The sequence below is a fragment of the Homarus americanus genome, unplaced genomic scaffold (genome assembly GCF_018991925.1).
Source record: "Homarus americanus isolate GMGI-L3 unplaced genomic scaffold, GMGI_Hamer_2.0 scaffold36734, whole genome shotgun sequence".
In the NCBI taxonomy this organism is placed as follows: Eukaryota; Metazoa; Arthropoda; class Malacostraca; order Decapoda; family Nephropidae; genus Homarus; species Homarus americanus.
Window position 1 is genome coordinate 10,525,492 of NW_024733126.1, and position 144,179 is coordinate 10,669,670.

Below are 144,179 nucleotides of genomic sequence, written 5' to 3' on the forward strand. Positions count from 1 at the left end.
GTATGCCGTACAAGCTTAAGTTGGGGAACAAGTGTTTTGTGTGGAATAATACTGATATTCTATATTATTGCAGTCTAGATTGAGAAAAATAGCTTAATTTTATATACTGTATTTGATTCAACCAAAGTTAAACTAAGATGTTCTGGTATGATTGTTCATACAATTTGTACCTTCTAAATAGTTGTTGTACAGTATCAGCCTAGACATGTAAATTTGGGAGAATTGAATGTTGTGCTATATGGATATTTGTAATTTTAATGAAAAAAGAAAACATATAATATTGCCTTTATGGAGAATCTTTCTGTATTAGTTGTGTGTGGCTGCTATGACTTTTTTTTAGTTCACATCCAATATCCAGTTACCAGCATTGTTTCTTTCACACTTAAGTTAGTGTGACCTTTTTGTTATGTTTTTGTACAGCATGTATTAATATATCTCAAGCAAATTCAACCTAACAGTAGGTTAGTGATGTCTTATGGTAATGATTATTGCTTTGTGCATTGTTCAGTTTGCAAAACATTTGGTAATATTCATATAATGATAGTCACTTGTAATGCAAATTCTGTACTGAAGATTTATCTTGGCTGGTGAAGTACTGTATTACACATAGGATAACACTTGCGCCAGTCTTTCTTGTGTTTCTTGGATAAACACTCTTTGTCTTTTGGCTAATTTTCAGCAAAATTGGAACTCATGAAGATAAATTATCCCAGGTACTGTCAAGATGCTTGAATTTTGGGTGGGTTAAGCTAGGGTGCCAAATCTTCAGATAGGTATTTAGGTCCACTGTCGAACAAAGATTAGGCACCCCTAGGGGCAACAGTTTTTAGTGACATTTCAGGGGACTAATGAGGTCTTCCATGACTTCTTGACCTGGGGGAAACACTTCAAATGACCTCTTGTTGAACTGAAATTATTATATAAAGAGACATGTTTCTTATTAGTCAGTCAGATAACAGTAGACCATGTCATGCAACCTTCCAAACTGTTGTGTTACCTTTGCTGTATGAGGATCCCTTTGCTACTTATTAATTGTTTTAAAAGAAAATGGACTTCTAAAACCTGAAATGAATTGTCGAAGTTGCCATAATCAGATGAACTGGATGAAACACTCAAAAGGAAAGGATGACTGCATGGAAATGCCAGACCAAAGATTGTTAGAAGTACAAATTCACAGCTTCCATAAGGAGTGGATTTTTTTCCTATTGCCTATGTGTCACTTCAGAAATGGGTCCATGCAATATATGTATGAAGTGAACATATTGGCTAAAGAACAGCATGCTATCATGTAAATATTTCCAAGAAAATGTTTAGTGATTGCTATTTATTTATATGTTTTTTAAGTGTGCAAGAGGCATTTTCAAGCAAATCTAATCCAACTCAGCAATCCCAAGATTATTAGGCACCCTGGGTAGTGTTGGGGTGCTTAAACATCAGTTGGGTTAGGCTGGGGTGCTTAAGCTTTAGTTGGGTTAAGCTGAGGTGCTTAAGCTTTAGTTGGGTTAGGCTGGGGTGCTTAAAATTTAGTTGGGTTGGGCTGGGTTGTCAGATGTTTATAAGATATGCAAAATCTTATAATGCGTTATTGTTTTCCATAAGTAAGATGAAATATGATGGTAGTTGAGGTGTTGCTATGGATTAGACTTCTGTGTTAGGAAAATTGAATCCTTGTTAATCCTCAAATTCATCATTCAAGAAATTTAATTTTGAATTAAGACTGGTGGAATTTGAGTAGTACATTAATAATGACATAAAACTCTTATTTATGAAACAAGAGCAATATCTTTGTTATGATGTTCATAAGTTGTTAGCAAGGAGAGAGGAATTTATATAATTTTGATATTTATAGATAGTGATATTTCCGTTAGCCGGAACAATTGGTGCAGAGCACTTCTGGGAATGAGAGATTTCCGTGTAATGAAACGACTCTCAAAGCCGGAAAAAATCCCTCATCCCCGGAATTTTCCGGATAACGAAAACATTTTCTCAGAAGTTCCAGAAATTGCCCATTACATCATGTCTCGAACCTGGAATAATATCCCCCATCCCCATAATTTTCCAGGTAACGGAAAATTTTTCTCTGAGTTTCCGGAAAATGCGCCTGATTTTCATCTCTCAAACTCGGAAAAAGCTCCCGCCATCCCTGAAATTTTCCGAGTATCGGGTAAATTTGCTTGGAATTTTCTGGAAAATGTGCCCCTCGGAAAATCATTCCCAAAGCTATAATTTTCGAGAAAATTCCGACTTTGGGAACGATTTTCGAGAAAATTTTAATTCCTGCTATCAGAGAGTTCTGGGTTTGAGGGATTCTGGCTAGCGGAGATATTACTGTATGTAACTTTTGTCGATACAGTATATTGTACTGTACTTCCAAACAGATAAAATGTTCTTACACATTCAAGTTACACAAACTGTAATGCACCTGAATGTATACTATAGTAACTGCAGATATATATAAATGTATTAATAATATCTCCTGTAGCCGGAATCCCTCAAACCCGGAACTCTCTGATAGCCGGAATTTAAATTTTCTCGGAAAATCGTTCCCAAAGCCGTAATTTTCCGGAAAATTCCTGAGAAAATTTTCCCGATACCCGGAAAATTCCGGGGATGGGGGAGTTTTTTCTGGGTTTGAGAGGGTCGTCTTGTTACCCGGGAATCTCTCATTCCCAGAAGTGCTCTGCACCGATTGTTCCGGCTAATGGAGATATCACTGTACAGTAGACCCTTCCCATTCGCGGGTTTGCGATTCACATTTTTGATGATTCACGGTAAGCAGATGGTGGCTATGGTGGCTAGTTTGCAAGCTTTTTCCCGCAGCACAACGAGTCACCCCACACAGCATCTCGTGTTGTACTCTCAAAACTTTAAGTGTTTCTGTGTGAAATTGCCCCTTAAAGACTGCCTAGTGTCAGTGCTAGTGATGCTAGAGGAGTGAAATGTAAAATGCAGACGTCAGTGATGACCCTGACAAAGAAATTTGAATTATTAGACAAGTTAAAGGAGGGGATGAGTGCTGCTGCAGCTGGTTAGTTGTTTGGTATAGGTATACAGTCGTGCACTAAGGTAGTATAAGTTGCTATTCGCGGTTTTGCCCGGTATTCGCGCCATTCCTTGGAACCTATCCCTCTCGAATAGCATGGGTTTACTGTATATTGAGTTCATGATACCCTACATCACATTGTCAGTTTCCATTTCCAACTGAAGTAGATGAAAGATGTGCAACCAGATATCACAAAAAACTACAGTTTAGTAATATAAATCCATTTACTGTAAGCTTATGCTGAGTAACATGAAGCATGATTAAACTACACACAGCTTAGGGTCTTTCCTTCTTTACATTGCTTAAAAAAAATTAGTACAGTAGTAAAATTGTATTCCCTGTTTCACTTTCAAATATTGTCAACTATTGGCTGATTCGTCATTCCTTGGATATTTTTGTTGAAACACGGTTATGTTCTAATCAAAATAATATTTTGCAAAAATTTTCTTTGAAATACAGTCATTGTAAAAAGAGGAGTACACAGTATTTGTTCAGGAACTGCCTTTGATGGTGTTTATAGAGAAGGAATATTTATGGTGTTGAGAGTGTATCTTAGGAGAGTGTTATAGACAATGAAAGGCTTTTAGTGAAGAAAATGTGTAAACAAAAGAGGGGGAGGTAGAAGTGAAACAAGTATACATTATGGTGATATAGTTGTGTAAGGAGAGCACTGTACCTTAACAGAAAACATTTATTACAGTTTTAAGAATAAATGAATGGCAGCAGAGGAAGGGAATACTGTGTATGTGTGAATGTGCTCTTGAATCCATCCACCGTGTAGTATTCTGAGAAATGGCTTGCAGGAGTAATGACATTTTTTATTTTAATCTTATTAAAATGGGATAGTTAGAATTTCTATTGCTAAATTTGGTGGGCTTAGGGATAAATTAGGTTGTTATGCTGTACTGTATATTCTTTTTTCTTTTTTTTATTACCAGTACGTCCTAAGTTTGTATTCTGTGGCATTCTATGTATATGGACATTAAGAGTTTACTGTATATGAGATAATAGTGCATTTTTACATTAGCATTACTAAAAATAAAAAATTTTCATCATAGAGTTATCATTATGTATGTGCATCATAAGTGGATGAATTAATGTTAGGGTATCTCCACAATGCCTCCTTCATGAATAATTAAGTCATCTACATCAAGAAAAATACACATTGTGCCTTGTGTATACTGTACGGTCATACTTACATGTACATCTTAGTCAAATTAAAAAAGTAGGAAAATTATGATCATTGGAAAGCTTATGATGTTAATAATCCTAACTTAAGTTTTCAAGCAAACTCTAAATTGAATGAAGTAGTTTCTAGGCCTTGAGATAATCTGGTGATATACAGTGATACTGTATTGTGATGCTAACATCGGGTAGAAATTATATTAGAAAATTATTGATAATCCTGTAGAATATTTCCTGTAAAATCACTTTTTGATGACTTATTTAAATTCTTAGGATAATGAAATTAATGAAAAGGTTGGCCTTTTATATTTATTGTAAAACTTTTATCTTTATCATAGAAGTTATGGTTCACCTTTACCATAGTCAGTGTCAATTTAAATTCTATTAGTTCAGCATGTAGAACAGCTTGAGATTTGGAGATGCCTGGATGTTAAAAAGATCAAATTACAGAATGATCTCCAGGCAATTGATAACTATATGCATAAATAATACTCAGCCAGAAGGATGCAGCAGTACCTCTTATGGTCTTCATTACATATACAAAGAGAAAATGGTATGAATGACTAATGAGGTTTGATCATGTATTGTACCTCACAGTCGGGACATATTAAGTTGAGTGAATATTATTTGGATGTTAACCAAGTTCAAAGCACAAAGGACTGCTAGGCCTTCTCTGTGACCAGTGTTTTGTCTCAGACAAATGTGACAATATTCTCTGCAAACTTGTGATGAAGGGATTTCTATAGGATATCAAGTTTTTAGCCTGATTCTAATAATAAAATTACCCTCAACAAACCATGGAACATCCAGCCAGTTTTTCAAAGTCTAATACATATAAACATAAGTTGAAGGATTCATTACTAGGTGTTTGATGGATTATGCATAATGACACCAAAGGAAAAGATAACCATCATCCTTAGTTCTCTGTACAAATAAATAATATATGATTTCAAGCTCCATTCATTAAAGATAAATATACTGTAATACATTAAAGTACCTTGATTAACAACAGCTTCTTAAAGTTGATAAATTATTATTGTTACCAGTAAGTTAAAAAAAATTCTGTAAGATTCAAATAAGAGCCATTTTGGCAACACTGAGAGGATGAGTTAGGGTCTAGGTCTGTGGTCAATCACCTTTCCATACTAAAGTAATGAGGATAAAAGGTATACTGTAATGTGAATACTATAATTTATATTTAACTTTTTATTTTGAAGTAACAATATATTTAATTCTCATGTAGATTTGTCACAAAAAGTTCTCAAAACTAATTTTGATCAGTAGCTATACAGAAGCAACTTTGCCCAGCTAGTTAAGTGTACTGTTGGTGACAATGTGAATTACTGCACATTACAGTACTGACCTCAAGCCAAGCAGAAAGAGCTTCAGAAGTATTGTACTGTAGTTATTTTTTAAACTTTTTACTAAATATGCTTTAATAAAATATGTTTTCCTCCATTTTATGGAAGGTAATACTGTAATAATGTCACTAAAATGGGAATGGAGTTATCTTTTAAGTTGTAGCTCTTCACAATGAACTAAATATAAAACTGTTTTGATGTTTGTTATATGTCTGTAGAACTGATTTTTAGTGTTTAACTTTGGTATGTCTAAACCTGCATAATAAATATTTAAGGCTTAGGTTGAATTATAAGATTTTATTTACAAAAAATTATTGGTGTAAGTTTGATCAAAAGTAACATTCCACAAAATTTTTTTATTTTATAATGTTCTGACTGACATGACTTGTATGCCTGAAGCAGTATTTAAGGTCCTCGGTTCTAAGATTTCTGTTGTTTTCCTAGCCAGAAATAAATGCTGTTTAACATTTAAAAAGTTTTGTATTAGTATCTTTGCCAAACTTCACCTAATATGTAAAAGATATTTAATTTTATACCTGTATGTAAACTGTATGAATAAAACATAAAATATCTTTTTTTCACTTCTTGAACTTCCACCCATTTTATTTTGTTGTAGTTTACATCTTGGGACAAAAGAGTACATGTACTATATTCTATTTTTATGATATGTTGGTGTTAGGTTAATAGATAAGTGACATCACAGGATTTGTAGGTGTATGTCCTTCATGATAAAGCTTACCTTTATGTACGTGTGTAGGGACGATATAGGTCTTATCCAAGAGAGGGAGAATCCGGGTCTCTGAAAGCCATACCTTCTCTTCAAGAGATTATTCTCCGCTTATTCTCGTCGAGTGGCATCCAACCCCTACCACGGAAGGTAAATGCCATCAAGGAGTTCCCCAAACCTGAAACAGTGAAGAAGCTCCGAGAATTCCTGGGTTTAGTCAACTACTACCACCGCTTCATTGCCCAGGCTGCTAACATCCTCGCTCCTCTCCACAATCTTCTCAAGGGACTCCCCAAGACGTCTCACAAGCCTCTCCCATGGACTCAAGAGGCTTTTACAGCTTTCACCACTATCAAGCAGCACATCACACACCTTACCCTGCCCCCAATGCCCGGACCAATCTCACAACAGACGCTTCTTCTACTGCCGTTGGCGCCGTCTTACAACAGGAGATCAACAGAACCCTCATGCCCATTGCCTTCTTCTCACAGCGGCTTCAACCACTTCAACTCAAGTACAGCGCCTTCGATCGAGTGCTCCAGGCCATATATCTTGCTGTCAAGCATTTCCAGCACCTCCTCGAGGCCCGTCAGTTCACCATCTTCACTGATCACAAGCCCCTCGTCCACGCCTTCGCTTCAGCCTCCCAAACACATACACTTCGTGTTCTTTGGCCACTTGGCTTACATCTCGGAGTTCACCAGCAACATCCAACATATCAAGGGCAGCCACAACGAGATCGCCGACACCCTCTCTCGTTGTATATCCAGCATTCTTCCCTCATCTCCACCCATGGATTACAGACAGCTCGCCGTAGCTCAAGAGAACGACGAAGACCTTGCAGCATACAAGACATTTCCCTCAGGTCTCACTCTCCAAGAACTCCCCGTTCCCGGCACAAACATCAAGTTGTGGTGTGACATGTCCTGTGGGCAGCCTAGACCGTTCGTGCCTCACATCCACCGCCGAGCCATCTTCGACCGCATCCATGGTCTCAGCCACCCAGGTGTACGGGCCTCCCGGCGCCTTCTCACGCAATGTGTCGTCTGGCTCGGCATCAAGGCTGATACTCGGAAATGGGCTGTCCAGTGCCTGGCCTGCCAGTCCTCTAAGATACATCGACACACACCTACATCTTCACCTGCATTGACCGTTTCACCAGGTGGACAGAAGCCATTCCCATGCCCAATGCTACAGCAGTCAGCCGTCCGTGCCTTCCTATCTGGTTGCGTCTCCTGTTTCGGTCCTCCCACGACTTCCATCACTGACCGAGGAGCCCAGTTTGAGTCACAACTCTGGCATAGTCTCCTACAGTTCCTCAGCACTTCCAGGCACCGCACTACTGTTTCCACCCTCAATCCAATGGCATGGTAGAGCGGTTTCATCGGCAGCTGAAGGACGCCATCAAGTCACAGCACGACCCCTACAGCTGGACGGATGCTCTACCCTTGGTGCTCCTTGGCATCCGCGCATCACACAAAGAGGACATGGACTGCAGTCCAACAGATCTCACCCTAGGCGAGCCTCTTCGCCTACCTGGGGACTTCTCGCTTACTCTTGACCTTGATCAATTCACTCCTGCTGCCCGTCACGACCTACTGCAAACACTACGACAAGCAGTTTCTGCATTCAAAGCTACTGCTCCACTCCAGCCTTCCCGTCGCCCTGAACACATCCCTCCTGCACTTCTCAACGCCGAGTATGTCTTTGTCAGGCGCAATGCTCACCGCAACCCACTTCAACGCCCCTACGACAGACCCTTCCCATTTTTGCACGGTCAGTCAAGTTCCTGACAATCATTTGCAATGGCAGACACGACACTGTCAGCATAGATCGAGTGAAGCCGGCCACCTTTCCAGATGGGCCCCCACCCCAGCATTACCCCCAACAAACCACACCTGCACCAGTCTGCCTGCAGTTGCCACTTGCAGCAACACCACCTCCACAACATTCTGGGTACCCTCTTTTCATCCCCAGGTACCTACTGCTCCTGATACGCACCCTGCTCCTGACATGGACCCTACTGATGAGGATCCAGACACCCTACCCAGTGCCCCTGAGGACTTTGCACCTGCTGCAAGAGAAGCGCCACATTCCTCGCCTGTTCAACCTTCTCTTATCTACAACCCTTCTTCTCCCTTTGCTTCTCCCACAGATTTCGTGTCACTAGACGGAGTCGTCACCCATAGCGGCCGAGTGGTTAACACCTCCACCCGTTATGTCTTGCATGTGAGATACAACCCTGCCGACAACAAGTTTCCTGCAGCGGTTGGAGGGGAAGGGGAGTATTGTAGTGGATACTCTCTACTACAACTACTGGTTGATCACTAGCCGTCCGCTTACCAGCCAATCAGCAATGATTCTCTTAGACTGGGCCTCACTCTCGGACTGCGTGGTGATTGGCCCGTTACCGCCTTCACCTCAGCCAATCAGCAGCGCCGCTCACTTCACACTTCTCAAACCTGATCCTGCAGAATTGCATAAATACTCCCCAGCCTCACCGTGAAGGTCATTCTACTCAACCCTCTCAAACCAGCAAGACCTCTCAACAAGCTCTTCACCACACAGCAACTCCCTAGCACTGCACTATATACGGTTCATTGCACCATTTACGCGGCGAGAGGTCCAGACCAGGGCTGTGGAGTCGAAGACAAAACCTTCGACTCCGACTCCTCAAATTTTTATGCTTCCGACTCCGACTCCGACTCCGACTCCACAGCCCTGGTAAGGATCTGTTAACCAAAATTTGATATCTTGATTATAACTTGTTCAAATGGCTTTTAGAAAATGTTCAAATGATTTTTAGAATATTTTAATTACTTTTGCAATGCTAATTACTCGCCACTTATGGGTTTTCGAGGTCATTTCTTGGTGCTTGTGTATTATTCTGGATGTACTTAAATAGTTTGGCACATTAAATTTTAGTTCAGAGAGAAAACGTATTTTTGGCCAAAAATCCTTTAAGGCTTTAGACTTACAATTTTTGTCATTTTCTGCCAAAAAATGGATTTTGTTCAAAATTTCAGTATAGGTACTCCTGAATGTGCTGCTTAAGGATCTGTTAACCAAAATTTGATATCTTGATTATAACTTGTTCAAAATTTAATGTGCCTAACTATTTAAGTACATCCAGAATAATACACAAGCACCAAGAAATGACCTCGAAAACCCATAAGTGGCGAGTAATTAGCATTGCAAAAGTAATTAAAATATTCTAAAAATCATTTGAACATTTTCTAAAAGCCATTTGAACAAGTTATAATCAAGATATCAAATTTTGGTTAACAGATCCTTAAGCAGCACATTCAGGAGTACCTATACTGAAATTTTGAACAAAATCCATTTTTTGGCCGAAAATGACAAAAATTGTAAGTCTAAAGCCTTAAAGGATTTTTGGCCAAAAATACGTTTTCTCTCTGAACTAAAATTTAATGTGCCTAACTATTTAAGTACATCCAGAATAATACACAAGCACCAAGAAATGACCTCGAAAACCCATAAGTGGCGAGTAATTAGCATTGCAAAAGTAATTAAAATATTCTAAAAATCATTTGAACATTTTCTAAAAGCCATTTGAACAAGTTATAATCAAGATATCAAATTTTGGTTAACAGATCCTTAAGCAGCACATTCAGGAGTACCTATACTGAAATTTTGAACAAAATCCATTTTTTGGCCGAAAATAATAGCACATGGGGTTAGGTACAATATGTTGTAGTGGACGTCTCCCCTACAAACTGCGTAGCTGCAGGCCACCTGCGACGCCTTCCCTAGCAACCAAATTAGGTGCCTTCCACCAGATGCCGCAGTATCCTAGCAACGGAGTCAAAGTCCGGTTACTTCTCGGGTTTTCCCAACATGACTCATAGATGACTCACGGCTGCTGGGTATATAAGCTCTGTCTCTCCATTGAGATTCATTCTGGCCTCACTTCTACAACACGCAACACCTCCTCCTCCGCCGCTGCCTGGCGGCCCTCGCTTCTCCTCGCCTGCCTGGCGGTCCTTGCTCCCCCCGGCGAGCATGGCGACCCACCAGCTGTCCTTCCCTGAGCGTCCTCACCAACCAGCCCTCTTATTCTGCTCTCGGTTCCTGAACACGCAACACCTCCTCCAGCAAGCTCCTTGCTGTCCAGCTTTCATTCAACCAGGAGGCCAGCAACAGGCAACATCTTCTCTAACGAAGCTCCTGCACATCTACCTCCTTCAACACGCTACTCACCGAACGTCTCTACTGAGCAGCTCCTCACCACACGGCACCTCCAGCACCAGACTGTCTATCATATAACTTATATTATATAAGAAAACCACCTTAGAGTTTCCATCCATCCTGAGTGCTAGACAACATTATATCACGAAACCCTACAATGTCATAATAATACTGAATGGGGTTAGATACATCATTATATAATAATACTGAGTGGCGGTAAATACATCATATCATATCATAATAATAATAAATGGTGTTACATACATCATATCATATAATAATAAATGGGGTTAGGTACATTATCATAGAATAATAATGAACTGAGTTAGATACCTCATATCATATAATAATAATAATAATAAATGGGGTTACATGTTACAAAATACACCCTCACATCGGTAGATAAAGTGCACACTCAAAATTTCCTTACAGAACTCAAATTTCAATGTTCATAGATCATGAAAGTTTCTTTTATGCGATTGGTCAAATGCTTACAGGACATACTGAGATTTAACATAGATTTCTCAAGCTAGGACATAGACGAACGGACCCCATCAAGTCGAAGGAATGATTTGTTTGCCCTTAATCTAAAGAGTCATGTCGCACTCGCGAGAGGCAGCACCATTCAAGGGATTCCGAACGAGCGGGTATTCCCAAGAATTCAATGCTAACGAAACGGTCCTCATGAGAACACCACCAAACCAAAAACTGTCTGTACTTATGGCATTTGCCATGTAGAAGTAATAGCACCATATTTTTATGCCCGAATACTCCCTGAAAGTCACGAACTCTACACCTATATACCAACAACACCCAGCCTACGTAGGACTTACCAACCGGAACTTGAGAATTCACCACTGGTATCTTTACTCAAACTAGTAACAGATACCCTTCAGATGATTGCATAACTGCCAATACATCTTCCAATCTCTGTCTTTACTGCAAATTGACCCTTCCTCTGCAAAAATTTTTTCAATAAAAAAATAATCATCAATTCTTTACCTCTCCCTTTTTTTTTTCTTCACTTCTTCAATTACCAAAAGTTACCTACAACAGATTGTGCACTTCACTACCCATCAACAACCAAGGAGGTTCACTTATAAAGCCCACTGTTTCTTAAAGATCCAGTCTAACCACTGGTTTTCTCCTCCTTTACCCATGGCTTTAGCGAGTTTAGCCAGAAGAGCTTGGACTTCTGTTGCTAAATCAACAGTGGCTTTGGCCGTCATGGTTCCCTGATTCGTGTTAGCATCTGCCATCGTGTTACAACAAATCAACACTATAACCCACTTTAAATACATTAACATGCACAGTGCTCACTCAAGACCCAAGGACTGGTACTGATTTTCTGCAATACGACTAAACACTCCATGCATCAACTATTCAAAATACTGTTCAGATTATTAATCTCCCAAAAGATAATATTATTGCATGAAAAATACACTGAGACACTTTGCTATTCACAAACTCAGTATAGTGCAACACTGTGTGAACACTTCACGAATTTCTGTACTCACAATTCTGGGTCCATACACTTGTATAACATTTTCCATATACCGTATCACCATAAGGTCCTCAAATATATAATACTGTACTCTGAAAGTATACTGGCATTAGAGTTCACATAACATACGTTTCACGAAATAATGAACCGTTAGCACCTGGTTAAAATAAACTTTAAAATTATAGCATATACATAGAAATATTAATATGAGTAACTGTAACATTCCCCGCTATATTAAGTAAATGGAATATATATCCTACCTAACACAGAAACTAAAGAATATTACAAGTACAGAATTTAGCATCCACTTAACCTTTGCATATAGTGCAATGCTTCTGTTAGCAACTCAGAATTAAAACACTGGGCACTCCCACGATGGAAACATTTCACACTAGTGCCACGGCCCACACATGTATTCACTGTCTGTAAGTAATACTGAGTTAACAACGGAAAAAAAATTTGGGCAGATTGTTACACATCAAAATTCTTCAAATATCAATGAACCTTATTCACACTCTACCCTCAAGTTATTGTTGCAGGTTTCCTTTTACTTTAAACAAGACTTTTTTCTAACCTTACTCCAAGGTATTTCTTTGAACTTATTTCACTTTCTCTGCAAACCACCACAAAAATCTGTACCTCGGAAAAATGTGGAACAAAATCATTAGCAATCTGAAATACTCATTAGTTACAGTGGAATGGTTATTAAATACCCGTACAGAGAAATGGTTATAACTCAGTTAAAAACTACAGTATCACAGTCATTCCTCCCAACTCGATACTATGTTCATTACATCCCACCGCTGCCACCATTTATGAGGGCCTGAGCTGCCACCATTTATGAGGGCCACTACTGCCACCATTTATGAGGGCCTCTGTGTGCCAGTAACAATTCCTTTTACTCTCATACTTATTACCATTGGTAGCGTGACAAGAGGAGGCTCGTGGGTAGATGTAATGATAGTATCAAGCAATAGGGAAGAAATAATGGTAAATACTGTAGGTAAATAATAGACACAATTATACAAATACAAAATTTATTTAAACATGAATATGAAATTAGGAGAAAGAATTTATTTGTACCAACAGACGAAATCTAGTACTAGGTGGACATACAGTACTCAATAACACTTCCAACCCTATTGGGTGGACATACTCAATAACACACAACTCTTATAGTCACTTAGCACCATAAAGACCAGGGCCACTGCCACTACCACATTCAGTCGTCAGGGGTGATACTCAAGCAACAGCCATGGGGTCCAGCCACCATGGAGTACTTTCCGACGAACTCTGAAGATCCCAGTGGATTAATTCCACCACACAAATAGCCCTACTGAGTTAGACACTCATCCACCAATGATGGGGGCTGGTAGTGGTGTGTGGCTTGGTGATCCGGGGTCACCTCGCAGGCCGAGCGTTAGGACCAGACGAGCCAGCTATGGGGGCTATAGGTAGTCTGAAGTGTCTGACGGCCGGGTCTCACGAAGGTAACTGATCCTACTGGACCTCGGACATCTCCCCAGACATAGTGGATACAACATCCACGCTACAAACACGGCCTAGGCTGCGTTAGGGACCTGTATGGATGAACGGACGGGCACTCACTAACAGTGACAACAACATCACGTTTCAGGGGACGTTAAAGACGTAAATATGACTTCACTCAGAGCATATCAACTACGTTACTGTAACACTTTCACAATCAACTATTAATTGGGTCAAATCACTTAAAGAAGGGTGAATTACAACACAGAGTGGAATGGCATACCTGTATGGATGAAGGGACGGGCACTCACTAACGGTAGAAATGCCCGCGGGGCCCTCACTCAAAACAGACCAGGGAGCCCACCTACTTCTATTCCGATGAATTAATTTACTGCACTCTGACGTTGAAACTGAGACTATGAACTCAGTTTCATTCCCTACTATTATCTTCACTAACAATGCTCTGACTCAGCTATCAAAAGCAAAATTAAATTGATTACAAAGGGTTGGATGGCAACAGGTCCCAACATACAGCGTCTGCTACTAAATCCGTGGATTATATTCAAAGTTCCCTCTAAACAAAGGCGGGGAAACAGAAAATGGGGGACGTTTCCACTGGGGGACTCAGGTTTTGTGGACGTTTGAGCGTAATATGAATCCTTAAGGTTTTCAGGTTAGCCGTTATCACGATCATGACATGCGTGCATATCATCATAAAATTAAGATACTATTTTTCTACAACGTACGTATTGTGTCGGAAAAAGTGGAGTTTGGGGGTCGGCCCAGTCTTTATTTCAATTAATCCCATATGTTCTGTTATTTCGTTTACACATTTCTCGTTTTACAGGGACCTCCACGAGTTCAATTGACCGCGTAAATCAAGACTATAATGTACTGTACATTCGTTGGAAGATATGCTACAATCTGGGTACCGGGTAGTATTTATTTGTTTTGTTTTATCCTCTTCATTACTGATCGGCTCATTGGCCGCCAAATATTATCCAAGGACTATGTAGTGGCTACTCTCCCCTGCAACTTCCAACTGAGCTCCGGCCGCACTCCGACCAGCCAATCAGCATACAGCCGATCGATCGAAAATGCTAGTGACAGGGGGGAAGGAGGTTCAGGAGAAGAATAAAGGGAGGATTGAAGTGAATTTTAGGAGGAGAGAACAGATGCAGTGGCTAAACACCGCTTGCGTGAGGGATTATAAGATGGGGGCAGCAGCAACAACTCGCCTGGACGCGGCAGGGAGGCGACAAGACAAAGCCAGGCTAGCGTCAGGTCAAGCGTCAGGTGCGTGTTGGGTTGGGCAATGGATGTTCAGTGCTTGGTCGGCTTGATTGTGTTTTGGTTTCTTGTGTGGAGGGGATGTCTTGGTCTTCTTAGCTTGATGTCGATTTTCTTCTCACTCTCCTCCTCTTCTTGCTCTCTTGGAGTGTCCATTCGTTTGTGTTTGGGTCTTCTTGTTCGTCTTCCTCGTGTATTAAGTCCTCAAAGGTGTGGAAGAAGTCAGAGAGGGTGAGGTTGACCACGTGGGCTTCAGCACCACGGGCCACGTGGTGTTCTTGGTTCTGTGTGGTGGGCGGCTTCTGTTGAGTTTTCTTTTCTTGGTTTTTCTTTACTGCTGGTTTTTTCTTTTCTTGGGAGCGTACAGCAAGGAGGGCCTCTTTGTAGCTCAGTTTTTTCGCAAGACGAGCCTTGGCTACCCTGCATTCTTCCTTCCATCTGGGACAGGTCCGGTCGGCGGAGTAGTGTGGGCCACCACAGGCAGCGCATTTTTTCTCTGTGTTGGGGCAGACCGTGTAGCGGTGTCCAGGGCTGCCACACATGGAGCAGGTGTCTTCCTGCACCTCACACTTGTTTACAGTGTGTCCATAGTGCTGGCATTTGTAACACCGTTTCGGTCTGCAGTAGGGCTTGACTGGCACAGTTACCCACGCCAGTTGAGCTTCCTTGGGTAGGGTGGAGTGGTGTCCGATGAGGGCAGTGGTGTCGGACAGCTTCTTCACAACTTGGAGCTGCTGCTCCTTGAGGAGCTCACTCAGCTCTGCTTTGTCCATGTGGGCAATTTCGGCGTGGGAGATTACACCCAGCTTCAAGTTGTCCCACATGTAGGCAAACATTTTAAAAGGAATGCCGTTGATGTCTGGGATCTCCGCGAGCTGTGCGGGCATGCCCTTCTCGACGAAGGTGATCTTGATGTCACCATGGAGCTTTAGACGTTCCACCTTGGTGACCCCCACGATCCCATTAGCTTCGAAAAACTTCTGGAGAACTAGGAGGTTTAGTTTCTTGGGGCAGGTCGGCGTGTCCGGACGTATCCGCGCCACGTTATCAAACTCGTAACCGTTCATGGTGAGGGAGAGAGAGTGTGTGATGCATACAGCCAGCTACGCCGAGAGACTAGGTCTATGCAGAGGACGTAGGGGTACGATCGCCGACCTAGTCTCAACCATCAACCTCCAGTTCAGGATCAGAGCGTTTCACACCTTACGCTTGAGCCGCTGTGATTGGTCATCTCGCTACGCGCACCCCAGATCCTGATCCTGGTAAATTGTATAAATACGGCCACGCCTGCCCAGGGAGGACATCCTACACTCAGCTACTGGACCAGCAACATCTCTCTCAGCTCCTCACCTAGTCACTCCTAAGCACTGCGCTGTACAACAATATATATACAGGAAGCGCATCGTGAGTTTCTATCCAACCTCATTCCTGAGTGAAGGTATCTACATGTACGTACGTTTGTGTGCCCATACAAAGAGATAATAGACAACTAAAGAGAATTGACAACTGGCCACATACCGTACGCTACATTGGTGACCCCCGGAGCCGTGAATACCACACTCCTTTCTGCTGCCTTACTACTTGAGCTGAGAAGATCGTCCTGCCTGCTGCCAGCCTAGGCCAACCGCCTCCCTGCACCACCCACTACTCCACAACGACACCATCTCACGACCGTAAGGTTTATAACGCATTAGTCTGTTCTCCCCTACTGGCGGTGTGAGTGACCCACATCACAGCTGGAGAGCAACTATTGTGCGATATTCCAAACGTGGTTTGAGCTCTTTTGCCTATTCTCCTATTTTTCTTTTGTTTTTTTAGTTCTGGCCGAAGGACCTGCACCCTAAAAAAGTGTATTCGTCCCGAAGTCCCCCCCGCAAGTGTTCACCTCCCTCCCAGGAGATTGTGAAGACGGAAGGGGGTCGGAACAAGCACCCATCCCTCATCCTTCCCTAACAGGTGCGATATACTCCCGCAAGAATGGACGGACGGATCTCTCTACCAACCTTCAACCACAACGTAGAGGACTGGTTAGTTCATGTCGAAGCATCTCTCATCGGCTCTACAGCTACAGACGAGCAGAAGTACGGCACCCTGCTCTGCTCCTTGCCCACTGAAGTCGCCACACAAGTCTCACAGATCATCTCCAACCCTCCAGAGAACAACAAATTCGCCACTCTGCGGGATGCCTTAAGAACGCATTACCAACGGACCCGCTCCAATATCCTGCAGAACCTATCTTCCATCTCCCTTGGAAACTCAACTCCGGGACATCTCTGGGAAGAGATGTGCAGGGTGAACTCCCGGTACACAGACAGATTTCCTGACTCTATCCTGCGCCAGCTTCACGCACAAAAGCTACCCACAGAAGTAAGCAACATCCTGTCCGCAGTAGATTACTCTACGACACCAGAGCTATATGCAACCGCGGCAGACAGAATTTTCAACCAGTGCACTGCTGCACCCCTTGCTGCCACGGTCACACCAGTACCTCCCACCGAACTTGCAAGCCGGGTCAACATACCTCAGCCGAGCAATACCTCACAAGATATCAAGGACCTGTTACAAACCTTGAACCGCAGGATGGACACCATTGAGCAGTTCTGCTCCTCCTTACCCGCTGCTGTGCCAGTTCCTGACTCACGCACCACACCCTACAACTTCCGACACACAGCAGCCAGCCCCCAGCACAACAAATATACCCTCTGCTGGTATCACCAGACTTTCGGCCGCAATGCTCGAAACTGTGAGCCCTATTGCACCTATTCGGGAAACGGCAACACCGGAGGCTGGTAGACGCCTCAGCCCCCGTCCCTTCAGGCGTCTCATTACTGTACGTCACCGACCGCACCTCTGGCAAGAAGTTCCTCATCGACACAGGTTCATCGGTAAGCCTCATCCCTCCCTCACTACAAGACAAGTCAAAGCAACCCTCTTATGACCTGTTCGCTGCCAACGGTACCCCCATCGCCTCCTACGGCGTACTCACCCTCGCTTTAGACCTCGGTCTGCCCAAGACTCTGCGTTGGTTATTCGTGATAGCAGACGTGTCTCAACCCATCCTTGGTTTCGACTTCCTCACCTTCCACAAGCTCGGCGTCAAACCAAGTCATCTATGCCTCATCCATGAGCCTACAGCACGCAAGATCCAGGGTTCTCGTGCCAGACACACCGACACTATCACCTGTCTTGCGCCTTCCAACGAGTTCTCCTCCCTACTCAACGAATTCAAGGAGCTTTTCTCACCCCGAGTCTCCCTACCCCCACCACCTACGTCGGGAATTTTCCACCACATCGAAACCAAAGGACCACCAGTCTTTTCACGCCCTCGCCGCCTGCGCCCTGAGCTCCTGTACACAGCCAAAGTAGAATTCAACAAACTACTGCAAGATGGCATCATTCGCCCTTCAAGGAGTCCCTGGGCATCGCCTCTTCACATGGTTCCTAAGCAAACACCCGGCGAGTGGAGGGTGTGTGGCGACTACAGAGCCCTGAATTTCGTCACCAAACCTGACAGGTACCCTATTCCGCATGTCCAGGACTTTCACCACAAACTTCATGGCAAGACTATCTTCTCGAAGATCGACTTGGAGCGTGCCTTCCACCAGATCCCAGTAGCACCGGCAGATACCCAGAAGACAGCCATCACCACTCCGTTTGGACTCTTCGAGTACACTTTCATGAGTTTTGGCTTACGCAATGCAGCACAGACTTTCCAGAGGTACATGGACCATATGCTTCGCGACCTCGACTTTGTCACTGTCTACATTGACGACATCCTCGTCGCATCTTCGACGCCTGCCGAGCACCGCCACCACCTACAACTCCTTCTCCAACGCCTGCAGAACAACAACATGAAAGTTCATCCTGCTAAGTGCGTCTTTGGAACCTCGGCCATCGATTTCCTCGGTCACAGAGTCTCGCCCAGTGGCATACAACCCCTACCACAGAAGATAACCGCGATTAGGGAGTTTCCCAAACCTGAAACGGTGAAGAAACTCCGAGAATTCCTGGGTTTAGTCAACTACTACCACCGCTTCATTGACAAAGCTGCCACCGTCCTAGCCCCCCTACACGACCTTCTCAAGGGACGCCCAAAGAAGTCTCACAAGCCTCTCGTGTGGACTCAAGAGGCTGCCACGGCATTCACAACTGTCAAACAGCACATTACACGCCTCACCCTCCTGGCCCACCCCGCACCTAACGCCCGGACCACTCTCACAACAGACGCTTCTTCTACTGCAGTGGGCGCCGTCTTACAGCAGGAGATCAACGGAATTCTCATGCCCGTTGCTTTCTTCTCACAACGGCTTCAACCACCACACCTCAAGTACAGCGCCTTTGATCGAGAACTCCTGGCCATATACCTGGCTGTCAAACATTTCCAGCACTTCCTCGAGGCCCGTCAGTTCACCATCTTCACTGATCACAAGCCCCTCGTCCACGCCTTCGCTTCAGCTTCCCAGTCACATACACCTCGTGTCCTGCGCCACTTGGCTTACATCTCAGAGTTCTCCAGCGACGTCCAACACATTAAAGGCAGCCACAACGAGATCGCCGACGCCCTCTCTCGTTGTGTATCCAACATTCTTCCCTCATCTCCACCCATTGACTATGGGCAGCTAGCCGCGGCTCAAGAGAAGGACGAAGACCTGGCAACATACAAGACATCCCCCTCAGGCCTCACACTCCAAGAACTCCCTGTTCCTGGCACAAAGACAAAATTGTGGTGCGACATATCCTGTGGGCATCCTAGACCGTTCGTGCCTCATGTCCACCGCCGCGCTGTGTTCGACCGCATCCATGGTCTCAGCCACCCGGGTGTGCGGGCCTCCCAGCGCCTCCTCACGCAACGTGTCGTCTGGCCCGGCATCAAGTCCGATACTAAGAAATGGGCTGCCCAGTGCCTGGCCTGCCAATCCTCCAAAGTACATCGTCACATACGGGCCCCCTTACATACTTTCCCTATTCCCAAAGGACGTTTTCAAGTAGTACACCTCGACATCGTGGGACCTCTTCCATCATCCTACGGCAGCACCTACATCATCACCTGCATCGACCGTTTCACCAGGTGGACAGAAGCAATTCCCATGCCCAATGCTACAGCAGAGACTACTGCCCGCGCCTTCATGTCCGGTTGGGTTTCCCGTTTCGGCCCCCCCGCAACCGTAATCACTGACCGAGGAGTCCAGTTTGAGTCACAACTCTGGCAGCACCTCCTACAGCTCCTCGGCACGTCTAGACAACGCACTACAGCATACCACCCTCAAGCCAACGGCATGGTAGAGCGTTTTCACCGGCAGCTAAAGGACGCACTCAAGGCACAGCACGACCCTTACAGCTGGACTGACGCGCTTCCCTTAGTGCTCCTCGGCATCCGTGCGTCACACAAGGAGAATATGGACTGTAGCCCAGCTGATCTTACACTAGGCGAGCCCCTTCGGCTACCTGGGGATTTCTCACTCCCTCCTAACCCTCACCAAACCACTCCAGCCGTTCGTCACGACTTACTCCAAAAGCTACGACAAGCAGTTTCTGCATTCAGAGCTACTACTCCACGCCAGCCTCCTCGGCGCCCTGAATACATCCCTCCTGCACTACTCACAGCCGAGTATGTTTTCGTCAGGCGTGATGCTCATCGCAACCCATTACAACGTCCCTACGATGGACCCTTCCAGGTGGTTACCCGTTCAGCAAAGTTCCTGACGATTATCCGGAATGGCAGACATGACACCGTCAGCATAGACCGAGTCAAACCGGCCACCTTACCCTTTGGGCCCCCAGTCCAGCAGCACCATCAACAAACTACGCCTGCACCAGTCTACCCGCAGTTACCACCGGCAGCAACACCACGCCCACGACATTTCTGGGCACCCTCTTTTCACCCTCAAGTAAACCCTGTTCCTGCTGTAGAACCTGCTCCTGACATAGAACCTGCACCTATCATAGAACCTGTACCTATCATAGACCCTCCTCCTGTCATAGAACCTGAACCTGCATTAGACCTCCCTCCTAACATAGAACCTGCTCCTGCCATGGACCCTCCTCCTGACATACAACCTGCACCTATCGTAGAACCTGCTCCTGCCATGGACCCTCCTCCTGACGCAGCCCCTGCAGCAGCAGGAGCACAACAACCACTGCTTGTACAACCTCCTCTAATCCCAAACCCTCTTTCTCCTCCTAATTCTCCCACAGGTTTTGTGTCACTGGAGGGAGTTGTTACACGTAGCGGCCGAGTCGTACATACACCTGCCCGGTATGTGTTATGTGTGAGACACAACCCAGACAACATCCAGCCTCCCGCTGCGCCGGGAGGGGAGGGGGAGTATTGTAGTGGCTACTCTCCCCTACAACTTCCAACTGAGCTCCGGCCGCACTCCGACCAGCCAATCAGCGTACAGCCAGCTACGCCGAGAGACTAGGTCTATGCAGAGGACGTAGGGGTACGATCGCCGACCTAGTCTCGACCATCAACCTCCAGTTCAGGATCAGAGCGTTTCACACCTTACGCTTGAGCCGCTGTGATTGGTCATCTCGCTACGCGCACCCCAGATCCTGATCCTGGTAAATTGTATAAATACGGCCACGCCTGCCCAGGGAGGACATCCTACACTCAGCTACTGGACCAGCAACATCTCTCTCAGCTCCTCACCTAGTCACTCCTAAGCACTGCGCTGTACAACAATATATATACAGGAAGCGCATCGTGAGTTTCTATCCAACCTCATTCCTGAGTGAAGGTATCTACATGTACGTACGTTTGTGTGCCCATACAAAGAGATAATAGACAACTAAAGAGAATTGACAACTGGCCACATACGGTACGCTACAACTACCTCGTAATTATTTACCAAATGAAGCATTTGCCCAAGAAATTAATATTATATCGAACTTGGTGATGAAAACTAAGAAACAACCATGAAAACAAATTACGAGGCGATAGGCCATATATTGGTTTCCATTCTTTGTTTTGAGATGAGCTCAGAGGTCAATAAGTGTACATAGCAGTCATATAATAGTTCAGCTTAGGTCCAAAGGAAAATAAAACAAATGATACTCTCACATTCAATTCTTTATTTATATTATCTTCAATGGAGTAAGCAAGTGTGTTCAAGATGGTCCTGTTTCTTGGCATACCAGAATATTCATACTAAATATCTTAGTTAACAACTGCAACAATAACAACAACTCAGCAGCTACAAGGAAGTCTTGGACATAAACCAAACATGATTTATCTGAGTACAATCATACAATATGCTTTAAAGAAAAAGGTGTTGGAATGTGTATCATCGAACTTGAAATGAAGAAGAGCACTTTGATAACTTCTATCTAACCTTGGTATATCATTCAACCAATCAGATCTATAACTAACTTAATTTATTTTTTACATATTTATAAGTCATTGCGTTAGGGACTTTTTTATTTTTTTTTTATTTGGGTATTTTTAAGGAACTACAAATTAGGGAATAAAAATCTTGGAAATCAATTTAATTTTGATAGCAAGTTAGTTAAGCTCAAGAAAATAGATGTCTGCTCAGCTATCAGAGTGAGGTGAGGTCATTAGACTTCATCTCCAAGATTCTTATTGTCCGTCATCGAAGACTCGGCCTCTAGAGTCTCTAATTTCGTTAAGTTCTCCCCATAACCGGAGATATACAACCCACATCTAGCAGTAGTTATTCTGGGACACAAATTGCACATTGAGATTCTATCATAACCATATGCATTGTCTTAACCCCATTTATGGGGAAACAATTAACCCTGTTGGATATATACAGTACGTATATATATTTTACAGGCAGAAGGTGGAACATTATCAATTGAATTAAAGTTGTCATTTGCATTAAAAAAAATGGCACTTGTGATGTACAAAGTTCATTTAAGCACTTTCATCTACATTCACAAATTTTCACTAAATCATATACACTTTCACACACACACACACCACAAACAAATTCATCAAGTCAAAACAAACATACCTGTATAAAATTTTTATAAACCTACATATACAACTATAGATGTACACAAACACGCTTGCCTATACATAATTACTTCTTGTAATACAACACCAGCAATGTTTACCAGTGGATCAAAACAGAAAGGACTAAAGTCATTAACCAAAAGTGTGGAAATAGGTCAAAGATCAATCAGTGTATGTCTATCTTTATAACTTAATTCAATAATCATAAAATTTTCTCACAAATGCTCATGGATCATCTGGAGATTAGCCATCACTACTTATTTCACCAAATGATTAAATACCTTAATTCTACCTAGGGTGGGTTAAGTTAGGTTAGCTAATGGTTAATCTTAAGGTGAATTAAAATGGGCTTAATCTACAGGTGAACCGTGCTATCTTAAAGCTCATGACCTACAAAACGCCTAATATTTTACAATGAGTCTTGTCTATGTTATTACATGAAGAGAACAAGAGAGGGATTACCCCACATTTATCTGGTCTGGATTAAAGGAGTACGGTAATTAAATTTCTTATTCAGTGTAACTTTGTTTTGTGTTATTAAATTTTCACGAATTTAAAATAACCTTTTTTTCACTTCATACACAATGAACAAAAAAGAAAATTAAATATCTAGGCATTTTGATAAACAAATAATCCTTTACATAAAAATGAATCTCTTCAATTTAACTGTTCACTCTCTTCATAACTTCTTCTCTACTGCACTTTTAACAGTGTACAGTACAGTGTATGAAATTTACTGGCCAGTTTACATAGATAGCAAGCAGCTGTAAAGGAATTACTCACTATTACTGTACAATATTACAGTATCATAAGAACAATGTATGGTACACTTTAGCAACAATATAATCATGTACCAAAAACTCATGTTAAGTCAAATTAGAAATCCCTATACAACAAAAAATCAACATTGCATATCACTTTAAACAATATTCCACATAACCAGGTGTGTGGAATACTCTTGCTTGTTTCCCAGTACAGTACAGGATCAGAATATTAAATAAAATTTCTTACAAAATGTACATAAAGATTCGGACAAAAAATCAAGTACAGTGAACCCTCACTTTACGCGGTCAATTGAACCCACGGCAGCCCGCGTAAAGTGAACAACATAACATATGGGATTAATTGAAATAGAGACCGGGCCGACCCCCAAACTCCACTTTTTCAGACACAATACCTACGTTGTCGTAAAAATAACTTCTTAATTTTATGATGGTATGCACACACAATTAATAATTAAGAGAAATATCAATAATATTAGGTTTTTTAACACTACATTAGTTGAAAAGATGGCTGGGCACACGGGAATGGGGGGTTGGTTCCTAGGCAGAGGGCAGATTATTGGCCCTCAACTGTATCACTTGTATCAATTGTATCACTATCCACCACAGAGGCTTGCAGGGCCTCTTTGTCAAACCCCTCAAAGTCCATATAAGTCAATATTCTCACTATCATTATCACTATCACTGACTTGGGCCGGCTGTGGTGGGTGAAGAACTCGGTAATGTTTTGATGACTGGGTGACCTTGTGCGCACCCTGCTCGCGCCGCTCTCCGCGTAAAAGGGTACACACACCGCGGAAAGTGAGCATTCCGTGTTCGGCAGGGTACCGCGTAAACGTGGAAACGCGTAAAGTGGGACCGCGTAAAGCGAGGGTTGACTGTAGATCAGTTGTGATGAATGTTCAGGATCTTCATTACTGTTTGAAAGTCTTTCAAAAGTACGAAATGACCTCAAGCATTTTAATGACACAAGAACTTAGAAACAAATACTCAGTAACAAGGGGCAGCTCTATTGGTGTGCAGAGGGGAGGGGGGGTTAGATAGAGGGATAGGAGGAGGGGGATAGGGAGAGGGACTAGAGGGAGATAGGGGGGAGGGACTAGAGGGGGGAAGGGGCATTTAGAGAGGAACGTGAGGCAAATTTCTCCTCCTGAAAAAGAAAATATGTAGGAAAGTTTTCTGAGGAAAAAGTCATGGAATTGTGGATGCAGTAAAGTACACACTTAAAAAAAAAATATTGTATAACCTCTACAAGTGAAAAACAGTTTCCCTGAAAATACTCAAAATCTGTAAAGGAAACAAAGGTCTTAAAATATTGTTTACCCATATTAACCCAATAGGTGAGGGTATAGCAACCACAAGTAACTGTACATATACAAGCTGCGACTCAGCCAAACCCTCCTTATGAAATAAGATATGGGTCTTGAGGGTCCTTCCCCAGCAGGGGTATAGCAGACACAAATGAATGGAAAAGTTTTATGGGAACAATAAATTCCCATTCTTCAAGAAAGACAAAATACTGTAAACCTTAAAACATTTTTTTTAATAGCTAGACAAATAGAACGTTCAATTTCAAAATTTCCCAGTGCTTTGTAGCTGTGGGTTGCTTATAAACAAAAAAGCTGGGCATATTGTATACAGTACAGGTTGACAACCCTTTATCCGAAATTCCGAAAACCGAAAAGCTCTAAAAACCGAAAGTTTTTTGTGGGGCTTTTTTTTTTTTTTTGCAGGGATTATTAGCCCAGCCAGGCACAGATCACTGACCCACATCGGGGCCTGGGGGGCAAAAATGTAATAGTAATAGTAATAATAATAATTATAATAATAATAATAATTATTCATAGTAAACAAATTTTTAATAATTATACACCAAAATAAAATTATAATGATTACAATAATTATAATAATAATAATAATAAAATATAATAATAAAATTAATAATAATAATAATAATAATAACAATAATACTGTAATAATAAAATAATAATACAGTAAAGAATACAAGAATGAAAAAAAGATCAAAAGTGAGAAACACGACCTAGACCTATGAATTATTATTATAATAATTTTTATTATATTTTAGACCCCCAGGCCCCAATGTGGGTCAGTGATCTATGCCCGGGTGGGCTAATACACATTAAAAAAAAAAAAAAAAAAAAAAAAAAAAAACCCTAACCATTCTGAAAACCGAAATGCCTCTGGCCCCAAGGATTTCGGATAAAGGATTGTCAACCTGTATTAAAAAATTCACTTCCTGTGAACTATATAAAATTTTTATGAGCATCAAACATTTTCTGCGAAGAAAGTGAGTGAAAAGAGCCAAAATGTTTTTCTGACTCAAGTAAGTATTGCCGAGACAAAATCTGGAACAAGAATACCCGGTAGATTTAAGGGAACACTTCATGCCTTAAAACTGCAATTACAGTACAGTATACTGACATCTTAATAGACTAAACCACTAAGAATGTAGCTACAGTATCTTTCACTGCCTGCATAGTTAAGAAGATAGATGGTACAGCTGATCACTAATGAGACAATATACAACAGTGGTGCACAGAAGACAGAACTGTGCACTGGAAAGGTATGTAAATATACGCAAAAGTGGAGGCCAGTACCATATCTACACCAACACATACATACACAACAGAGGTACACAGACACACACTCTCATATGAATCCATACATACAGACATATGCACACATATACCTATACATACACACACTATATATATATATATATATATATATATATATATATATATATATATATATATATATATATATATATATATATATATATATATATATATATATATATATATTATAATAGTATACAGAACCAAACAAACAAACACAAACCTACAGTCTATACTCATGTACGGTAGTAATACACAAAGACTCATAGATAACCTCTCTCTTTCTCTCTCACACACAGCCCCAAGGGAGGGCAAGATGTTACATAAAAGATAGAGATAGATTAATGGTACAATATTAGGACCAGTTTCTAGCCATTGGCAGATAGAGCTAGCAGGCCAAGGTAGTTAAAGTACTGTATATGTATGTGGAGTCTGGGGTCAGAACACTGTCTCAGAAGTCTCTGAAAAGAGAAGCAATGAGTACAATAGTAATATCCATTAAACAATAATGACTAGATTAGATAAATAAATTTACATGTACAGGTAATTACATTCATTATGATAATCGTGAGCTATGTACAGATGACAATAATGATTAAAGTTTGCATTTATTTTAGTTAATGGTTTTAAAGGTCATGTATCTTCTTGTTTTTGCTACATAAGAACTTATTGTTATTAATTTCTCACTGTACAAAAGAAATGTAATTTGCCATTGCACTGCTCTATGACATGTCCATTTTGCTTGGCCTCACTTGAGTGCATACAAGCAGCAGTGTAATAATATAAAGGGGGTTTTAGAAGTAGTTTCTGCAACTCAGTTGTCATATGCTACTGGAAGACATAATATAAATTTGATATATGAATATGCTCCAAAATTATATGCTCTTGAAATTATATATGTATATATATATATATATATATATATATATGCAAATAAATCACTGTGGGTGCACGTGATCCAGGTATATGCTGATAATCACAAGGAAAAAGAAAACACGAAGTTCCCAAGCGCTTTCGTGTAATTCACATCTTCAGGGGTGAGTACAGACTAAGGAGAAGTACAAAACAAGGTGTATATATACAGAGGAGGGTGAGATCAGGTCCACAATGGTCATGTAATAGGTAATGACCCTACTAATCTTTAAATAGCACCGCAACGGTCAGGAGTCAGGTCAGAGGGTAAGGTGATCCAACCTTCTCACCTGGTTACAAATCTTCTTAATTACAAAATTGTCCAGTTTGTACATGCCATTACTCAAATTCATGTTGAATGCTTCGGTATGTTTAATGAGACTAGATTCTATGATGTTCCTACTATCAATTGAATTACAAGGTAATGAGGACCTAAAAGCTTTCCTGCCACAACTTTACAACTTAGCCCCCTCGATCAAATTCACTGTGGAATTAGAGCAAGACTGTAAATTGCCATTCCTAGACTGCCTGATACACAGAATAGGTAACACTTTTAAGTTCAGTATTTATAGAAAACCTACTAATGTGTGTTCATACATTCATTATTATTCTGCCCACCATAATAGAGTCAAACAGTCAGTATTTTCAACAATGTTTTTACGTGCTTTGAGAATTTGCAGCCCGGAATTCATTGATGAGGAATATAAATATATCTATAATATTGGCTCAAACCTTAAATACCCTAGATCTTTCATAGACAAATGCCTGAACACTACTAAGAAATCTTTTTATAGAACTGATCCCAAGCCCACCCATGACCATAAGAATATCTTAGTACAGTATTACCATTTCACAAAAATTTCTCTCAAATTCCTTTACAACTAAAAACCTGGAACGTCAATGTGGCATTTAAAAATTCATGCACTGTTAAACAAATGTTAATCAAGAACTCCCACAACAACACAATTGGTTGCATTTATAAAGTTCCTTGCAAGGAATGTAATATGTTTTACTTAGGCCAGACAGGTAAAGATCTTGTAACTAGACTTAAACAACAAAAATATAGTGTTAGGACAGGCCAGGAATCCAATGCTCTGTTTGTTCATTTGAGGGATAACAAGCATTGCATTGACTGGGATAATGCCTCCTCAATATTACCTTGTAATTCAATTGACAGTAGGAACATTATAGAATCTAGTCTCATTAAACATACCGAAGCATTTAACATGAATTTGAGTACTTGCATGTACAAACTGGACAATTTTGTAATTAAGAAGATTTGTAACCAGGTGAGAAGGTTGGGTCACCTTACCCTCTGACCTGACTACGGACCGTTGCGGTGCTATTTAAAGATTAATAGGGTCATTCCCTAATACCTGACCATTGTGGACCTGATCTCACCCTCCTCTGTATATATACACCTTGTTTTGTACTTCTCCTTAGTCTGTACCCATCCCTGAAGATGTGAATTACACGGAAGTGCTTGGAACTTCGTGTTTTCTTCTTTCCTTGTGGTTAGCAGCATATATATATATATATATATATATATATATATATATATATATATATATATATATATATATATATATATATATATATATATATATATATATATATATATATATATACACAGTATATATATATATAAACTCTTCACAACCCTGAAAGACTACTGGATATCTTCATTTAACACACATCATCAATAAACTTCTGCACAGAATGTAAACTTCCTGCAAGCATCTTCAACCAAATTTGACCCTTACCAGTTTGACTGTTTCCTGTTTGACATAGAAGTCTTTCATGTTTGTGTTTCATTTCAATCTACACATCATAGGCAGTGAAGGATACTGTACAGTACGGGTACACCACCGATTTTCCGTAACTGTTTGTCCGGCACCTCCTTTAGTCCAGACAAAATTACGAGAGAGCACTTAACTTACTTCTCTCCCTCCCTCCCAGCCCAGGTGAAGGTCACTGACTAGACTTAAACTTAACAGAATATAACTGGCATTGCTGGAATCCTTGTAATATACCAGTGATTAATTTAAGTATAAACATCACATAGTTTGCTAAAGAGATAAAAATTTTAGTTCTTTAGTGTAGTACATTTGAGTACAAAGTGAGTACTATACAGTAATATGTTGTTCAAAATAATGGCATTTTTACATTTAACTTATATTTAACATTTGTTTAATTTAAGTTTCTTGCAGTCTATGGTGCTTTAGAGACACAGGAGGTGTATAATTAGTGGGTCAAAGGTGTATTGTTGAATTATTATTATGCGACCTTGGTTGGTCCGGCAAAACGGATAAACCATCAAGGCTTTGGAACCAAGGGTGCCGGAAAATCGGTGGTGTACCTGTACTGTACTTGGAAGGTGACAGAGTACAGTACACAGTCTTGATCACTCAGAGAAACATGACCAGGACAGTAATGTTCCTTCATTCATTGTTGGTTATTTTTAGCCTATCATTTCAATTTAGCACACTTGGTGGTCAGCAGCATACTGTATTGTCACACTATCCAATACTCTTCTGTGGATAATATTCTACCCTTTTTATCTCTCTTTAGTCCTGTCTTTCTCTGTTATAACTATATTATCTCCTGTTATGTAAATCATCCTGTGTAATTTTCCTGTGTCCTATTTTCTCTATAACCCTCATTTCTTCATGTGGTCTTATTGTTTAGAGCAGATAAAAAGAAAATGCTTTACTTGTCAGCTAAACTAATATATATACTCTTGTGCAGTGGTTTTAAAGAAATTTCTAAATTTAGAAAGTGGCAGAATAATATGGAGTTCAGGGATGATATATTGTACAAATTAACATCCATATGCTGTAACGTTCTCATGATGTGTACAGTATAAGGTTGTGTTTTCATTTGTCAATTCAGAAGCTTTTCATTGAATTCACTAACACTTGTAAAAAATTAGTGAACAAAGCAAAGTTGGAAAATTATTGTAAAACCAAAACAAACCAAGACAAGACCATAAAACTAATAAATTCAGCGAGTTCTCATAGGTCAAATTTGGCGAGTTGCTTCCTAGATGTCCCTCACCCTCAGAGTACAGTGGAGTACAGTACAGTCCATCCATGTTGTGTTTACATAAAACAATCTAACTTACCATAGTTCTTTCATACACATTACTATTAATATTTATGCTCAAGTTAACTCTTTGAACTGGTGAATAACAAATGATATACTGTATATGTACTGTAATGAAAACTAGACAGAGAGAGAATAACTTCCCACAAGAAGACTATTCAGGAAGTGTGGGTTGGTTAGTGTCTGTCCTGAATTATATATTTTTTCTATGATATATCTAAACATAGAAAAATACCTATAATTTTCATAAGCTACAAGAAAATATGAAAATCTTTTATACTGTACTTTTTTATCTATTATTTTCATAAGCTTAAAAAATAAAGTAAAATCATATTACTTCGGTCTACAGTGGTCCCTTGGTTAACGAGATTTCGGTTAACGAGTTACCTTCCATAAGTTTCTTAACTTCGGTTAACGAGCAATCCCTCGATTAACGAGTTTCTTACGAGCCGACCTCCACATGTTTTAGCTTGCATTTGGAGGTCCACCAGCTGTAGTATTAGTCCGCCAATACAGTAATCGGTTCTAGGGCTTAAATTCCTTACCCTTTTAGTAAATATTAAGAAGTTTATACTATTTAATAATTTTAAAAGTTTAATATTAAATTTTTTAGTCATTTTAACAATTATTGAACATAATTGAAGGCAAGGTCACTAGTTTGTGGCACGCCATCCAGCCTGGCAACACAGCATACAGGCGTCAGTCTTTGTGTCTTTTCAGTGGAGGTAACATCTTGCTTGAGACTCTCTTCAACTAAAAGCTTTTTTTCTGTGTTTACAAGCAAATTATTGGTCATTTTGAAATTTATTTTACATATTGACAATATATAATGCAGTGCAGTGTTGATTTAAAGAAAATAATCTTGAATTACACCAAGAGAACTAAAATTTTATGGGTGAAATGGCGCCATGGGGTGACTTCTCTTCCACCCTAATGCCTTCTCTTCTCCCTTCTCCTTCACCCCCATTCTAATTCCCATCATCATCATCATCATCATCCAGGAGCCTTCTACTTACACACCTCAAAGTAAGTGTACTTTACTACCTTTTTTGTTGAATTTAGGCAATTTTCGGTGAGCTGGAACCAATTACCCAAAAACCCATTGAAACAATGGTTTCGGTTAACGAGTTTTCGGTTAACGAGCAACCTTCTAGAACGGATTGTGCTCGTTAATCGAGGGACCACTGTACTACCCTTTTCAGATACAGTGAAAATATCTATGAAAAATTCACCACTATTAAATTTTTTCCCGACTGTTCTTGTAATTTAAAAAAAATGTATGATTTTTTTTTATCTTTGCACCAACAACATCTGCAAATTAAAAGAAAAATATGTAAAATGCATATGACCATGTAATCAAAATAAAGTATACTGTACTTTTATATTACTGTATTGTATTACAGGTATTATTATTACTGTATTATTATTATCAGTATCTTTATATAGTCAGTGTGGAATGTAAAAGATATCTAGACAATAATTTGGGAAAAATTGTACATGGAGGTAAGGGCTGAGTCTAGTACTCTGGCATGGTAATATATGACTAACTAATTAGTATACACAGATAATACACCACCACCTTAAGCAAGTCATTTTCCTTTGTATTGAATTTGAATGCCTCCTAACGGGTAATCAATCTCCTTCTGTGACTACAAATATGGAAAACTGGCTGTAAAGACGGAAACTGTACCTAGAAAATCGAGATTACGGGTATAGAGGAACTTTCCCCATGTTGCCATGTTAGGTTCAGCCAAGTGACACTCTTTATAAACCTTATACAGTGCCTGTCTGTTTATATACTGCCTTGTAATTTGTTAAACTTGTTTGGATGTTGACCAAAAATAGGAAATATTCTATCTTAAGTTATCCCAACCAATCACAGTACTGTATAATATAACATTTAGGGGTTTCCATTATACTGTATAGTATAGATTACCATTCTCCAAACTCTCACTCCCAAAGGTCTGCTATTCCATACCCATAGGCAAATGGTATTAGTAAAACATTCAGTACAATATATATACAAAATAAATAACTGGTGAGAAACTACATATCTACAGAGCAATGGTATACAAAGCTGTGAATGGGTAGTAAATGTACACAATAGCAGCACCCATTAGGAGAAATTAGTTTTCATATAAAATCAATTTCTGGTAAAATATGATGACTCGTTTCACTAGTTTTTGTGGTGTAGTTTACATGGCTCACTAATATGTGAAGTAATATAATATTTCTGTATAAATGCTACATTAGCATTTTGAGGTAAATATAAAAATGACAAATGGGTTATACTTTCTGTTTGTGGCAAAATCATGAATTCTACACCTTGGAATTCATATCAATAAGGCTTGTTTTCTATTAAGTTTCATTTGGGGAAAAAATCACTACAGAAGGACTTTCCGAAGCTCAGAATTGCTGAAGATGCCACATATGGACGTATTGCAAGTATCATTAGCATGATATCAATTAATTCTAACAGATCTAAGTGTTTCATGGTAGGTTGGGTACCGAGGGTCCACTTTATGTGGATATTAATGATACAGTAATCAAAACACAAGGTTTGGGTTATTGATTGGAAGAAATACCAAATAACCATATACATACGGTACATATTTTTTCTATTTCCTGTGAAGTTTAAAATATTCAATCATTACACAAGGGTTTGAATTACTACTGAAAAACAGGTGTCATTTTACCATAAAATTTAAATTCGTTCTATGGTTAAAATTTGTATGGTCTTGGCATTACAGCTGTAGTATCATCACACCATATACTACCAGGTCGGGATACAGCAACACACTACACAGATCCATATTGAAAGGTATTCAGTGTCAAACAAGTCGTTAAGTTAATACACAACATCCTTTTATATTCTTAGCAATACAGTTGTAGTGTCAACATCCATCACTACCAGTTAAGGGGTACAGCTCATACAGCAACACACTACGCACACTAATCAGTGTCTAACAAGCCTGTCTTGTTACTACAGGGCAGTGTTTTGCTCATAGCTGAAGCCTGGGGTGTAGCTGAATGAGTGGAGCAAAGGAGGTTTTAGCAACTCGGTGGACTCTTCATCGTCGCCTATTACAGTAGAGGAGGTGCTGGGCGACATACGGTACTCCTCATTCACATACCCGACACTGCTGGACTCAAGGTTAGAGTTGCTTTTCTTCAGGATGCTCTTGGGTTTACACTCACTACTGGGAGTGGTGGGGGAGCGTCCCAGGCTCCCGTAGGTGGTGAGGTTGTCTGTTGTATTATGGCGATTGGCCAAGGTCAAGCGAGGGCGTTCCCTTACTGAAGGTGACCTTTCCCGCATGATGAGGCTGTCTAGGGTTACCTTGGTTGACTCAACCTGTTGAAAAGAAAAGGTCTATCAGTCTTTCATGTATTAATACAGTAGTTATGCCTCTTTTTTAAATCTATGAAAAATATTGCACAGATAATGCAAAATAGAAATGTTGATAAGTGCTACAATAAGGAGTCCATGTGCATGTTCCAATGGCCTCAGGTGGAAGGTTCTTATACATCTCAACAGTGTAGTTTTATCTCCCACTTGAGGTTAACAATTCAGTTAGACACAGTCATCAAAGAAGGTATTCAAGGTATTGTATGTACACAGCTGTATCTGGGAGAGTGATCTTTCTCATTGTTCCTCTCCTCACAATCCTTGTGTTCTATGTTTTCAATCAGTTCCATGTCTATCTCTCCCTTTCCAGTACCTTTTCTACACCTTTATCATCTCTTCTATGGCAACATATCAAATTACTTCCAAGTTCCAGAATTCTTTTACTGTACCTACTCTCTTGCTACACATGTCCCTCACCTGTTCCATGGCCATCCGACACTTCTTTTTGAGTGCCACAATCCTGTCCAGTTGACCTCTGATGATCCTCACATTCCAGGCATAGTTCTCCATGGCCCTGTTAGCCTTCTTGCCCTTGATGCCATTGGAGGAGAGAAGTGACTCCAGGTTGTCATACATAGCCAGGGCAGGCTTGAGTCGTGACTCCAGGGAGACTCTCAGTTCCTCTCCATGAGTCAAGAAGTGGTGTATCTCCACTAATACCTGCAAGATGTACACTGTGGTAGATAATACATAGAATACCAACTGCATAGGAATTTTAGGAAATTAATGCTTATGAAACACCTAAATTCCCCATTCATTATGCTTTACTCAACCACTCCCTGTGAGTGAGTTAAAGTAATGAGGGATTTCCAGGATTACCTGCAAGTTACAAAGGATGCATTTCAGTACAGTAATAAGGGATAGAGAAAGAGAGAGAGAGGACAACTTAGGATTTACCGGTACCTTGATGGAAGACATCAGGCCACATGGTAAGAAACACTCAAGCCATTTTGGTATAGTATACAATATTTTTTCTATATCTAACCACCCATTTAAATAATCTGATATGTATGAGAACAAAACATAAATTAAATCATCTCTTGGATAAACTTGATGCCTACTATACTGTAGTTCCTTTTTAATTTTCCTATTTAGTTGATATCATTTTGCCAAATTTACTCCTGACATATATCCTGGATGCCAGTTGTCTCATTAGCATTATTTATTAATCCTAGTTACAGTATTAGAAGTGTTAAACATCCTAGTTACTAGTACTAGTCTAATGTGCTAGGGCCTATAAAGATGTGCTACAAAGTGTTTCCTCCTTTATACCCAACTTTAGTTAATAAACAGAATTATACACAATCACATACATCCTAAGATCAAGTTCTTTTTGTCTCTAATAAAGAAAAACATGTAATTGTGCCCATACACCTGTCACCGCTATAAATAAAACCCCACTATTTTCCACTAATCAAGATGAAGTTACAACATTAAACTAACAAATTGAATGTTGCGATACAGTTTCTACCTAAGAAGTGTTAAAGAAATAAAAAATGATTGTTTCATACCTGATTTTTGTTCTAGGCAAGAATTTTTTATTAAGAGTTTTAAATATAACAGTTATATCTCTTTACATACAGTATTGTAATTTTAAACATTGCCATTTGTTTATTAATTAAGTACAGGATGATATTTCAGGGGAATGTTTCTCATATGTATAATTTACTCACTTTCCCATTTTGAAGTGTGACACTATACAGCACTGTACCGGTACATACACTAAAAGTTTACAGTACTCACTTTTTCTAGTGCCATGTCCAGTTTGTGTAAATGTGATGGTAATGGCCCAGGACAGGAACTTTTCAAAAATGGGATCTGGAAATAAATCACAAGATGAAGGCTTTGTACTGTACAGTACTTATAAAGATATGTGACAGACATAAACTTTATTGTTGTTAACTTCAGCAACAGACTTCCAAAAGTTGAAATGGAGTGTTATTTTGAGCCCAGAAATACAGCAGCTGGCTGCAACTTACTGAATATAGTCACAAATAATGTTTTGGGTCATTAAATATGACTACTGTTGCTGATCTATTCTCATAAAAATGCAAACACTGCAAACATAAATTTATACTTGATGTGGATTTCATGTTATTCCTGGATTTAACTGTTGTAAATGGGTGATGGTGCTACAGCGGTAACGTGTATAATTCTCACCAATAAGTCAAAGGATAAACCGCCCAAACAGCTAGTAAGCTGATAAGTGGCAAACATGAGAAAGAAAAAAAATCTCCTTCGTATTTAGGTTAAAAGACTTACCAGGTACTTTACTATATTAACATGATTTGGAGAGTCCGGCACTTGTACTTATACTTAGGTTTCTCCTTGAACTGGTATTTTGGATTAGATTTCCTAAACCTTCGAAACACATATAGGAACTGAGAGCACTAAATGATGTGACGTTCAATTGGAATGTTTAGATTTAGATTTAAGGAGGTGTATCATATGTCCAACAGGACGAAGAAACTGCATTAGTTGAGACTTAATGTGAAAAGGACCTAGGTGTGTATGTTGACAATGAGCTGAAGTTCTCGAGCCATTGCGAGAAGAAGGTAAATCTGGCAACTAAATTATTAGGTTTTATAAGAAGGTCGTTCAGATATCTAGACCAGTGGCTCCCAAACTGGGGGCCATGGCCCCCTGGGGGGCCATACAGCAAAATTTAGGGGGCCATAAGCTGAGGCTATGTACACATAAAAATCCCAAGCCCCACCACACTAGAACAGCCAGTCGGCAGCTGAGCCAGCCAGAGATATGGATTGGGAGAGGGGGACCATGGATAAGGATCATACAGTGAGTTCTGCTATAACGCGTGTTTTGATAACGCGAATTTGCTCTAACGCGATTTATGAATTCGGAACAATATTTGTATAACGCGAACGCTTGTTTGCTATAACGCGATTTTTGCTTACTATTTCTCCAATTTTGTGGTATTAACTGTGATTATGGTAAAGAAGAATATCTCCAAAAAGCGTTCTGATGATAGAATTCCCGGTGATTATCGTAAAAGAAAGGATATAACACTTGAAGAGAAGCTCGATGTTATCAACCTCAAAATCACCCTTCTCCCCCATCAAGTTACATTCATATTTTTTCAAGGTAAAGTGTTACATTTACTGTATGATTTCATTATTAGATGTGAATGTATCATTTATTTAGACTGTGCTATCCTTTGTGTTAGGCTAACTACTAAATTTTTTCGATTTCGAGTAATCTGCACCTAACCCTATTTTCTCCATAAGCCCTGTTATTTCTATTACGCGATTTTCTATAACACGATATTTTACAAGAACACAATTATCGCGTTATAGCAGAACTACCTGTATATGAAAAGTGGGTAATGATCAGAAAAAGTTTGGGAACCACTGATCTAGACGGTCAGTCCCTCGTAACGATCTTCAAGAGTAAAGTGCTTCCCCGTCTGGAGTACTGTCACCCCGTCTGGTCGACTGAGATATGGTAGCGACTATCAGTTGATTGAAAATGTCCAAAGGAGGGCCACCAGACTGGTGCCTGCACTATGGTACCTCAGCTTCCCTGAGAGATTAGAGCGCCTGAAATTGCCTAGCCTATACTACAGACGGGTAAGGGAGACCTAATTGAGGTGTATAAGCATCTCAAGGGGCACTACTCAATCGAGTGCCCTTACCTGGTGCTGGTGGATGCTCACCCCACAAGGGGTCACAGGTCAAGGTTGAAAAAGCCTCAAGCCCAGAAAACTGTGAGGGGTAACTTTTTTGGAGTGAGAGTTGTGAACTCTTGGAACATTCTGCCAGAGTGTTGTGACTGCACTGAGTGTAAGCTCTTTCAAGACCAGATTTGACAAGCACTGGAGCAGGTTCAGATACATTCAGGAGCCAGTGCATGCCCAGTACTTGCCAACAGTGCGTAACTAGAGACGTGACCGATCGCCCAAGCGGCTAACGAGCCGATCAGTGGTGAAGAGGATAAAAGTAAAAAGTAAAAAAGTTTAGACTAGGAAAACTTAAGATCTACTCCACAGCACATGATGTGAGAATATAGTAAATACTCACTCCTTTCTCTTCTTGGATCGACAAGCGATTGGTTTCTGGGGTGGCCAAGTAGCGGGAGATGGCCACCTTGAGGCATTGCTTCATGTTGACTGTGTGCTCTAGTCCACACTCATCTTGCAAGTCCGACCAGGCGGCCTCCACCTTCCCCTGCTCAAACTCTGCTTCATTTAGTGCCGTTGATGCTTCCTGAAACTCATAGTGTCTAGAGAAAGGACTTCCTCAAGAACATTCTTAAGAAAATTTATCTGGAACTCAGGAGATTAGAAATAGCAACAAAAAATACCTTCTCCCAGGCTTGTAAAGTCCTCAAAGGCATGTTCTAAGACATTGTAGAGAACAGTCCCAGGTACATTTCCCTCTCCTCTAAGATATCATAAATTAATTACAGGAGAATATCATTCTATATCAACCTTCCAAAGTTTATGATCCCCCATACATTATCATCGTTTATGAGCTTTTCACATTATTAAAGGGTATTACACTGGACTCAATTTCCACCGTCCCACCTGCAGTTGGTAAATTCCGCCAACCATCAACTCAATAACCACATACAGTACTGTACTTGCCTTGAGTTAACACGGCATCACACACGCACCTAAATTGGAATTTTTTTTAAACTGGAAAGCAAATCCTACAATAGATCTGGAGGTTCCAGCTAGTGTTCCCAGTTTCTCTCAACTCTAATGGGTCAGTCATAACTTATCTAAAATCGGCTACATTCCTGAGTTTAAGGTAGAGCTACAGTACATGTATTAATATACTAAATCAAAGGTACAGTGCCACAATACCTGTATATAAAAAATGATATAGTTTATGATTGCATATTACTTGTGTACTAGTAAGGTCTAGTATTGATCTGACAGCAATGTTTACATTTTGCTAGTACAGTACAGTACACACTTGTATTCCTCCTTGTAGTGAGCCTTGGACGAGTCCACAAACATTTTCTTTATTGCCTAAGCTTGACACAGCCCAAAAAAACAACTATAGTTGCCACATTAATAAGGTCTCCGAGATCTATCTTAAATGTTTACACCTATGTGAAGCTTGAATTCGACTAGCTTCTTGTGACCAAATTGAGCACAGCTAGCGGGAACTGTAGTGCCAAGTTTGTTATTCAGTGAGAGTGAGTTTACCTTGAACACATCATCAGCAGCCTTCAGTCCCACAGGCTTGATGTCTGCTTGGATCTTGTCTGATCTCTTGCCCTTTACACGTTGAGGTTTCTGGAGGAAATATAACAAAAAGTGAGTACCGGTACTGTAATTGATGAATGATTAATGACAAAGAAGATGTAAAGGAATAAAATTGAATACGTATATTAAAAATATAAATGAGAGTAAATTGGAAGAATAAACAACAACAAAAACATAGTTCATGAAGATTTGACCTCCAGCTTATTTCCCATGATGATCAATCACTGTAATGCTACCTGGGTTACATAAGGTTAAGTTATGTTAGGCTAGGTTATCATTAGGGTGGTTAATGTTCAGGTGAAGTAAGGTGGAGAGGGGGCTAATTTTGAGACACAGTAACTGACACCAATACTGTAACCTGGTTGAATAGTGAGATACAAGTGGTGGGGGTGGAGGATGGTTGTGAAGGACAATATAACTGGTACAAAGCACTTCTGGGAATGAGATTTTCGGGTAACAAGATGACTCTCTCAAACCCGGAAAAATCCCCAATCCCCAGAATTTTCTCAAACCTGGAATTTTCCGGAAAAATCCAAGCAAATTTAAATTCTGGCTATCGGAGAGTTCCGGCTAAGAGGGATTCCAGCTAATGGAGATATTACTAATAATTTGGTGAAAAGCAGTAATACTTGTACATACTACAGTATATGAGCATCATAAATTTAAGGTTTCCCAATGTTTGTAAGACACACGTCCACACTTACCTACTACAGGGTGTATTTAAATCTGTATGCACTTTTAAACTTAAATAACTTGAATGTTCAGATAATAGAAGCAATTTTTACTTGGCCTATGCATACATTTAAAATATTACCAGTTTGGATCACAGACTGAAATGGTGATAGTAGAGTAAAAGGTTCTCTGTGTGTTGTGGCTGCCCAAATTTAGCTACCCATTCAGAGAGAGAGAGAGAGAGAGAGAGAGAGAAAAAGAGATAGAACTCACCCCTCCGCCCTTCTTGTTGGAGATGGAGACGTGCACAAAGAGAGTAGCTGTGTCCATCGGCTCCCCCATGCTCGAGAGGAGACGCACGTGGCGGTAACCTGAAGCAAAGAGACTCCCTCACTTAGTCGTCAGTTAGTCAGTAAGGGAGGATATTGAGCCAGGTAGTCAGGAAGTGAGGAGGTTAGGTCAGAAGGGTATAAGCAGAGCCGTCCCTAAGTTATGGCAACTTACCTCACCCAACACCAGAATTAGTGACCGTGTTAAGCTGACCTCACCTTACCACCTAGATTCAGGAGACCACCTGAAGGATTAGTGACCAGCACAGTTAGGCAATGCATCTGCTGAAATAAGGTCAAAGGTAAGATTAAGCCACCCAATTTTACCACCCAGACTGAGAACAATGTTATTATTTACTGTGCTCTCTGTTGAAGAGGAGTGAGGACATTGACAGCGGTCACCTGTCAGTGTTGTCGAAACTCGGAATCTCCAGTTGTCCGTGATTTGTGTTTTGTGAAATTGTTGATATACATTATTTTACTATCGTATACAGCCCTCGTTTTTTATTATACCACTGAAGGCGAGGAGGAGCAGGGTCGGGTGTACATGGGTTGTATTCAGGGAGAGAGTGGTGGAAGCAAGTGTGCCGACAGAGGGCTGGGGGACAGCAGCGCACCCTCCACCCGCTCTACCCCCCGCCCGGGAGGTGGCACCAGCTCCGCCTATCAGCCGGAAGGAGGCGAGCGCCATGTAAACAATGACATTTCTAACCACACCCTGCAAAATAAAGTGTACTTAGCAAATGCTGCAGCTACCGAGAATGGGCGGGGGGTTACTACTAAGAGCAGAGACATTACCAAGAACAAATTCTAGTTTGAATGTCATTTACACTAATACTTAATACTGACACGTTCCTTGATAAGAGAGAGGAGTTTGAAACACTACTGAAGGTACACCAACCAGATATTGTAGGAGTTGTTGAACTGTTGTACAAGAACAGGAGAATTGACCCAGAGGAAGGTGAGTTCAGTATTGCTGGATATGACTCATTTACGAACCTTTCTCAAGAAACTTGCAAGAGGGGTGTGGTTATATATAATAGGCAAGACCTTAGAGCCAGCCAGGCGAGGGTACAGGGAGATGATGTTTTTGAAGAGTCCAAGTGGTGTAAAATTAAATTAAAGGGAGGGGACTTACTTATCGTCGGGTGTACAGTGATTTCTGCTATAACGCGTGTTTTGATAACGCGAATTTGCTCTAACGCGATTTATGAATTAGGAACGATATTTGTATAACGCGAACGCTTGTTTGCTATAACGCGATTTTTGCTTACTATTTCTCCAATTTTGTGAATATAGTAAAGAAGAATATCAACAAGAAGCGTTCCGGTGATAAAATTCCTGGTGATGATCGTAAAAGAAAGGATATAACACTAGAAGAGAAGCTCGATTTTATCAACCTCAAAATCACCCTTCTCCCCCATCAAGTAAAGTGTTACATTTACTGTATGATTTCATTATTAGATATGAATGTAACATTTATTTAGACCGTGCTATCCTTTGTGTTAGGCTAACTACTAAATTTTTTCGATTTCGAGTAATCTGCACCTAACCCTATTTTCTCCATAAGCCCTGTTATTTCTATTACGCGATTTTCTATAACACGATATTTTACAAGAACACAATTATCGCGTTATAGCAGAACTACCTGTATCAGACCTGAGGCTTGAAGATGGTAGTTTCGCAGATTCTGACCAGGCTAAAGCTGAGGCATTGAACAGCTTCTTTTCCTCGGTGTTCACAAGAGAGGATGCGATTAACCTTCCTGTGTTTGAGGACAGACGGTTCGACACAGCACTGACCCACATTGTGTTCACAGAAGAGGGTATTAGAAATAAACTGTCAAAGCTAAAGGTCCATAAGAGTCCCGGCCCTGACATGGTGCATCCTAGAGTGCTAAGAGAGTTGAGCAACGAGCTTGCCGAGCCCCTGAAGATCCTGTTTTGTAAATGCCTGAATGAACAAAAGGTCCCCAGTGAATGGAAAGTGGCTTATGTGAGTCCTATCTTGAAGGGCGATCGTCACTCCACGAACAACTATAGACCGGTGAGCCTGACCAGCATAATATGTAAAGTACTGGAGAGTATTATCAGAGATGCTGCGATGGAACATCTACTACGAAACAACCTTGTAAAGGATTGCCAACACAGTTTTATGCTGGGGCGCTCCTGCTTAATACAATTGCTCAAGGTATTGGATATTTGGACCCATATTCTGGAACAGGGTGGTAATATTGACAATATTTACCTAGATTTTGCCAAGGCTTTCGACAGCGTACTCCACGAAAGGGTGAAAATCAAACTGGAAGGGTACGGAATTTGGGGAAATGTCCTAGCGTGGATAGAAGACTTTCTACATGACCGCAAGCAGTGTACGGTGATTAATGGTACGAAATCATCATCCGTACCTGTCACAAGCGGGGTACCACAGGGCAGTGTATTGGGCCCGCTGTTGTTTGTTTGTTTCATAAATGACATGCCTGACGTTGTATACTCCTCCATACAAATGTTTGCCGATGATGCCAAGTTATTATGGGAAATCAAGAACCAAGCGGACTGTGAAGAGCTGCAGAAGGACCTCTGTGGGCTCCAAGACTGGTTGAAGAAATGGCTGTTGAGATTCAATGTCACGAAGTGTAAGAGGATGCACCTGGATCGTACCAACGATAAGAAGGCGCATCATATGTCCCAACGGGATGAAGAAACTGCACTATTTGAGACTGAATGTGAGAAGGACCTAGGTGTGTATGTTGACAATGAGTTGAAGTTCTCGGGCCATTGTGAGAAGAAGGTAAATCAGGCAAATAAATTATTCGGTCTTATAAGAAGGTCGTTCAGATATCTAGACGGTCCGTCCCTCGTAACAATCTTCAAGAGTAAAGTGCTTCCCCATCTGGAGTACTGTCACCCTGTCTGGTCCTCAAGATATGCTAGGGACTGTCAGTTGGTTGAAAATGTTCAAAGGAGGGCCACCAGACTGGTGCCTGCACTTCGGCACCTCAGCTACCCTGAGAGATTGGAGCGCCTGAACTTGCTTAGCTTATACTACAGATGGGCAAGGGGCAACCGAATTGAGGTGTATAAGCATCTGAAGGGGCACTACTCAGTCGAGTGTCCTTACTTGGAGATGGTGGACGCTCGTCCCACAAGGGGTCACAGCTCAAGATTGAAGAAGCCGCAAGGGCAAAGGGCAAACTTTTTTGGAGTGAGAGTTGTGAACTCTTGGAACAATCTACCAGAAAGTGTTGTGACGGCACCGAGTGTGAGATTCTTTCAAGACAAGACTTGACCAACACTGGAGCAGGTTCAGGTACATTCAGGAGCTGGTGCATGTCAGTACTTGCCAACAGTGCATAACAGAGACGTGACCGATCGTCCAAGCGGCTAACGAGCCGATCAGTGGTGAAGAGGATAAAAGCTAAAAGCATGTATGTATGTAACTATAAAAATAAATTTTAACCTTTTCTTCTATTATATGTATGTATGTATGTATGTATGTATGTATGTATGTATGTATGTATGTATGTATGTATGTGTGTATGTGTGTGCATGCATGTGCGTGTGCACACACACACACACACACACATATATATTAAGAATGCAAAGAGGCCCCGCAGTAGATGAATTATTGCCCGGGGCCCCGCACCCCCTTAGGGACGGCTCTGGGTATAAGGTCAGGGAGTTACAGAGGTCATGTCAGGAGGTTCTTCTAACAGATGGAAACATACTCAGGCATTTAAATAATCTGTACTAAACTGGTGAATTCTTAGCAAAAAGTAATGATTATAATGAAACTAATTGACTATTTATTCTATATGACAAGTAGTTTTAAAATATTAGTAAATAAAAGTAAATTGTAGTATGAAAATAAGGTATCAGGCATATATGTTCTGATTAATATAGTTTATGAAACTTACTGATTGAAAAATTAAAAGAAAAATTATGTTACACACACACGCGCACACACACACACCTGTCTGAATACAGTCAAAGGGGATGGTACACTGCCCCACAAAGTCATCTCCGATAAACTCGTCGTCCAGGACCACAAAGCGGATGAGTGCCAACTCTGGAAGGTTGATAAGGAACTCGAAGCTCTCGTCAAAGATCGGGAAGCTGCTGTCGTTACTGACTGTACGGGTCTTGGCCTCTGAGGAAGTGAGAAAAGAAGGGAGTCAATTGATGCACAGTAGAGGTATGGTGGAGGGGAAGAGAAAAGGAGATACTGAGTGAGACAAAGGAGATGGTAGCACCTGAATGACGCCCAGTAAGTTAAGGAATAGAAAGAGAAACGAAGTCAGTAAGGACTGAGGAAGAGATAGGGAGTCAGGAGGAAGGGTAGTATATTGAAGACTACCAGTAGTGTGTGTGTAAAAAAAAGAGAGAGAGAGAGAGAGAGAGAGAGAGAGAGAGAGATTCCTTAGCCTTCACAATGCCTCATCAATTTATGATGCATGTTAAGGCGAATATCGCCGAGTTTATTCATGCAAATATTGTATTACAGGTGTCAAGTTTGGACACTTACAAGGCAACACATGGGTGAAAGGTGTAAGACGACCTTCAAATAAATAAACCAAATAATTGACCGTGAATAACATAGCAGAAATTTTGTCTTTTCCCTGTAAGAAAGAGCGCAATAATGTTTGCTGTAATAAGATCTGGATGTCGAGGAATTACAGTAAAGCAGAAGATAAATGTCGAGAAATCCTAAGTTGTTTTTCACTGTAGGTATACATAATTGTTTTTTTATCTTCCAAATGAAAGCTGCACAATATGATAAATAAATACTATCGACAGGAATAATTATATTAAAAAAGGTTAAATTCTCCCTTGTTACTTTGTAAAACATCGTTAAGACTTAACAAAAATAGTTATGACATCATCACCATGAGTTAATGACAGGTGCAAATAAAGGTGCACACTAGGAGGAGCTCACCTGTGCAGTCAGCAGGGATGCCAAACACCTGGATCACGACATAGGGGTCGATGAAGCTGGCCTTTGTGGCCGTTGACCCCCGGGGCTTGGGGAGACACTGTCCACTGATTACCTGCAGGAGGGAACACCTGAGTACTCTTGTAATAATTACAAAAACTCTCTAATTATTAGGGAGAGGAAAACTCTAAGCATTCAGAGAGAACTATGATAGTATACCCTGCTATGGCTCACGGAGAACTATTTTAAAATTCTGCAAGTAATCAATTAAGACTATATGTTAGCAGTAGAAGTAATTGCTGTTACTCTTCCAGGGTTGATAGATCAAACAAATTTACCATTCAGAGTCCATACACCAAGTCTCTTTGGCTATAATTTGTCAGAATTCAGAGGATACATGTATGAAAACAAAATAAACACACACAAGCTCTAAATGCCGCTGATCATTCACTGGAGGAGAAAAACTGATTGGTCTGAGAGCAGCGCTGTCCTAGACTCTAGGACACACACACACACACACACACACTGCACGAGTCACTAGGATCCAGAGACTCATGCAGTGTGTGTGTGTCCTGAGGCCTCTTGTAAGAATAAACTTCGAAGAATCTTATAATGTGGATTGTAATGCAACAAAATCTCAGACGAGCTCAGAAAACAGTATTTTTTTTCTGTCCTTATTTGAAAAGTTATGTGCCTCTTTTCTCACTACAGCAATGGAGGAAACCCTGAAAGCATTGTGGCCAACTTATTCTTAACTAATTAATTACTGAATACTAACTCGAACGCAACAGACAACACTGACATCCTTCACAATAAGTTCTGACAGCTCACTGACACCTCATGGAGACCTCACACCAATACTTGGCTCCCTCTCTACATCCTTCTTTTCTCTCCCTTCCTACTTCTCTCTCTCCCTTACTATTTCTCTCTCTCCCTTCCTACCTCCCTCCCTCCTCTCCTCTCCTTCACAACTATCTCATTTTAACTTCTCACCTCATGATCCTCTTCCTCATCTCACTCTACAACCTCCCTCCCCTTTCAGTCTCTCCTTCATCTCTCTCCCTCACTTCACTATCACCTTCCTCACACACCACCACTACCTCCCACACACATTACCACTACCTCCGTCACACCTCACCACCACCACCACTCTCACACATCACCAGTACCTTCCTCACACCTCACCACCACCACTACCTTCCTCACACCTCACCACCACCACTACCTTCCCGTTCACACACCATCACCACCACTTCTCACACACCATCACCACCACCTCTCACACACCACCACCACCTTCTCCTTCACACGCCACCACCACCTTCTCCTTCACAAACATCACCTCACCTTTATCTTCAACAGCTGAGGGGCCACACCGGGTATTGTATCCCTGGAGTGAGCTGAGAAGACAGATATGTGTTCTCTCATGACGGCGGGCTTCAACAGGTAGCCGCACCCCCCGTTGGCTCGGAACCTTCCCTCGTACACGTCCATCATCTGCCCTGGTGTCTGGAAGTTCAGCGCCACTGTGGAGAGGAACACAACGTTAACTCCTTCTTGTAAACCACAGCAATTTTTGAGGTCCCACGGTGTTTTCTGAGGTGGAACTTGTAAGAATATTTGAGGACGATGATCTAACCCTTTGAACATGATGGCTTAATCCTTCGAAAATAATGGTTTAATCTTTTTAAGACGCTGGTTTAACCCTTTGAGTGTTATGGTTTATCACTTTCGTCTCAAAAAAAAAAAAATAATACGCCACACTCTGACTTTATACACCACATCACTGAGGAGAGGAACACGGCATCACTTACCATGGGAGTTGGAGGTGCTAGTGTCTTCTAAAGAGGAATTGGTGAAAAAAATATTAAGGTCACGTGAAGATAACCCTGATGATTAAACTCCCTAACGCTACCTGAGAGTGGTTAGGTTAGGTAAGAGTGGTTAATCCTAAGGCAAAGTAAAATGGGGGCTTATGTTCAAGTGATCCAAAATATATAGTTATGAAGAAGTTATGATAGATAGTGGAGTCGACGATACATTCTTCATCCACTAACTGTTCACTGTTATCCACTAAGTTACAAGTTTATGGTAATTTTTTAAGGTGCAAGATGGAAGAAATGATTAAAACAGATTGTTACTGGTGGTGTTGGGTTCACAGTTTAAGTTTCAGGTTTTAATACATGCAGTAATACCAATGGCTTGAGAGAGAGAGAGAGAGTTCTATGAGGTATAAATACAAGTATCATCAGAACAACTGGCACTACCACGACCACACCAACATCACTACCACCACCACCTTCAATAACCATACTACCAACACCACCGCTACCCACCACTACTAGCAACAACACCACCACTATCCACCATCAATACCCCTACCACCTTACCCATCTGGCAGCCGGCGTTCCAGAAGTCCTGTGGGTTGTAGTTAGAGGAATCGACCCTGGAAGAGTTGGGGTAGACGCGAGTAAGGAAGCGCTTGTTGTGGCTGACCAGATCCTCGGGGCAGGCATGGGCTATCTTGGCAGCCGACGACTCACTCAAACTACACATCTCGCTTGCATTCTCTATGTGGGAAGGAGAGGTACTTTTTATCTAGTGTTTAACCTGGAGATGAAAGCAACTGTACTTTTTGGAGAGATAGAGAAGAGAAAAAAGAACGAAAGGAAGAGGAGGAATAGAACGTAGAAATAAAAAGACATAAACAAAGAATATGCGACTCTCTCCTGGAAGTCTTTCCTGAATAAATACTATATATCTATCTATCTATCTATCAAGGAGTTACAATGGATAATATGATCATGGTGCCGTAATGTGAACAAAGCCGTTATATACAGTACAGTTTATTCTCACGTTTAAGATTCTGGTGAAAGATTTAACTTTCGAACATCTGAAAATATAATCAAACGTTAAGAACATGTAATGCTTTCAACATTACCTCCTCTATTTCTCGCAGCTTAATTGATTCTCCTCTATATATATATATCACAGCTTAATTAACCCTCCTCTATTTCTCGAAGCTTAAGTGGCCCTCCTTTATATCTCACAGCTTACATGACCTTCCTCTTTTCCTCGAAGCTTAAGTGACACTCCGCTATATCTCACAGCTTAAGGGAGGCAGTTTCTAATAGCCTCACACCCACAGTTAGAAAGGAAGACAATTTAACTCGCCAAACTTTGAGAATCCATCGATGTGTCACAGCTTAAATGATGGATTAGTTGAAGTCTTTTTTTTCTGTCCCATTGACATTTCCTCTCCCTCTCTCAGCCCTTCTATTTCCTGTAAATAACCCTCTTCCATCCTCCCCATTCCAGCAACTCCCGATTCCCATCCCTCTCCTTCCCTTTCGTAGCCCTTCTATCTCCTGCCAATACTCTCCTCCCTTCCTCTCCTTTCATTAATTTCTCCATTCTTTCCCTTTTCTCTCTTCTTCTCCCTTTACCCCTTTTTCTCCTCCTTTCCCCTTTCTTTTCCTTCCTTAACCCCCTCTGTGTCTCCTCCTCTTCTCTCCCTTCTTCCCTTTCCCCTCTCACCCTCTCCTCCTCCTTCTCCCTCTCCACCTCCTTCCTCTACCCTTCCACTTCTCTTTCCCCTCTTACTCTCTCCTTCTCCCCCCTCTCCCTCACCCTCTCCCCTTCTTCCTTCTCCTCTCCCTCTCCCTCCCCCTCCCTCTCCTCTTCCACACTCACGCTGGGTTCTCGTCATGTGGAGGTCGTTGAAGCGTGCCCGGTGGAGCGAGATAAGCGAGGACAGTTCTCGACACAGCCGGATCTTCCTCGGGTTGTTGTTCCTCTTGGTCTCGCCTCCTTCGTCCTCGTCCGAGACTTCTCCTTCCTCCATGTCCTCGTTCGGTAGCTTCTTGCCCTGTCGAGAACAAAGGATGAATGTGAGTGACGGTGGTGATATTTATGTGAGAGAGAGAGAGAGAGAGAGAGAGAGAGAGAGAGAGAGAGCACAGTAAAATAAGACGCATCAGTAGCAACAGAAACCAAATGGAGCACATTTTAGCCACCTGTCCAAAAATGTCTTCAGAATGCAAATGAAATGTTGAGCCAAGAAGAAAAATATAGACGACCATCCACCTCCTTGTCTTACGATAGTGAGAGAGGAGTTCTGTGATCCACCTGTGAGAGAGAGAGAGAGAGAGAGAGAGAGAGAGAGAGAGAGTCAACACAATACACCTGAGGTCACGAGTCTCTGCAAGGGATGAATCGATATTAATAAAGTGGACGTCCTCTTCAATGGCCACGTCCACCCCCCCAACATGGCCTCGTCCCCCTTATATGACCCAGTCCCTCCTACATGGCCCCTTTTCCTACATGGTCTCTCCTTCTACATGGCTCCTTCCTCCTATCCCCCAACGTAGCTCAGTCGCTCATCCATGGCCCCGCTCCTTCACATGGCCCCATTCCTCTCCATGGCCCCATTCCCCTCCATGCTTCCCTCCTCTCACATGGCCCAATCCCCCTCCATGGCCCCATCCTCCTCCATGGCTCCCTCCTCTCACATGGCCCCATCCTCCTCCATGGCTCCCTCCTCCACATGGCCCCATCCCCCTCCATGACTCCCTGCTCCCACATGGCCCCATCCTCCTCCCTGGCCGTATTCCTTTCCATGGCCCCCTCTTCTCTATAAAAGACCGGGAACCCCTTATAAAAATCTGTATCCGACTGCCGTTTGTAAATATACATATAAATAGAATGGAATCCTCTTTTGAGATCCCACCCCAGAAGTCAAGGGGCTCCCACGACCGCACCTTGCAATATTCCAACTCAGCTACCGGGTTCTGTGAATGCGTTGCAGACCCCACAATGCACAGGTACCACATCTGGAGGTTCACTGGGACGTGTCGGACCGTGTCTCTCTCGTTTCCAGGGGTCTGAATTTAGACTCGCTGGTCCATATTTCAGAGTCCTGGCTCAAGACCCTAAACTGGACGAGATGAGACGAGACGCGACCACTCACTGACTCTCGGTCACTGAATCTCTCTCTTTCTCTTTACCCCCTCCCCCCCTCTTTCTCTCTCTCTGTCTCTTGATTATTTTAACCATGTAGTACAAAGGTATTTCACAGTGCCCTTAGCACGATGGGTTTAACTCTGTATGGTGAATATAGCAGTTTCTGTGACCAGTATATATGCGCGCGCGCGCGTGTGTGTGTGTGTGTGTGTCTGTGTGTGTGTGTGTGTGACTAGGTGAGGCGAGAACAATAACACGTTAACAGGATTTCACCTGCAGGTCATCACAAAGCCTCCACCTAACACGCCATAGGTCGAGACAACCTGCCGGGATAAGCCAATACCATTCCTCTCCTCCTCTCTGCCTTTCCGCTCTCCTCTCCACTTTTCCCTCCGTTTTCCACCCTCCTATCCGCTTTTCCGCTCTCCTATCCGCCTTTCCCCTCCGCCTTCCTGTTCGCATTTCTCCCTCACCTCGACGGGGGTACGAAATGTTATTATTTGCCTCTGGGATTCCGTAATGGGGGCGAGGTCTTTCCGTTCCAGTTTTGCTGTGTAAAATATTATGGGGGAAAAATTATGAGTTTTGGGGTTAAATTGTGAGCTTGGGGGAGTAAAATTAGGAGATTTTTTGGGGGAGGATGAGATTTATCGTAACAGGGATAGATAGACGCGTTCATTAAGCCTCAAGTTACGGTGTTCACTGTGTCTGGCGGTCACTGTGTCTGGCGGTCACTGTGTCTGGCGGTCACTGTGTCTGGTCAATATAAGGGTGCTTAATCTTAAAGGTGGAATAAGCTGCGGTGCCTGATCTTCACGTCATCCCATCTACTCTGCCATACACCAGAGACAAAAGGATTCCTCAACATTAAATATCCTTAAATATCCTTTCAACTTGGGACATTGTGATCCTAGACATCAGACATCCTTAAGAGGCAAAGATGAGGTATCCTACGCCAATAACAACCCCCAGTCATTGTTTAACTCACTGCTAATACATCATTGAGTGCATAGACGATAGATCTTTTAGTATCCTACAATAAAAAAATAACTAAAAACTAAGGAGGCGAAATGTTCCTCACTATCAAGGTCCTTCTCCCTCTCGCAGGATGTAGTAAGTGAGACAAGGAGGCATATAGGTCCTTCAGCTTAGAGGGGACGTCTTGGGGGAGGTATTGTATTGAGTTAGAGAGAGTGGTGGAGACGTGTGTGTATGTAAACGGGAAGGAAGGAGGGAGGGAGGGAGGGTGCTGGCAGGTGACCATATACTGTAGTCTTATAAAACACATCACATAGCGCATTACTTCACTTCCTTCTTTTTACGATTCATATTAAACATTTTAACATAAAATTTAACAAGAGAGATATATCGGTTCTCTCTCAGGAGGAAATAAGCATGGTGGCTCTGTTAGTTATCATGGGTTAAATAGACTTACTATTTCCCATTGTTTGTATACCCGGACTGTCTATGTATATTGGTTGTATACCCAGACTGCCTATGTGTAGTTTGTATACTCGGACTGTCTACCCTGTATGTATATTGTTTGTATAACCAGACTGTTTATGTATAGTTTGTATACCCAGATTGTCTATGTATAGTTTGTATGCACGGACTGTATGTATATTGTTTGCATACACAGACTGTCTATGTATAGGCCGATTACTGACTCTGCAGTGCGTCTCTTGGGGCAGTGGAAAGTTCACCATCCCTGGGCTGAAGTACTTAGTGTGGATGGCGTGGACACCAAATGGATAAATTATACCAACACCACCACGGAAGCTCACGACCACTTCTTTCCCGAGAAGTCCGTCAGATCACACCCAGCTGACTTGCCCTGGATCACACCTCGGATCAAAAGACTTATGCGGCAGAGATAGTGCCTTTTATTTCAATGACCACAACCGCTACAGGTCCCTTCGCAACCAAGTCATCCGCGAAATACGCAATGCAAAGAAGTCTCACTACCCAACCAAGTTGCAACACCTGAAGCAGACAAACAACAGTCAGTAGTATGGTAAGCTTGAAGAACTCTGTGGACTAAATAATAAGACACACCCCCTCCCATTCCTTAGACATCTCACTAATGTTGACGCAGCTGAGCAATCAACAACCATTTAGCAACTATATGCCAGACGCTCCCCCGGCTTGACTCCAGTCTCCTTTCCCACTGACATTAGAAGAATTTGAAGTAGCAAAACATCTGGACAAACTGAAGTTAAAGCGCTCCACCACCCTCATTGACTTACCACTGAAACTCTACAAGGAGTTCTCCCCGGAACCAGCTAAGCCCCTCTGCTCCATCATCAATGCTTCCCTCAGTCAAGCAAGATGCCCAGCTGACCGGAGACTTCATATATGTCACCAGTGCTCAAGTCAACCAGCCCACAATCCTTAAATGAGCTACGACCCATTGCAATCACCCCAATACCCAGCTTAATCTGTGAAAGTTTCGTGTTTGACTGGGCTTATGCTGATATTGCAAGCGCCATAGATCCCCAGCAATTTGGTAATATGAAAACTTCCTCCACCACTCACTGTCTTGTCAGCTTTCTCGACTACATATACCGCCATCTGGAAAAACGAAAAAAGTCTGTGGCTGTCGCCTTCATTGACTTCACCAAAGCATTTGACCTAGTCGACCACAATTTAATCATCAACAAGGCTATCGACCTCGGGTTTCGAAGAAGTCTTATACCATGGCTCACAGACTTCCTTAGTGACCGACGCCAAGCCGTACGCTTCAGAGGGGCTGTCTCCACTTTTCAGTCACTCACCTGTGGCGTCCCCCAAGGCACCAAGATGGGACCGCTCTGCTTCCTTATGCTTATCAATGATGCCCTAAGAGAAACCGCTGCTCGCTGGAAATATGTCGACTCCACCATTGGGATCAGTGTCAACAACTCTGCTCCCGACTATACCGTCCTCCAGGATTTATTGAACCGTCTCCAAAATTGGGCCACCAACAACCAAGTCACCATCAACCATACCAAGACCATGGTTATGCACATCAACTTCTCCTCCGACGTTGTCCCACCCCCTTCCATTACCTTAGGCCCCAACACACTCCAGGTTGCAGACTCCACTAAGCTCCTCGGCGTCACCATAGACAACAAACTAAATTGGAAAACACACGTCAGTGAAGTTGTCAAATCCTCCAGTTTCCGTCTCCATCTCCTCCGCCGAATCAAGTCCCTCGGAGTTCCTGCGCCCGAGCTCCTCAGTGTTTACTCAACATTCATACTTCCTAAGCTCACCTATGCCTCCCCTACCTGGTCTTCCTCCCTAAATGCCACACAACGTAAACACCAGAAAAAGTGCAAAAGAGGGCATGCAAGATTATTCTCTCCCCTTCCTGCTCCACATATCAAGAAGCGCTCAACACACTGACCCTTTCGGCTCTCTCTGACCATCACCACGACCTCATCTGCAAATTGGGTGAGAAGCTTCTGCACCATCCTCGACACTGGCTCCTACTACCACCCGAGATCCCTCGTCCGAGAATAGCTGTTCAACACCACAACCGCATCCAGCCCGTACGAGCACCTACTGATCGTTATAAGAACAGCCCAGTCCCAACCATTGTAAAAGTTATCAATAACTTGTAATCAACCAGTGTATTCACTCCCAGTCAATCTTACCTTTTTGCACTGTCACTATGTTGAAATGTCCTGTAGTATGACCTTCTCCCCACCTGTCATTACTTAGCATATATGTATCACTCATGTTACTTGTTTATTATTTGTAAATCAAGAGACCCATTCCCCAATTATGCAACTGTATATTCAGCCTTCCGGCTGCCATGCTCTTTTAATGAACCGTAAATTATTATTATTATTATTATTATTATTATAATTATTATTATTATTATTATTATTATAATTATTATTATTATTATTATTATTATTATTACTTTATATTGTTTGTACACCCAGATTGTCTATGTGTAGTTTGGATACCCAGACTGTATCTGTATAGTTTGTATGCTCGGACTGTCTATGTATATTGTTTGTATACACGGACTGTATGTATATTGTTTGTATACATGGACTGTCTATGTATAGTTTGTATACCCAGATTGTCTATGTATAGTCTGTATACAAGAATTGTCAACGTGTATTTTTTGTATACGTGGGAAAATTTATGTGGACACCATTATATTATCCTCCTCCCAGAAAGGACGAAAGAGGGAAGAGGAATTAGAAAGGAGAAGGGGGAGACAGGAAAGGGAGCAAAGAGAATGAGATAAAAGGTGAAGAAAATGGAAGGAAATGAGAAGAAACAAAATGGAAGGAAGTTATTAAAATAAAAAGGTGAGAGAAAAGGGATGGAGGAGTAATGAGTGGAAGGGTGAGAGGCGGTGATGGAAGGAGGAAAAAACAGGAAGAAAGCACAGGAAGACACGCGGAAGGCGGAAAAAAAGATGCCTGGGGAGATAAAGAAAGAGAGAAAAAGAAAGGGAAGGAGGCATGAGGGAGGGAGCCACCACCTTCAGGGTTTACGGTCTGAGTTACGGTAATGAGGTCTCTCTCTCTCTCTCTCTATCTCTCTCGCGTTGAAGGGTTGGAGGGAAGGGCAGGTGAAGGAAGCAGGTGAGGGTGGGAGGGCAGGGAGGGGAGGGCAGGTGAAGGTGGGAGGGTGGGTGGGGCAGGTGAAGGTGAAAGGGGCAGGTGAGGGTGGAAGGGGCAGGTGAGGGTGGGAGGGTGGGTGAGGGTGGGTGGGAGGGGGCGGGAGGGGGCGGGTGAGGGTGGGAGGGGAGGTGAGGGTGGGAGGGGGGGGTGAGGTGGGAGGGGGGGTGAGGTGGGTGGGGGTGGGGGGGAGGGGGGGAGGGTGAGGGTGGGAGAGGGGGGTGGGGTGGGGGCGGGTGAGGGTGGGAGGCAGGTGGGTGGGGTGGGAGGGGGTGAGGGTGGGTGGGGGTGGGAGGGGCAGGGTGAGGGTGGGAGGGGGGGTGGGGGGGAGGGGGAGCAGGTGGGGGTGGGAGGGTCAGGGTGAGGGTGGGAGGGGCAGGTGAGGTGGGAGGGGCAGGTGGGGGGGGAGGGGGAGGGGGGAGGGGGAGGTGGGGAGGGGTGGTGGGAGGGGCGGGTGAGGAGGGGGGAGGGTGGGAGGTGGGAGGGGGTGGAGAGGGGCAGGTGAGGGGAGGGGGGAGGGGGGAGGGGGAGGGGGAGGTGGGGTGGGAGGGGAGGTGGGGGTGGGAGGGGCAGGTGAGGTGGGAGGGGCAGGGTGAGGGTGGGAGGGGCAGGTGAGGGGCGGGTGGGGAGGGAGGGGGTGAGGGTGGGAGGGGCAGGGTGAGGTGGGGGAGGAGGTGGTGGGAGGGAGGCAGGTGGGGTGGGAGGGGGACAGGTGAGGGGTGGGGAGACAAAGGGGGAGGTGAGGGGGGGGGGAGGCAAGTGGATTATGACCCGTGGGGGATGACGGGGGGGGGGGAGGGGGATAGGGGAGGGGGATAGGGGAGGGGGATGGGTGAAGGGGCCTAACGTTTCCCTCTAGTTAGATTTAGGAATTATTTTCTTGTAGCTCCGTTCATCCCTACCACTAATCTATTATCATATTCGAATAAGACGTCTAATTATAATATAATTTTCATCTATTACATTACCGGCGGAAATGTATAATAACAGAGAAAGCTTTTCCAAAATTTGTTCTATTTTCTTCCATTATCTCCCGCCATTATCGTCTGCCTCTCACCCAACACTGAGTGTGTCTCGCGTCTCCTTCATAAATAATGACGAGCATGCGTGCCCGTACACGTCACGCGGCCAATCAAAAGCGTTTTTGCTAATTCAGAGTATATTTGGCCCAATCAAAATGGAGTTTTATTTTGGGTCTCTCATATTTTGAAATTCAAGTTCAGTTCCGACCATGGAAGTCTGGGATGGATGTCACAAAGTATATGGAGCTGATTGCGAGTTTTTAGAAGAAAAAAAATAACGTAGAAACTATAGATTTTTTCGACCGCATGGTGTTCTTCCAACCTCAGTAAAGTGTACTAAGAGCAAGACTGAATGTAAATATCGCAAAGACCAACATATGTGGCGTTGGGTAAGAGTCCCAGAATGCAACGACGAACAAGAACCAGGCCAATAAAGTAAGAAATAGGTGATTCCATCATATGGTGAGAGTCAGTTAAGTTAGGTCAGGTCAGGTCAGGTCAGGTCAGGTCAGGTCAGGTTAGGTTTAGTTATTGTTTTTCTAGTGTTTTATTGTGTATTTGTTAGTCGCTTAGGCACTTTTTATTCTAGGAAAACGTCAAACGAAAAAAAAAATCGCTATAAAAACCCGGCTAATTTCCGCCAAAAAAGGAAGGTCATATTCGGTCTCAGCACACACAAATACACTAGAAAAATATATTTTTAACTTGCTACAAGTGAACGGAGCTACAAGAAAAATTTACCTAGATTTATTTGAAGAAGGGTGTTAACCACATTAGCTGATGCACACGCGTTCATACATACATACATACAGACATACATAAGCCGTAGACACTGCAACAGCACGTCGAGTGAGCGAGATGTATGACCCCAGTGCCCAGGAAGAACGGACAACTCGCTAACCGCACTGGCTCACCCATTACCCTGGAATATGACCCGCCAATCGATTAACATCCAGGCCGCCAGTCACTGATAGGTTATACACAGGCAAGTGACGTCAAGAAGCGAGCCCACGGTTTCGCATTCCTGGGTGTCGAACTTGGGGAATCTTTCTGGAGAGGCAAGTATGCTTACTACTACACCACAGGTAGTCAATGCATGCATACACATTTTCATACAAACGGATAATAAGTACACACACACACACACACACACACACAGAAATGACATTATAAGTACCTGCTAAACCGTATGCAATACTATTTATTAAGACAAACAACAACAACACAATTTCCATCCCTGTATCATTATGTTTCGGCGAACAATAAATATTTTATACTGGGATGTGTAAAGTTTATTAGCTGTGTGTGTGTGTGTGTGTGTAAACGACCGTACTTGAATCCGTACTTGTGTCTGTATGACCCAATAGACCTTGTGTCTAAACATGTAATTTAAGGCCATCCAGAAAGTGTTATGAACCTGCTATGACCTCTGACCTCGAGTATGACCTAATATAAGCCCATCACTGACCTTGAGTATGAACTTGCACTTGAGCTCCTCGGGGGAGAGGTCAGTGAAGGCGCGGGGTGAGTTACAAGGGTGGATGTACAGCCTGTTGCCCATCACAGCCTTGAGCAGCACCGCCATCATCTGTTGCTGCTTCACGCTACAGTGGTTTTCCAGGTGAACGATCACCGGGTACCTGTAGAAGGAGGTCTCGGGTTAATGAGACAGGTACGCCCAGGTAATGGTTGAGGGAGGTACCTGTAGAAGGAGGTCACGGGTTAATGAGACAGGTACGCCCAGGTAATGGTTGAGGGAGGTACCTGTGGAAGGAGGTCACGGGTTAATGAGACAGGTACGCCCAGGTAATGGTTGAGGGAGGTACCTGTGGAAGGAGGTTACGGGTTAATGAGACAGGTACGCCCAGGTAATGGTTGAGGGAGGTACCTGTAGAAGGAGGTCACGGGTTAATGAGACAAGCACACACAGGTACATCAGGTTCAGGAGGTACAGAGATTATTCAGGGACCTGTGAAGGGAGGTCAGAAGTTAATGAAACAAGTACATAAAGCTACATCAGGTAGTGGCTGTGGCAGGTACTGACAGCACTCAGGTAAAAATACAAACATACATATATACAGGTCTGTGTGTGCGTGGTAGTGCACACACACACACAAGGGCACGTCAAGTTTATACTCACTGGAGCAGTCAAAGGCGAGGCTGGCTATGGCGTCAACCACGCCCTGAAGGGGACCTTACTGGTGAGGGTGTTGCCGTGGTAGACTACAGCAACTCTGCCCGTCCCCACGTCCACTGTAACAGAACGACAACACCTGTAACACTAATGATAACACCACAACACCTGTAACACTAATGATAACACCACAACACCTGTAACACTAATGATAACACCACAACACCTGTAACACTAATGATAACACCACTACACCTGTAACACTAATGATAACACCACAACACCTGTAACACTAATGATAACACCACAACACCTGTAACACTAATGATAACACCACAACACCTGCAACACTAATAATAACACCACAACACCTGTAACACTAATGATAACACCACAACACCTGCAACACTAATGATAACACCACAACACCTGTAACACTAATGATAACACCACAACACCTGTAACACTAATGATAACACCACTACACCTGTAACACTAATGATAACACCACAACACCTGTAACACTAATGATAACACCACAACACCTGTAACACTAATGATAACACCACAACACCTGCAACACTAATAATAACACCACAACACCTGTAACACTAATGATAACACCACAACACCTGTAACACTAATGATAACACCACAACACCTGTAACATTAATGATAACACCACAACACCTGTAACACTAATGATAACACCACAACACCTGTAACACTAATGATAACACCACAACACCTGTAACACTAATGATAACACCACAACACCTGTAACACTAATGATAACACCACAACACCTGTAACACTAATGATAACACCACAACACCTGTAACACTAATGATAACACCACAACACCTGCGTGGTGGGAGGTGGAGGTGGCCGGCTGTGACACCCTACCCTTATTTTTTTTACTGTCACGCTGTGCTGACTTTACCTAACGACACGGAAGCAGCCGGGGAGGAGAGGAAACAGCCGTGGAATAGTTTGGCAGGAGAGGAAAAATGTCGGGGGAGAGAGGAAAAAATGGCGGGGTGGAGAAGAATATGGCGAGGGGGAGGAAAATGCCGGGGAGAGGAAAATGCCGGGGAGAGGAAAATGCCGGGGAGAGGAAAATGGTGGGGGAGAGGAAAATGGTGGGGGAGAGGAAAATGTCTAGGAGGAGAGGAAACAGCTGAGGGAAAGGAAATACCATAGGCAAGACAAAAGACAGCGGGAAAACTGCCACGGTTGGAAGCAGAACCTTTGAGAATCCAGAGAAACAAGGCAACTAAAATGGCGGCGAAATTACCCAGAGACTAATGTAAACAAAGGAGTTCTCTTCCTACCATTCATAGGAAGGCAAGTGGTGATTGGCTGCCGTGAGCATCAATCCTTTCACCTCGACCAATCAGCAGCCTGAGAACTTGAGTGCTTCCTGGTGGTTATATATGTCTACAGAAGGAAGGTGGTGAGTGATAGTGACATTGATGATGGTGGAAATAGTGACAAGGTGGCAAAAGTGGTGGCAGGGTAGTAGGAGTGGTGACAGAGTGGTAGGAGTGGTGGCAGAGTGGTAGGAGTGGTGGCAGAGTGGTAGGAGTGGTGACAGAGTGGTAGGAGTGGTGACAGAGTGGTAGGAGTGGTGGCAGAGTGGTAGGAGTGGTGACAGAGTGGTAGGAGTGGTGGCAGAGTGGTAGGAGTGGTGGCAGAGTGGTAGGAGTGGTGACAGAGTGGTAGGAGTGGTGACAGAGTGGTAGGAGTGGTGACAGAGTGGTAGGAGTGGTGACAGAGTGGTAGGAGTGGTGGTAGGGACACTGCCGCCTCTGGTGTCACCCTCAATATTTCACACACCTGTACCACTCTGAACCCCCCTCCACCCATCATTACTCTCTGTCTCTCTCTCTCATATTTACTGAACTATGGAATATACTGAAAAATTATGACTTGGGAAAAACTGACCTGATAGGACTGGTTGACTGGGTTGTGAGGCAATTGAAACGTATGTACACTAAGCTCCGCCCACTTTTGGCATCGTTAGTAACTTAGAGTTCCTAGATACTGACTGGTTAAGCCAATCAGCTACAATTTCTCCTCCCCAGGTGCCCCCCCCACATACGGTATATTTGAACAAGTATGATTCACTATAAGACTGTGAGATATAAGAATAATTATTTATACGTAACGTACATTACATACTTTTAGATCGGTGTACAGCAACCTCTTTTTTTCCCTCTCGGCAATCATTCAGGAAGCTTGCTTATTCAGCTACATACAAGGTCGACTTGATTACACTTAATAAAAACAAAATAAAAAACAAAAACAAAGCCGGAATATTCTGTGACATAAAAAGACTTCTTGTTAGCACGGATGAGGAGTCACTACTAGTCAGGCGGGTGCCAACTGTCAGTTAACCCAACCTACTGAGCATGCGCGGTCTTGAATGTAAACAATGACGGGAGCGTGAATCCGACTGCTAGGGACTCCATCAAATGGATTTTCAACGAACTTTAGAGACATGGATGGATGGCAGAAAACATTGTTTGTGTGTGTGTGTGGAAAGAGAGTTTAATTGCCTTCAGTCAGTTCGCCAGTCGGATTCATATCTTCGGTGTGACGAACGACAAGAAGCAACAAATCCGGATGCATATATTAAGTACTGTCGGAGGGTGGTGAACACACGTCGGAAATAAAACAAATAAATACATAAATAAATAAATAAAAAATAAATAAATTAATTAATTAATAAATAAATGAACACAGGCCAAAGGAAAAAAGAGAAGAATAAACAAATGGCACATTACAATGTAAAAATAAAAAAAACACAAAGGGAACAAAAATAAACACACAACAGAGAGAAAACAAAAAGTCATAAAATAAATAAATAAACACAACAAAGATTGAACAAAAAAGAATATAAAAACAAAGACAGAAAATAACCAAAACCACAAGTAGGAAAAAGTAATAAAACTCGTGGGATTATATAAATATTTTCTTTTTGTACATTTGTTCTCGAGAAATTTATTTAGTATTGGTAGTGTGTGTTACTTAACTGTGTATGAAGGGAATTACAAGGCGCTATAGGATCATACTAGTTGAGTGTTATAATAAGCATCTCTTACTTAATGTGCACACACACACACACACCGTTGACAAGAGTCCCCGCAACACAATACAATATTCATGTATTCTCAGGGGTAGCAAGAATTCGCCCGAAAATTCTGTCACGGAATATTCAAGGTTTGTTTTTTCCTCGTTTGACCACAAGTGTTGGTTGTTTGTCTGCTTGTTTCCCTGCATTTCATACATGGAAAGGGGAGAGAGAAAGGGGGAAAGGTTAAGGGGAGGAGGGAGGGGGCGAGTTAGTAAATGGAGGAATCGAGTGTAGACGGACAAAATTGATGGCGTTTTGTGTGTGTGTGTGTGTGTGTGTGTGTGTATTTGTTCGCTATACATGGCTATAGTTTTGAAAATAGATAGTTGAAATTTGCCATGGAGATGCGCCTGCACCCCAGAAGTGTCACAAAGGTGGAATTTTTGAGGGGTTAGCACCAGTGGTCGGCCCCCCTCCCAATGATGGAACCCTCCCTCATTAAAAACACACTCTCTCTCTCTCTCTCTCTCTCTCTCTCTGCTGGCTGGTGCTTCTACATCCCCAGATGGAAAGAGAGAGAGAGAGAGAGAGAGAGAGAGAGAGAGAGAGACCAGGAAGGTAACATCTCCAACGACCTTACTCCTCCCAACAAGACGACCCGACACAATCACCCAACTTCACCCTAATTAAACCCAACCCTTTTCTCAGGATACAATCAGGGCAACTCATCAGCATTCTCCCTGCTCCCCTCCTAGCTCTCTCTCTCTCTCTCTCTCTCTCTCTCTCTCTCTTGCTCCTCCTCCTTTTCCTCCAGCCACACACATTCCTCTCACTCCGGCGGTCTGTTTGGTGACCTGACACCTTAAGCTAACCTGGACTCAAATTCTCGAAAGCTCTTGGGCTATTTCCCCCCCACCCCCCCATAAATACTGTTGTGAAGACCTAACCAAACCAAACCAAACCCTAACCAAACCAAACCAAACCCTAACCAAACCAAACCAACCAAACCCTGGGTCCAAAACCAAACTAACCAAACCCCAACCAAACCAAACCAAAACCAAACCTCAATCCCAACCAAACCAAATAACCAAACCCTAACCAAACCAAACCAAACCAAACCAAACCCTAACCAAACCAAACCAAACCCTAACCAAACCTCGTCCCCCAAAGACACGACACAAAGATGGCAACTAAACCGAACATCGATATTACACGACAGTCTCTTCCTTAAGTCTTTCATCAAGTCTCCAGCCATAAGGAGAGAGTCAAGGTGCACAGGTCGGGTTTGTTGAGATTAGCGACCTTTGGATGATTGGTGGAGAGGAGGAGATTACTGGTGAGTGGTGAGTGGTGAGTGGTGAGAGGCGAGTGGTGAGTGGTGAGAGGTGAGTGGTGAGTGGTGAGAGGTGAGTGGTGAGAGGTGAGTGGTGAGTGGTGAGAGGTGAGTGGTGAGTGGTGAGTGGGTGAGAGGAGAGGTGAGAGGTGAGTGGTGAGAGGTGAGGGTGAGGGTGGAGGTGGTGAGAGGTGAGTGGTGAGTGGTGAGAGGTGAGTGGTGAGTGGTGAGTGGTGAGAGGTGAGTGGTGAGTGGTGAGAGGTGAGTGGTGAGTGGTGAGAGGGTGCTGTAGCTCGATGGAGTGTCTGTCGGAGGTTCAAGTGTAGAGTTGAAAGAGGATTTGTAAGGCTAATCATGATGTTATCCACCCTGACCGTTTGTTTCTGTTTGTGTCTGTCGGTCTGTTTACCTGTCTACCTGTACGTCTGTCCGTGCACCCGTTTGTCTATCTTTCTCTCCGTATACCCGCTTGCCTAGCTATCCATGTATCCATCTCTATATATAACTACAATCCAATTCATCTATGTGTGTGTATCTCTCTTACACACACACACACACACACACACAAAACTTGCCTCAACTAGACCAATAGACACAGATATATATAAATACCCCCATCCCCCCACGGCCGCCCTAACATACTGAGTATTAAATAAATACCGATATTGACAACTGGAAAATTGGGTGACCATTGGGCAAGCCTCAGCAAATAATCGTAGAAATGACTGAGTGTGTGTGTGTGTGTGTGTGTGTGTGTGTGAAGCTTGAGTGAAAATAACTGATAACCTGTGTCTATTAATTTCAGTCTGCAGAGTACATGTTCCGGTGTTTATATCTTTAACGAGGATCTAACCATGTGTTCCTGCTCTCTCTTCAGGTAAATCTATTTCCTCTACAGGTAACTCTTCCTCTTCGTACATCCCAACCCACATAGAAAAATCTCCACGAATACATTTACATAAGGTTTATATACAAGCACTCAGATATAAACTATATAACCTGGAAGTACACGATATAAGCCCATGTCATCTCCTTCTGCCCGTGTTTACTCACTATTTCCATCTCGCTGTTGATAAGGATGGAGATATTTTCGACGGGAAATATGGCACGGGAAGGAAGGGTAGGGTAAGGTAAGGTAGGGTAGGGTAGGGTAGGGTAGGGTATAGGGTAGGGTAGAGTTATTTTAAGTTAGGTTATTGGATGCCGCATATGTGAGATAGATAAATAGGTAAACAAAGAGAGAGAGAGAGAGAGAGAGAGAGAGAGAGAGAGAGAGAGAGAGAGAGAGAGAGAGAGAGAGAGAGAGAGAGAGAGAATCACACACACACACACAATAATACCACCACGCTGACCCACGACCATTGACGTTAAGCACCGTTGATTTAGTTAAAAATTGGACGCGATCACCTGGGGAAAATGAGTACATACGGGTACACAAGAGTATATACGAGTACATACGGGTAAAAAAAGAGTACATAGGAGGATAACAGTACACAAGAGTACATATACACTGTAGGGGAAGGCCAGGTAACATTCTCCCAGCACCGAAACACCTAATTGTCCGGACCTTCACATGATCCTCCCTGACGGATAAGCATTCTGTCTCACTTGACTCTGTATATAAGGAACACCGTATATAAGAAACACTACCTATAAAGAACACTACCTATAAGGAACACTACATAATAAGGAACACTACCTATAAGGAACACTATATAATAAGGAACACTAAGAAACACTACATATAAAGAACACTACCTAAAAGGAACACTACATAATAAGGAACACTAAGAAACACTGCATATAAGGAACACTACCTATAAGGAACACTACATAATAAGGAACACTAGATATAAGGAACACTACCTATAAGGAACACTACATAATAAGGAACATTACATAATAAGGAACACTAAGAAACACTACATATAAGGAACACTACCTATAAGGAACACTACATAATAAGCAACACTAAGAAACACTGCATATAAGGAACACTACCTATAAGGAACACTACTTACGGAACACTACATATAAGGAACACTACCTATAAGGAACACTACATATAAGAAGCACTACATATAAAGAAAACTACATATAACGAACACTGTATATAAGAAGCACTACATATAAGGAACACTACCTATAAGAAACACTGCATATAAAGAAACATTACATAAGGAACAATATACTGTATATAAGTAACACTGTAATTCCCATATAAGAGGAATCTGCTCGGTTTAGACATGCTGATCCAGGTGTCACGTGATATAATTGGCTCTCACCTTTGACACACCTACAGCCGCAGGTAAGGACGCGGATGTAGCCGTCGACGCTGGAGGGTCCCTTGAGTTGGTCCTCCAATAGGTAGGTGTTGTGACTGGTGGAGATGAAGTAGTGACCTAGAGCCTGAGTCATGTCCTGGCACACCTCACGCTGGCTGGGGTCAAACAGGTCACACTCATCGCTCATCAGGTACCTCGTGAAACCTGGGGGAGGGAGATGTGGGGTCAGTCTGGGGGGAGGGAGCTGTGGGAGTTAGTCTGGGGGGAGGGAGATGTGGGGATTAGTCTGGGGAGGAGATGTGGGGGTCAGTCTGGGGGTAGTCTGGGGAGGGAGATGGTTAGTCTGGGGAGGAGATGAGGGGTCAGTCTGGGGGAGGGAGATTTGGGGTCAGTCTGGGGAGGAGATGTGGGGGTTAGTCTGGGGGAGGAGATATGGGGTCAGTCTGGGGGAGGGAGATTTGGGGTCAGTCTGGGGAGGGAGATGTGGGGTTAGTCTGGGGAGGGAGATGAGGGGTCAGTCTTGGGGAGGGAGATGTGGGGGGTCTGGGAGGGAGAGTTGGGGGTCTGGGGAGGGAGATTTGGGGTCAGTCTGGGGGAGGAGATGGGGGTTAGTCTGGGGAGGGAGATGGGTCAGTCTGGGGGAGGGAGATTTGGGGTCAGTCTGGGGGAGGGAGATGTGGGGTTAGTCTGGGGAGGGAGATGAGGGGTCTGGGGAGGAGATGAGGGGTCAGTCATGGGAGGGAGAGGGTCAGGGGAGGGAGATGGGGTCAGTCTTGGGGAGGGGAGAGTCTTGGGGGAGGGAGATGTGGGGGTCAGTCTTGGGGAGGAGATGTGGGGTTAGTCTGAGGGAGAGGGAGGTGGGGGTCAGTCTTGGGGAGGGAGATGGGGTCAGTCTTGGGGAGGAGATTTGGGGTCAGTCTTGGGGAGGGAGATGTGGGGTCAGAGAGGAGATGTGGGGTCTGGGGAGGGAGAGGGGTCAGTCTGGGGGAGGGAGATGGGGTCAGTGGGGAGGAGATGGGGTCTGAGGGAGAGGGGAGGTAGGGTAAGTCTGAGGGAGAGGGAGATGAGGGAGGGGGGTGATAGGGTGAGGGAGGGGGTAAACTTCCTTGGATCAACACACAGTAATACTCCCAAGAACAACACCAAGTTATACCCCACGCTGCAAGATCACACGACAATACAGATATCTTCTTGCAATAGACGAGTTTCGGTTTGCAACACTGGATTCCTTCACTTGTAAAAACACAAAAAAAAGAGCCAGATTCACACCTTAACAATAGTCTCCTCTCACAATATTGGAGACTCACTTGCCACAAAAGAGTCTTCCATGCAGAATTTCCTCCTTGCAACATTTATTCACGTATTTGAAACAGCGTATTCTCTATTCCTTGCAACAATGGAATGACCCTGGCCCCCAATATGGACTCATCTCTGCATTATTGGAGATTAGTCTTGCAATAACATACTCACTTTTGTGTTAGCATATTCACTCTTGCAAAAGTACTGGAAGTGGTTCATCCTTGCAACACTGACTTATCCTTGCAACTTTCTCTTACCATCGTAATATTGAATCACCCTTGCTACATTGATTATTCATTTAAATACCGAGTCACCCTTGCAACGTCGACTCACTATTGCAACTCTGACTCACCATTGCAGCCCTGACTCAACATTTCAACCCTGACTTACCATTGCAACACTGACTCACCCTTGCAACACTGACTCACCGTCTATAAGCATTTGCCGGTTTTTTCTGGCCTCAGGTGCCGGTTCGTATTTTTCTATCATTTCAGCCACTTTGTCCGACGTCAACCCCGCCAACTGGGAAAAAAAAAGATGAGAATGAGGACAAAAAACTACTTAATATTTTTATTTTCTAGATTTTTTATAATCACTAAAACTGTTCCTTTATATCACTCATCGATTTAATAAAATAAACAAAAATGAAAAGAAATATGTAAAAAAAAATAGTGGTAAAATATATATATCAAAAGGAATATACTTATCTATTTACACATTTTACATATTCTCGTAAATCATTCCCGTGTTATGTATATTTTCCACACGTATAACGGGGCAGACTAATGCAAACAAATTTTCTTATATTTAGTTGTCAACGTGTCGGTGGGTCTGACTCCCCGTCCTCACAACACTCAGGGGACAATTTACATGATCAAATTCATTATTATGCTGATGGCTCATCTCTCCAGCGACTGTGTCATTATCACCCGCCTGACAGACCACATTGTGTCAGCTCCCTGTGAATAGTGATGTATGAAGATTTTCCAGTTGATGTGATGCGTGAAGGAGGAGATAATCTACCCTTTACTAGGACCCAGGCGAGGATGATCACAAGAATTCGTGTATGTTACCCACCATCTTCCTATAGTTATCTTTGATTACAACTTACCGCAGTTTCTTGGTTAACACGGCCCCACGTTCTCTGGGTACTGTCAGGCAAGCATTGTACAGTCGCCTTCAGGTGTGATGTTACGCCCTATAGTGCCTCCCTGGCTTGTGTGGCACCGTGGCAATACTCGTGTGGCTAGTATAGGGAACTGATTAACAGGGCTGTTTCCTAGTACTTGTGTTTTTGTCAGTGTTTGTATAGTACATATAAGGAGTAACATCACACCTGGAGGCCACTGTACATGTGCCAGTAACATCACACCTGGAGGCCACTGTACATGTGCCAGTAACATCACACCTGGAGGCCACTGTACATGTGCCAGTAACATCACACCTGGAGGCCACTGTACATGTACCAGTAACATCACACCTGGAGGCCACTGTACATGTGCCAGTAACATCACACCTGGAGGCCACTGTACATGTGCCAGTAACATCACACACTGGAGGCCACTGTACATGTACCCAGCGAATCACACTTGGCCGCTGTACATGTACCAGCAACTCACAGGCCGCTGTACATGTACCAGTAACTCACATGAGGCGCTGTACATGTACCAGAATCACACTCACACATGTGGAGCCGCTGTATTCACACTTGGAGGCCCACATGTGCACATGTACCAGCCAGAATCACACTTGGAGGCCACTGTACATGTACCAGCGAATCACACTTGGAGGCCGCTGTACATGTACCAGCAACTCACACTTGGAGGCCGCTGTACATGTACCAGCAACTCACACTTGGAGGCCACTGTACATGTACCAGCAACTCACACTTGGAGGCCGCTGTACATGTACCAGCAACTCACACTTGGAGGCCACTGTACATGTACCAGCAACTCACACTCGGAGGCCGCTGTACATGTACCAGCAACTCACACTTGGAGGCCACTGTACATGTACCAGCAACTCACACTTGGAGGCCACTGTACATGTACCAGCAACTCACACTTGGAGGCCGCTGTACATGTACCAGCAACTCACACTTGGAGGCCGCTGTACATGTACCAGCAACTCGCACTTGGAAGCCGCTGTACATGTACCAGCAACTCACACTTGGAGGCCGCTGTACATGTACCAGTAATTCATCAGTACTTTTGTTGCCATCCCTGGAACATTTTTAGCTCAGTACGGAACATAAACAATCACGTACAAATGCCGAGAAGTAGTGGAGGCGTAGTCGTAAAATTTGCCTCCACATTTCTCTACTGCTGTGAAATAACCTCTCTCAGTACTGCTGTCTCACCACCTGTGTTCTCTGATATCAAGACAATAAATATCTACTGTAACAAGATAGGCTGTACAGTATTTGTTCTTCTTTATTACATGACAATTTGGTGTTTAATTATTTACTTTTCTTTCGAAGTTGACATACACTGTGTGGGTAGTTGTCAGCTTATCTCACCAAGGATGATTATTATTATTATTATTATTATTATTATTATTATTATTATTATTATTATTATTATTATTATTATTATTATTATTATTATTATTATTATTATTATTATTATTATTATTATTATTATTATTATTATTATTATTATTATTATTATTATTATTATTAATATTATTATTATTATTATTATTATTATTATTATTATTATTATTATTATTATTATTATTATTATTATTATTATTATTATTATTATTATTATTATTATTATTATTATTATTATTATTATTATTATTATTATTATTATTATTATTATTATTATTATTATTATTATTATTATTATTATTATTATTATTGCAAACTTAAACAAAAATAGCATAACCCAACAAGGAAAATATGTAAAAATAAGACATATTTCTTTCTCTTAAAACATAAATTCATGTTCATAAAAAAAAATGCTCTAAAAGCACAGAGAGAGAAACCTGATTTCACGAAATAAAATGCTAAGAGAAAAAATTACATTGGATTTTTACATTATAATCCTGTGAAATTATGTTCCCGTGTTTTTGGAGCAAATTATATTGTAAAAACAAACACTTGTATTTCAACAGGGTTACTATCATGCAATTTCTACATATATTTATGTTATTCAGCTTAATTCTGTAAGTTGAATAATGTTACGTTAAAATAAAATGTTCATAAGACGGTGATTATATTCACAGAAAATTTAGACAAATAATATTGCCAGAGGTTTTCTTTTTAGTTTAGTCTGCCCTGCTACATTGTATTTACATTTTCTTTTATATATTACATAGTATAAGTGAACTTGTACTCTGGATTACCAAAGTTTACGATGCTTAATATACCTTTGATGATGCAGTAGTCTCAGTTACTTACACTGCAGTCCTAACAACCACCTTTGTGCAGTAGCTAATTAAACACTAAGGGGCGTAGTTGGGGGGGGAGGGGGCGTTGGCAGTCAGTTTACAACTCTGAACTAAGATTTAACTTGACCTAACCTTAATCAAAGTATAACCTAAATTAACCTTAATCTAAGTTAACCTACCTCACCTCTCACGGGTTATACACATCAAAGTTAAGCTTATATAAATCGATATAACAAGAGCTATTGGATATAAAATAATAAATGCAAAAAAAATTACCCCGGTTACCACCACGCCCTAACACGCCTTAACACGCCTCGCCACGCCCTAACACAGCTCACCACACCTTACCACACTCTACAGGCCCCACTCAAAACACACTTTACAATACCCACAAAGAGAATCTCACACTCACCCCTTGTTCACCCTCCAAAAACAAATGAAAGTCTTCGAGCGTTAAGTAGTCCTTATTGGCGTATCTGAAAAGTAAACAAAATGTAAATACGCAATACACACAAGGTAAAGACAAAGTAAACACAAGGTAAACACAAGGCAAACACATCTCTCTTGTTGACACCTGCCTGACGAGTTCTGGTATAAGTGATTGACTTCGCCCTTAAGATTTGCTAAGTCTTTTCTAGAGCCGAGGATAAACACTGTGTTGGTGTGTTTATGCATTTTATGTGCTTCAGGAACTAAGGTCTTCCAATACGTGAGTCGAGGAAGGTCTTAACACTGAGACATTATGTGGTAGGAATTTTTAATTAAGAGTAATTTGATACTAGTAAGTAGTAGTAGTAGTAGTAGTAGTAGTAGTAGTAGTAGTAGTAGTAGTAGTAGTAGTAGTAGTAGTATTTTGTCTGATAAACAATAAAAAAAATAATAGCAGTCAATTTCAAACTAATTTTTTTTCTGTCTAATTTTTTCTTCTATTTTCCATCATATTTTATATTTATTTTCTAATACCATTTTATGACTTCATATCTTTTTTTTTCTATTGATGTTTTAATCTGTTTTGATACTTTAATAATGAGAGAGAGAGAGAGAGAGAGAGAGAGAGAGAGAGAGAGAGAGAGAGAGAGAGAGAGAGAGAGTTATTCACGTATGGTAGGGGGTGAGTGGCCTTCTTACCTTATTAACAGGAAGTATATCTCCGGTCTCGTAGCTATTTCTTTAAACATGTCGATAAATTCTTGGCTGTCTATCAGGCCTCGACACCCGTCTGTCTTACCCATGTCGAACTCCTGAAAGAGAGATGGCAGGGTGAGAGAGAGAGAGAGAGAGAGAGAGAGAGAGAGAGAGAGAGAGAGAGAGAGAGAGAGAGAGAGAGAGAGAGAGAGAGAGAGAGAGATGATATTCACGTGTGTATCAAATATTCATCTAAAAATTGCTACTTGGCAACATTCCTTTACTCTATCCACCAACACCCATCTACTGCCCATTACACCATCCATCCAATATTCGTCAATCCACCAACCATCTACCACCCATCAATTCACTATCCACCATCCATCAGCCACAGTCAAACCTATCACCAATCACACCATCCATCAAGGCATTAACCATCTATCCATTCATCCATCCATTAGTCACACCATCCACCATTAAACCACCATCCATCAACCCAGTCACATTACCCATCAACCTATCGATCTACCATCCATCCCATCTAGTATCGACCCACCATCAATCCATCCATTCACCCTCCATCAATCGCACCATCTATCCACCTATCGATCCATTCATTCATCAACTCAGCCCAGTCACTTTATCCATCAACCAATTTTCATACACTATCCACCACCTATCCGTTAGACCATCCATCCATCCATCCAACTCACCTGTAACTTCTGCCTGACTCGTTCCATAGCCACCTGAGAGTCGAGCCTCTTGATGAGTTTAATGCAGGTGGTCTGGTCGATGAAACCGCCCGAGGAATTCTTGGACGCCTTCTCGAACATCTCCTTCAGCCACATCTCCCGGAACGTTTGTCTGTCCTCCACCGCGTCAGGAGCAGCTGTCAGGAGGAGACGCATATGGTACAACAATCATTAGGAGTGGATGCCAAGGAGAGGGAGAGAGAGAGAGAGAGGGAGATGAGAGGGAATGAGAGAGGGGGTGAGTGTTTATTTGTTTTTGTTTTTGTCTTTGTATGGTGTTTACAAGGTTGAGATATGAAGGGTCTATGATGAGGTTAGATGGTGTTTATGGTGTTGTTCTTTTGTTTTGGTTGTAGTTGTTTTTTTTTTTGTTTTTTTTTGAGATCGGGTGGAGAAAGAATGTGTGAGTTAAATTGATTTTTTTTTGAGACGAAGGTGAGTGTGGTTAATTGCTTTTTTTTTGAATGGAGGCAGAAACACAAACTACGGAACAACTTTTTAACACACACACACACACACACCATTGAGTCACATCACCTCCTGACAGTGACGCCTCACACTGGCCCTCCACCAAAACCCTACCAAACTTCCACCATAACCTAATCTAACCATAGAACTGAGGACCCCAACCATCAAATACTCCTATCCAAATAGACCCCAATCCAAACTCGTAAGGGCCCAAATGACCTCCAATCAAAGTGGCCAGGGCATTATACCTCGATAGCAGCCAACTTCCAATGGCCGAAGGGGAGAACTGCAGGCTAACCTCAGCAATTTGGATCCTCGAGTTGCCAAATTAAACCACTAAGTTAGTTGGGTACAGTAGGCGAGCCTATGAGTGAATTTGGTGCTCAGGAATCGTGATGTGTCCTGGTCCAACCGCTCCATAATAATAATAATAATAATAATAATAATAATAATAATAATAATAATAATAATAATAATAATAATAATAATAATAATAATAATAATAATAAAAATAATAACAATAAAGTGGGATAGGTATATGGTAATTAAACCTAACCTAATCTAATGTATTTTAACCAAATAAACCTTAACCTAACCTAACTTATTCTAACCTAACCTAACCAAACCTACCTCAACCTAACCTAACCAAACCTAATCAAACCTACCCTACCAAGCTTGGACGAAGGAGTTAGGGTGACTACCACAAATAAAAAAAATACTAATAAATTAAAAACAAAATAAAAATATGCAATAAAAATCTGACTTAGGGTAGCAGCTGGTAATTATAAGTTTGGGGAAAAAAGTAGTTTAGTTTAAAGCTACGTGGCTGGAAGGGTCGAACCTAGGGCGCAGAGAGGCCGTACCCCAGTCAGCCAACTATCCACTACCTATGTGCCATCTATCTATGCTATATAGGTAATTTGCTTTAAGAAATGATGATGGTGATGATTAATGGGGATGGTGATGAGGTGGTTGTTGGTGGTGGTGGTGGTGATGATGATGATGATGATGTGGATAATAGTGGTGATGATGATGATGATGATGTGGATAATAGTGGTGGTGATGATGATGATGATGTGGATAATAGTGGTGGTGATGATGATGATGATGTGGATAATAGTGGTGTTGATGATGATGATGTGGATAATAGTGGTGGTGATGATGATGATGTGGATAATAGTGGTGGTGGTGATGATGTGGATAATAGTGGTGGTGATGATGATGATGTGGATAATAGTGGTGATGATGATGATGATGATGATGATGTGGATGTGGTGAAATTTTTGATAACATTGTCCCATAATAATGAACGAACCACAAACACTGCTCCATAATAACGAACAGCCACAAACACTGCTCCATAATAAACGAACGAATCACAAACACTGCTCCATAATAACGAACCACAAACACTGCTCCATAATAACGAACGAACCACAAACACTGCTCCATAATAACGAACCACAAACACTGCTCCATAATAACGAACGAATCACAAACACTGCTCCATAATAACGAACCACAAACACTGCTCCATAATAACGAACGAACCACAAACACTGCTCCAAACGAACCACAAACACTGCTCCATAATAACGAACGAACCACAAACATTGCTCCATAATAACGAACCACAAACACTGCTCCATAATAACGAACGAACCACAAACACCATAATAACGAACCACAAACACTGCTCCATAATAACGAACCACAAACACTGCTCCATAATAACGAACCACAAACACTGCTCCATAATAACGAACCACAAACACTGCTCCATAATAACGAACCACAAACACTGCTCCATAATAACGAACCACAAACACTGCTCCATAATAACGAACCACAAACACTGCGCCATAATAACGAACGAACCACAAACACTGCTCCATAATAACGAACCACAAACACTGCTCTATAATAACGAACAGTTCACAAACACTGCTCCATAATAACGAACGAATCGCAAACACTGCTCTATAATAACGAACAGTTCACAAACACTGCTCCATAATAACGAACCACAAACACTGCTCCATAATAACGAACCACAAACACTGCTCCATAATAACGAACGAACCACAAACAACTGCTCCATAATAACGAAACCAAGCTGCTCCATAATAACGAACGAGGCAAAAACACTGCTCCATAATAACGAACCACAAACACTATTCCATAGTAACGAACCGCAAACACTGTTCCATAATAACGAACCAAAACACTGCTCCATAATAACGAACGAGGCATAAACACTGCTCCGTAATAACGAACCACAAACACTGCTCCATAATAACGAACCACAAACACTGCTCCATTATAACGAACGAACCACAAACACTGCTGCATAATAACGAACGAACCACAAACACTGCTCCATAATAACGAACCACAAACACTGCTCCATAATAACGAACGACCCACAAACACTGTCCATAATAACGAACCAAAACACTGCTCCATAATAACGAACGAGGCATAAACACTGCTCCGTAATAACGAACCACAAACACTGCTCCATAATAACGAACCACAAACACTGCTCCATTATAACGAACGAACCACAAACACTGCTGCATAATAACGAACGAACCACAAACACTGCTCCATAATAACGAACCACAAACACTGCTCCATAATAACGAACGACCCACAAACACTGCTCCATAATAACGAACCACAAACTGCTCCATAACAACGAACGAGGCAAAAACACTGCTCCATAACAACGAACCACAAACTGCTCCATAATAACGAACGAACCAAACACACTGTTCTGTAATTCCACATTTGTATCTTACTGAAAGCGTGAGCCAATTACCTGCTAAGTCGACCGCTTGAAAAGGCCATTAATTTTCACCCACAGGGAACCGAGACTTAAATTTGCCTGAGTTACACCTGCCTGACCTCCATTTTCTACCACAGAAAATTCTCTTTATATGTTAATGTAATATTTTTTTCTTTAGGTTTTTATTACGAAAAAAAAATAATAATGAATCAAATTTTTAGAATCTGAATAGGAAACTTGACTTGTAATTAAAAGTAAAGATTTGGGAATAATAATAATAATAATAATAATAATAATAATAATAATAATAATAATAATAATAATAATAATAATAATAATAATAATAATAATAATAATAATAATAATAAAAATAATAATAATAATAATAATAATAATAATAATAATAATAATAATAATAATAATAATAATAACACCAATAATAAAAATAATAATAATAATAATAATAATAATAATAATAATAATAATAATAATAATAATAATAATAATAATAATAATAATAATAATAATAATAATAATAATAATAAAATAATAATAAGCTAAACGATTATGAGAGAAAAATTAAAAAGACAGGTGCATGGGAGACAGTAATAAATGAGGTAGATGAAGGGGAGAGAATAAGGGCACAGGAAATGGGAAGGTATGAGAGGGGAAGTGAGAGGGTTATGTAGAGGGGAGTACCGCAAGGGAGGGAGGGGTAGAGGGGAGAAAATTGAAGAGGTGTGTGCTTGAGGTAGTGAGGGGAAAGGTGAGGGGTGTGCGAGCAGGTGAGGTGAGAGGTGAGGTGAGGGGTATTGTGAGGGTGAGGTGAGGGGTATTGTGAGAGGTGAGGTGAGGGGTATTGTGAGAGGTGAGGTGAGGGAGGGGTACTGGGGAGAGGTGGGGAGGTGAGGGGTGAGGGTGAGGGTACAGAGAGGTGGAGGTGAGGGGTGGCCAGGAGAGGTGAGGTGAGGTGAGGGGTATTGTGAGAGGTGAGGTGAAGGGTATTGTGAGAGGTGAGGGGTATTGTGAGAGTAGGCAAAGATACCAGGAAAGAAGAAAGGGGAAGAGGTAGAGAAGAAACACAAGATAAAAATAAAAACAGAAGGAAATATGGAGTAAAAATGGTATTTGAAGTTGGTAGAAACTGAGTGTTAGGTTAGGTTAGGTTAGGTTAGGTTAGGTTAGGTTAGGTTAATATAGCATCTATCTCACCTCTACCAGCTTCAACAGCACCGAACATCTACACACATTTGACGGGACCAGCCGAGTGGAAACCTTGAAAATTAAACTTTTTTAAATATTCATCAGTAAACTAAGGCCCACAGGTGTAGGATTAGATTAAATATTTTCTAAAAACGTTTCACTTCAGATCTACAGTCAGTTAAGGAACCAGCCACCTGCATGGAGTGACTGTACCTTTACTTTATAACTAAATTTAATACATATTTTTTTGATTCAGACTAATTCTAAAAACTACATGTAGGGAATATATTTTCTAAACAAACATAAAGACACGAGTTGATATATTGATCCCACAAAGAACACGTCCAGAAGGCACCCAGAGTCTTCTAACTTTGTGCAATTACAGCAACTGGTGAGTTAAGACAAGACGCTGTATATAAACGTGTTGACAAGAGCGACCACTTGATAAGTCCTCGAACGCCGCGACCAGACATAACACCGTACTCGTAAACTAGAAAAATAGTCTCATGCTAGCTAGTGACAAGACCACATACCAAAGTCTAAAACTAGCTTCAGTGTAGCCAATTTCAACCGGGTCACCACCATTATCAGACTCCTCCAACCAGTTGTCGAGAGGATCAGTGTACTTGCTAAGTTTTAAGAAGATCTGTCGGTTCGTTCAAGAGTTAGCGCGTCCACCATTAGCAGAGTCGAGATGGTGGCGATATGTGGAACTCGTTTCGGGGATGCGAGGGATGGTGAAGGTGCGTCACACAAGAGAGCTTAAGGTGTAAGATATTGGGGCGACGTCTTAAAGAAGATTTCGAGAAGTGTATGTTGGGGAACCTCGATCACACGATCACACACACACACACACACACACACACACACACACACACACACACACACCTTTCACTCTACTCCGTCAGTTGAGAGACTCGATATGCAAATCAGATCAGAGTGACCTGACATCCTCATGATGCCGCTCACACAGTTTGATCACATCCAGCTGAAGTTAACGAGACGGAGAGGTCGTGTGGACAGGTGGTGCTGGTGGTGGTGGTAGGTCGTGTGGATAGGTGGTGCTGGTGGGTCGTGTGAGGTCGTGGATAGGTGGTGGTGCTAGTGGTGGTGGAGGTCGTGGACAGGTGGTGTTGGTGCTGGTGGGAGGTCGTGTGGATAGTGGTGGTGGTGGGTCAGAGGTCGTGTGGATAGGTGGTGCTGGTGGTGGTGGGAAGCTGCTGATAGTGGTGCTGGTGGGTCAGGAGGTCGTGATAGGTGGTGCTAGTGTGGAGGTCGTGATAGGTGGTGCTAGTGGTGGTGGGAGGTCGTGTGATAGGTGGTGGTGGTGGGGTCAGGAGGTCGTGTGACAGGTGGTGCTGGTGGTGGGAGGTCGTGTGGATAGGTGGTGGTGGTGGGTCAGGAGGTCGTGATAGTGGTGCTAGTGGTGGTGGGAGGTCGTGTGGACAGGTGGTGCTGGTGGTGGTGGTAGGTCGTGTGGATAGGTGGTGCTGGTGGGTCGTGTGAGGATCATAAACAATTTCAAAGCTTAATTTCACACACACACACACACACACACACACACACACACACACACACACACACACACACACACACACACACACACACACACACACACATCATCTTTAAAACAACACTCATATTTAGTATAAAAAATAAGTTGAAATAAAGAATCTTACTTGCTAATTAAATCTGGGTAGTTGTGTCCGTAGACTATATGGTCGTGTTCAGGAGGTCGAGATTAATAATAACAATAATAATAATAATAATAACAATAACAATATCAGTAATAACAATAATAACCCCATGTCATTGACTCAGCTTTATCCCATCCAATAAATAACCTCTATTCCTCTTCCATCTCTTACCCTTCCTTTATATTCAGTTTATTCCATGCCTAACATCCCCGTCCCTTCTTTTCCCTTCCGTTTCTGTTTCATCAGCTTCCAGCATTCAATAGCCGCTATTCTCTCCTCCTGTCCATCTCTTTCCCTTCCCCCTATTTCCCCTCCCCTTCCCCCTCGCCCCCTCCATGTTTACAGATAATTAGAGCCTGGAAGAGACATCCCCATTACTTACGGTAGGTTTCTCTCCAGACGGCCGCCTGTCTCACACAGCTGGGATATTTGAGACATTTAGAACGTCAATTTGCTGTGAAAATAAGTAAAGTGTCCGATTTAAACACTAATATATACGTGGAGAGATCGTAGACTCCGCCCCGTTTTGCCTGGCGTCCTGTGCGTGTCGTCTGCATCTCACGCAATGGATGTAAATAAGGGCAGCCATTTTGACTCATTGTTTGTAAAATGTAGTAGGTGCGTAAATGGTGTATATTACGGGACTTGAGATACAAAGCGTAATAGCGTGGTACAGTGTCTTTGATATACGATAAAACGCTCGCACAAAACACTATGAGTCAGCGATGTGTTCAGTGTCGTGATATCTGGACACTGGTTTATGAGTGGTGTGAGCAGCGACCACCGCATCCTCACTCTATACACTCGTCCATTGAGCGAGTATGAAAATATTATGCTCTTGGCTCATGGACAACGCGGGTCATCTAGTCGATCCAGCTGTGAATGGGTACCTAACTTTAACTGGGGAAATAATATCAGTCGAGTACAGTGCCGAAGTGTGCTGTATCCGGACTGCCACAAACGAGACCCACTGTACTTCATCAGTGTCTTTTAATAAGCACAAATACTGCACTATAAAGACGCACATTTATTAAAAAGTGCAAAAGTAACCATAAACAGAAGCGGGATTGATAAGAATAAAAATAGTTATATTCCAGTTCGTACATTAATATTTTAAGAGTCTAACAACAAACTAAATCAAATTATGCAAATACCTACCTGAGCCACACAAACGCTCGTAAAACAAACAGCAGCAAATATAATCGTAACCCGACCTCGTCACAAACTGGTACAATTCTGCTCACATCTCGGTGTGGTCAGGTTGTGGGAGAGGGGGGAGGGGCAGGGGGAAGGGGAGGCGGAAAGAACCATGAACACCACATTCAGGTGGGATGCGGCCAGCTAACCTGCAGCACTGATTAACACCTGAAAGACTACAACTTTTACAGAGGAAAGTTGTGAAAAACTAAGTTGTAACCGTGTTGATGTGTGACTGCCTGGCTGACTGACTGACTGGCTGGTTGGCTGGCTGGCTGACTGACTGGTTTGCTGGTTGACTGGCTGATTAACTGGTTGGCTGATTGACTGGTTACACACGGCACACGACAACAAGTGTAACCAGGCAACTCATTACACTATTTTACAATGACAGGAAGGGCATGACAATTTAACCTTTTGGGAAAATTTATTTATTTGTTGTTGCTGCTATTGTTGTTGTTGTTTATATTCATTTCTGTGCTTTAACTAGTAAGGTCTTTCAGCACGTGTTCTGGGCCAGGTCACACACAACACAACAGCTAGTGAAAATATTACGGAAATAGATTCTCTGTTCATGGTTGCTTTTGTCGTCGCCTTTGTTTTCGGTGGGGCTGGCTGGCTGGTTGGTTGGTTGCTTGCTTGCTTGGTTAATTAATTGGTTGCTTGCTTGGGTGCCTGTTTGTTTGCTTGGTTGAATGAGGTTACGCCACAGAACGTCAAATCTACGGTACGAGACGATGGTCCTAATCAACAGCTGAAGACTTGAGTTCATAAGGACAAAACGTGGAGGAAAAAAGAAAATAAATTTCCCTGATGCGATCACCTCCTCCTACCCCTCCCTCCTCTTCCCTCGTATTGTGTGAGGACTGACTCACTGTGTGTTGCGGCAAAGGTGCGTCATTGATCAAAGCAACGGAGGAGGAGAAAGAAGAGGGGTAGGAGATGGAAAAGGGGGAGGAGGAGGAGGAGGAAAAGGAAGAAAAGAAGAAAAAGAAAAGGAGGAGGTGGAGAATGAGAAAGATGTGGAGAAGAAGATAAAGAATGAGGAGAAGGAGAGTTATTCTTTTGAGGAAAATTTATTTATTCATTTATTCATTTATTTATTCATTTATTGTGATTGTGACCGTCTTGACGCATGGCTGTCGAACACTGGCGAGGGAGACAGGGAGAGGAAAGAAGAGGGAGATTGACAAACAACTCAGACCTGACGTCGCTGCAACAACACGCATCATCAACAGTTGCAAACAAAGACACCCTCAAATATAGATGAGTTCGTGTGTGTGTGTGTGTGTGTGTGTGTGTGTGTGTGTTGTTGTTGTTGTTGTTGTTGTTGTTGTCGTTGTTATTATTGTTGTTGTGGCATTCGTTCTTGTCTGATGCAGGAGATGAGAGAAAAGTTGTAATAATTATAACAGTTGTGGATCATAAATTATAACAGTCGTAGAAGGTAAGTTGAAGATGAAAACTGTTGTAATATTTGTAAGTTGTAACAATTGCTGGTTGTAAGCTGTAACGGTTGTACACGAAACATCTGAAAGGGATCTTATTTTTTCACATCCTTGTTTCATCTGGGTGCTGGAGTAGCGGTAGTACCCGGGGACTTGGTGAACACTGGCTGTGGTGGCTGTGGTGGCTGTGGTGGATGTGGTGGCTGTGTTGGCTGTGGTGGCTGTGTTAGCTGTGTTGGGTAATATGCCTTTAAAAACTCGGCTAATTCAGTAGTGTGAACTTACCATGCATAAATAACACAGCGGCCGTAATGATATTTATGGTAATTAATGCATGATACAGGAGGTGAGTCCGGATGATGGATGATAATAGAGTGAGTCCGGATGATGGATGATAATAGAGTGAGTCCGGATGATGGATGATGATAGAGTGAGTCCGGATGATGGATGATAATAGAGTGAGTCCGGATGATGGATGATGATAGAGTGAGTCCGGATGATGGATGATGATAGAGTGAGTCCGGATGATGGATGATGATAGAGTGAGTCCGGATGATGAATGATAGAGTGAGTCCGGATGATGAATGATAAGAGTGAGTCCGATGATGGATGATGATAGAGTGAGTCCGGATGATGGATGATGATAGAGTGAGTCCAGATGATGAATGATATTAGAGTGAGTCCGGATGATGGATGATGATAGAGTGAGTCCGGATGATGGATGATGATAGAGTGAGTCCGGATGATGGATGATGATAGAGTGAGTCCGGATGATGGATGATGATAGATTGAGTCCGGATGATGAATGATAATAGAGTGAGTCCGGATGATGAATGATAATAGAGTGAGTCCGGATGATGGATGATGATAGAGTGAGTCCGGATGATGGATGATGATAGAGAGAGTCCAGATGATGAATGATATTAGAGTGAGTCCGGATGATGAATGATAATAGAGTGAGTCCGGATGATGGATGATGATAGAGTGAGTCCGGATGATGGATGATGATTGAGTCCGGATGATGAATGATGATGTAGTGAATGATGAATGATGATACAGTGAGTCCGGATGATGAATGATGATGTAGTGAATGATGAATGATGAGACAGTGAGTCCGGATGATGAATGTTGATAATTATTTTACAGATTTTAGATTGTCAATGTTTCTTTTGTGTTGTTGTAGTTGTTTTTGTTTCTGCTGTTGTAATTGCTTTTGTTATTTGTTATTGTGGATAGTTGTATTAGTTGTTACTGTTGTTGTTATAATTGTTGTTACTTGTTCTTATTGTTGTTATTCTTGTTGTTTTACTTGCACTTGTTGTTCTTACTTGTTACTGTTTTTTTTTTTAATAATTTTTATAGTTGTTATTCTAGTCACCTAATGTTGTTGTATTTGTAGTTGTTATTGGTGTAGTTGGCCATTACATCAAACTGGTTCATTAAAGATACACAGATGGACTACACAAAGTCTCCTAAAGCTACGACACAAAGACGGCGGCTTTAATGGCGTCAGAACTCCACAGAGATTCGACCATAATTGGATGTGTTCTCTTATACTCTGCTAATAGTTAGAACAACTGATGGGTGTTATGGGAATCATGTTACAGAGGTTGGTGGTATCGCGTCACACCTGGAGAGAGTTAAGAATGAGAGAGACGCCGGAGAAGGATGGAAGATGATAAGAGGGAAGGAAGACGATAAGAGAAGGATGATAAGAGGGAAGGAAGATAAGAGAAGGATGGTAAGAGGGAAGGAAGACGATAAGAGAAGGATGGTAAGAGGGAAGGAAGACAATAAGAGAAGGATGGTAAGGGGTAAGGAAAACGATAAGAGAAGGATGGTAAGGGGTAAGGAAGACGATAAGAGAAGAATGGTAAGAGGGAAGGAAGACGGCAAGAGAAGGATAATGAGAGATAAGGAAGACAGTAAGACGAGGATAATGAGAGATAAGGAAGACGGTAAGAGACGGAGGTAAGAAAGGAAAGACGGAAAAATTTGGAGTTATGTTGATAAACAAAGTTAATGGGTCGTGACGTCACACTACGTTAGTAAACACAGCCGGTGATCATGACGTCACACAAGGTTAGTAAATTTACGACAATATATAAAGAAAAAAAAAGAATTTGCTACAAATCTCCACAATCTTGAAAGGGATATAAATATTACATGGAGAGAGAGAGAGAGAGAGAGAGAGAGAGAGAGAGAGAGAGAGAGAGAGAGAGAGAGGGATATAAATATTACATGGAGAGAGAGAGCAACGAGCGAAAAGAGTGAACGGAGAGGGAAACAGAAAGAGAGAAAGAAAAGATAATAACACAGGGAGGGAGAGAGAGAGAGTAGCAAATTCACCCAGTAACACACACACCAGCCACAGACGCCCATAGAACCCCACCCACCCAACCCACCTTTAGATGCTCCTATAAGAGCATTGAGTCCCGTCACCCATATATTGGCCTCCTCCGGTGAGTGAGCTATGAGGTCCAGGCTGTCGTAGGAGTCCCCGTACAAGATGCTGAAGATCCTCTCCTCGTTGTAGGAACTCGGGAAGTCCTTATTGCGGAGACTCTCACAGTTCTTGCCCGTTCGTATCTCCTTGATCTGTTCGATGAGTACTGTTGGGGAAAGAGAGAGAATGGTTAGTACTGTTGGAGAGAGAGAGAGAGAGAATGGTTAGTACTGTTGAAGAGAGAGAGAGAGAGAATGGCTAGTACTGTTGGAGAGAGTGAAAGAGAGAGAGGTGATTAAGATGCTTCCACGGTAATGGTACAGAGACGCTACACCATCTACAGTAGTTAGTGGTGAAGAGGAGGAGGAGGAGGAAAAGGGGAAGAAGATGGAGAAGAAGAAGAAGAAGAAGAAGAAGAAGAAGAAGAAGAAGAAGAAGAAGAAGAAGAAGAAGAAGAAGAAGAAGAAGAAGAAGAAGAAGAAGAAGAAGAAGAAGAAGAAGAAGAAGAAGAAGAAAGAACGGAAGAGGAGGAGAAGAAGAGAGGGAAAAAGAAAAAGAGGAAGTGTAGAGATCTAAGAGAGAAGATAGTTGCTGTTGGTTTAGTTCTTGGTTGCATCAGTCAGCCCGATTCCCGCCGCTCCTGACTTGACTGACTGACGTATCCAGCTATGATAACTTCCCGAGCCTCTCTCTCTCTCTCTCTCTCTCTCTCTCTCTCTCTCTCTGTCTCTCTCTCTTTCTCAAAAACCTTTCCATCACAGAGCTAAACTATTTCCAGAGTTCCAAGAAACTTATTTCTGTGTGATCTTTAATAAAACCACTGCTGCTTTTATCGCTCGTTGGCTGACACTCACACAGGTGGTATACGACAGCTGACACCCACACAGCTGGTACACTAAACAGCTGACACCCACACAGCTGGTACACTAAACAGATAACACCCACACAGCTGGTACACTAAACAGCTGATACCACACAACTGGTACACTAAACAGCTGATACCCACACAGCTGGTACACTAAACAGAACACCCACACAGCTGGTACTAAACAGCTGATACCACACAGCTGGTACACTAAACAGATAACACCCACACACTGGTTACTAAACAGCTGACACCCACACAGCTGGTACACTAAACAGCTGACACCCACACAGCTGGTACACTAAACAGATAACACCCACACAGCTGGTACACTAAACTGCTGATACCCACACAGCTGGTACACTAAACAGCTGATACCCACACAGCTGGTACACTAAACAGATAACACCCACACAGCTGGTACACTAAACAGATAACACCCACACAGCTGGTACACTAAACAGATAACACCCACACAGCTGGTACACTAAACAGCTAATACCCACACAGCTGGTACACTAAACAGCTGACACCCACACAGCTGGTACACTAAACAGCTGACACCCACACAGCTGGTACACTAAACAGCTCTCATCCCGTCAGCTGAGAGTTAGTTATTATATTTGGATTATTTTTTTAATTAATCTTATTGGTATATTTACTTTATTATTATTATTATTATTATTATTATTATTATTATTATTATTATTATTATTATTATTATTATTATTATTATTATTATTATTATTATTATTGTTATTATTATTATTAATGGTATTGTTATTGTTGTTATTATTACTACAGGAAGCAGGTAAAGGTCCATTAGCCAGAACCCTGCCAAGGTACTCTGGAGAAGGTCACCCTTGATGTCACTAACACCTTCAGATTCTCAAAGATACTTACTGTACGACAACTTTCCCCTCTCCTCCCTTCTCTCTCCCCTCCCCTATCCCCTCTCCTCCCCTTCCCCCACCCCCTCTCCCCCCCCACCCACCGAATACCGGGGGACGTGAGGAAGCTTCTTTAATTGGTTCGTTTAAATTAGGTCATATAAAGTGAGGCTCAAATGTTATGTTGTTTTGTTTATTTTTTCGGATCATATAGACTCTAGAGAATAGTTTATATCTCCTGATGAGTAAAAAACTTAACCTAACCTAACCTAACCTAACCTAACCTAACTTAACCTAACCTAACCTAACCTAACCTAACCTAACCTAACCTAACCTAACCTAACCTAACCTAACCAAATATAACATGAGCTATGCTAAACTAACTTAGCCCCTCAGGTAGAGTTGGAGTGTTTAATTATCAGGTGATATAAGCTGGGAGTCTAATCTTCATGTTGACGTAAGAGTCTTTGAGAATGAGGACTTTACAGACGTCCTGTGTGTGTGTGTAATGTGTGTGTGTGTGTGTGTGTGTGTGTGTGTGTGTGTGTGTGTGTGTGTGTGTGTGTGTGTGTGTGTATGTGTGTGTGTGTGTGTGTGTGTGTGCTTGCTTATATCATGGGATCATATGGGGTAAATTATCAACAGGATATGGAAGTTCTCAGAGGAAACGTAAGGGAGGAGTGATATAGTGGTGTATCCTAGAAGCACAGAGAGAGAGAGAGACGTCACCCCACCAGTTAAATAAGGTGAGTAAATGGGTAAACATCCTCCGTGGAGTGAAGGCAACGATAAGAATGAATTTACAGACTTAATATGTTAACTTTCAGTCCAATGATGTTAACTTACTGACTTGTAATGTTAACTTATAAACTTGAAATATTAACTTTAAGACTTAAATGTTAACTTGGATTAAATGTCAACTAACTGAGCAAGGATCTTAGTCATGTGAAGGGCAAAGAGCCACCCCATGCTAAAACTAACGACCTGTTTAACATAGCATTATACCCAACGTCATAACCAGGTCAAGTGGCCATACCCGGGTGACCTGAGGCTACCATCAACACCCACCACGACCCTCCCAGCACCGTGACCCAACCAGTGATGTAAAAGGTTAAGTGAGAACAGTAGGTCAGGCTTGCATCTCTCCCTCCTCCCCCTCCCTTCCCCTTCACCTTCCCCCTCCTCCTCCCACCTTCCCACCTCCCCCTCCCCTCCTCCTCCTCCCACCCACCTCCCCTCCCCCTCCCACCTTCCCACCTCCCCTCCCTAGAGCAAAACAACGAGAGTGACATTTACCAATGTATATGACATTAATCAGAAGGCATTTATCTTTATGTTCAAGCACGCTCGTTCTTTTGATAATGAAACACACGAATAGGATGAGCCTTGATTAGGTTAGGTAGGGTAGGAGTAGGAGTAGGAGGTAGAGGCAAGGCCAAAGTAAGGTTAAGAAATGAGGGTAGGGTAGGGTAGGTCGAAGGTAAGGCAAGGTGGGGGTAAGGGTGGAGTTAAAGAATGGGGTAGGGTGGGGTATTAAGTTAGGGTAGGTTAAGTAGGGTGGGGTAGGGTAGGGGTAGGAGTAGGGTAGGGTAGGGTAGGAGTAGGGTAGAGGCTAGGGTTGGGTTGGGTTAGGTAGGGTAGGGGTGTTGGGGTAGGGTAGGGTAGGGTAGGGTAAGGTAAGGTAAGGTAGGGTAGGGTAGGGTAGGGTAGGGTTGATTTTGATTTTGCCGCTTACAGCGGCTACTTTATTGTGCACCCCGCACGCATCCTGTGAGCGGTAGCGCAAAAGGATTACAGAGTAGAGTTTACAAAGGGTCATAATAATAGGGTTGGGTTGGGTAGGATAGGATAGGATAGGGTAGGGTAGGGTAGGGTAGGGTAGGGTAGGGTAGGGTAGGGTTGGGTTGGTGTTGGGTTAATTTCATCCTCTTCAAATCATCCATAAATTCTCTATCTCTCGTTCTCTAAACTTCTTCGTCTTTTATGAGCATTTTCCCATCTTTCTTACCTCTTTCCAGAACGGTTTGTTATTATCTTCTTTATCATTCATCCTTTCACCTAAAATCTTCATTCACTTTTATTTCTCTCACATTTTCTCCCTTTTGTTGTCCAGTGTCTTCCACTTCTCACTAATCACAGGTAAAATTATCGCTTATTTCCTTATACACGTCTTTTATTCCACTCTTCATTCACTAGGCCTTATACCACTCTTTCCATATCGTATATATCTGTTACCACACACCTGTTTTGGCAACCTATAGTATTGCATTGTTAATAATAATAATATTATTATTAATAAGGATACTACTAATAATAATAATAACAAACATTAAAAATTACACTACTACTACTACTACTACTACTACTACTACTACTACTACTACTACTACTACTACTACTAATATCAATAATAATAATAATAATAATGACGATAAAAGCTTCCCAGATTTACACTACCCACCAGCCTGACTCCACATGAGTGAATGTACAGAGGAGACGTAGCCAGCCGCCTCCACCCTCCAGGGAACTGCCTCACAAACTCAGTATTTTTACATTTTTCACTTTGCGAGACCTTTATTCATTTTCCTGTTCCAGTTTGGATGAATAAGTTTGAGAATGTCAAGTGGGGAAAATTATTCATATGATGTGAAGGATTAATTTATATAATTAGAATGTGTATAATTATTTGTCTGATTTGAACAATTATACCGATCGCTTTTTTTTACATAATTGGTGATAATCTCTTTAGGGTAGAAATAGAAGGTATATGATATAGATAGGAGAGGTATTATATGTAGTGTGTGTGTGTGTGTGTGTGTGTGTGTGTGTGTGTGTGTGTGTGTGTGTGTGTGTGTGTGTGTGTGTGTGTGTGTGTGTGTGTGTGTGTGTGTGTGTGTGTGTTTCTACCTTTAATACTTTTCTATACCTGCATATCTCTCTCTCTCTGTATATATATGTAAAAATTGTGAGAGACTTAACAAAATAAAAGAAAATTTCTAGGATGTTTTCCCTTAGCGATGAAACAAGGAGGAGTGGTGGGCGGAGGTACAGTCAATCTCATACCCGTCTTGCAGCCAGGAAGGAGGAAGAAGGAAGACGATGAGGGTGGAGGAGGAGGAGGAGGGTGGTGATGGAGAAGAGAAGGTGGAGGAAGAGAAGGGGTTGTGGTGATGGGAGGAGGAGGAGGAGAAGGAGAAGGTGGAGAAGAAGGGGGTTGGGTTGTGGTGATGGAGGAGGAGGAGGAGGAGGTGGTGATGGAGAAGGTGGAGGAAGAAGGGGGTTGTGGTGATGGAGGAGGGAGGGAGGAGGAGGAGGAGGAGGAGAAGGAGGAGGAGGAGAAGGAGGGAGGAGGGAGGGAGGAGGATGGAGTGGTGATGGAGGAAGAGGAGAAGGAGAAGGTGGAGAAAGAAGGGGTTGTGGAGATGGAGGAGGAGGAGGAGGAGGAGGAGGAGGAGGAGGAGGAGGAGGAGGAGGAGGAGAGGTTGATGGAGGAAGAGAAGGTGGAAAAAGGAAGATGGAGGAAGAAGGGGCTGTATGGGTGAGGGATGGGAGGAGGAGGAGGAGGGAGGAGGGAGGAGGAGGAGAGGAGGAGGAGGAGGAGGATGGAGGAAAGGAGGAAAGGAGAAGGTGGAGAAGAAGGGGAGTTATGGGTGGTGATGGAGGAGGAGGAGGAGGAGGTAGTGGTGATAGAGGAGGGAGAGGAGTGGGTGATGGAGGAAGAGAAGAAGGAGAAGGTGGAGGAAGAGAAGGGGGTTATGGTGGTGATGGAGGAGGAGGAGGAGGAGGTAGTGGTGATGGAGGAGGTAGGATCACCAGGGCGACAGGGCCTCTTTAAGTAGTAAAGCCTTGTAGTCGACCTTCACCTCCCACACCTCAGCGGTTACACCCTGAAGAACCACTACTACTACTACTACTACTACTACTACTAAACGTACAATGATTGTGACCTACATTACAACTAAGTACAACTACCACCACCACTACTACGACAACTAATGTACAAAGAGCTACCAACACTAACTTAACGAGGCAAAGCTGTCATGTTGTACACAATCCCATAAAACTATTACAGCCTCAAGTACCACGCTAACCACTACCATAAGTGAGCATGTACTACCCTCATCCCAACCACCACCACTGCCACCCATCACTACACTAATGCTGGTGTTGCTAAGTGTAAGCTCGGAGGACATCAACAGGTTCTCTTTGACCCTCAGTAAGTGAGTGAGGTCTGTTTGGCTTTCACTGTATATGCTGTGCTTGACCCTTGTGTGTGTGTGTGTGTGTGTGTGTGTGTGTGTGTGTGTGTGTGTGTGTGTGTGTGTGTGTGTGTGTGTGTGTGTGTGTGTGTGTGTGTGTGTGTGTGTGTGTGTGTGTGTGTGATGGTGTGTGTTACGCTTGAAGACTTCCAATATGTATTTTACTCGATCCCCAAGTGTTCGTGTTTCTTACAATCACATCCTGAAGAACTCAATTGACCTCTCCTCTTTCTCTCGTTTCTTTTCTATTTCTCACCCGATTTTCTCCAATGCTTAAGACCTGATTCACAGAACAATTGACTTTATTGTTCCCAGTTACATTCTTCGTGGTTTCAACTATCCTCATTTTCTTTCACTTGCCTGTACGGTATTTTTGAAGCTCTCAATACATCGATATGAAGAAGGTTTAAAAATCCTGCCTAGAACCATTTATATACACTTACGAATCTTATCCCTTTTGACCTTCTCGTTATAAACTCTGTTCTCATTGGCTGTTTCTTCCACTTATACTTGGGGATTCAATTGGTTTTCCAGTCTCTTAATACTCTCTATTTAAACATTGATCCTTACAATGTCTACAGCTTTGACTCTCTTGCACTTATACTCTTGTGGGATTCAATCGGTTTTCACTGTCTCTTAATTCTCTATATATCTTAATACTGATCTTACGACGTCTATAGATCTGAATGCCTTGCACTTACACTCTTTTGTTATTCAATTGTCTTTTTCTTGTCTTTCAATTCTCTCAAAATGGGATCCAATGTTATCCAAACATTCAAACCACTTTTCATGTTTTTGAGTACCCAAGTATTCTTTCTTTCTCTCAACTCAATCAAACTTTTATGCTTGAGGTCTGATTTATCGTCCAGGTGATTCTCTTCAACTCAATCAGTGCTTCGAGCTTGAGGTCTGATTATCGACCAGGTGATTCTCTCTGTCTCTCTCTCTGTCTGTTCTCTTCTCTCAACTCAATCAGTGCTTCGAGCTTGAGGTCTGATCTATCGTCCAGGTGATTCTCTCTCTCTCTCTCTCTCAACTCAATCAGTGCTTCGAGCTTGAGGTCTGATCTATCGACCCAGTGACACTTTACGACTCTTTAATTGGTTTCTCTCCATCTTTCATTTCGTTCACTCCTGCAGGTCGAACTGCTCTCTTTCCTCCTTCGTTCAATTACAATCTTTAAGAGTCGAGTTTATTTAGTATTTACTTTTACTTTTTATTTTAGTTTACTTTATTCTCTAGGTCGGTGTGTGTGTGTGTGTGTGTGTGTGTGTGTGTGTGTGTGTGTGTGTGTGTGTGTGTGTGTGTGTGTGTGTGTGTGTGTGTGTGTGTGTGTGTGTGTGTGTGTGTGTGTGTGTGTGTGTGTGTGTGTGTGTGTGTGTGTGTGTGTGTGTGGTGTGGTGTGGTGTAGTGTAGTGTAGTGTGTGTGTGTGTGTAGTGTGGTGTGTGCGCTTGAAGGTGTCCAGGTGAGAGGTTATGGAGAGGTCGGTAGAGACCACAGAGGTCATACTCGAATCAGAGGTAGTGAGTTAAATGGAATCCTCCTGGAGACCAACGAGGACGGAAGAAACAGGAGGAGGAGGAGGAGGAAGAGGAAGAGGAAGAGGGAAGAGGAGGAGGAGGAGGAGGGAGGAGGAAGAGGAGGAGGGAGGAGGAGGAGGAGATATAGAAGAAGAGAAAAAGGTCTATTGTGGTGAAGGTTCGAAGAGAGAGTAACGTAGTAGTAGTAGTCGTAGTAGTAGTAGTAGTAGTAATATTAAACTCCAGGAAGACGAGGTAGCTCCTAGACACCTCCTACTAACATCACGTTGATAAGCACAAATGTCTGTTTCCCCTAGACGGCGACCCTCCATCTACACCCAGTTTAAAGAATGACCTCCTTCTCCCCACCAGCTCGACACATTGTTTACCCAGCCACACACTCTCTCCTGGGTACTGTAGCCGCTCGACCTTGGTAGTTTAGAAGCAGCCCTGGGAGACGTGTATACCAGCAAATATATATCTCTCTCTCTCTCTCTCTCTCTCTCTCTCTCTCTCTGTACGCGTGTATCTTTTTCACTCTCTCTCTTTGTGTGTGTGTGTGTGTGTGTATCACTGTCTCTCTCTTTCTCTGTCTCACTCACTCTCTCATTGAAGAAAATTATAAACGAAAATTATAAAGCAAACGGACTAAGGCATTGTTGAAGAAAACGAAGTGAGAATATACGAAAATAGTGAAGATAAAAGAATAAGAAATATTGAAGAAAGAGTGACTTAAAGAATAGGGATGATAAAATATTAGAAACAAAAGCTAAGAAAATATTAAAAGAAAAGAGTGAAGACAATAACTGTCATGGGTTGCGTTAGGCTTACCCACGCAACCAACTCCAAAGTTTGTTTTACCAGAGATAAGACGCCCGGCGAGGCATAACTGGGACATGTATTTTTCAATTAGTGTATGTCAGCCAGCCTTTAGGGGGGTGGGCAGTGAAACAGTGTTGTACTGTTCATCGCTTCACACCCAAAAACCTCATTTTAAGTAGTATCCCCTGAGCCATGGGTTAGTTAAGACGTCGTCTCCATCCTCTCCCTCCTGAAAGGGGGCGGGACACCACACCACACAGAGTCCTCCACCGCCACTCCGTCCTGTGAACCGTCGTCGACACGAGACTAAGCGTGCTAACCTAGGTTGTTATCCCCGTGGAAATATCACGTGTGGATGCCTGGTTGCGACAAGAGCAATCCAGGCTGGCCTATCAAACCTACAGTAAATGGTTAATTAATTCACGCTTTCAGAGTTCTCCTGCACGACACCCGTCTACCGTGACCGTGATCGACACGAGACTAAGTGTGTTAACCTAGGTTTGTTATCCCCGTGGAAATATCACGTGTGGAAGCCTGGTTGCGACAAAAGCAATCCAGGCTGGTCTATTGCACCTAATGGTTAATTCAAGTCACGCTTACCAGTTCTACTTGCCGCGACAACCGTCCAGTGACTGTCAGTGACGCGAGACTATGTGTGGTAACCCAAGAGTACCTTTTTGTTGTTATGGCCGTGGGAAGAAGTTCTTGTGATGAAGCCTGGTTGCAACAAAAGCAATCCAGGCTGGCAGTAAATGTATCACTTGAAGAATTAAGGCTCTGTTAAGTCACACCCATAGTAGAGTAACCACATGTGTCCCCAAGTTGAAAATTCCCTGTTTTAGAAGATTAATTTTATTACAGCGTGAACGTGAGTGAACCATATATCCATGCAAATTGTAAATCATTGTATGGAAGCTTGACAAATAAATGTAAGTGCAATTATCTGCCCGTATCTGTGATCCTATCTTATTATTACTGAAGGTAATGACTGATTGGTTATGACATAGTATAACCAATAACTTAGATGGATGTTGAAAATTAAATGAATTCATTAAATCATCATTTATCAAGTATAAATCATGGAATGTCGAGTGGTGGAGTGAACTTCTACGTAGATACGCCATAATCTCCTGTAAGTAACCAGTGTGAAGGTATCGAACTCTACGGCAAGAAATAAGAAATACGACATAATATTATCTTTATATAATATAATCCACTCCTACTCCTACTACCACGGATTCATACTAAAACCATGACAATAACTAAAGAAAGGGGTAAAGGCGAAGAAATATTAAAGACGACGATGAAGAAAAATTAAAGAAAAAATATTGAAAAGAAAGAGACAGGTGAAGTAACGTTAAAGAAAGAGATAAAGAAAATATTAAAGGTAAAGAAACTGATGAAGTAAAAAGGGTGAAGCATAAACACGTAGAAAAATCTGCGAGGGAGATTGAGAGCAGGACACGGCTGCCATTTTGGGTCTCGTCGACTTAAGATATATCACAGGTATTATGTATAAAGACGTGACCACCTCTCTCTCTCTCTCATAGGTATCTGCACCCGGCAATAAGAATATATATAAATCACACAGAGTCTTCCTGAGAGACAGACAGACAGACAGGCAGACAGACACAGACTAAGAATGACACATAAGCAGATAGATAGGTGGATATATATATATATATAGATATATATATATATATATATATATATATATATATATATATATATATATATATATATATATATATATATATATATATATATATATATATACAGAGAAGGGTGAGGTCAAGTCCACAACGGTCAGGTATTAGGTCATGACCCAGCTTGGAGAAGGACGTGCCCCCAAGTTCTCCCGTAGTGACCAAGGAAAATGGCCGCCTTGGATCGTTGTGTCTTGGGGGAAGAGGAGAGTAGTGTGGGGAAAGACGACCTCTTGGCCACTCTGCTGGGGCAGTTGAGGAGTGAGGTTGACACTCTAAAGGGGGAAAATGAAGCCCTCAGGACTGAACTCCTTCAGGTAGGTGTCCTGCCTAGCAGGACACCTGCGAAGGAGGAGCAGGCGTGGAGAGTGGTTGTCTCCAAGGGGACTAGGGTCAGGCTCAGGAAAGCTGACCATGGTGTGGAATGTAGGAACCCCTACCAGGTGCTGGGGGAAGCTGGCGAGGAAGAGAAGAGGCAGGAAAGTGTGGTGCAGGTAGAGGAAAGGGCAGTTGTACAAACCCTGCCCAGAGGTAAGGTCGTGGTAGTTGGGGACAGCCAGGTGAGGTTTTTAGATAGGACTTTTTATACAAGAGATAGGAAACGTAGGACTAGGGTGTGATTTCCTGGGGCTGGGATAGGGCATGTAGCTGAGAGATTAGACAGAGTTTTGTCAGGGGAGGGTACCAATCCAGTAGTGTGTCTTAGTGTGGGAGGAAACGACATAGGAAAGGTTCGGAGTGAGGAACTTTTCAAGAGGGATAGGGAGGCGCTGGGGAAGATTAGAGATAGGGGAGGAATCCCGATAGTATGTGGTGTCTTGCCTAGAAGAGGGGTTGGTCGTGAATGGCTGTCCAGAGATATCACAGTAGGGGAAGAACTAGGTAACAGTGATCACAGAGAAATCAGGTTCACCCTAAATTGAGAAATAAAAAACAATGACAATATGGCCAGAGTCCCAAACTTTCGGTTGGCGGATTATCAGGGGTTAAGAAGGTACCTAGGTGAGGTCACCTGGGAACAGTCACGTCAGTCCCCAGCAGGAAGGGGTGAGGTCATAGATGACACAACAATTGATCATGACTATAATATATTCACTAGTATACTACATAAAGCACAAGAACAAAATATACCATACAGAAAAATTAGGTCAAATAAGAATGAGCCAAGGTGTATGACCAGAAAACTTAAACATGACATAGGAATAAAGAAAGGAATATATAAGAAATTAAAGGGAGGGGAGGAGCAGCTCAGAAATAGGTATAATGAACTATCTAGGAATGTTAAGAAAAATGTAAGGAAAGCAAAGAGAGACTATGAAATCAAAATAGCAAGAGAATCCAAGGCGAATCCCAAGGGGTTTTTCTAGGTATATAGAACAAAGGTCAAGGACAAAGTTGGGCCTTTAAAGTCAGGGAGGGGAGAAGTGATAAATGGCAGAAAAGAAATAAGCAAAGCATTGAACAGCTACTTCTTATCAGTTTTCACAGAAGAAATTCGCTATGAAATTCCAGAGGTGGAACTGATATTTAAGGTAAAGGAAGAAGAGAAATTAAAGAATATCACTATCAGAAAAGAGGATGTTCTTAAGAAGATAAATAAACTAAAAAAGACAAAATCCCCAGGGCCGGATGAAATTTTCCCTCGAGTCTTGAAAGAGTGTAGGGAACAGATTAGCGGACCCCTCGTAAACTTATTTACAAAATCATTAGACACCGGAGTTGTGCCAGACTTGTGGAAACAGGCAAATGTAGTACCCATATTCAAAAAGGGAGACAGAGCATCAGCGTCAAATTACCGGCTGATCAGTTTGACGTCAGTAGTGGGGAAATTTCTTGAATCAATTATAGCAGATAGCATCTGATCGCATCTAGAGAAAAGCAAATTAATCTACAACTCTCAACATGGGTTTACGAAGGGAAAATCTTGTCTAACAAATCTGCTGACGTTTTTTAGGAAAGTCTTCGAGGTAGTAGATAATGACGAAAATTACGATGTTATTTACTTAGACTTTAGCAAAGCATTTGACAGCGTACCGCATCAGAGGCTTCTGAGAAAAATTAAGGCTCATGGTATCGAGGGGGAAGTTTTAAATTGGATAAAAGCATGTCTCACCAATAGAACGCAGAGGGTCAGCGTAGATGGTGTTAAATCTGAGTGGGGCCGTGTAACCAGTGGGGTTCCCAAGGGGTCAGTACTAGGCCCACTCTTGTTCATAATCTACATAAACGATCAAGATACTGGGATCAGCAGTGACATAAGCAAGTTTGCGGATGACACCAAAATAGGGCGGCAGATTAATTCAGGGCAGGATGCAAATGCATTACAGGAGGATCTAAATAAACTGCAGGGGTGATCTGAAAAATGGCAAATGAAATTCAACACCAGCAAGTGCAGTGTACTTAATATTGGAAGAACAAATACTGATAATGTATACAGCCTTAACAACATCAACCTAGAGAAGTCGACTTGTGAAAGAGACCTCGGGGTACTTGTAAGCCCGGACCTACGGCCTAGAAAACAGTGCGTTAATGTTCGAAATAAGGCAAACAGAGCAATGGGTTTTATATCTAGAAGTTTAAGTAACAAGAGTGCAGAGGTCAGGCCGCACCTCGATTATGCGGTTCAGTTCTGGTGCCCTTATTATAGAATGGATATAAATTCACTAGAGTCAGTGCAGCGAAGAATGACAAAAATGATTCCGGGACTTAGAAACCTTCCATATCAAGAAAGGTTAAAGAAACTTAACTTGCATTCCCTAGAAAGACGAAGAGTGCGGGGAGATATGATAGAAGTATTTAAGTGGGTGAAAGGAATCAATAAAGGGGATATAGATAAAGTTCTTATAATATCCGAGCAGGATAGGACTCGGAGCAACGAATTCAAGTTGGATAAGTTTAGGTTTAGGAAGGAGATAGGAAGAAACTGGTTCACAAATAGGGTGGTGGACGAGTGGAACAAGCTTAGCAGTTTTGTAGTAAGTGCGGGAACTCTGGAAAGTTTCAAAAGGAGGCTAGATAGATTCATGGATGATAGAGAGTGGTAGTAACTCTCGACAGGAGCTGCCATGCACAGGCCAACCGGCCTATTGCAGACTCCTTATTTGCTTATGTTTCTTCTTATGTAAAAAGCACCGCAGCAGTCGATAGTCAGGTCGGAGGGTAAGATGACCCAACCTTCTCACTGGATTCTATATGTTCCTACTGTCAATTGAATTACATACCGAATCCGTCAACATAAATTTGAGTAATGGTATGTACAAACTGGATAATTTCGTAATTAAGAAGATTTGTAACCAGGTGAGAAGGTTGGGTCATCTTACCCTCTGACCTGACTACCGACTGCTGCGGTGCTTTTTGAAGATTAGTAGGGTCATTACCTAATACTGACCATTGTGGACTTGATCTCACCCTTCTCTGTATATATAAATATATATATATATATATATATATATATATATATATATATATATATATATATATATAAATAATGAAAATAATAGATAAATCTTGATAAATCACACGGGAAAAATGAAACAACTCTTAGCTTTCGTCTTTATTCAATTGCCTCTGAAGATGTGTGAATAAAAGACGAAAAGCTAGTTACTTCTCCTTAGTCTGAAGATGTGAATTTCCCGTGTGATTTATCAGAACCCTAGACCTTATGCGTGTGATCAGGAACGATAAACCAGAAGAATGAGGAGGAGGCCAAGTTATGGTCATGATATCAAGGGGGCGGGGGAGATCCTTACCATTTTGAGGCACAAGAGAGAAATTGTTCTCATCATCTCCGCAAATCGTGAGAAACTGCCAGAAGACGAGAGAAGATGAAAGAGACGCAGGTTGTTTGGTCAAAAAATGTACTGTTGAGAGAGAGAGAGAGAGTATCACCACCATCATTACTACCACCATCACCACCACTACCATCTCCATCACCAAGGGGAAGGAAAATTTAACTCGAGAGCTTCTGAGAATTCAACTTAGTGCATTAGCTTAAGTGAGCCAGGAAACACTGAGATCTCTTTCAACCTCAAGTTTCGTTTCGCTTGTGTTTGAATTCGTTTCTCTCACTATAACCTTTCTATGTCTGGATTACCTGAAGGTTAACCCCAGTTTATTTCACCTTAAGGAGAGAGACAGAGAGAGAGAGAGAGAGAGAGAGAGAGAGAGAGAGAGAGAGAGAGAGAGAGAGAGAGCCTGGTTATCATCTACAGGTATCCAGGGGACAACTATTCATCCGCGAACGTGCAAGATATGAGATGTTTTGCCAATCAGTTGTTCCTTCCTTCTCTCTTTCCCTCCGTCCCTCTCTCTCCCCCCTCTCTCCTCATCCTCCCTTCCTCCCTCCCTCGCTCCTCTCCCTCCTTCGCTCCTCTCCCTCCTTCGCTCCCCTCTCACTCCCTCGCTCCTGTCCCTCCCTCGCTCCCCTCTCCTCATCCTCCATATCTCTTCACCCTCAGTCACCCCTTCCCCTCATCATCTTCCCTCCCTCACCCTTATCCCATCCACACCTCCCTCACCACATTTTCTCAACCAACCCCTCAAACCCTTCTTTCACCATTCCTCATCCCTTCCCATCAACCCTCCCTCACCTCAATTACTCATCAGCTCCCTCACATTGACCATGGCATAAGAAGGGTAGAGGGAGGGGATGGGGGGGGGATAGTCTTCCTCGTTAAGAATAAGTATGAACCTATGACAGGAGCTTATGTGGCACATCTCTCTCTCTCTCTCTCTCTCTAATGTGAATAATGGACTTTGTAAAACACAAAATAAACTACTTGCATTTTATCCTCACCATCTCTCTTTCTGTCTCCACACACACACACACACACACACACACACACACACACACACCAAATAAATGACTTAATAAAATCAAATCTAAATCTAAACTTTTTATTCCCAGCAAAAACAAAAGATAAACTTTTAATATAACAAACATTTAGAGATTAATGTTTCCCACAAACCTCCCGGGGTGTCGTGCGTGTCTTACTGATGGAGACAAAAGGTTCAACTTTCCAACGAGTGTTAGTGTGTTATTTGGGTTGAGAACACCGACCCCGTGTGTGTGTGTGTGTGTGTGTGTGTGTGTGTGTGTGTGTGTGTGTGTGTGTGTGTGTGTGTGTGTTTAAGATGAAGGCAAATAGTTTTTACAAACACACACATACACTTCATATGCTTTCAACGCACGTGCACAAATATTCATTTCTAAACACAAACATATAAATAAATAAATTTGCTCTCTCTCTCTCACACATACACACGCTCACTCATTGTATTATATATATTTCTCTATTCATTTCTCTCCCCTTCTCTCCCAGACACACTCTTCGTCTATCACTAGTTCTCTATGTACCTCACACAAACAGCCACCACTGATCCTCCTTCTCCCCTCATTATAACAAGGTTACCTGCAGGTACTGAGGGTAGGTGACCTTTGGGAACACCTGTGTCAAGTGTAAAACCTAATTGAATTTATGATCACCTACTAACAGGGATATGGAGGTTGAGAGGATACGGCACTCGTCTCCTGTACTAAGAGGTCACATATTCGATCCCGTGCCATCCACAGTCTACTCATCCGTAAGTGGGTAACGTGACTTTACAGTTGAGGAAATAAAGTAGGTCAAGTGAAGTGCCGGTCACGTTGCCTCTATTTGTTAGTCTATACCGGACTTACAAAGAGAGATAGTTGGACTCACAATGGACTTCACTGAACTAACAAAATGAAAGAAAACATGGACTTAAAAATAGAAAAATTGGACTTACAAAGAAAATTAGAGAATCAGACACTTACAGGGCCTTGGTGAACCTAAAATGGGACCTGTACTTGGAATGGACTTTACTGGACTTACAAAAATATGGTGAGTGAAAGAATCTTGGACTAACGTTAGGCCTTGGTAGACTTACAGAGATAAAGAGAATTGGACTTAAAAATAAACAAAGAGAGACTCGGACTTACACTGTGCTTTAGTGGACTTTTTGGTGGTCGGGGTCCACCGTATGGCCGAGAGGTCGTCCAGGAGGCGGAAGTATCGGTGGTACTGGCGACTGTTGGCCCGTAGTTTGACCATGCTGGACCCCTCGATCATGCACTGCAGACAGTCGTACGCTGAAACAACAACAACAACACTGTATTACTTGAACCTCTGTATTTATCCTGTTACAGTTTTCATGATGAAACAACAATTCTAGCTACATCACTGTGTTACATGAACGTTTGTGTTTATATACGTTGGAACACAAGAATAGATGTTACAACACTGTGTTACATGAAGCTTTGTGTTTATCAAGCAACACTAAAATCCCACAGTAGGTGAAGAAAACACACATATATAAACGAGAGAACCTGTTTTTCTGTGTTTTAACCTCTCGTCCAATGGATGTCTAGTGCTATAGATTATGTGGAATGACATAATTTCTTCAGTTATAATGCAACAATTGCACTGAAACACAACACAGCGTTACAACATTATCACATGAACGGCCTTTGTGTGTGAGAGAGAGAGAGAGAGAGAGACTGACCATTAATCAACATACAGGAAACATCTCGGAAAACAAAAACTGACTGAGAGCTGTTCAAGAAGCAGTTGTCTTGGAGAGTTAAAAAGCACCAACGTCTCTAAAAGCCTCTGAGTGCGTTGTAAAAGACAAACTATCTCTAGACGGGGAAGTGTCTCGTAAAAACAAGTGAATCTCTGGTGATGATTTATGCGCTGTCTTGTCCAGGAGAGACGCGCCATCGTAAAGGTCAAAGTGATGGGGGGTGGGGGGGGGGGATCTGAAAATACCGTATATGCGTAAATATATCCATCAGATCCTCACACGACTGAAAAAATCCATAATTAGTTATATACACGTATACAGATAATCACGTATATACTGTATAATTAGCATATTATACGCCATGAATAAAGAAATATTATATTCTTTAAAGATTATATCCTCTCTTTCCTCCCTTAATCAACCTCAAACCTCTCCTACACCTCTTTCATAACCATCTCCATTTATCTATATCCTCGTCTATCCACCTCATTACTACAGCAACCATCCAACTTACCATCCTCTACAGTAACTATCTCTAGTCATTTATTTATGGTCTCGTGTATCATCTCGTGACATCCATCCCCTACCCTTCAACCATCCTCACTAACCCTCCCTCTTGCTCAGGGCTGTGAACTCGCGGGCAGAGAAAAGAAAATTATGCAGACTGTCGGAATGTTTTGATTTCAGCTAACAACTCTTGTTTATGGGAGAGACAGAGAGACAGACAGACAGGCAGAGCTCTCCCCAGTTAGTGTCTGACGTGCTTCACCTGGATGGAATCTCTTACCTCCAATTAGTGAATATAATTACCTTCGGTTATTTGAGAATCCGGGATAAACACGATCACATCTTCCCTAGTAAGCGAAGAGGTACGATAGCCTTTCCAAAAAGCCAGCCTGTTTACATCTGCCAGACGCATGACTCCCGAGTTTCTCATTCATTATATGGGGTCACTATATAGCTAAGTGAGGTTGTTGCCTTATGAGTTATAGCCTCAGAGATGGTGGCCTCTATTGCTCTCGTAGACCAACTAGCGGGATGCCTCGACGTTTGGGAATGGTCAAATAGGTCACTAAGGGATTATAACAGCGTTGATACTGTGTGTGTGTGTGTGTGTGTGTTATTAAGCTATACCGACAGCCAATCACGAGCTAATACGCGTGAATGTGGGCGTGGTTGTTTTGCATTTTCAAGATGAACAGATTTTACGCTGAACAAACTCTTTTATAATGAGACTTCTGTTAGGGTAAGGTAAGGTAAGGTAAGGTAAGGTAAGGCAAGGTAAGGTAAGGTAAGGTAAACAAAAATCAAATGTTTGATTTACCCAACCTAGAAAATTTTTGTCCGATATATTTAAGCCATGTTAATATTTCTACGAATCTATTTGTCCTCAGATCACATACAATAAACGGTGAAAAAGGTAAATAAATATACCTATCAGAACCCGCACTCTCGGTAGTGGTTGAGAAAATCGAAAAAGAAAAAGGAAAAATCGACTTCCTCTTCCTATTTTTTCTTCAGCCCATTACCGGAAACACGTTTTTTTTTTTTTAATATAGACACATGACGAAGACTTTAATAATGATAATAATAATAATAATAATAATAAAATAATAATAATTATAATAATAATTATAATTATTATTATTATTATTATTATTATTATTATTATTATTAAAGTCTTCGTCATGTATCCATATACAAAAAAAATAATAATAATAATTATTATTATTATTATTATCATTAGTAGTAGTAGTAGTAGTAGTTATTATTATTATTATTATTATTATTATTATTATTATTATTATTATCATTAGTAGTAGTAGTAGTAGTAGAACCGACCCTCCTTCCATTGGATGGTGAGATCTTCCAACACAGGACTTCAAACACATCTAATGAAGCCCGTGTGGACGTCAGTGCTCGAGGATTCTGGACGCGGGGACAGCGAGCTTTCTTCCACATCAGGATTTTTGATCCCATGGCCGCATGTCACCGTAACCTAGCTCTCGACGTTGCACATAGGAGGAACGAGAACGACAAGAGAAGGGCATATGGGGAGAGAATTCAAAACGTTGATCAAGGCAGCTTCACTCCTCTAGTGTTCACAACCTCTGGTGGGATGGGACCAAGTGCAAGATGTTTCTACGCCAGACTCGCGGAGGTGATCTCCGAACAGAAGCAGCAGCCCAGAAGTTTCGTTACAGCCTGGATGAGATGTCGACTGTCTTTCTCTCTCCTTCGGTGGGCTTTGCTCTGCCTCAGGGGAACGAGAGCTTCTGCCCCAATCCCGACAACTGCTGCAGATATTGACTATGAGGCTACAGTCACTGAATGCCGTAAAGATCTGCGGCTCAACTAATTCAACACAGATAGGATAGCTACTTATGTATTAGGATATGTAATATTAAGGTAAATAAAATGGTGGCAAAGGTGTGGCTATTGGGGGAGGCTGGAGGCCACGTTTAAAAAAAAAAAAAAAGTAGTAGTAGTAGTAGTAGAATTAAGACTACTGCTGTTGTTGTTAATATTTCCTGCCTCAGCATGTGTCCAAAATGTTACACACACAGGTGACAGGTGAGAGGCACTCTGGGGTGTACTGCGGCGGGCCACTACACCACCTGTCGCTGTTTCTTGCACGACACAACACAACGCTGACAAAGACATACCTCGTGTGTCCCATAACTGAGTCAACAGTAGCTACTGACACCAACAGCCTCCTTGATTACATGTGTGTGTGTGTGTGTGTGTGTGTAAGGCCACAATCCCTCTACAGCCTCACACCCTCACGCCCAACACTACCATAACCCACAATTTACGGGCGTACCCTTATCGCTCGCCCTCCTTCAGTTCAGGGCTCCTAGGATCCACTCCACTGCTGCAGCTCGCACGATCGCTTGACTTAATAACCTTCCTTAATCCTGAGTAGTGTCTGGTACCATTATCACACTGGACTTTTTATACCTTTACTTGTTCCTGTGCTTGTATCTGTGCCAATATAATAATAATAATAATAATAATAATAATAATAATAATAATAATAATAATAATAATAATAATAATAATAATAATAATTATAATAAAAATAATAATAATAATAATAATAATAATATAATAATAATAATAATAATAATAATAATAATAATAATAATAATAATAATAATAATAATAATAATAATAATAATAATAATAATAACAACAACAACAATAATAATAATAATAATAATAATAATAATAATAATAATAATAATAATAATAATAATAATAATAACAATAATAATACCAATAATAATAATAATAATAATAATAATAACAATAATAATAATAATAATAATAATAATAATAATAATAATAATAATAACAATAAAAATAATAAAGATAATAATAATCATAATAATTAACGGTTTATTGAAAAAGTTCTGCAGCCCGAAGGCTGAAAATATACATTGGACATAAATGACTTATTACATACATTGGTGGTTTAACAAAAGCCTTCATTAGCGAAAGGAAAAGGAACATACAGTGAACATACAGATTAATGGAGGTGTTGAACAGCAAACATGTAGTGTAGTAACTCCCTCCCAGATGGTGTTAGGAGGGACTTCACGTGGTGTAGTAGTTCCCTCACAGATGGTGTTAGGAGGGACCTCACGTGGTGTAGTAGTTCCCTCCCAGATGGTGTTATGAGGGGCCTCACGTGGTGTAGTAATTCCCTCACAGATGGTGTTATGAGGGGCCTCACGTGGTGTAGTAATTCCCTCACAGATGGTGTTATGAGGGACCTCACGTGGTGTATATACGTGTATGTGTTCGTGAATCTATACCTGCCTAACTGCCTTATATCTGTTCCTGTAGTTGCACATTACTATACGTGTTTCAGCAGATGTATAATAATTTACCCTTATCAGTACATATACCTGTAAATTAACTTACTTCTATATCTCGATAAAGAAGATAAACGAAGCAACAACTTAAAAAATAAACTCCTTCCCCCAGTGACCTAAGATATACCTAACAAACTTGACTGTTGACCCCATGATGAAAGTGACATCACTGGCACATGTGGGGTAGGAAGAGGTCTTGGGTACTCAAGACATGTTATAGGAGACAGACCCTAACCTCGCTATAGAAAATTTCTCCATAAATATCTCGGGGGTGAATCTCTGGCTCCGTATTTCTCAAAGATCTGTACTTTAAGACTCTCGCGCTAAGGGGGAGATGTGGAAACGCACTTTACTCACCCACTTTAAGCTGTGACTTGGGGAAGGAGTCACAGAGATTTGTATTTTCTCGCTAACTGGAGATGTGAGAATGCACTCAACTGAAGGACTTCAGTTACGGCATAAAGATGGAGTCACAGTTATTCGTATTTTCACACCAACGACAGATGTGGAACCGCACTTAACTGACTCTCACTAAGCTGCGACACAATTATTGGATTCTCAAACTATCGTATTTTCACACTAACTAATGACTTGAGAACACACTTAACTGATTCACTTAAGCTGCGACACAAAGATGAATTCTCAAAGTTTCGATGAAAAAAACTTCGCCAAAAGTGGAGTCGAGATTTTGGTGTGACTCTACCGTAAAGTCATGGAAAGTTCTTTAAGATTCTAGCTTCAGTGTTCCGATCCTCAGAAGATTCGTATCTCTTGAATAAAATAGTTTAAATCCTTGAGTAAGATGACTTCATCCTTGAGTACGATGACTTAACCTTTGATTATAATGACTTAACATTTGAATATGATGACTTAATTAACCTTTGAGTACGATGACTAAAACTTTGAGTACGATGACTTAACCTTTGAGTACGATAACTTAACCTTTGAGTATGATGACTTAAGAACTTGAGTACGATTATTTAAAACCTTGAGTACGATGACTTAACGCCTTGAGTACGATGATGTAAAATCATGAATATTACGACTTAACCATGAGTAGAATGACTTGAAACCTTGAGTACGAAGAATTAAGTTATCGCACTCCAGGGGATAGCATCGTGAAAGAAATTCTTATCTATAATATATTTCACTCTCGTGTAGATCAATGAAGGAGCAGAAGACAAAGAAAGAAAGAAAGAAAGAAAGAAAGAAAGAAAGAAAGAAAGAAAGAAAGAAAGAAAGAAAGAAAGATTGAAGAATAAATAAATAAATAAATAAAGAAAGAAAGAAAGAAAGAAAGGATGAAGAATAAAGAAAGAAAGAAAGAAAGAAAGAAAGAAATGAAAGAAGCTTATCATCTAATCATTCTATTTTAATAAGCTATGTTTGTCAGACTCCACTACGAAATTAACTACAAACAAGATCTTCTTTTGCTGTTGCTTGCATAAGGCAAAAAAAAAATAATGATAATTATAAACAGAGGAAGAGCAATAAGGGAATAATAAAAGGAAGAATTTATTTCCTATATTTTTTTTTATTTTTTCGAAAACTAGTAAATTTATGTAAATGAATCGAAGAAAAAAAACATATTGACCTCTCTCTCTCTCTCTCTCTCTCTCTCTCTCTCTCTCTTTCTCTCTTTTAAAACACTAATCATGTTTGCTAGAATCAGGTTAACTTTCTTAATTAATGACAAACAATAGAAGTGAGTAAACAGTTCTGGGGTATACAGGAGTTGTTTACAGAGTTGCTGCAAAAGTTGTGAATAGTAAACACGAGAAAGTTTTAGCTTTTCTCAGTTTAGTTTGAGTAAGAGAGACACACGCGTGAGGAGATGCGAAGGAGGAGGAGGAGGAAGGCTTATGGAAATGGGAGAGAGGTGGGAAGTGGCAGAGGAGGAGGGAGAAGGGAGGAGCAAGTGGTGGTGGGAGAGAATAGAAAAGAGGAGGAGGAGGGGGAAGACTTATGGTGATAAGATGGAGAGGGGGGAAGTGGGAAGGAAGAAAGGATAGGGTTGAAGGAGAGGAAAAAGAGACGGATGAGTTAAGGAGATGGGAGGGGAGGGAAGGGAAGGAAGTGAGAATGAAGAAGAAAGAAAGGTATGTTACAATAGTAACGAGAGATGGTAAGGGAAGAGTGAAATAATGTGAAGAAAGAAGAGGAAAGGAGGAGGAAACTGTCTGAATGATCTCTCTCTCTCTCTCTCTCTCTCTCACCAAGGCACCAAAACAACAGTCAACAGAGCGTCACCAACCAACACCATACTAGCGCGTCGAAGCAGCCATCGTCCCCTGCCAGCTATCGCGTACCTCACCGCCATCACCATCACCACCACCACCACCTCCATCACCATCACCACCACCATCACATCCATCACCACCACCACCACCACCTCCATCACCACCATCACTATCACCAAACTCTGCCTGAACTATACCTGGCGTCGATTAACTAAGCTCTTCCTGTCTGTAATCCACAAATAAAATTGTTCTTTACAGACCAGTTGGTCGAATATTTTTTGAAAGATCTTGCCTAATTGTCGTTTGAAACCCCGCCATTGGTTATTTTCCACCCTATGGGATACAGAGTTCACGATGACGTCACGGTTTGTTTTGAACGGTGCATTGTGGGTCCAACGAGGGAATGAGTATAATTTTCTGAGACGTAAATAAGAGGAAGGCATTTTTTTTTTTCGAATGGCGAATAAAATTTTCTTTACATTTCAGGTACAAAAAATTTACAGGAATGGCAATTTCTTCTCCGCCTGACCACCTCCAAATTGTCCCTCACCGCAATGTCTGTTTACAAGTATGACGTCACAATACACAGTTGAAGAGAGATTAAAAGTTCCTTTCTCACACTCTTTTCACTCTTTCAAGTTCCCCTCGCACTCTTTACTTCTCTCATTCACTCACTTTTCGTTCTCCTTTTCCTCGCTTTACGTACACACACGAGAAGGCAGGACTCACGGTTGGCTAATACGCAAATACCACGATCCAGGAAGCCCTAAGAGCCCTCATACTTGTGATTACTGCTGGGTGATGGTGGGATACCTGGTGTCTGTCTGCCTGTCTCCTTCCCGTCCCAACCACTTACACAAGTTAAGGGGCCACCTCGTGTCTGTCTGTCTCTCCGTCTACCTCCCGTTCCAGACATTGGGCTAAGTTAGTAAAGCACTATACCCCTCCACCACCCGTCTCACTCCCTCCCAGAAGTACCGTCGCTGCTGGCTGTCGTCAAAGGCTCGACAGCTAATTCCCACTAAAGTGTGTAGTGGTGTTTGTTGACTCAGTGAGATGCAGCAAGTCGTGTGTGTGTGTGTGTGTGTGTGTGTGTGCGTGTGTGTGTGTGTGTGTGTGTGTGTGACTTTCAGGTTTGCCGACACCCTGGTATCGTCGTCCGTGTGTGTTTGTGCACACACACACACACACACACACACACACACACACACACACACACACACACACACAGGTAGGGCAGACAGGTTGCTCATCTCCTCTTTAGTATTCATCAGGGCGTAGGCAATCCCATCCTCTTGTCAGGTTCCTATTCCACCCAGGGCTTGTTGGACCGTCGGTAAGTGCACCCGATAAGTGTACTCGTGTGATCACTGAATGTCCAAGAGCCAGAGTACAAGGAGGACACTCAATCCTCCATTAAGGTCGAGTATCATACCTGTAACTACTTGCTGGTGAGCCGAACACTCTACCGTGGGATACAAGTCTCACGCAAATATGTATAGACAGTTCCGTAATCCCTTCCGTATCGTTCAATTAGCCGCTCTTCCAGTTACGTTCCTGGAATATACAAGAGGATGGAAAAACGCATGGAAGGAAGCCAATTACAGAGTACCACACACGTTCTCTATAATCACCAGCAAAAGGAAGGTATTTGTGTTATTTTGTGCGAATCTTTGAGAGTTCGTACCCTATCCTACACCTTAGAGGCCAGAGAAACGCTTCCGGGAGTAACGTCCATGAAATACTATAGTGTGTAGGGGTGTTCCTAGAAACATTTGTAAAGGTGTTTGTTGATAGAATACCACCAGTAACGTTCTTGACCCATCCAGTAAAGAAACATTTATAAGAAGTCCCTCTCATAAGAGTACCTAAAAAAACCGTTAGTAAATAGTTCTTTTAAATGAGTACAGTGAAAAACGTTCTTAAAGAGTCCATTAATCAAGTACCAGCAGGAATAAACGTTAGGGATCCTTTTAATACAGTGGCTCCATAAAACGTTTACAAGGAGCCTGTTGACAGAGCTCCTCCACAAATGTGCCTGTGTTACACAACGGAGAAACGTTTGTAAGGATTCCTTTTTATGGAGTTTGTTTACTTTACGCTGCCTCATTATAACACGGAGTGAGGGGCGAGTGCCAAGGGTTGTAGTGTCGAGAAGGAAGTACTTGTACAGACCAGTCTAATTGGAGAAGACCACTAGAGTGGCTCTGTCCTGGACGATGGCACTGTCTCACTAGGGCGCTGAGAGAGAGAGAGAGAGAGAGAGAGAGAGAGAGAGAGAGAGAGAGAGAGAGAGAGATTTAACCCAGATTCATTATTCTCATGTCACTACCTTCCTTCTTCCTCACCTCCATAGTAATTTCTTCTTCTTCTTCTTCTTCTTCTTCTTCTTCTTCTTCAAAGTAAAATTCATCAAACTATTGCATTTATGGAGAATTCTTGAGCAACCATCAGAAAAAAAAAATCGATGCACTATTTTTTGGAGTAAACTTTGAAGCAAATTGTTCCCTCAATGACAAAACTTTACAGACCTTCCGAGAATTTTAGAGCAAATTATCCTCAATATTTTCCCCGAAGGCTGTATAACATTTGGGCCAACTTTAGATACATCTCCATCCCTCCCCCCATAAATAAATAAATAAATAAATAAATAAATAAATGAATGAATAAATGAATGAATAAATAAATAAATGAATGAATAAATTGAATGAATAAATGAATGAATAAATAAACGAATAAATAAATAAATAAATAAATAAATAAATAAATGAATGAATAAATTAATAAATAAATAAATAAATAAATAAAATCCCCCAAAACACTAATTCCTTTGCAAACTTTAACGTAATTACCACATAGAAAATTCCCCCAAAAAAAAAAAACCTCTCTATTATATCAAGAACTTAAGAGCAAAATCCTCTTTTCCCTTCCCCCTCCACAAAAAAAATCCCCAAACCACTTTTATAACAAACTAAAAATCATAAAAAAGCCCCCAAAAACCAAAACTCCCACAATCATGAAAAAAAAAAATCGCCAATTTCAGTTATGGTGATGCGGAAGAGTGAGAGCCGTGACTGTATCGGGGAAAGGGAGATATTGCTTGAACATCATAATACTTCTCAAGGTTCTCAAGACGCCATGAGAGACAGAGAGAATGGACCTTCATGGTTGGGTAAATTATCTACAAAACGGTTTGGTGGTAATCTCAGGGAAGGGATTTCTTTTCTGACAACTACGAAGGTAAGATTTTACGGCGTGTTCAGTGACTGTCTCCCGGTGTAAACTGTTTTGAGAGAGAGAGAGAGAGAGAGAGAGAGAGAGAGAGAGAGAGAGAGAGAGAGAGAGAGAGAGAGAGAGAGAGAGAGAGAGAGAGAGAGAGAGAGAGAGAGAGATATAGGTTGTGATGAAATAAAGAATGGGAGACAGAAAAAGACAGACAGACAGACAGACAGACACACACACATCGGCGGAATAAAATCTGAGAGAGACAGAGAGAGAGACAGAGAGATAGGAGAGAGAGACAAACACAAACAGAGACAAACACCCGCCGTAAGTGCCTCACCATTGCACCAATCTTGTTATATTCAATATCAACAAACACCAAACAGCAGCCCCCCCCCTCCTTCACCCCCAACACAGGACGGTCGGAACTGCAATAATTCAATATATACAAGTGGTCTTTTGTTATGAGTCTTTATCAATGTGTAAACAAAGGCACAAACATCCGCACTGCCACACAAACACACAGACAAACACTCACGCCTCAGTCACACACCAGCGAGGTCAACACTACAGGATGTATTAGGAGAGTAATGTAATAATAAATGCCTTAAGAATACTGTAATGTCTATGTTAATATAGGCTTGAGTAGTGACTAAAGATACATACATACATACATACATACATACATACATACATACATACATACATACATACTGTACATACATACATACATACATACATACATACATACATACATACATACATACATACATACATACATACTGTACATACATACATACATACATACATACATACATACATACATACATACATACATACATATATACAACAGAAGCATATCATCACTACAGGCAAAAGTAATTAAATAAAAAATATAAAATATTTTTAAAAAATTACAAAAGATAAGTAAAATTAATCTCCCGTTATTCAATATTCATTTATAGTTAATAGGCGTTTAATTCAACCCAATAACCACCTCTCCTGACTTAACAGATAGATGTGCTTATCACCTGAGGGACGATTTAATTAGTGAGTTTTAATACACACCAAAAAAAAAACCATGCCATTTCTTTTTCGTTTCTATTCGTTCATTAAAATCCAAATATCACTATACAATTACTGCTAGGCATCGGCCACTCTTTTTGTTTTTAATTAATTTAAAACCCATCTGGTAATAATTGTAATATATATTTTTTTTATAATACAGGCAGCTGTTAATTAATTCAGAAATTCATTTGACCATAAGTGCAATGAATTCCAAATGTGTGTGTGTGTGTGTGTGTGTGTGTGTGTGTGTGTCCGTCCGTCATTTCATAATTATAAAACTTCATAATGGTCGACACAGGTACACAATCAACGCCGTGGTGTAATAAGCAGTAATTAACACACAGGTGAAGGCTTCTTTCATCGTAGATTATTGGGCGAGTTATCCTCACGTGTCAAAACTGTTTATAAACTCTATGTTAAAAAGTATTATATTTACAGCGCGGGAGGCATGAATGCAGCTACTGTGGAGGCTTATATTTTGATGAACTTAATTACATACAAGTTAAACAGCACACAGCCATAGTATTTCATTTAACATTATTGTTTTCGTGGGTTAATCAAATACCTGTCTTACTTTTCGTTCCAATCAATATGCATGTATGTATGTATGTATGTATGTATGTATGTATGTATGTATGTGTGTGTGTGTGTGTTTTATTTTCGATAATTCTTCAGTCACCAACAATCACTTCCCCATCGACTCTTAACACACACATACTTCACCTTCCCTGTAAGAGCTTTAGACGACCTACAGTACAACAACATCCCATCTGCCTCATAAATTTTCAGTAACATTCCTCGTATATCTTATTCAGTCTCCTTTATATATAATTTTTTCTATATTCATAAATAACACAAATATAAATCGGTATAAGAGTGAATATAAGTGAGCATAGATCAGGAATATAGTTCATATTAACAGATAATATCACGTATAATCTGAGCGTAATTATATCAACAGAATAACACAGAGACTTGGAGATGATATAATCTGGTCTCTACATTCTCTTTCCTCCTTGTCTCCCCCCCCCCTTCCCCGCGAGTCAAAACACTAGCTAACAATCGGCATAAGTATCAACAGTCTTTTTAAAGTCAGCACAAAAGGGTCAGTAGTGTGGCTGACTTGGCTGGGGTCCAGGGATCGTCCAGACCAAACCAGCTGATAGCTAACTTCCTCCGTCCATCCCTGACCCACTACCACCACCAAGCAGGTTCCCTCTCTCTCTCTCTCTCTCTCTCTCTCTCTCTCTCTCTCTCTCTACGCAACGAGGACGAAGAAACATGTGAGATGATAACGAGACCGGAGAAGACAAACGAGTTCCGAGACAAAGAAAACTGCAACCAGACCGAGGACGCGATGTTGTCTATGTGTCCTCGCCGCCACTCGAGGACAAGGGTAGGGTGTGCGTCGGACCATTTACGACGTTGGAGACGGACGAGGACAAAGGGTGGTGTGGCGGCAAGTTGGATTAGCGAGATACAGGAGGTGGTGTTATACAGACCACCCTCCTCCTCCTCCTTCTTCTTCTTCTTCCTCTTCTTTCTCCTCCTTCTTCCTCTTCTTCATCCCTTTCTTCCTTATCCTTCTTCCTCTTCCTCCTCCTCTTCCTCCTTCTTCCTCTTTCTCTTCCTTCTTCCTCCTTCTTCCTCTTCTTCCTCGTCTTTCAATGCACTCGCCACCACCATCACCAATCATCACCTAAAGCGACAAACAAAAGCATCACCACCATCACCACATTCACCACAATTAACAGCACCACTACTAATGCCACACCATCATCACCACCGTCACTGACAACTAACAACAAAAAGTCATCATCATCATCACCACTCACCATCACCACTCTCCATCACTACCACCACCACCACTCTCCACCACTACCACCACCACTCTCCACCACTACCACTATTAGTCTTTATTCCAGTCTTCATCCACTCTCCCAGACAAACTAAGAGCTACACGGTGTCACTGGTGTGTGTGTGTGTGTGTGTGTGTGTGTGTGTGTGTGTGTGTGTGTGTGTGTGTGTGTGTGTGTGTGTGTGTGTGTGTGTGTGTGTGTGTGTAAGGGAGAGGGAGAGAGAGAGAGGGTTTTATGTTGCATGGCGGTGTAAAAGAATGGGTGTAGACTTAAAAGTGATAGGTGGGGTTGTTAGTGTTGAAGATGTAGAGGTGTGGGAGGTGGAGGTGTGTAGAGGGGTGGTGTGGAGGTAGGTGTAGAGGGTGTAGGTGTAGAGGGTAGTAGAGGGTAGTAGAGGTGGGAGGGAGGGAGGGAGGGAGTAGAGATTGTAGAGTAGAGAGTAGAGAAGGTAGAGGAGTAGGGAGTAGAGGTAGGGAGGGGAGTAGGGAGAGGGGAAGCAGGGGTAGGTGTAGAGGGAGTAGGGGAGAGGGAAGCAGGGGTAGGTGTAGAGGGAGTAGGGAGTAGAGGAAGCAGGGTAAAAGGAGTAGGTGTAGGAATAGGTACAGAAGGAATAGGTGTAGGAGAGGGAATAGAAGGAGTGGTAGGAAGGAATAGGTACAGAAAAAGGAGTAGGTGTAGGAGTAGGTGTAGAAGGAAGTGTAGCTACGTGACCAGCCGCTCTCAAGAGGGACCCAGATCACAGTGATTTATGCAGAGGTCATTTCAGGGGATTTATATAAGACAGGAAACTTTTGGGGGTCCTGTGTGTGTGTGTGTGTGTGTGTGTGTGTGTGTGTGTGTGTGTGTGTGTGTGTGTGTGTGTGTGTGTGTGTGTGAGGAGAAATAATAATTAAGCCTTTTAAAATTAAACAAACCAAAAAAGAGATCAAGAACCAAATAAATAAATAAAGATCAATAAAATAAAATAAAAAATATATAAAAATTAAAAAAAAAATCACATAAAACCAATACACAAAACAAGTAAATTTACAAACAAACACTAGATTACAGATAAAACACAACCCCTAAAATATCAAACAGGAAGTAAAAAAAACACACGGGAAAGAAAGGAAAACACATATAGGAAAAGAAAAATAAGGAAAATAGGAAAAACGCATACAAAAGGAAAATAAAGGAAAATAAATATATAAGGAAAATTAAGGAAAACACATACAAGGAAAAGAAAAACATATATACAAGGAAAATTAAGGAAAAAACGCATACAAAAGGAAAATAAAGGAAAATAACAAATATATAAGGAAAATTAAGGAAAAACACATATACAAGGAAAATAAAGGAAAAAAAAACATACAAGGAAAATAAAGGAAAAAACACACACAAGGAAAATAAAGGAAAAAAAACATACAGGGAAAATAAAGGAAAAAACACACATACAATGAAAAGAAAAGACACATATACAAGGAAAATAAAGGAAAAACACACATACAAGGAAAATAAAGAAAAAAACACAACACAAGGGGGAGGTGTAGGGAGGAAATATGGTGTGGGTGAACCAGAGCCAATTATTAACAAGGAGACAACAACAAAGTGGCCATCACACATTTTCCTGGGAAGTGAGGCCAGCTGACCCCATTACCGCCTTGTTACATCTTCTGCTTCTACTCTTCTTCTGGAGCCTCTACCACCATCTACAGCCTCCCTTACCACCATTTAGAGCCTCCCCTACCACCATCTAGAAGCCCTCCCTTACCACCAGAGCCTCCTTACCACCATTTACCATCTAGAGCCTCCCTTTACCACCATCTGGAGCCTCCTACCACCATCCCCTACCACCATCCTGGAGCCTCCCCTTACCACCATCTGGAGCCTCCCCTACCACCATCTAGAGCCTCCCAACCACCATCTAGAGCCTCCCCCTACCACCATCCTAGAGCCTCCCCTACCACCATCTAGAGCCTCCTTACCACCATCTAGAGCCCCCTTACCACCATCTGGAGCCTCTCCCCTACCAGCCATCCCTACACCACCATCTGGAGCCTCCATCCCTACCACCATCTAGAGCCTCCCTTACACCACCTCTCTCCCCTACCACCATCTAGAGCCTCCCTTACCACCACCCATCTACACCACCATCTGGACCCACATCTGGAGCCCCCTACCACCATCTAGAGCCTCCCTTACCACCATCCAGAGCCTCCTTACCTGCATCCTAGCCTCCTTGCCACCATCTGGAGCCTCCCCTACCACCATCTAGCCTCCCCTTACAGCCTCCCAGGCCTTACCGACCATCTAGAGCCTCCCTTACACCACCATCCTAGCCTCCCACCATCCCCCTTACCACCATCTAGAGCCTCCTTACCACCCTAGGCCTCCCCTACCACCATCTAGAGCCCCTCCCCTTACCACCATCTAGAGCCTCTTACCCACCTTACCACCATCTAGAGCCCTCCCCTCCTAGAGCCTAGAGCCTCCCTTACCACCCACCATCACACCATCTAGGGAGCCTCCCACCTTACCACCATCTGGAGCCTCCCCCCTACCATCCTAGGCCTCCCTACCACCATCTAGAGCCTCCCCTACCACCATCTGGATCTCCTCCCCTTACCCACCATACCACCATCTGGAGCCTCCTACCACCAGCCTCCCCTACCCTCCTCTAGAGCCCCTCCCTACCATCTAGAGCCTCCCTTACCACCATCTAGAGCCTCCCTTACCACCATCTGGAGCCTCCCTACCACCATCTAGAGCCTCCCCTACCACCATCTAGAGCCTCCCCTACCACCTTACCACCATCTAGAGCCTACCACCATCTGGAGCCCCTACCACCATCGCCTCCCCACCACCATCTAGAGCCTCCCCTACCATCTAGAGCCTCCCCTACCACCATCTGGAGCCTCCCCATACGCCACCTGGACGCTATCATCATCTTCACTACCACTTTACCGCAATAAACAACATTAGCCAGGACCTCACTGTGTGTGTGTGTGTGTGTGTGTGTGTGTGTGTGTGTGTGTGTGTGTGTAAATGTGTGTGTGTGTGTATAATGAGACAAGTAAGAAGGAAGAGACGGACGAAAATACATATAGAGACAGAAAGAGAACCAAAGTTATACTCTCTCTCTCTCCCTCTCTCTCTCTCTCTCTCTCTCTCTCTCTCTCTCTCCTAGCCACCTGTCTTTAGGGTACCACTACAATGATCTTTCTCTCTACTACACTGTACTCTGCTGTACTTACCGTTTCTAGGTACAGTAAAAGGTAATCCCTCGAGAGAGAGAGAGAGTGAGAGAGAGAAAAGGGTCCCATGGGTGGTCTTCATTTTGTCAATACGTCAATCACCCTCTTCTTCTCCTCTCTTCTTCCCTTCCCCCCTCCGTCAAGACAATCCATCACCAGCTGTCGCCACCAGCTGGTCGCTCCCTCACCATCTGTCCTTCACAATATGGAAACATCACAAGTTTTTCACCAGGAGAAAAACACCCAAACTTTTTTTTTCATTTAAAAAATAAAGAAAGGTGTACGAAGCACACACAAACACGGTCACACGTGTACGAAACATGCACATAAACAGTCACAGGTGCACAAAACATACGTACATAAACAGTCACAAGTGCGCGAAACATACCCTTAAACACACACACACACACACATATTTACAACCATATTCAAACATACACACATACATTATAATACAAATCTAAACACTAAATGAATGAGAAAATATAATCATAATTACTATAAAAAAAACTCACCCATTGGATCATTACTTCACTCAACCATATATATTTGTTTCCTATTATGTACTGTAACAGGATATTAAAACGTCCATCATAGAAAAAGTAAAATTTCATCACGTCTCATATCTGAGTATAAGTAATTTTTCTTCTTATATTTTTAGAATTCACGAAAATATAAAGTAAATATTAAAAAAAAAAGTGCGTGTTTTTGTTCACTGCTTTATCTTCGTGTTTTTATGAGAATTTAATGTAAATGTAAAACAAATAAAAATAAATGAATGGGATTTTTCATAGCCTTTTCCTTTTACCTTTTACGATATATAAATAGAAGTAAAAAAAAAATACAAAATTCCGCCTTTTTTTTTAAGTTTTATGATATTTTAATGTATTGTACGTGTAAAATATTCGCTCCCTGTTCCATGTATTCAAGCTTTTTTGTGTGCCAATTTTCGACAACCAATAATAGCTCTATCAAGAAGGCAATTACTATTTTTCATAGGAAGGCGAGAGTCGAAAGAGCCTGCTGGGGTAATATGTATTTTTTACCGCAATATGTGAAGAAAAAAATATTACATAATTTACATGCAATTTAGATAAGTGTACTCTCTCTCTCTCTCTCTCTCTCTCTCTGTTTCACTCCTTTCTCTCCGTCCTTCGCTCTTTCCTCTCTCCCTCCTTCTCTCTCTCTCTCTCTCTCTCTCTCGTGGTTTAATTCATCCACATATCAACATATCAGGACTCGCTATCTACATTACTGAGATGAACAACATTGTATTTTTCCCCACGTCTTATCAGTGAGGGAGCCATAACGCCTTAATAGATCGTCCTGTAATTCGTAAGTCATTAGGGAAGGAAAACTGCAGAGAGAGAGAGAGAGAGAGAGTGTTTAAAATAATGTGAGAGGAACTTTACTCTTTGTCCTTCTCTCTCTCTCTCTCTCTCTCTCTCTCTCTCTCTCTCTCTCTCTCTCTCTCTCACACACACACACACTTTTTATAAACCCTTGTAAATCAACCACATTGTAAGCTCTTTACGTTAACCAATCTGTAAAAATTTCTCTATGCCAATCACTTTGTAAACCATTGTGTAAATTGTAAACTGTAAATTCAACACCTATTTTCTCTCGTTGACCCTGAGTTTTAATATTTATCGTCCCTCAATTCATTTACCACAGGAAATACGACCCCAGATAATAATGTGAGTCCTGTAAAGTGATGAAAATAATCCCTGTGTGTATTGCATTGCCGGGTGACCTTCGAGAGTAGGTCATGGTTATATTTGGAGCGATGGAACACAGTGGATGGTGCTCAGTCAATCCTTCGTTATTATATTTTGATGATAGAGTCACGATGGTTTTGATAGATATAGACTGACAGTGAAGGGTTGATAGACAGACAGACAGACAGACATTAGTGGGTTGATAGATAGACAGACAGACAGACAGACACTGGCGGTTTGACAGACAGACAGACAGAGAGATAGGTCGAGGCTATAAAAAACAAAAACAAAAAAAAACATGGGACACAAAAACGTAGAGACAAAAGGCTCATGTTCAGCTTTTGTTTCCCCCCAAAACAACAAAGATGATCTAAAACTGGCCACTGGCTGCCTTGTCTTATATGAGAAAAAAACTCCCTTAAGCTCACAAACAATAGACACTCTCTCCGTCAGGTCATGAAAAGTGGACGTTGAGATGACTTAACGCAGCTAAGGACGTATTTTAGTAGAGGTCAACAGTGATTTGTGTTTATCTAAGAATAGACAGGGGAAGTATCCGACGGTCGACCTCCTCGTGGTCTTCTACCTTAATAACCAACAGAGGTGATGCTGTGATCTAGCTAGCCGATAATAGGTTACGTTCATGCTCGTATGGCTTCCAAGTCGAGATTCTGAATGGGCTGGGGGCGCAGACGACGACTGAAAAGGGAGCTGAGGAGGATGACCAAGAAGCCATATTCGTTGCAACAACAACGAGCCAACACAGAAGGTCGTGGTACAGGAGGCACAATCGTGGCAAGTAACAACAGAAGGATCTGGAATGTGAAGAACTTCCATCAGAATCCATGGACGAGGACCACAGACTAATAGCAACGAAACTTAGAGCCAGTGTGTGTGTGTGTGTGTGTGTGTGTGTGTGTGTGTTGTACCGCGGGCGTGAAACCCAAGTGTAAGAGCTTTCATGTGGAAAGACCAAAAGTTAGGGAACTTAGAGAGACTTAAATGGTTAACATTAGTGAAATCTTAAGGAAGTGGTGGCAACTTATGGCTGAAACTGAAAACCAAAAACTCGTGGATGAGAGACGGCAACACATCAGGTCCAGGTTGGCGGACGCCAGGATGAACTGAAGAAGTTAATGAAGCAGTGCTCGCCGAAAGGAGGACATTCCAAGAGTGGGCGGAAAGGAGAAAAACTGAAAAGCAAAAGTAAAATACTATATCTGGGAAAGGTTGGGAGAGAGTTGCAGGAAGATTTCTGAGATAGGAAAAAGATAAGTTATAGTATTACCAGAGGATTGAGACGGAACAAAGGAACCATTAGGACGGTTCATGATAGACTGTTAGTGAACCAGAAGAAATACTTGACAGATAAACAGAATATTTGAAGGAGCTGTAGAACATACAGTAAACAACGAGGTTAGAGACGAGGAGGAACACGCCAACAGTGTTGGGGAGATGGAAGGTGACGTCACAAGGGGAGTACAGTAGCTGCGGTGCTGAAGATGATGAAGAATGGAAAGCCCTCAGGATGTGATGACACACCAGCTGAGTTAGTCAAATGTGTCGGGGAGGAGCTACTTGAGGCCGTTGTGAACATGTTTAACACGGCTTGGTTGGTTAGCTGGGAGGCTAAAAAAAATAAAAGAGAAAGAAAGAGAGAGAACAAAATTGTACACCTAACATACTTTCAGGAACAGAGCGCACACCTAGAGAATGGCAATAGGTGAGAAATACTATGGGTTTGGTCTTTACTCTGAGGATAATTTTAAGAAAAAAATCTTTGGAGTGTAATGCAAAACAAAAACAAAATCGAAAAAAAAAACTGAATATCGCGAGAGGAAATAACAACAACAACAACTGATGGCACTACTGGAAGACCAACAATATGTGATGCCGCCTCGTTTAATAAGGGCAATAAGAGGTACACGTATACTGTATATGGTGTACAGTACGTAAGTCAAAGTGTGGAGACATGAATGTATAGAAAGGCGAATGATATGGAGTTATCTGCGGGGTGCGCCAGGGTAGAGTTTATCACCCCTTTGGTTTGGATAAATATGAACAAAATAATGAAGACAAGCCAGGAGGGGGTCGGAATAATGATACAAATTTAACGTAAAGAGATAACACTGTGGTGGCGTGGGATAATGTTGAGAGATTAGAAGGAACACTTAATAGCTGGAGGGAATATTGGAAGGAAAATAGAAAATAGAGTAATACGAACTTAAATACATGTGAAGTAATAACGGTTGCCAAGGGAATAGAGCGTGTGAGATGTGGGTCAGATACGACGTAATTTAATTAAAAGAAACAGTTAAATTAAGATACATGGGAGTAAACGTTAACGGAGAAGAAAAAGATGAAGACTGGGATACAACAATGGAATAAATTAACCTTACTAATGGCTCTGTTAGTTATCCTTCGTCGAATTGCCTTACTGTTAACCATCGTTTGTATACCTGCACTGTCTAGGCAAACGTTATTTTATATACCTGCATAGTCTATAATACACAATGAAATGTATACCTGTACCGTGTTTGCTTATTGTCTACTGAATAAATTAGAACTGAAGTGAATAAATAAACCCAGTAATAACGTTGGCTTAATGTACCCCTTAATGAGAGGACAAAGCGTGTATCAAGAAAGGTTCAGGCATTGATCCCTACATCTATTCTGAGACTAGACTTTGACGTAAGGTTCGAAGGCCTGGCAACTGACCTCCAGACTGCAAGAAGCGCCGCCGTGCAGGAAGCGGAAATGAAGCTGGCGAGACGGGTGTAAGGTATCACCCAACGAGACAGATTATAAAGACGACATGAGGAAGGTGCTTAAGAGTGGAGTCGGTATTGGATGATGATGATGATGATGATGATGATGATGATGATGATGATGATGATGATGATAATGATGATGGGTGAGAGAGAGATCAGAATGGAGTCGGTGTTGGATTGATGTGGTCTGAGAGCATGATGATGATGATGATGATGATGATGATGTTGAGAGAATGAGAGAGAATGATAGAATGGGAGAGAGAGAGAGAGAGATACTGCCTAAGAGAAGAGCAGGTAAACAGGTGAGTTAATGAGCAGGTAAATAAACAATAACAGGAGTTTGGATATTGCTTTCGTAATTTACCCCGGAAAAGGTTACATCATCACAATGACTCGCGATTAACTTTTGTTTTACGCCACAATGAAACCAAAAAAAATCTCACTTCACAATTTTTTTTAACCGATAACATAAACGTGCTTTTGAATTATATTGTGTTTTAATTAATTTTTTTTAAATTTAAATAAATATAGTAGGGACCATTTTATATAACAACAACTGATGGAATTTAGTTACCACGGTGAAAATTCTTTAAGGGATGATTAATATAAACACACTATTTAAGGAAACAATAATGACGTAACAAAACAACAACTAAGGTCAGAAAACATAGGTAACCATGACAACCTTATCTGAAGCATCATGGTAATGGTGAGATAACGAAGGGTGTAAAATTGTAGGGGTGTATTGATGACCTACTTGTGTATATCAGTCAAGTGATGTATGGTGATGATGATGATATATATTATGATGTATTATGACGATTCTCATAATAATAATAATAATAATAATAATAATAATAATAATAATAATAATAATAATAATAATAATAATAATAATAATAATAATAATAATAATAATAATAATAAAAAAAAAAATCACCGAGTCAAAAATACTTCCAGCGCCAGATCACCAGGAGTAATAAAACAGACATCTGAGACCCATAATATTTTCACCACGGTCATTCCTCAGGGCAGTCAGGAGAGATGATCTGGCAAGAAAACATGTTAACATATAATATCAGACCAACTTTCCTCCTCCTCCTCCTCCTCCTCCACATGTTTTTCCCCCACCTGCAACCAGATACGGGTGTGTGTGTGTGTGTGTGTGTGTCTTTTTCCAAGTGTTGTAGGAAATATAAAAATGAAAAATAAACCATCGTAATTTTATAAATCAAAGTCTTCAAGTAATATTAAAATCTGTTCACTCTAGATATGTTAAATAAGCCCACGACCCACATCCTCTCGTGTTAGGTTATGATTGGATACCGAGTGGATACAGTATTCGCCTCTTGTTCTATAAGGTCACAAATTTACACCCGAAGGCGGTCAAGTAGAGCTCTATCACACCTACAGGACCCCTAAAAGAGCCATCACACCTACAGGACCTCGAATAGAGCCAAGTCGTGTGTGTGTGTGTGTGTGTGTGTGTGTGTGTGTGTGTGTGTCGCTGTAAATGAAGAAAAAAAATTGTGTGGTAAAAGAAAATTGGTGTGTGTGTGGTAATGGGGCAATATGGCAGATTTAAATTGTGTAATAACAGTGTGGTAGTGGTGGTAGAGTTAATGTAGCAGTGTAATAGTGGTGGTAGAGTTTATGTAGCAGTGTAATAGTGGTAGTAGAGAGATGGTAGTGGCGGAGTGTTGGTAGTAGTGGCAGTGTGATAGTGGTGGCATTGTGGTGGCGGTGGCAGAGTGGTGGCAGTGGTGGAAGAGATGTGGTAGTGGTGGCTGCGGTAAGTATCGACGGCCCAGCTTCACTATCTTAATAGGATCTTCACCAAATAAACTAACCAGAGACACGTGTGTGTGTGTGTGTGTGTGTGTGTGTGTGTGTGTGTGTGTGTGTGTCCTCCCAGGTAGTCTTCCTCTCTCACAACCATGTGGTGAAAAGAGTGAGTTTATACTGGTTCCTCAGGATCAGCACACAGAGAGCTCTGTTTTAAACTGGTAATATCATGGGTTTAACAAGGTCAAGTCTTCAAGCTACACACACTGAATCATTGATCACCAATTACCTGACTGTATGGTCGATGAAGCGAAAGGTGTGCTGATTGTTTGGAGTTTGTATGTTCTCTGGGAAGTGTTTATGTCTTCCAGGCGGTGTTCGTGTGTGTTCTAGCCTGTGTACTACCATATAGGTCTCACCGCTACTCCTATTATGGCCGGCGTGAAATTTGACCCTACTGTTGGCTGGCCTTCTGCCGAGCTGCCCGGTGCCCACCCATAACCTACATTCACCGCCTTCACTCTGCCCCATGCCTCCCTTCACCCACCTCCTTCTCTCTTCCTTTCCTACTCCTCCTCATCTTCTTTCCTCTCCTGTTTCTTTTCCTTTATCTTTCTACTCCTGTTCCTCTTTCTCCTTCTTTTTCCTCCTCTTCTTCCCCGTATTCATCCTCTCTTTCTATACAACAGACAGTAAGGACACAGTACAGATTTCCTACACAAATCCTCAAATCCTACAAGTGTAAGGTCTCTCAGGTGACTCTCCCGAACCTCACAGTATAGCGTCTACGACTCAACAACAAACCAACACCCAAGACGTCTTTAAGTGTGAGAAGAGCCGCCAACACAATACCTGTCATGTGTTTTGTAAAGGAGGATAATAGTCGCCGCCGTGCCAGAGATTTGTGAACAAGAGAGAGAGAGAGAGAGAGAGAGAGAGAGAGAGAGAGAGAGAGAGAGAGAATCAGTGATATTCATTGTTTGTTCCCACGGTTACCTGTAGTCGGGATGGCCGCCACGTAAACTAGCTCTCTCTGTATACTCGCCATGAGAGGAAAACCAAGTGGGAAAAACTCAGGTGTATGGGCTTGTGTATACCTAAGTCACCTTACATCTCTGAATAAAAAGGAATCTAACGAAGCATCTGTTCATTAAGTGCAACCAACCACTAATCTCTACCAAGCATTCATGTGTGTTAGTGTTACGCTCTTTGTGACATTGTACCAGTGAGGCGCAGCGGTTGTTCACCTTAGTATAGCTGTAGGTGAGAATTTGGACGACCTAAATCTTCCCCTAGAACAGTGACTAACGAAGAGGCTATCACCATCACCCACAGTCTTACACCATCACCTGCAGCATAACCTATACACCATCACCCACAGTCTTACACCATCACCTGCAGCATAACCTATACACCATCACCCACAGTCTTACACCATCACCTGCAGCATAACCTATACACCATCACCCACAGTCTTACACCACCTCACACCATCAGTCTTACACCATCACCTGCAGCAGCATAACTATACACCATCACCCACAGTACACACCATCACCTGCAGCATAACCTATACACCATCACCCACAGTCTTACACCATCACCTGCAGCATAACCTATACACCATCACCCACAGTCTTACACCATCACCTGCAGCATAACCTATACACCATCACCCACAGTCTTACACCATCACCTGCAGCATAACCTATACACCATCACCTGCAGCATAACCTATACACCATCACAACATTCCTCAGTCAAGGATAACGCATGAACCAGTTGTTAACACTTAAGACAGGGAGACAAAAGGAGAGAGACAGAGAGATAAAGGGAGAGAGAGGGAGAGAAAGGGAGAGAAATAGAGAGAGAAGCAGAAAGACAAAGAGAGAGAGACAGAGAGACAAAGGGAGAGAGAGGGAGAGAAAGGGTGACAAGGGAGAGAAACAGAGAGATAAAAGAAAAGAGACAGGAAAAGAAAGGGAGAAATAAAAGGAGATAGACAGAGACAAAAGAAGAGAGATAGAGATAAAGGAAGGGAAACAGGCAGACAAAGAGAGAGTGACGAGGAGACAAAGGAAGAGACAGGGAGACAAAGGGAGAGAGACAGACAAATAAAGGAAGGGAGGACGAAATATATATATATATATATATATATATATATATATATATATATATATATATATATATATATATATATATATATATATATATATATAAATGGAAACACATTCAGTGAAAGTTGTAGAGGTAGACAGACATACAGACTAATGGGTTTAGAGAGGGATACAGTCAAGCCTTCCTTCTATTTCATCGCTTTTGTAATTCACGATATACTGTACATAACTTAACGCTGCTTACTGAGTTATAAAACAGTTAAGTACATTTGGGGAGCTGTTAAGGCGATTACCCGGAGTGAATAAGAGAGAGAAGGGGAGAAGAAGCAAAGCCAGAATGCTAAACGAGATAAAGAGAAAGATAGAGTGAGATAATTATTACAACAACAAGACCATCACTTTTGGCGACGTGTGAAGTGGACGAATATTCATGTAATTATTGTACGGTAATAAAACATTTAATGTCAGAATTGGGTTTATGTGCAGTGAGTGCTGTAAATAATGTTGAATATAAACAGAGAGAGAGAGAGAGACCATGATGTACTCACTACCTGGATGAAACACTTGCTTAACAACCACCGTCATGTTACACCCAACTTACCTAAAAGGGAGAAAAACATTATTGTTAATTTTATATATATATATATATATATATATATATATATATATATATATATATATATATATACACACAGTGTATGTACCTGAGAGGCATCGCGTCACGTCATCAGCACATCACTCATCACCAGTAGCAGACACTAGACAGGCGAGAGGTTGTCATGTATCTAATTAACAAGTTCAGTGACACACACTCACCAACCCGGGAACTGTGCCACTCTATTCCGGGGTCACCAGTGCCTCGGAATGGCACCTCGCTGCACCCGGCGTTAATGTTCCTCAATAATTAAAGGTTCCAGTCAGGGTAGCGCGAAGTGCTGACGCTTTTTTACCGCCATCTTTGTGTCGTAGTTTAAGTGGGTCAGTTTGAGGAGTTCTCACACTATCAGTGAAGAGGAAACATTGCCATACGACTCTTTGAGATTCCATCTTTATATCGTAGGTTAAGTAACTCAGTTAGACCCAGTCTCACATTTCTAGTTGAGAGGAATTAATCAACATACGAACTTGTCAGAATTCACCGTCTTTTTTTTTCTCGGTGCTTAAATAAAGCAGTTTGATGTGTTCTCACCACTTACGTTTGCGGAAGTAATTAACACACAAGAAAAAAAGAATCCAACTCAGTGCGATTGCACGAACGAGGTGATTAGAGACGTTCTCTCGTCTCCAGGCAACAGAGAGGAATCCATCGATTTGTCTCAGTCCGAATAAGCCAGGTAATAACGTCCTCACATCATTTAACGACAGAATTAAACGCCAAATCATATGCCATTTCTTACCGATAATACCAAACGCAATATAGTTTCACTACAGCGTCCTGGCATCATAGTTAACGATAATATTAAAGGAAATAACATATTAAGATTCCAACCCTGAACTCAGAATACGCAACACCTCGTCATAAATATATGTATCTTTTTATGAAAATTTGTGGAATGATAGTTATTTTAAGTACATTCTAGTGTTTCCGTAAATCAAGTGGTTCATCGCACTTGTTGATATCATTGATATTAATATTTTTTTTATTTTTTTTCAATATGTGTCCCCGTTCCGTCCTTCTCCACCCCGTACCATCCTTCTCCACCCCGTACCATCCTTCTCCACCCGTACCATCCTTCTCTCCCACCCGTACCGTCCTTCTCCACCCGTACCGTCCTTCTACAACCCATACCTTCCTCCGCCACCCCGTATCATCCTTCTCCACCCGAAAAAAAGTCCTCTCCACCCCGTATAGTCCTCCAAGCCACCCACGTACCAGTCCTTCTCCATCCCGTACCGTCCTCAGCCACCCCGTACCGTCCTTCTACACCCCGTACCGTCCTTCTACACCCCGTAAAGTCCCTCTCCACCCCGTACCGTCCTTCACCCCGTACCGTCCTTCTCCACCCCGTACCGTCCCTCTCCATCCCGCTACAATTCTTATTTTTCCGCCCTGCTCAACCTTTCTACATCCCACACCGCCCTTTTCCGCCCCCGCTCCGCCCAGCAAGGAACGCAAGTTATGAGCAACGTGGACAATGGGGCCTTTTTACCAAGACGTCGATATATTGAGGAAATATGATGAGTCCAGGGCTGGTAGGCACGTCTCTCTCTCTCTCTCTCTCTCTCTCTCTCTCTCTCTCTCTCTCTCTCTCTCTCTCCAAGTATTTCTATATTAGTCTCTCTCTTTCTTTAATTGTCAGTATCCCGTCTTTCTGTCTAACTCAACCATGGGTGTGTTTCCTCTCTTGCTTTTTCTCAAAGATTCAGACTTAAATTTTCCTCGTAATTGATGATAAAATAACGTATTTCCTTAAGATAATGTCTCAGTTTCGACAGCATTTTTACCACAAATTCAATGTAACAGTTGGAATGAAACCAGTGAGTTGTGTTCTCATTATGACCAGCTACAGGAAAATGAATTAACTTACGAACTTTTGAGAATCGATTTTTTTTATCAAGATACGAGTCAATAATATACGCGTAAGGGGAAAATAATTTACGTACGGACATATGAGACTCCCTTCGTATCGTATCTTAAGAGAATCAATAAGAGGCGTTAACATTATTTATTAGATTACAGAAATGAAAGAGATATTATGAACTATATTTGTGATTTAACTTATGCGAAACATTAAGATTTATTCTAGTATCAATGTTAGAGTATACAAATAATTATCTAAGGAAACTTTTGAGGATCCGAACACGGACGTTTACAGACAGACAGACAGACAGACAGACAGCACAGCAGTTTCATCTTTGTACATACCAAACATATTGCACTCATGTCAGAAGTACGGTTAAACAGAATTATCGCAAAAAAACTTTGAGGATCTGAGCACAGACTGATAGAGCAGACAAACACAGACAGATAGAAGGAAGAAAGACAGGATGACAGACGAAAATTCACACACACACACACACACACACACACACACACACACACACACACGGACAGTCAAAAGACAGACATGGACAGATGCAGCAGCAGTTTCGTCCTTGTATACGCGTGTGAAGGCTCTGGGAAACAAAGCTGCCAGTTGAGAGGACGGATCATGTAAATCAAACCGGGTTTAGTTAGCGATGGATGGAAAGATCTGCGGTGAAATGGAGAGGCTTTATGGTATCAGTGAGTCTGTGAAAATAAATAAATAAATAAATATATATATATATATATATATATATATATATATATATATATATATATATATATATATATATATATATATATATATATATATATATATATATGTATATATATATATACATATATGTGTGTGTGTGTGTGTGTGTGTAATAATAATAATAATAATAAACGATTTATTAATAGAGTTGCAGCCGGTGGCTGAAAATATACAAACTTACATTCGATTTAGACATAATGATATGAGTTGAATACATTTACAGGGCTGTACAGTACATAAATCAGGAGTTGTTTATTATTTTAACAATAGATGGGATGGTGCTATTCTTATATCTATCAGTGCGGGCTCTTATGTGCTGAATTTTGTTGTAGTGGCGGACTGCGTGAGGTGGGCGGAGGACTGCCGGTGGCAGGAGGTGGCGATGACGAGTATGATGTAGTAGTCCACTGCCAAACCTTGCTAGTGCTTGGTGGTGAGGGTCACTGAGGGATGGCATTTCCAGGGTGGGGAGAGTGTTGTTGTAGCCGGAGTAGTCTGCGCCGAGCATGATTCTGCAGGCCCTTTTCTGTACCTTCTCTAGCCGACGTTGTTGGGTAGAGTTGAGAGAAGACGACCAGGCTGGTGACGCATACGTTAGTTTGGGGAGAATAAAGGCGTTGTAGATAGTCCTCAGCTCTGGCGTGGGTGCCCCAAGTGACGTAAGTCGTCGTAGCATGTAGAGTCGGTACGAGGCTGCCTTGAATGTGTTGTTTACATGGAGCCTTCCAGTCCAGTTTGTGGTCTATAGTTACACCCAGGAGTTTGGCAGACTGCACTAACTGGAGAGGATAGGCACCCACTGTGACTGCTGGAGCTTGCACTGGAGTGGTGGAGGTATTGATGTGTATGACTACGGTTTTGGTGTGGTTGATGGTGACCTTGTTCTCCGTAGTACCATGTCTGTAGCCTGTCCAGGGTGCCTTGTAGCAATGAGTAGTCCGGTGAGGTGTTGTCCACTGTAACAACACCTCACCGGACTACTCATCGCTGTGTGTGTGTGTGTGTGTGTGTGTAGTAATTCACAGATGGTATCGGTGTCATACAGGCGGTGCCAAACAGGTGGTGTTGTGATTTACTTCACACTACTACTAATTCTTACGCTGATGATTCTACTACTCTTCACTCTTCTCATTTTTCCCTTCCATTTTGTTCCCAAACTAGATCTGTTTCTAGAGCTGATATCGTTTTATCTGTCAATACTGATCTGTGCAGCGTATCCGAATGGGGAGGTAGAAAGTTGGTTAACTTCAGTAGTAATAAAACTCAGTATTTACCAAGTACACTTTCTAAACAGGAAAATCTTCCACCAATCATATTTCAGGACGCAATCATTCTGCCAAATTCTATAAAAGATATGCTAGGCCTCACATCCACAACATTGCTAAAGCTGCCTCCCGAAAGCTGAAAATACTGTACAGATGCCGTAGCTACTTCACTCCTGAGCAATTGCTTCACGTTTATGAGGGATTCATTCATCCTAACTTGGAGTACTGCTCTCATATCTGGGGTGGCTCCTCTTCTGTCCAACTGTTAGATAGGGTGGAATCAAAGGCACTTCGTCTTATTGATTCTCCTCCTTTAGTCGATAATCTTTCTTCCCTTTCTCTTCGCCGCAATGTTGCTCTTTTACAGGTACTTTAACGGGCAATGTTCGGTGGATTTGGCATCCTGTGTACCGCCGGCAAGGCTGTGGGCTCGTAACACTCTTCTTGCCCGCGGGGCCCACCGTTTCTCTGTGGATGTCGGTCACACTCGAATAACCTGTTATAGTATTTCCTTCTTTCCTAACACAGTCAAACTGTGGAATGCTCTGCCTGCCTCTGTGTTTCCATGCTCATACAATATCTCACTTCAAAAGGTTGGTTTTCCGGCATCTTCGTTGTGTAGATTAATATATTTTTCTTTGCTAGTTTTAATTTCTTTTCACTCTCATTTTCTCGCCCCCTAGGCCCGTTGTGGGTCGATGACTTGTGCCCGGGTGGGCTATTCCCGTAAAAAAAAAAAAAAAAAAATTATATATATATATATATATATATATATATATATATATATATATATATATATATATATATATATATATATATATATATATATATATATATATATATATATTGATAAAAATACTCTTCTGGTTTGGTGAACTTGGAATGTGGAGTTTATGTGTTTGATGTGGGCGTGTGGTTATAGGTCATTACTGAGAGACTGTGTCAATTTGAAAAAAAGAGAGATAAAGTGCTCTTATCATCATTACAGAAGATATATACACGCACGCACGCACACACACACACACACACACACACACACACACACACACACACACACACACACACACACACTGTGACGTCACACCATCTTGTTGACTGCAGAGAACAGAGTGGAAGAGTGGAAGGGAGAGGAGTCTTCTTCAACCATATCAAAAAATTAAATGCCTTTCTCCTGGTGCAGTTACAATATGACTATTCTGGGAGTATCAAATTACCAGTTGCAGTTCTATCAAAGAAAAATATTACTCGGGAATTTATTTCGTCTCCTACTCGTGGAACCTTGATGTAAAAATAGAAAAACTCATCGATATCAAATGTAAAAATATTATTAAAATTATTAAAATTCTTCTCATAGATAAGAAAATCTTCGAATAATGATATGAAAATAATACAGAATGTGAATAAATAAATAAATAATGAAATACAGTATATGAAGAAATATATAATAATTAAAATATAGTAGTACTGTATAAGAAAAAAAATTAAAATGCAGAAACACGATGAAAAATAAATAATAATGAAATGAAGAATGAAAATAGTCCTCACATGCAATCTTACTTTTTTTAAGAAACTAGCAAAATCGTGAAGAAAAAATATGACCACAAAAATTTTCCAAAGATGAAACGTCTCTTACGAAGCACATAAGAAATAATAATAATAATAATAATAATAATAATAATAATAATAATAATAATAATAATAATAATATTATTATTATTATTAATAAATATAGTAAAAATAAAAATAATAATATTAAATAAATAAATAAACAAATAAAAACAAATATAAAAACACCAAACAAAAACATGACTAAAAATAGATTGGAAAAAAACACAAAAAATAATCGGTTTGCAAAGGGAAGATGCTAATGAACACGGCAAGACGCTGAAGGACAAGACGACGAGGCTAAACAAGAATGTCTCGCGGGGATTCTTAACGAGACAAAACAGAGAGAAGAAGATCAACCCTTGTCTTGTGTATTGTCATGATAGCCACTTATGAATCATTAGTCAGATACTGTGTGTGTGTGTGTGTGTGTGTGTGTGTGTGTGTGTGTGTGTTCCTTCAGTTATGTGTCACCTGAGTTACATGTCACCTTAATTAAGTGCCACCTGTTATGTGTACCTCTGGGTCATATTACCACCTGTCACATACCACCTGTGTCATGTTCCACCTGCGCCATGAACTGTCTGTGTCATGTCCCACCTGTGCTATGAACCATCTGTTTCATGAACCACTAGTGCCATGAACCACCTGTATCATGAACCACTAGTGGCATGAACCACCTGTGTCATGAACCACTAGTGCCATGAACTGTCTGTGTCATGTCCCACCTGTGCTATGAACCATCTGTTTCATGAACCACTAGTGCCATGAACCACTAGTGCCATAGACCACCTGTGTCATGTCACCTGTGCTTATGTCCCATCTGTGCTATAGACCACCTGTGTCACCCAGACCACTAGTGCCATGAACCACCTGTGTCGCAGAACCACTAGTGCCATGAACCACTAGTGCCATGAACCACCTGTATCATGAACCACTAGTGCCATGAACCACCTGTGCTATGAACCATCTGTGTCATGTCCCACCTGTGCCATGTCCCATCTGTGTCATGAACCACCTGTGTCATGAACCACCTGTGTCATGTCCCACCTGTGTCAGATGGGGAGTTCGTCGTCCCTGATCCAATTTAAAACACGATTTCAGGAGAATTACGGAGGAGATTTGCCTCGTTCTGTAGCGGTGTATGAGGGAACACAGTCACACAAACACACACTCTCTCTCTCTCTCTCTCTCTCTCTCTCTCTCTCTCTCTCATATACACACAAACTCTCTCTTTTTCTCTCTCCGGGGGAAAATTTAAAGCGTTGCTACCGAACACAACTTCTCTAGTGTCGTACATTAACTAATAATCCAAACCATCAATCATTCAGCATCACGCCTGTGTGTGTTTGTGTGTGTGTTTGTGTGTGTGTGCGTGTGTGTGTCTCTCTCTCTCTCTCTCTCTCTCTCTCTCTCACAAACAATACACACACACACACACACACAAGGCTCTCACCTCCACACCTGGGTAATGATGCTATAAATCTCAGGTGAATATATATCCTGAAGGTGATATATACGTCACGCTTAACTGGATGTCGTGGCAAGAGTTAAGACCAGTTCCGGGACAAGATTCTCCAGAGTTTGTAAGTTATATTTTCCCCCCTAAATAAGGATAAATAAAAGCAAAACAAAAACGCATCTAATGGCCTCACTCTTAACTACGATATAATGATCGAGTCTCAAAGGTTTTTTAGGGGAAATTTTCCTGTAAATGAAGATGTAATAATGCGTTTTAAGGGATTCATTTACACTACGACACAAAGATGGGTTCTCATTGGTTCGTTACGCTGAAGCTGTGAATACATATCTAACTCATCCGCATACAAGACACATTATTGTAGTCTCTAAGGTTAGTAAGTTTATTTTTCTATAAGTTAGGCAATGGGAGAATTTATCAAACGAAAGCGGGAAAATGGCATGACGAAATGGCGTCGATATTGATCTGAGACTTAAGAAATATTGTCTCTCAGTTGCTGTGAAATATTGACTAAGGAGCATCTAGCCTCGTGCAGTGCCTTACCCCGTGTTTATCTTCTCAAGGTGCTGCCCACTATTGCTAAAGATTTATATAGCAGCACATAATCATAATAAACTCTCTCTCTCTCTCTCTCTCTCTCTCTCTCTCTCTCTCTCTCTCTCTCTCTCTCCACCATCAATCACGCGCCATCAGGGTAGAGCCGCGTCTCGATGAACACCCAAGTGTAAAAATCTCGACACCTGGTCATCAGTCATAATCAACGGGAAACCCCCTCTTTTACCCCCTCCCCCTCTAAGACGTTACTTGCCCCTCCACCCCATCACTCAGGCTTAACCACTAATTTAAATACTCCTTATACATATTAACGCAATATCTGAAAAAAACAAAAAACAAAGAGAGGGTGAAGAGGAAGGGGGGGATCTGTCACCAAATGATATCCAATTAATAATCAAGTTTTCTTTTGGGAATAACGCAATCAAACTTGGTAAGTGAGTTGTGTGTATACAGCTGATGAGTCAAATGTATCTTAGTCTCGATCAACCACTTCGTCCCTCCGTCCCTTTGTAGATTTAGTGACTTCCAGGCAAGACCCCCTGATCAGGGAACATTGCCAACCAGCAGACTCGATGCCCGGGTTCTCTACACTCCCGCAGGTAATGTTGTGTTGTGGTCACGGGCGATGAGGTGGGCTACACACACTGATGGGCTCTCATTATGGTGTGTGTGTGTGTGTGTGTGTGTGTGTGTGTGTGTGTGTGTGTGTGTGTGTGTGTGTGTGTGTGTGTGTGCGTGGTGGCCAGATAGTATTGTGTGCATGACTGATAAGATAGAGTTAAACATACAGGTATGTATACCTCTGTATGTTTAGTTGTGTGTATCTTACCAATCATGCACACAATGTTATCTGGCCACGACACGTAAGGTACACACGCACACACTTCCTAATTCAGTGAGTCTCTTGACCTCAAGGTAATACCAAGAATTACCTTTATTTAATTAAGTTCAGGTAAACGAGATTAAATTCAGCTTGACAAAACACATCCTGTAAAGGCTGCCACTAATACTGCCCACCTCCCGTCATGCCCGGGGCTTCTCTCTTTCTCTCTCCCTCATATATATATATATATATATATATATATATATATATATATATATATATATATATATATATATATATATATATATATATATATATATATATATATATATATATATATTCCCTCTTTCTTCATTAGCGTTCCAAGCCAACATTACACCCAAACTCTCTCCCTCTCTCTCTCTCTCTCTCCCTCTCTCTCGCTCTCTCTCTCTCTCTCTCTCTGCCCGGAACAAATACGCTAGGGGCTTCTTTGTGTGTTGGTAGCGTGAACCAGTTGAGCCAGAAGTAACACCATCATCTGGAAGCCAATAACCACCTGAGCCATGAATAAAATTATCACCTCAAGGGGCATGAGCCACCTGGAGGCCAAGAACCAACTGAGACATGAACACCACTACCAACCTGAAGGGGCCATGAGCCACCTGGGAGCCAAAAGCCATAAAACCTACAACAAGCACTTTACCTGAAGGTGGTCGTAAGGCTAAAAATACAAGGTTCGTTAATTAAACTGAAGGCTGGATAAAGAGGTTCTGTACTTACGTCAACCAAAATGAAAAAAAAAATCACCAACCTGTCCTTGAGATTTTATGAAAAACTCTGGCAAGTTAATTAACAAGACAACAGAGGGAACGTTTCTGTTTTTAGAAGATGTTGTGTAGAGAAGAGCTGCAGTGAACGGTGCTTGACAACCCACCCCGACTACTGAGGCCTCGCAAGACATTGGAACCGAAATATATTGCAGGTTTAACAAGGTAGGCAAGGTTAGATTATGATGGGTTAGGTTAGGTTAGGTTAGTTTTGGGTTAGTTCAGGTTTAGTTAGGTTAGGTTTGGGTAAATCGGGTTGGATTTGGTTAGGTTTGGTTAAACGAAGAGGTAGACGAATGAAAGTTCGTTTGGCGTAGCTTCCATAAGAGTATCGTGGGGCTGTCGTTCGCTCGTGCTGACGTTGGTATTACGACAGAGAAGAAGATCCAGGTTTACTGTGTTGGATGATTTAACTTTAATACTTGTGTTGAGTGAGTGAGTAAGTTTGTGTATGTGTGAGTAAACGAGTGAGTGTCTGTCAAATATCCACCAGGTGATCACATACACACACACAGCCACACTTCACACACACACACTTCACAGCACACACACACACACACACACACACACACACACACACACACACACACACACACACACACAAGCAACCTGGGCATCAACATATCATATGACCCCCTTCCCACCCCCTCAACCCCCTCCTCCACCAAGAAACTATTGCAAGGATTGTTGATCAACTTACCGCTGTTGCAAGAATGACTATTTTATTTCACAATGAACAAAAACAAAAAATCCCAGTAACAGTGAACACATCTCCCCAATAAACGCTCCTTGGGGACTAAAGAGTAAAGCTTCCACTGGCCTCTTCACCCCTCACTGTAAGCTCCTTGGCCCCCCTCCTAACCGTGGAACTGACCAATCACACTGCAAATACAATTGATGTCTAGGTCAGTGATCAGAGCCTGACAGACAGACAGACTAGTACATACACACACACACACACACCGACCCTTGCATACCTATACTCGTAAGGTTATTATGGTATAAATTGAGGCTCTACCAACACCCTGAGGATTAATAGATCCCCCTGAACGGCGGTGTTGTAGTGCCGCTGAGACCCATCCATCAAGAGGCACTCAGACCTGTTGCACCATCCTCCCTGCTACCACCAGCCATCTCTGAACGGTGACACCTCCTCCTCTACCACCCGCAGCTGTCTCTCTCTCTCACACACACACACACACACACACACACACACACACACACACACACCAACATGCCTTCTCAGAACACGAATAAAAACAAAATACGCATTACTAAAATTCAAGAATCCACACTCATGTCAGCATCACTTCAACACACACACAAAAAAAAATAATGAAAAAAAAAAAACTTTTCTTTCCACTCAACAGATAAAATACAAAACAAAATTAATTCCCCATCAATGATTCTGGTATAACTTTTTCCACAACATTAACTAATATGAAAATAGAGCATAGAGTCATTATCAAAGTTAATACATTTCATCAGTAATATTCAACAGGCTACTTTTTCCGGAATAATTTAAATGAGCGAGTAAATTAGCTCCCATAATGGTCGCATGTCATTAGTATTTTAATGGTAATGGATTATATAAAAGCTGTAATTTAGAGGAATATTAATACGAGGCATCTAATGGTGGTGAGTAATCTTGTCTAGTCATTTAATAAACTGTGTATAGAATTTTTATTGGTGGTGGTTGTTGTGGTTGTTGTGTTGGTGGAGGTGTTGTTGTTGTTTTTCTTGTTATCATTATTGCTGCTGCTGCTGTTGTTGTTGTTGTACATGGTGGTGGTGGTGGTAGTGGTAGTGGTAGTGGTGGTGGTGGTGGTGGTGGTGGTGGTAGTGGTAGTGGTGGTGGTAGTAGTAGTGGTGGGGGCGGAGGTGGTGGTGGTGGTCAAGTCAATAAATAAACCAGTCACTCTGTATCAGGAGCAGAAACTGTGACGCGCCAGTCTAATAGTGACCTGGTATCACTGTCACCACCTGTCACTACTCTATCACTGTCACTACTACCCTCACTGTCACCACAATCACCATCTGTCACACCCTACCCACAGTCATCGTCACTGTCACCATCACTACAGCAGCCACTACAACTACCAACACCCACATCTCCACCATCCCCACCTCCACAACCACCCCCACAACCACAACCACCCCCACAACACCCACCTCACCATCAACACCAATACCACTACCTTCACACCACCACCACACACATCCTGCCACCACACACATCACCACCACCACCCCCCTGTACCCACCTCCATCAACACCAATAACAAACACTACACATAGATGAAATATTACTCACTATTCTATCAAAATACACTTATTAATACTCACAACTATATATTGAAAACACTTGTTGACATAATACAAGATACGGCGATTTGCATGACGTTTAAATAGAGACTAAACTCAGTATATATACGAACAAATATTATATGAGCCATACTTGTACATTATAAACACGTTAATTATGCATATGACCTGAAATTCGGATATCACAGCAAGGTAAATGAGTTTATGTGATGATGGGGGTGATGATGGGGTGATGATGGGGTGATGATGGGGTGATGGTGGGTTGATGGTGGGTGGGGAGAGGTGGGGTTATGGTGGGTGGGGTGTGGGGTGATGAGAGGTGTGGTGATGGTGGGGTGATTGTGGGATGAAGGAGATGCAAGGTACTGTATAGGGCCCAAATCTCTCTCTCTCTCTCTCCTCTCATAATATTAATCATCTGAATTAACCACCAGAATTAACTAAAGGGGTTGAGGTGGGAGGGTGGGAAGAGGGGTGGGTAGTGTGGGTAGAGGGTGGGTGGGAGGGGTGGGGTAGAAGGGTGGTGGGGTAGAGGGGTGTGTGGGTGGAGGGGTGGGTAGAGGGGGTGGGTGGAGGGGGTGTGGGTGGCTGTCACATCACTGCCTTTAGCTAATGCAATTACATGTAAATGGTCGATGTCTTCCAGTGGGAGGGGAAAGAGGGGAGGGTGAGAGATGAAGGGGGTAAGGAGAGAGAGGGGAGGGGTGAGGAGGAGAAAATGAAGGAAGGAGGGAATGATAAGAGAGGCAGAGATGGTGAGGGGAGAGGAAAGGAGACAGAGATGGAGGGAGAAGAGACGAGAGGTGAAACAGAAATGGAGGGGGGGGGAGGAGAGACAAAGATGGAGGGAGGAGAGACAGAAACGGAGGGAGTGAGAGGAGACACAGTGATGGAGGAAGATAAGAGTCAAAGATGGAGGGAGAGAGGGGAGAGGAGAGATAGAGATGAAGCGAGTGAGAGGAGAGACAGATGAAGAGAGGAAGAGGAAAAACAAAGATGGAAGGAGGGAGGAATGGATGAAGGGGGTATGAAGGAGTGGTAGGGGAGAGAGAGAGAGAGAGAGAGAGAGAGAGAGAGAGAGAGAGAGAGAGAGAGAGAGAGAGAGGGAGAAAGAGAAAGAAGTAAAAAAAATAAATTGAGGAGAAAAAGACAAAAGAAAGGAATAAAGAGAGAGAGAGAGAGAAAAGAGAGTGAGGGAAGGGGTAACTTGGGTGCGTGTGAATCGATGCTGTGAGCCTCACCCGTCCTCCTCTTCCTCCTCCGTCCCAGGGCGGAGATGAGGCGGGACCGAAAGGTAATGAGGGATGGCACCTGAGCTCTCTCTCTCTCTCTCTCTCTCTTTTATTCCTCTATTTTTTCTTTAATTCTCTCTCTCTCTCTCTTACAATTATCAGTATAAACTTGTTAACTTTCTCTGATACTCCTCAGCTCCCCCCTTCCTCTCCTTATCCTCCTTCCCCTCCCTTCCTCTCAATTCCTCTCTCCCTCTTTCATCCCTTTCCTATCCATTTCTTTCACTCCTTTCTCCTCCCTTTCTCTAACGTTCCTCTCTTCATTTCTTTCCTCCCTTCCTTCTTTCCTCTTCCTCCCTTCTCTCTCCCCTTCTCATTCCTAGCCCCCCTCCCCATAGACGCTATACCTTGACCCTAATAACCACTCTAACTTACAAAAATAATTCACAAAAACACAATAAATTTCCGTAAATAAACTTCCCTCGCATGACGTCACACTTCACCTTGTATCGTCAACACCATTCACTATATACAAACACACACACACATACATAAATAAATAAACATATACATAGATTTACATAGAGTATATAAATAAGAATATATACCTATAAATTCACTAAGTAACGAAGAATATCAACATTGGTTTTAGTAGTAAATATAAATGATGTCATTACGTGATAGTATTTCCCCCCAGTAAGAGACGTGAGTATACATTTAATTTGTTTATATCGGCAGGAATTTGTTGGGGATTGTGAGGGATAGGGAAGTTGGGGATTGGGATGGGTGGGGAAGTTGTGGATTGGGAAGGTGTGGGGAAGTTGGGGATTGGGAAGGTGTGGGGAAGTTGGGGATTGGGATGGGTGGGGAAGTTAGGGATTGGGATGGGTGGGGAAGTTGGGGATTGGGAGGGATAGGGAAGTTGGGGATTGGGATGGGTGGGGGGAAGTTGTGGATTGGGAAGGTGTGGGGAAGTTGGGGATTGGGAAGGTGTGGGGAAGTTGGGGATTGGGATGGGTGGGGAAGTTAGGGATTGGGATGGGTGGGGAAGTTGGGGATTGGGAGGGATAGGGAAGTTGGGGATTGGGATGGGTGGGGATATTGCGTGTTTGGGAAAGGTAGGAAAGTTGGGGATTAGGGTCAGAGGAGCTAAAGGCCACAACGCTAAAATACTCCCAAAAGAACCTAAGCTAACCTAACCAAACCTAACTCCAGCTATATTAACTTAACCTAGCCTAACTCCAGCTAACCTAACTTAACTCCAGCTAACTTAACTTAACCTAACCTAACTCCAGCTAACCTAACCTAATTGCAGTCGACAGGTGATGGGATTCTTTGTGGCTGTCATGGCGAACTTAAGTCATCTTGGCTGTGGTTGTCACTAGCAGGAGGAACTTGTGTCAGTGGTGACGGGATGAGGTGGGGGGGAGGGTGCTAAGTGACAGCTAGAGAGAGTTCCTAGCTGTGGGGAGGGAGTGGAGAGAGTGAAAGGGGAGTAGAGGTGAAGGGGAGAGACTGAAAGGGGAGTAGAGGTGAGGGGGAGAGTGAGTGAAAGGGAGTTGGGGTGAGGGGGGAAGTGTGATAGGGAAGTGCTGGAGGTGACGAAAAAGAGGGGAGGTGGAGGTAAAGGGAGGGGAAGAAGAGGGAGTGAAGAAAGGAGGAAGAGAGAGAGAAGTGGAGGAAGAGAAGGGAGGGCAGCCGCAGTTCTCCACTGTGGCAAACATTTCGTAAATTGTGTCTGAGATTTTTTTTGTGTGTGTGTATGTGTGTGTGTTTAGACTCTGAGTCCCTTTCTCTCCTTCACAAACACACACACACACAGTCTATGTCTCTCGACTCTCTTTTTCTCTACTCTCTCTCTCTCTCTCGTTCTCTGACACACACACACTATCGCTCAACACTGTCTTTACTGTCTCTACTGTCTGTCTGTCTGTCTGTCTGTCTGCCTGTTCCTCTAATGTCTCTCTCTGTTCTCTGATGTAAACACGCCCCCAACATGATAAATACATCTGTGTAAGCTAATTAGGTGAGTGCCTCAGGTGAGCTATACATCCAGCTGGCCTCTCACCTTTGACCCAAGTGAATACCTCAACAGCCTCGTGGGTCGCCTCCATCTAGCCCAGTCACTAGTATTACACATGAAGGCGGGCAAACGTTCGTCTGGCGCAGTCACTAGTATCTAAGCATGTAATCTGGTACAGGTCCACAGATAATTACATACACAACTACAAATACAGGTACATATTCAGAAGCAGGCGGTGACACACACACACACACACATACACACACACAGACACACACACACACTCTATCAGAGAGAAACAACTCCAATAAACAGGTCGAACCATTCCATCACAAAATATTCTATCCCGTACATTTGTCAAGTAAACAAGAACAGATTTACTTTCCGTGCATAAAAAAAGTTAACACAAGAGGACTTCAAGTACACAAACAGCTGACGTACTTCACAATATTTGTTGATATTTATTTATTTTTGTTGATACTCTGATGAAAAAGTGAGGGTACAGGTATATATATATATATATATATATATATATATATATATATATATATATATATATATATATATATATATAATAGTATGTAAGATATTGGGTTAATTAGCTGTTAGGTATTTATTTCTAGCTGGACTTAGTTAGGTTAGGTTAGGTTAGGTTAGGTCATCACATTCACGATACAATTACTTCCTAGTAATAAGTCTACCTTCTTACACAAAACCTAAACGTAAACAACTATATGTACTTTATAATATAAAGATTCTGAGTCTGTAGCCTCTCTTTACCCCCTAACCCCCCACTCCCCCCACCCCCCCCACCCCGAACGCCAGGCGGAGGATGGAGCAACGCAGAGCAAACACGAGCATAATAGTTTCCAGACGAACAAATATTATAGTATTTATCTCTCTCATCTTCTTCTGTAAAGGAGTGCATTGGAGAGAGAGAGAGAGAGAGAGAGAGAGAGAGAGAGAGAGAGAGAGAGAGAGAGAGAGAGAGAGAGTATTATATAATATAGTGTAAACTGTATAGAAAAATATGTATGCATGGGTGTGTGTAGTGTATATATATATATATATATATATATATATATATATATATATATATATATATATATATATATATATATATATATATATATATATATATATATATATATATATATATAAGTGTGTGTATGTGTGTGTGTGTGTGGGTGGGGGGTCGGGGAGATGAAAGAACCCAATAATAATGACCACAACTTGGCCAAAACAAGGTTAATAATGAAGTCACCAGCCACGAGGATGTATATAACGAGACGAATGTGAAACACAACCCGACTGAAGTGAAAAGAAGTGAACACAAACTAACTTTTATCTACACACACACACACGCTGGACAAACCGATCATTAGTTTGGTCTTGAAGTCAGTCAGTGAGGGAAGGCGGCCACGGGGTGATTATAACAGCCAGAAATATGTGTGTTAGTCCAGGAAGATCCCCCGGGGAGCTTGAGAGGCTGCGAGAGGCCAGAAAGCTGAGAGAGGCTTGAGTCAACAATGTATCACCGGCGAGTGGCGTGGAAAGTGTGTGTGTGTGTATCTCTCTCTTTTTCATTCTCTCTTTTAAGGTCTTTACCACAAACACACACACACACTCGCTCTCTCTCTCACCACCACCCATCGTCTTGTCTCTTCCTAATGTTCTCTCGCCAGTAAGAAGAGGATCACTTTATCAGGATTCTCGAGGCTTTATTCATTAAACTTCCCCCAAAACGGAGAGGAAATAACTCATCTAACTGGTTCGCTTATGTTAACCTAACCTAACCTAACCTAACCTAACCTAACCTAACCTAACCTAACCTAACCTAACCTAACCTAAACCTAACCAAAGCTAACTTAATCTAATCAAACCAAACTTAGCCTAATCTACACACACACACACACATACCCATATGCACACACTCACAGAAACGCACACAAATACAAACAGAAGGACAGACAGAGGGAAGGAGGAGGATAGACAGATAAATAGACATAAACATAGATAGAGAGAGATAGAGAGAGAGGGGGGGAAGAAGGTGGTCATTATAGAGGGAAAGAAGGTGGTCATTATAGAGAGATTATAGAGAGAGGGGGAAGAAGGTGGTCATTATAGAGAGAGAGGGTGGTCATTATAGAGAGAGAGGGGAAGAAGGTGGTCATTATAGAGAGTATTATAGAGAGAGGTGGCTATTATAGAGAGAGGGGGAAGAAGGTGGTCATTATAGAGAGAAGAGGTCATTATAGAGAGAGAAGAAGGTGGTCATTATAGAGAGAGAAGAAGGTGGTCATTATAGAGAGAGAGAAGATTATAGAGAGAGAGGGGTGGTCATTATAGAGAGGTCAGAGAGGGAAGAGAGGTGGTCATTATAGAGAGGGGAAGAAGGTGGTCATTATAGAGAGAGAGGGAGGGAAGAAGGTGGTCATTATAGAGAGAGGGGGGAAGAAGGTGGTCATTATAGAGAGAGAGAAGAAGGTGGTCATTATAGAGAGAGAGGGGGAAGAAGGTGGTCATTATAGAGAGAGGGGGGGATAGAGAGTGGTCATTATAGAGGTGGTCATTATAGAGATTATAGAGAGAGGGAAGAAGGTGGGTGGTCATTATAGAGAGAGGGAAGAAGGTGGTCATTATAGAGAGAGAGGGGGAAGAAGGTGGTCATTATAGAGAGAGAGAGGGGTCATTATAGAGAGTGGTCATATAGAGAGAAGGTGGGAGAGAGGGGGAAGAAGGTGGTCATAGAGAGAAGAGGTGGGAAGAGAGAGGGAAGAAGAAGGTCATTATAGAGAGAGAGGGGGAAGAAGGTGGTCATTATAGAGAGAGAGAAGGTGGTCATTATAGAGAGAGGAAGAAGGTGGTCATTATAGAGAGAGAGGAAAGAAGGTGGTCATTATAGAGAGAGAAGGGTGGTCATTATAGAGAGAGAGGAAGAAGGTGGTCATTATAGACAGAAATAATGTTCTTAATAATAATACTCCTGTATGATGACAGTGACACACTCAACAGATAACTACAAATTGTTATATTCATCTTTGTTTTATGTGTGAAGATAACGCGGGGGCACACAGGGCACATGTGATGCACAGGCTCAGGGTCACACACACACACACACACACACCACACACACACACACACACACACACACCTCCAGCATAAGGAATGAGTCACTCACCACCAGAACATAAACGCTCAGTGCTCGTCGTCCTCACACAAGGGATGACCGAGGAGTGAACATATATTGTACTACCTTTAGCCACGCTCAAATAAACCATCCTCACAGGCGAACGATATCTATCCACCTGTCATGACAGGAAAGGCTGCCACTGGCCTGATTAATTGTATCCAAAAATAGAGAAATGCTAAATATTGTTGCGGCTTTGAATAATGAAAAAAGTTATTTTTTCAACCATATTAGATTATATATATATATATATATATATGGAGAGAGAGAGACTAATTCCCTCGTCCATTTATTCCCCTTCGTTTACCTTACCTACACTAATATACAGACTACACCTGGCGAAGGCGCTAACCACAACACCAGACAGCGGCAAAACATAACAATGATATACTTAACGGACTTAATGCCATTATACCCTTCACACCTCACCTCTCTCTCTCTCTCTCTCTCTCTCATTTTTCCTGTACTTCTACCTTTTCCTCTCCTCCTCTCTTCCTCGCCCTCTTTCCCTCTTGTCTACATCCTCACCCACTCCCTTTCCTCTCCTTCTTTTCTTCTCCCCTTTCTTTCTCTTCTCTCCATCCCTAACCTTCTCCTCCTCCTCTCCCCTACCTCCTCCTCCTCCACCTCATCTCCCCAACACTACACTGACAACATCTCACAAGACATCACCAAATATCCTCAGCCGCCACCTCCCATCTCCTCCTATCCTCTCCCTCCCTCTACTCCCCTCCCCAACATCAGACTTGTCTCACGCTTCATTGATATTCATAGGGAGAGAGGAGGTGGATACGTGGCTGCAAGGATGACGGCCCCTTCCTGGTCATCTGCCTCACAAACTTATAAACACTGGACCCAACACCCTGAAAAGATTGCGATATAAAATGGGTTAAATTTTCTATTTTCCTCAAGATGGTGATGCGAGGACGTATCGAACCGGTACATTGAAGTTATTTACACAAAGATGGTTTCTGAAAGGTTTGTTATGTTAAAGCCTACCATTTTTACACCTACTTAACCTTAATTACAAGAACGTATTAAACTGACTCACTCAAGCTATTATATAAATGGTGGATTCAGAAAGATTCGTTATTTAAATGTTTTCATTGTTTTCTTGTTATTGCTAATGTGAAAACGTATTAAACTGAATCACTTGAGTTTTTTTTTTTTACACAAAGGTGGATTCTGAAAGGTTCTTATGTTAAGTTTACCATCCCCCTGGAGTTGTGAGGTCGCATCTGTCTGGCTCAAGTAATCTACGACACAAAGCTGGCGGCCTAAATATTCAAATTACACACAGAGACACTACCTAACTCTCTCGTACTCAATCAGTAGTCAGGAAGGAAATTTAGCAAGCCAGTGCTTAAAAGTCTTAACCCTGTTGGATGAGTTTGTTTGAGGAGAATCGACCCTTGGGTGATGTAGTGTAGTATTCTGCTGCTTCACTTGACCTCCAAAAACAAGAAGCCGTAGATATATACAGACTGGGAAAGGAAATTACTGTAGTAGCAAGGTCTCTTAAAATACCACCTCTCAGTCTTCCTACTTCCCTCTCTCCTTCCTTCTCTCTCTCTCTCTTTCCTTCCCTCTTTTCTCCCTCTCTCCTTCCTTCCCTTCGTCCCTCACTGTGAAACATTACAACGGTGAACACATGCACCAATAAGGGCCGCCATTACCCCTAGCGACACACACCCACACACACACACACAATCAAAACAAGAATCCGCCCCCATAAACAACATAGATTGCTCCAACGTGTGTATACTAACAGAACAGAGTCAGTGTACCAAAAACAACAACGACCAGTACCAGAACAATAAGTGTACTGCAACCGCTTTTTTTTTTGGTACCAGAAACAATAAAGTACTGCAACCGCCATTTTTTTGGGTACCAGAACAAGTGCCACAACCGCCATTTTTTTTTGGTACCAGAACAATAAGTGTACTGCCCACACAATATCAAGGGTCATAGAAAATGCTGGAAATGGTCCCAGTCCTGGTTGATGCAAGTGTGCACGAGTTTAATGATGAAATAATAACCTCTATATACTCGAGACTTCTGAAGGCTGTATGGAAGTTGTGATCTGTAAGACGTAAACTGTTCTGACCTTCCTGAGAGACATTGGTGACGTTGAGGTTAAAGAAAATAAAAATAAACCTGTCTTTCAATACCTGGACAGAACCAGGTTTGATACTTGTTGTATTCATGACCTAAACGAGGGAGAGACATGAGATGAAGTCATTTTTTTGTCGTCAGTGGTCAGTAAAACAAACACATAATCAAACAAACAAATAAACAAACAAATAAACAAACAAACAAATACATGAACATAAAAAAGATAAATATACATATGAATAAAAATTTACCAAAACACACACACACACACACACACACACACACACACACACACACACACAAATATAACATAACTCATGAATAAACAATTTACGAGAAAGAAAGAATGAAAGAAAGAAGGAAAGAAAGAAAGAAAGAAATAAAGAAAGAAGGAAAGAAAGAAGGAAAGAAAGAGAAATAAAAGAAAGAAAGACAAACCACTTAAAAAAGCAACAGTAAGTGGTCTGGTCAATCAGGCTAATTCTCGAGTTCATTTACTGTGGCTGTGATGATGTTGTGTTACTATGTGATGCGACCCTCATTCTGTGCTGTGGCTGTGATGGTGTGCTGATAGTGACAGCTTAAGGTGACGAAACAATTGTGTAACAAGTATGCTCTCTCTCTCTCTCTCTCTCTCTCTCTCTCTCTCTCGTGATGTTGTGTTTGGTTTTCTCTTCTCTCCCTCACTGATCTTAATGTTCTGGCTTCTCTCTCTCTGTCCGTCTGTCTCTCTCTCCTCCACCCTTCACCACAGGCCAGTAAACATCGTCTCCAACACATAAATAAAAAAACAGAATTAAAGTGACTCTCGAGACCGCCTCTTGTTAGCCACTCGTACAAGTTTCTTCTTCCTTCTTTCTTCTTCTTCTTTCTTCTTCTTCTTCCTTCTTCTTCTTCTTCTTCTTCTTAT

General features: G+C 42.0%; 1 protein-coding gene across 1 annotated transcript; it reads right to left on the reverse strand.

Annotated features, from left to right (window-relative positions):
- Positions 1 to 33,069: 33,069 nt before the first annotated feature.
- LOC121869360 (inactive phospholipase C-like protein 1) lies at positions 33,070 to 99,591 on the reverse strand. The gene is made up of 21 exons (XM_042370696.1): positions 99,483 to 99,591; positions 98,089 to 98,238; positions 82,023 to 82,229; positions 70,775 to 70,950; positions 70,065 to 70,177; positions 69,349 to 69,412; positions 65,969 to 66,062; positions 64,242 to 64,445; positions 57,237 to 57,298; positions 56,879 to 57,064; positions 48,495 to 48,669; positions 47,192 to 47,371; positions 46,149 to 46,327; positions 44,805 to 44,916; positions 43,842 to 44,018; positions 39,814 to 39,911; positions 38,809 to 38,898; positions 37,673 to 37,858; positions 35,379 to 35,453; positions 34,053 to 34,295; positions 33,070 to 33,581 (listed from the first exon to the last, which is right to left on the reverse strand). Exons 1-21 carry the CDS (start codon positions 99,589 to 99,591, stop codon positions 33,210 to 33,212), a joined length of 3,252 nt encoding a protein of 1,083 aa, XP_042226630.1. The 3' UTR covers positions 33,070 to 33,209.
- Between the last annotated feature and the right edge of the window lie 44,588 nt (positions 99,592 to 144,179).

Excerpts from the sequence above, each read along its gene's own strand:
- LOC121869360 (XM_042370696.1), bottom strand. The coding sequence starts at position 99,591 with ATGCGTCTGGCAGATGTAAACAGGCTGGCTTTTTGGAAAGGCTATCGT. Across the intron at positions 66,063-69,348 it reads TTTTGGAGGGTGAACAAGGG|TTGGCGGGGTTGACGTCGGA; the intron begins GTGAGTGTGAGA and ends TTTTTTTCCCAG. Across the intron at positions 44,019-44,804 it reads CATCCCTGCTGACTGCACAG|AGGCCAAGACCCGTACAGTC; the intron begins GTGAGCTCCTCC and ends TCACTTCCTCAG.